General features: G+C 46.8%; 1 long non-coding RNA gene across 1 annotated transcript; it reads left to right on the top strand.

Annotated features, from left to right (window-relative positions):
• Nucleotides 1–24,436: 24,436 nt before the first annotated feature.
• On the top strand, nt 24,437–114,266 carry LOC144762054 (uncharacterized). The gene is made up of 2 exons (XR_013596026.1): nt 24,437–24,579; nt 113,463–114,266. It is a non-coding gene; the product is annotated as an uncharacterized LOC144762054 (long non-coding RNA).
• Nucleotides 114,267–144,179: the final 29,913 nt, after the last annotated feature.

Here is a 144,179-nt window from a genome sequence, read left to right as displayed (position 1 = left end):
TCCCAAGTCACGAACCACCTCTTTGGGCTCGGGGCAAGGTCCCATTTCCTGCGGCCACCAATCCTGGGTCCATATCTGCTTGGCCTTACCAAACAGCATTATTTCCGTCTTGCCGCAGTTCAGTTGGAGTTTGTTGACACTCATCCAGTCCTTGATGGCAATCATACATTTCTGGAATCTGGAACGAGTGTCAACAAAATCCAGACTGCAGGTAATCAACACCTGAGTATCATCTGCATAAGATACTGTGGAGAAGCCGTAAGACTTTATTACTTTAGCCAGAGGGGTGAGGTAGAGATTAAAAAGCAGGGGACTTAGAATTGACCCCTGGGGAACTCCAACGGGAAGGGGGATCTTGCTGGATTCCAGGGAGTCCACCTTTACATAGGTGTACCGGCCGGCCAGATAACTCTCAAACCAAGCACTGGCTTTGCCTCTGACACCGATCTCCCACAGTCGTTGATGAAGAATACTGTGGGAGACGGTGTCAAAGGCGGCTGATAAATCCAGCAGGACAAGGACCGCGGACTCACCCCTATCAAGAGAGAGGCGGATATTGTCCACTACCTCCATCACAGCAGTCTCGGTCCCATGAGCAGCCCGGAACCCCGACTGTGAGGGATCGAGGAGACCCTGTTCCTCTATAAATGTTGAAACTCGCTTATTAACAAGATGCTCCAGTACCTTACCAAAGTAAGGCAGAAGCGAGATCGGCCTATAGTTGGACAAAATGGTAGGGTCACTATTGTTTTTTTTTAGAATAGGCTTGATCTGAGCCACCTTCCAGCAACTGGGGAACGAGGCGAGGTCAAATGAAGCATTAAAAATATTGGTAAGAGAGCTAATCAAAGAAGGGAAAATCATTTTACACTTGCGTGGGATCACAGAATCTGTAGGGGAACCAGATTTCACCTTCAAGAGGGTTTCTGACACTTCCTCTGTAGTGATGGTCTCAAATTCCAGAATGGAAGGGGATTCAGTGTGAGCAGGGGCAGCAAGAAGGCAGGGTGGGTCCTCTCTGATTTGGTGGGTATCGGATTTAGGGGTAACAAATGTGGAGTAGATCGACTTAATTTTATTGTCAAAATAAACTGTAAGTGAGTCAACCCACTGAGCTGAGGGCAAGAATGCTGACTGCTCCACCTGCGGAGAGGTGAATTCTTTAACTATTTTATAAAGTTCTTTGCTCGAGTGGGCGGCTTTATTAATCCTGGACGTGAGGTAAGTGGATTTAGCAGCTTTTATTTTTTTCAGGTAGGTTGCATGAACCCGTTTATAATTCAGACGATTTTCTGGTGTTCCGGTCTTTCTCCACAGTCGTTCCGCCGATCTACTGGCGGATTTATCCGCTTTGAGTTCATCCATGAACCAAGGCGATGCTATAGATTTCACCTTGACTGTTGTTTCAGGTATGATAGTATCCAAAGTACCCCTAATTGATGCTTCTAGCTGGGCTGCGGTTAAGTTGATATTTGTTACATGAGGGTTTGGGGGAGTAAAAGCTGAAGAAAAAGCTTCTAGGGTCAACTTACGCCAGGGACGTACTGATTTGGTGTCTGTGCGTTTGGAAGGCCTGGAGTCAGTTGGTCTGCAAAAACTAAATTTTACAAGGTGGTGATCGGTCCACGTCATAGGTAATGGGGGCTCACAATTAAGGCTAGGAAGATTGGAAAAAATCAAGTCAAGAGTGTGCCCCGCTTGATGTGTCGGTCCAGTGACTCTTTGAGATAGTGATAGCGTTTTTAGAGTAGAAAATAGATGGCAATTATCTTCATCGTGGTCAAGTTCAGCGTGGAAATTAAAGTCACCTATCAAGATGAAATTATCAGTGGCCAATACATGGGAGGCTATTGTATCAAGAAGAACATTGACAAATTTGGTTTTGTCTCTCGGGGGTCTATAAACTAGGGCAGCCCTTCCCAATGGTGTATTGTTGTACAAGATGTTAACTATTAATATTTCAAGCATTGGTTTAATGAAAGAGTCGAGAAGGGTAATGGAGATAGGAGGTCTGGCCGCCACCGCGACTCCTCCGCCTTTCCTACCTTCTCTATCTTGCCTGATTAGATGGTAGTCCTGGGGAAATGCAATAGCCACATCTGGCGAAGCAAGGCTATGTAACCAGGTTTCAGTGAAGAAACAAATGTCAGGCCGCTCCATATCTAAAAGGCTCCAGATCTCAAGAGCATGCTTGGGGATGGATCTAGTATTGAGGTATAGGGCTGATACCTGAATGCATCCTTTGGCTGTGACCGAATTCGTAGGGGCGGAGCAAACAAGATTGGGCAGAGGAATAGCGGTAACTGTGGATTTACAGGTACTAAGCTTCAGTGTGCTCTGCACAACTTGGACTTTACCTACATTCAACGAGTTTCTGGGATTGAGGGCTAATAATTCTTCCCGTGAGTAATTGAGCATGATAGCTAGGGAAGAAACTTACCGCTGTACAGCTAAGGAGGTATGTAGGGGTCGGGACAGCAGGGCGGCGTCCTGGCGCGGACGGGCGCAGACGGGCTTGCCTTTGGCGCGCCGCCGGCGCGCCGCTGCGCGCGTCCGCGCTATGGAGTGGAATATGTAGGAGAAAGGGGCGGGGCAGCTCTGATGACGCTGCTATGTGTTCCCTTGCTGAGTGTCCCTCCGCAACAACCACCGGCACAAGCCGTGGCGGACCGGGGACCAGCAGGCGGTACGCGTAAGTAAAAGTTAATTGCGGTAGTATTTACTGCAATTTACGAAAAAAAAATGCATTTGTAAAATAAGCAAACATAATGCCACATTAGAGCGCGAAGTGCAGTTAAAAATGAAAGCCCCAAATATACGAATACACAGTTCAGTTTTAAATCACTGCTAAGCATGGAAGTATAGCAGAGTCTCTCCACACAGATTCACACAGTGTAAAGCAACGGACGTCAGCCACCTTACAACAGGGGCGCCGCTCTAGCTGCCATAGGTTCTCTTTCACATCCCAACATTGGTCCTTTATTCTATTATTCTATTGCTTGGGTAATCATATCACTATTTCTTGCAATGAAGTTCTCAGGTATGTCTTCCCACTGCATCACCTCAGAGTTCTGTTGTAGGTTGGCCAAACCTTGCAGCTAATCTTCTGAAATCCTGGTGATTAATGTTAGGGTATTCTACCTGTAAGGGGTCTAACTTTTTTAGAGCTGGTCCCCACTGAAATTATTACTAGATTCAGGGGCTGCATCCATGCTGCATTACCTTAAAGCTTATGCTTTTATACCATGAGTATACAAAGATATAATCAATCAGACACAATTGCTTTTTCCATTTCAAAAGGTCTGTCTAGCGGGACTATCTAGGGTATTGCGGCCATTTATACTGAACTTTCCTATTTGGCTCAGATGTTTTACCAGTGCAGCCTCACGCGCTGTAGTTTTACACGCTGGGAATCTTGCAGCCCTAATATTATATGCTCTCGGGGTAGCTTTGACCAAGGGGTCTCTTTTACTTGGATCCAGCATGATCATATCCTTACATATAATTTGTGCAAAGTAATTCAAGATCATCCTTGACTCTGAACCGAAATCCTCCAAGCTCCCTGCATGAATTATACATTAATTAAGATCAGATCATCATAACCCTTATCCTTATTATGCACCTCCACTTGACAGATCACAGACCAATTCCTGTTTGCCTTTATTTGTATTATTTTTTTTTTCAATATTTCTTGAGATCGGATTTATCAGCCCTCCCCCGAAGGCCGTCCCAAGGCCCCATTTTTATTTAACTTGTAAAAACCCATTGACAGGAGATTCATCACACAGCTATGATTGTTGTAAGCATATTATCACATATATTCTGTAATTTCTTTAAATACTGCTCGACGTAGCATTTTTGTTAAACCTGACACATTCCAAGATAAGATGCATAGGCTGTTTGACAACCGTCATTCCTACTCTAGCTCTGTTGCAGGGATTCTGCACATACACAGAACTATGTGCAGGAAAATAGGACCTCAGTGTATCGGGGTTTGTACCTTCCTACCACCTTAGTGCCCAAAATCCCAAAACCGACTAGCTGTAGTGTCTCACTCATTCTCCTATATAATCACAAAGCTACAAATGATTAGACAACCCAGAACACAAACCTCCTGACTCTCTCAGGAATTGCCGTAGCAAGACATACCCTTCTGCTCACTCACTTGTACTTCTCCACGATAAGGATTGTCAGAGTCACTGTATAGTTCAAAATGTTTATTTTAACTATCGTGCTCTATAATGCAGTATATGAGCGGATACCTGCAGCAAAATGTATAAGCCTAACACAGTTAGCATTGTTACAATACCATAGAATATGAAAGGGGTGTCATTATATACAGACAGTGGAAAAACAACTATAAGGCCTAACCACCCTCCCCTTGGTAAGTTGAGGTTTATTATATAAAGGAAGATCTCTGGGCTTTGTCAGCAAACCCCATACCTTAGAGCCTAGATGGTAGCTTTACATCAAAGGAACAGCATAGCTCTTCTTCGAAGAAAAGATTTCCCTCCAAGTGTGTGTGAACAACATCCAACTCCGTAATATCAAAGCACGAGCTCTCCAGCAGTGCAGCTGTGTGTAGCATGTTTTGTCTAGGTAATAGGGACTGATCCGAACAGAATAACAAGGGGCATTTTTATCGGATAAACAGAGAACACAGAAAGCAGACAGTTCACATGTCAAAGGCACAAACAGGGTCTTGCAAAATAAAGTCATGTAGTGACGAACGCAAAAACAGCATCATGGCAGCAGAGCTCATGCTAACTTAGCAATGTCGAGAATGACCCCAATCGGCCATATAACAGCTTGCTCAGCCACCTCTCCACATTATAGGCAGGGGAGGCTAAGATCGCATTACAGATCACAACTCAATTTGCTTTCTAGTTTTCGTTGAAACAGTACTGTGAAACAGTGACTTTTAATGTTCCTTCTTTATTGTTCTCTACCTGTCTTCTATGCCGATTCTCATGTTGAGCCAGTCTTACTTCGCTGTTCCTTAAACCTGCCGGTGTTTCAGAAAGGGGTTATTCGAGTCACCCTCATTGTTGGGGACCAATTTAATTCCTTCACTTGACACCTCCTCTTCCGCTCTCCCAAATGCATCTTTCACCATTTCTGAATAAACTAAAACTTTTGTGTCCTTCTTCCCTGCTTTACTTTTAGTAAAACCTACCAGCCTTATATCCCTTGATGCCAATGGTTTCAGACTAGAGCATTTAGCTAGGGAGAACAATAACTGTGTGCAGTGTATGGGGAATTAACTTACTCGTTACCTCAAATTAAGTTCCAGGTGAACTCCTCAGTGGCCTCACTTACCGCCAAGTTAGAAGCTGATCGATTTATTATTAGCTGTTGCTTCCATTTAATAACATCCAGTTGGAAACAAGCTCTTGATGTTAGCTTTCGATCTTGGTGGAACGCTATAGGTTTTCATCATAGATGAGACTGTAACTATGTCTCACCTGCATTGTGCTGGGTCTGGTGGCTCCATGGACTAATGCATCCACTGTAGCGGCCTGTGTCTGACCTCATGGTCTCAGGTTCAAATCCTGGTGGGTCCACTCAGCCTTCCATCCATCTGAGGTCGATAAAATGAGTAACATTTAATTGGGTAACAATCAGCATCTGTTATTCAGCGCCAAGAAACCTATGGGTGAACGTGTTATGTTGGCTATACAGAGAGATCTGTTATGGCTTCCACTTCCTCCTTATTCATTCCTCTCTAGTTCACTTGTGAATAAAACCATTAATGTGTCTGCTGAAGTAAGAAAGCCCCTTTAACTTACACATCTGCCGTTTTATATTTCATTATTATACAGTTTACAAATATGTATGAGTAATATTTGCTTTTCATAATGTCTAGAGGTTCTATTGTTATTAGCTTTTTAATCTTTATTGCATAGTTATATATATTCTTATTCTTCCCACCTTTCTCTGCCCATATGCACCTTATACATTTACATGTTTTGCAGCGTGACATGTAATAGGATTATACTTGCTATGTATTGGATTTTATATTTATTACTCCTGTCCTATCTGATTATCTTTGAATGTGTCAACTATTATGTGCTTTTTTTTAATTTCAAAGTATTTCATTACATTTTTAAATTCAGTTATTATTGCTTTACCATCACAGGGTATCAGCCCAAACTGGCTGTCTTTGCCAAGGATACAGGTAAGTGTTATACATGTTTGGCTGTTCCCCTTTCCACTGTCTTGCTAGGAGAATACGAGTGGATGAAAGGGAAAAGAAAGAGAATAGAAGAGAGAGGAGAGAAGGGAGGAGATAGTATACAAGAAGATCACTTTAGTCGTGGGTCTTTTCTGGGCCTGTGGGGATATGCTTTGTGGCCAGGCGCCCTTCTTCAGTTGAGTTCACGGGAGTACGTAGGGGTCCAGGGACTCGTCCAGTGATGCCCACATTCCCCTGGTTGCTGGTCTCCAGGGTGAGTTCCGCAGGGCGGTACTGTCTGCGCCTCTGAGGTACGTCACCAAATTGATCCCGCCTTTGAATGTCGCCTTAGCTGTATCCTTCCATTTGGAAAGTACCCTTTTCACTGCCAAGGTCAGAAGGAGATCCAACAGGTCCCTGTCGTGCTGTGAATCTAGCTCTGCGGTCATAGACGCGGTGGCAAGGGTAGGTGGTTTTAGTGTGCACCCCAGCGCTTTTTTTATGAAAATGAATATTTTCTCCCAGAACCCTTTCATTTTTGGACAGTAGAAGATGAGGTGTGCTAGGTCCCCCTTTCCGTTGTCGCAGTTCCAGCACAGGTTGTTTTCCCTGAGGCCTAGGGCTGCTAGGCGAGCTGGGGTCATTTCATTGTTCTAAATTAACTCGAATTAACACAAAACAAAAATGAGTTTCTGTTCTAGAGGGATATGTCCGCGTCGTAATATAGCGAGAATCCTATACCTCCCATTGTACACTAGCGCCATCTTGTGGCCTTTGATAAACAGTGCTCAGAGTTTAGCTTTTACATGTCCTAGCTAAGTGGGAAATTGGAACTACACAGTGGTATCCCACTTCAGGACATGGTTCAACACACAGTTTCATCTCATCTGCTCTGGAGGCTCTCCCAAGTGTAACTCTTTTGCGTGACAATCTCAGGTAATCTGGGAAAATTACCGAAAGTGTGTTATTCTAACGTAAAATGTGTTGCACTTGGCAGGGATTTTAAATATTATATCCCTAAGGTCATAGGGGTTGTGAAAGATCCAAGCGTCATACAAAAAACAGTGCAGCACATGTGCATTCAGCGGAAGAGTGTTGAAATAATGTGTGGAAATTGTGTTTCATGAAAATTAATCATTTGCGCATCACCAAGTAAAGTTGCTGATTCTAAGAAAATCTGTGTTTCAATCACATTGCAGAATTACAAAAAACATGTTTAATTTGTGCTTTCCTAATTGCTGATATAATTTAAAATGTGTAATTACTGTAATGATTACCTACAAATAGTAGGTGCAATCATAACCCGATATCTGAGCCCCATTAAATTGTGTTGTGTTGGACCTGGCTCATTTTGAAAGGTTATCCCCAAACCTTTTGCCTTCCTGCACATATTATTCTGACTTCTTTTGTTGTCATTAGGACTCTGGGCACTTTACCACTGCTAATCAGTGCTAAAGTACATGTGCTCTCTCCTCTAAACAAGGTATGATTGGTCATATTTGATTTACTTGTAAGTCCATTGTAAAATGCTATACCATATACTGAGGGCCTGCAAATTAAATGCTACGGATGTATGACGGTACCACGCGTACTTTTACAACGCGTACCGTTACAACCCTACTTTTACCACGCAAGTCGTTACCACGACTTGCGTGGAGGGGCGCTGGATAGTAAATTTTTTAATTTACTATTCCAACTCCAGTCCCCGTGGACTCTAGGGAAGGAGTTGGATAGTAAATTAAACAATTTACTATCCTGGAGCGCCCCCCAGCGCAAGTCGTTGTAACGACTTGCGTGGTAAAAGTAGCGTGGTAACGGTACCGCGTTGTAAAAAATGCGTGGTAACCGTTGTATACCAATGCTACTAGTGGGCCTGAAACACTGCTTATGCCACCCACAGATGTAGCCTTTCAAACCTGACTCAGGTCTGCCACTGCAGGGCCTGTGTGCGCAGATTACTGACACTGTGGCCTGGCATTTAAAACTTCTTTTCAAGCTTTAAATTACCCTTAATTACACATAGGTCACCTCTAAGGTAAGCCCTAGGTCGCCCCTGAGAAGGGGGTGGTCAACATAAAAGGTAAGACATGTGCCTTTATGTTTGGCGTGTTCTGGTAAAGATAAACAGTTGATTTTCTCACTGGTGTGAGACCTACTCCTCTCATTGGCTAACATTGGGAATTCCCTTATAGATTTTTTTGTGGTAGCTCCTGATCTGAAGGGAGTAGTGTTGCCATGTTTGGTATGTTTAGAATGGTGGCAATACAATCTGGTTACTGGTGTAGTTAAATTTTACATTACTATTTTAGAAATGCCACTTTCAGAAAGTAGCCAATTCTCTGTGCATATGGCTCCTTGTGCTTTGAAGCCTGGCTCCAATACACAGCTAGGGCTGGGTGACAGCTACGCATGGTGCATACTTTCCAGACAGCCACAACACAGGAAGGGCAAGGTGTGACAGGGTTACATCTGCATTCACCATCATACTGATGGTCTCCCTGGGCCATGAGAGAGAAAGGTCGTTCACACTTTACATTTGAATAGGTTGTGTCCTGCCCTCACACAAAGGGCTGATTTACCCCCATTGATCTTCTGGAGCAAGGACTGGGCTGAAAGTGATTGTTGTGCACATCCAAGGGGTCCTTTGAAGTCACCACTTCATCAAAGATATTTTTGAGTATAAGTACTGGTGCTCTGACCCCATGTTTTCTAGACACTGTGTGGACTGCTGGCTTTACAAACTGCACATTGCCAGAGGACAGCTGTACTGCCAGGAGGAACCACCACTTGGACTACTTGCTTTGTTGTGCTGACCTGCTTCCTGCTGAGCTGCAAGAGGGACTGCCACTCCGCTACAAGTAACTGTGTGCGCTGGCCTGCTTGCTCCTCTTTGTGCCCTAAGTGTTCTCCCACAAAATATTGGTTTTCGCGCTGTTCTCAGAGTTTCAGGCCAGAAAAGACTTGCACCCTTGCTATTGCTGTTGGACTTGGAGTCTGTCAATTAAACAAATAATCAAAACATACGAGAGCTCTATCCTGCCCGAGCACCGTGCTTTTTGCTACCTGGAATTCATGCGATCTGGCCTGATTGCCAATGTGTTTTGAGGATCACTGAGGTGCATAAGTTTTCATGAGGACCGAGAGTCCTGGGAGGTGAAACTGACCCGATAGCACCAAAGAATACCCACCAGCGCGGCCCACTCTGTGACGACTAGCCTTACGGGCTGATTTGCATATGGCCATATCTGAACTGGGGTGGTGTGGTGAGCATAAAAACGATGGATTTAGGCCCAGATCTCTGTACTGGGGTGAATATATGACATTGTTCTGCATTCTGTCCATCAACTGTTGTTTTTGCATTTCTTACCCAAGCCTCATTTTTCTCCTGGCCCGAGGTCTTTTTGATTTCTCCTTTCTGAAGCTGCCATTGATAGTCTGTGCAAGTTTCAGACTATACTGCATGGCATACTATTCCTCTACTTGCAGTGCTTGATTTGTCAAATTAAAATGAAGTGCCAGGGCCTTCGTCAGGAGGCCATGCAGCTTGCACCACCCATTGACCCTGGCGGCGCTGCCAGTGACAGTACCAACACAACTACTAACCCTCACATTCCTACAAGTGTGGTAATTCGGACTATTGCAGGAGCCCAATGCTCCGATCTGGTACTCGCAGGTCATCATAAGACAAAATCAGAAACCATTCAGCACAGCAAGAAGAGTTACCAGGAACAACTGTGCGGTGGGGGCGAAACGCTGCCTAGATAGACAAGGATGGTGATAGTGAGAGAGAATGGAAAAAAAACCAAAAAGTGTGAGGCAAACGGAATGAGAAAGCAAAGAAAGGAAAGATAATAGAATGCAAATAAGGAAAGAAAGATGAAAAGACAGAAGAGGAGAATAACAACATGGAAGGAAAACAAAGATAGGATACCATGGAGGGGCGAAGGAAGGGCAAGAGCATGATGAAAGAAGAAAGGAGCAAAAAAATGAAAGAATAAGAATAGGGAAATATGGAAAGGGGACAAAGTAGGAATATAAACAAGAACAGACAGAAAGATTGAGAGACAAAATGAAAGGACGCAAACCGAAAGATGGAAAAAAGAACAACATGAAACTGGAAAGAATAGAAAATATAGAAGAAAGAAGGATAGAAAGAAGGACAAGATAAAAGAAGAAAATAAGGACAAAAGAAGATTAAAAAGAAAGAACGAATAAAAGAAATGCTAGACAAATTTCTTCCATGCTTTAACATTCAAAATTAAATGCAAATTTCCACGAGAGGATCAGTTCTCACTGGCGTCCAGAAGGAAGGCCAGGGTCGCTCACTTTGTTCTGTAAATTAGTGTCATACAAAGTGGCGAGTATTTTATTGTCCTGGCTACTCCATCAGTGTGAGAACCTCCAGGCTTTGATTTGGTATCATACACTTTCCTAAACTGGCATGAACCCATCCATAGGGGTTCTACCAGCAGGCAGTGGCATCTTAAAGATTTAGGGGTGCCCTGTTTGTACAGCTTTGAGCTTATGATCCAGTTCAGCTCTTTCGTGCCCTCTTTGGCCAGGTCACTGACAGTGCACTGTCCAAATTCTAAATCTAAATACATCTGATATTCAGAAATTGTGACGTGTGTTTTCAATATTGTATTTTAGCGTCCCTTAGTAATACTTCTGACAATAATCTCTGTGACACTCTCCTATTCTCTGATGTCAGGTCCTGTTTTGACCTGAAAGAAACTTTTTTATGGATGTTGCATGAAATATAAACACACATTTCTCTGAAAAATGTCTGTAATAAACACTCACACAACGGCCAAAATAAAGATAAAGGAAAGGAACATGGTACTTAAAACAAGCTTATCAGGGCAAGACTGTAGAACAGAGCTGGCTCTGTCAGGGGCCCCTGGAAGGCTGGGGCCCCGGGCCAGAGCCCTCGTTGCCCATGTCAAAGGTCTCTGACAGCAGGAGTGTTACCAGCCCTGACTCTCAAGCTTTACCCATGCCAAAGGTCTCTGCCAGCAGGAGTGTTACCAGCCCTGACTCTCGAGCTTTGCCCATGTCAAAGGTCTCTGCCAGCAGGAGTGTTACCAGCCCTGACTCTCGAGCTTTACCCATGCCAAAGGTCTCTGCCAGCAGGAGTGTTACCAGCCCTGACTCTCAAGCTTTGCCCTTGCTGTGAGGTGTGTGTCTTACAATGGAACTGTACCCGCGTGGACACATCCTGCTGCGCTCTGCTGTGCGCTGGAAATGCTGGCACCGGCTCCAGGACGTCAAACACCGGGACAGGCGAGGACAGGGGGCGGCGACTCTTAATGGGAGGCGGAGTCAGAGGAAGAAACAGGTCCATCCCCGTCCCCCATTGGCCAGCCTTGCGAAGCACACAGGCAGAGGCCTATAAATATGGTGGCTCCACCACTTGGAGTTCAGAGCGTCCCTCGGATATCAAGATGAAGAACGCTGGCTGTTACCTGCTCGCCCTGGCCCTTGTGCTAGGCCCCGTGATCCAGATGTGCGCAGCTCGTGAGTACAGACTCTGTGTGGCTTCTCTACACACTGCCCAGGGGCGGCTCCTCTGGTATGGTGGAGGAGGGTCCCCCACTGCTGATGAGGGAGAGGGTGCGAGCTCCCTTGGGAGGGAACTGTGTGCAGCTTCAGCACATGAGGGAGAGGGTGCGAGCTCCCTTGGGAGGGAGCTGTGTGCAGCTTCAGCACATGAGGGAGGGGGTGCGAGCTTTAGTGGCAGGGAACTGTGTGCAGCTGCAGCACATGAGGGAGAGGGTGCACGCATCAGTGGCAGGGAGCTGTGTGCAGCTGCAGCACATGAGGGAGAGGGTGCGAGCTTCCTTGGGAGGGAGCTGTGTGCAGCTGCAGCACATGCGGGAGAGGGTGCGAGCTTCAGTGGCAGGGAGCTGTGTGCAGCTGCAGGACATGAGGGAGAGGGTGCGAGCTTCAGTGGCAGGGAGCTGTGTGCAGCTGCAGCACATGAGGGAGAGGGTGCGAGCTTCAGTGGCAGGGAGCTGTGTGCAGCTGCAGCACATGAGGGAGAGCGTGCGAGATTCAGTGGCAGGGAGCAGTGCGCAGCCGCAGCACATGAAGGAGAGGGTGCGAGCTTCAGTGGCAGGGAGCTGTGTGCAGCTGCAGCACATGAAGGAGAGGGTGCGAGCTTCCTTGGGAGGGAGCTGTGTTCAGCCGCAGCAGATGAGGGAGAGGGTGCGAGCTTCCTTGGGAGGGAGCTGTGTGCAGCTGCAGCACATGAGGGAGAGGGTGCGAGCTATAGTGGCAGGGAGCTGTGTGCAGCCGCAGCACATGAGGGAGAGGGTGCGAGCTTTAGTGGCAGGGAGCTGTGTGCAGCTGCAGCACATGAGGGAGAGGGTGCGAGTTTCAGTGGCAGGGAGCTGTGTGCAGCCGCAGCACATAAGTGAGAGGGTGCGAGCTTCCTTGGCAGGGAGCTGTGTGCAGCCGCAGCACATGAGGGAGAGGGTGCGAGCTTCCTTGGCAGGGAGCTGTGTGCAGCCGCAGCACATGAGGGAGAAGGTGCGAGCTTCAGTGGCAGGGAGCTGTGTGCAGCCGCAGCACATGAGGGAGAGGGTGCAAGCTTCAGTGGCAGGGAGCTGTGTGCAGCCGCAGCAGATGAGGGAGAGGGTGCGAGCTTCCTTGGGAGGGAGCTGTGTGCAGCTTCAGCACATGATTTCGGGAAGGACTCCTGGCAGTGGCCAGCTGGATGAATACCAACTGTCTCCAGCTCAATGCCAAAAAAACGGAGGTCATGATAGTGGGTAAGCGAGCGGATCTTTGGGGTGATAAGTGGCAGCCCCCTGAGCTGGGTGTAACCCCTATTCCAGTGACAGAGGTGAAGAACCTGGGGGTTTGGCTTGACCCTGCCCTCAGCTTTCGTGGCCATTTTAAGGTTCTTTGATTCCTAAACCAGGCAGCTGGTTATTCAAGCATCTATATTATCACGGCTTAATTATGCCAGCTCATTACTCTTGGGGGCCAACCAGGCTGAAATTGCGCGGATGCAACGTATCCAGAATGCAGCAGCCAGAGCCCTCGTGGGGCTCCCGAGGTTCTGTTCTGCTGAGAGTACCATCCTCTCGCTACACTGGCTACCGGTTACACAGAGGATATATTTTAAGACCCTCTGTCTGGCATTCAAGATCCTCAGGATGGCCTCCCCTCCGATTCTTGACAATCTTCTGAAGCTTTATGTTCCTTCGCGCCCTTTGAGATCCCTGGGCCAAAACTTGGCTGTGGTCCCATGATTTAGACTGAGTAGAACGGGAGGACGTTCCTTTCAAATCTTGGCTGCTAAGCTGTGGAATTCTCTATCTTCCCACATTCGAGAAATTGATGAGCTGCTGAAATTCAGGAAAGCCATCAAAACGCATTTGTTCCCTCATCCCTCTTAGGTTCCTCATCTACGTGCCTCCTCCATTGTTCTGTTGTGTTGTGTTTGAGTATCTTACCAGAAGCGCCGGGACGCCCCTTGGCTGGGGCATCTGTGCGCTATAGAAATGTTATTAACATAACATAACATAACATGAGGGAGAGGGTGCGAGCTGTATTGTGAGGGAGCTGTGTGCGCATTGACGCTTCCTCAGGGTTGTCTTGCACACTGACGCATGCTCACGGATAGGTGTGTCTGCACGCTAATGCTTTTGGTGCACTGTGTAAGGCTGGACTCTGTAGCAGGCCCGGCTCCAGGAATTTTTATTTGGGTGGGCCAAGGGTGCATTTGGGTGGGCCACTGCGGACTTGATTTGTTGCATTTATGTCTAGGCAGGCCTGCTTCAGGGCCCTCCTTTATCTCTTTTAAGTCGTACAAGGCCCAGTAAAACTCACTCTTTTGCAAATCTCTTTTTAATGTTATCACTCTCAAAAAGTGTTATTTTCCATGTAATGTTCCTTTGATGGGAAGAGGAAGTTTCTGAGGTGGGAGTATCAGGCAAGTGACACTCCTCGGGCTCCCTCTGTGCGAACCTTCAGGGAGAATCCTTCTTCATTACTACCTCCACCTAACCACGGGCTCTGCAACACACTCCCTTACAGGCTTGATTATCCACTACTCCTCTCCAGTGCACCTTACCTCACAGATGACCTTGGGCCCCAGCCCCACATCAGGCAGCACCGGGCTCCACTTTCATTTTTCCCAGTAAAAACATTAGTAAAATCACCTTCATACTTAAAACATTGAATATAGCAGTAAATATACCGTAATTAGCAGGCACTTTAAAGTATGTTGCACAGTAGCCCTTATGGCCCAACTGCTAATTAAATAAACAAAAACAGAAGGGCATGACAGGGCCGGCTTTAGCACTGATGCGAAAGTAATTTTTGGTGCCCCACCAATGACCGCTTTCTGAGCAAATACCTTTACTACCACCCTCCCCCAGTGCCCCTCATCCCTCCATGGCCCCCCTATTGACCTCTTCCTTGGAATCCCTCACTACCACCCTCCACCAGTGCCCCTCATCTCTCTGTAGCCCCTCCCCCTCATGATCTCCTCCTCAGACTCCCTCACTACCACCCTCCACCAGTGCCCCTCATCTCTCTGTAGCCCCTCCCCCTCATGACCTCCTCCTCAGACTCCCTCACTACCACCCTCCATCAGTGCCCCTCATCTCTCTGGAGCCCCTCCCCCTCAAGACCTCCTCCTCAGACTCCCTCACTACCACCCTCCACCAGTGCCCCTCATCTCTCCGTAGCTCCTCTCCCTCATGACCTCCTCCTCAGACTCCCTCACTACCACCCTCCACCAGTGCCCCTCATCTCTCTGTAGCCCCTCCCCCTCATGACCTCCTCCTCAGACTCCCTCACTACCACCCTCCACCAGTGTCCCTCATCTCTCTGTAGCCCCTCCCCCTATTGAACTCATCATCTGGCTCCCTCACTGCCACCCTCCACCAGTGCCCCTCATCTCTCTGTAGCCCCTCCCCCTCAAGACCTCCTCCTCAGACTCCCTCACTACCACCCTCCCCCAGTGCCCCTCATCCCTCCATGACCCCCCTATTGACCTCTTCCTCGGATTCCCTCACTGCCACACACCACAAGTGCCCCTCATCTCTTTGGAGCCCCTCCCCCTCATGACCTTCTCCTCAGATTCCCTCACTACCACCCTCCACCAGTGTCCATCATCTCTCTGTAGCCCCCCCTATTGAACTCGTCATCTGGCTCCCTCACTACCACCCTCCACCAGTGCCCCTCATCTCTCTGTAGCCCCTCCCCCTCATGATCTCCTCCTCAGACTCCCTCACTACCACCATCCACCAGTGCCCCTCATCTCTCTGTAGCCCCTCCCCCTCAAGACCTCCTCCTCAGACTCCCCCACTACCACCCTCCACCAGTGCCCCTCATCTCTCCGTAGCCCCTCCCCCTCATGACCTCCTCCTCAGACTCCCTAACTACCACCCTCCGCCAGTGCCCCTCATCTCTCTGTAGCCCCGCCCCCTCAAGACCTCCTCCTCAGACTCCCCCACTACCACCCTCCAACAGTGCCCCTCATCTCTCCGTAGCCCCTCCCCCTCATGACCTCCTCCTCAGACTCCCTCACTACCACCCTCCAACAGGGCCCCTCATCTCTCCGTAGCCCCCCCTACTGAACTCATCATCTGGCTCCCTCACTACCACCCTCCACCAGTGCCCCTCATCTCTCTGGAGCCCCTCCCCCTCATGACCTTCTCCTCAGATTCCCTCACTACCACCCTCCAACAGTGTCCCTCATCTCTCTGTAGCCCCCCTATTGAACTCGTCATATGGCTCCCTCACTACCACCCTCCACCAGTACCCCTCATCTCTCTGTAGCCCCTCCCCCTCAAGACCTCCTCCTCAGACTCCCCCACTACCACCCTCCACCAGTGCCCCTCATCTCTCTGTAGCCCCGCCCCCTCAAGACCTCCTCCTCAGACTCCCCCACTACCACCCTCCACCAGTGTCCCTCATCTCTCTGTAGCCCCTCCCCCTCATGACCTCCTCCTCAGATTCCCTCACTACCACCCTCCACCAGTGTCCCTCATCTCTCTGTAGCCCCCCCTATTGAACTCGTCATCTGGCTCCCTCCCTGCCACCCTCCACCAGTGCCCCTCATCTCTCTGTAGCCCCTCCCCCTCAAGACCTCCTCCTCAGACTCCCCCACTACCACCCTCCACCAGTGTCCCTCATCTCTCTGTAGCCCCCCCTATTGAACTCGTCATCTGGCTCCCTCCCTACCACCCTCCCCCAGTGCTCCTCATCCCTCCATGACCCCCCTATTGACCTCTTCCTCGGATTCCCTCACTGCCACACACCACAAGTGCCCCTCATCTCCTCATAGCCCCCCATGACCTCCTTCTCAGACTCCCTCACTACCACCCTCCACCAGTGCCCCTCATCTCTCTGGAGCCCCTCCCCCTCATGACCTTCTCCTCAGATTCCCTCACTACCACCCTCCAACAGTGTCCATCATCTCTCTGTAGCTCCCCCTATTGAACTCGTCATCTGGCTCCCTCACTACCACCCTCCACCAGTGCCCCTCATCTCTCTGTAGCCCCTCCCCCTCATGACCTCCTCCTCAGACTCCCCCACTACCACCCTCCACCAGTGCCCCTCATCTCTCTGTAGCCCCTCCCCCTCATGATCTCCTCCTCAGACTCCCTCACTACCACCATCCACCAGTGCCCCTCATCTCTCTGTAGCCCCTCCCCCTCAAGACCTCCTCCTCAGACTCCCCCACTACCACCCTCCACCAGTGCCCCTCATCTCTCCGTAGCCCCTCCCCCTCATGATCTCCTCCTCAGACTCCCTCACTACCACCATCCACCAGTGCCCCTCATCTCTCCGTAGCCCCTCCCCCTCATGACCTCCTCCTCAGACTCCCTAACTACCACCCTCCGCCAGTGCCCCTCATCTCTCTGTAGCCCCGCCGCCTCAAGACCTCCTCCTCAGACTCCCCCACTACCACCCTCCAACAGTGCCCCTCATCTCTCCGTAGCCCCTCCCCCTCATGACCTCCTCCTCTGACTCCCTCACTACCACCCTCCAACAGGGCCCCTCATCTCTCCGTAGCCCCCCCTATTGAACTCGTCATCTGGCTCCCTCACTACCACCCTCCACCAGTGCCCCTCATCTCTCTGGAGCCCCTCCCCCTCATGACCTTCTCCTCAGATTCCCTCACTACCACCCTCCAACAGTGTCCCTCATCTCTCTGTAGCCCCCCCATTGAACTCGTCATATGGCTCCCTCACTACCACCCTCCACCAGTGCCCCTCATCTCTCTGTAGCCCCTCCCCCTCATGACCTCCTCCTCAGACTCCCCCACTACCACCCTCCACCAGTGCCTCTCATCTCTCTGTAGCCCCTCCCCCTCATGACCTCCTCCTCAGACTCCCTCACTACCACCATCCACCAGTGCCCCTCATCTCTCTGTAGCCCCTCCCCCTCAAGACCTCCTCCTCAGACTCCCCCACTACCACCCTCCACCAGTGCCCCTCATCTCTCCATAGCCCCTCCCCCTCATGACCTCCTCCTCAGACTCCCTCACTACCACCCTCCAACAGGGCCCCTCATCTCTCCGTAGCCCCCCCTATTGAACTCGTCATCTGGCTCCCTCACTACCACCCTCCACCAGTGTCCCTCATCTCTCTGTAGCCCCCCCTATTGAACTCGTCATCTGGCTCCCTCACTACCACCCTCCACCAGTGCCCCTCATCTCTCTGGAGCCCCTCCCCCTCATAACCTTCTCCTCAGATTCCCTCACTACCACCCTCCAACAGTGCCCCTCATCTCTCCATAGCCCCTCCCCCTCATGACCTCCTCCTCAGACTCCCTCACTACCACCCTCCACCAGTGCCCCTCATCTCTCTGGAGCCCCTCCCCCTCATAACCTTCTCCTCAGATTCCCTCACTACCACCCTCCAACAGTGTCCCTCATCTCTCTGTAGCCCCTCCCCCTCATGACCTCCTCCTCAGACTCCCCCACTACCACCCTCCACCAGTGCCCCTCATCTCTCTGTAGCCCCTCCCCCTCATGACCTCCTCCTCAGACTCCCTCACTACCACCATCCACCAGTGCCCCTCATCTCTCTGTAGCCCCTCCCCCTCAAGACCTCCTGCTCAGACTCCCCCACTACCACCCTCCACCAGTGCCCCTCATCTCTCTGTAGCCCCTCCCCCTCATGACCTCCTCCTCAGACTCCCTAACTACCACCCTCCACCAGTGCCCCTCATCTCTTTGTATCCCCGCCCCCTCAAGACCTCCTCCTCAGACTCCCCCACTACCACCCTCCAACAGTGCCCCTCATCTCTCCGTAGCCCCTCCCCCTCATGACCTCCTCCTCAGACTCCCTCACTACCACCCTCCAACAGGGCCCCCCATCTCTCCGTAGCCCCCCCTATTGAACTTGTCATCTGGCTCCCTCACTGCCACCCTCCAACAGTGCCCCTCATCTCTCTGTAGCCCCTCCCCCTCATGACCTCCTCCTCAGACTCCCTCACTACCACCCTCCAACAGGGCCCCTCATCTCTCCATAGCCCCCCCTATTGAACTCGTCATCTGGCTCCCTCACTGCCACCCTCCAACAGTGCCCCTCATCTCTCTGTAGCCCCTCCCCCTCATGACCTCCTCCTCAGACTCCCTCACTACCACCCTCCACCAGTGCCCCTCATCTCTCTGGAGCCCCTCCCCCTCATGACCTCCTCCCCAGACTCCCCCACTACCACCCTCCACCAGTGCCCCTCATCTCTTTGGAGCCCCTCCCCCTCATGACCTTCTCCTCAGATTCCCTCACTACCACCCTCCAACAGTGTCCATCATCTCTCTGTAGCCCCCCCTATTGAACTCGTCATCTGGCTCCCTCACTACCACCCTCCACCAGTGCCCCTCATCTCTCTGTAGCCCCTCCCCCTCATGACCTCCTCCTCAGACTCCCTCACTACCACCCTCCACCAGTGCCCCTCATCTCTCTGGAGCTCCTCCCCCTCATGACCTCCTCCCCAGACTCCCCCACTACCACCCTCCACCAGTGCCCCTCATCTCTCTGTAGCCCCTCCCCCTCACGACCTCCTCCTTAGACTCCCTCACTACCACCCTCCAACAGTGCCCCTCATCTCTCTGTAGCCCCTCCCCCTCATGACCTCCTCCTCAGACTCCCCCACTACCACCCTCCACCAGTGTCCCTCATCTCTCTGTAACCCCTCCTACTCATGACCTCCTCCTCAGACTCCCTCACTACCACTCTCCACCAGTGCCCCTCATCTCTCTGGAGCCCCTCCCCCTCATGACCTCCTCCTCAGATTCCCTCACTACCACCCTCCACCAGTGTCCCTCATCTCTCTGTAGCCCCCCTATTGAACTCGTCATCTGGCTCCCTCACTGCCACCCTCCAACAGTGCCCCTCATCTCTCTGTAGCCCCTCCCCCTCATGACCTCCTCCTCAGACTCCCTCACTACCACCCTCCAACAGGGCCCCTCATCTCTCCGTAGCCCCCCCTATTGAACTCGTCATCTGGCTCCCTCACTGCCACCCTCCAACAGTGCCCCTCATCTTTACATAGCCCCTCTCTCATATGCATTTCATTTGTTGAACAGCGCTACTCATAACAGTGTAGTGTGTGTCAGTACTTTACACCAAGCACATATTATACAGAGACAATGAATCATACAAGTGTGTAAATCAGTCTACAGGGAATGTCACATAAGCCAATGAGGATTGCAAGGTGTAGGACTCACATGTCATCCATACTGGTGGGCAGTATATTTTAAGAGGGTTTGGTCTGGGGAAACAGAACATTAGAATTCAAAGAGTATTCCATGGGGGTCAGCTTTACTGATAAAAATGTATATCTGCCCAAACACACTCATTTTAGCAACATTAGAATGATGAAAGACTGGGGAAGTTCTAACTATATCACAAAACAAAAAAAGCGAAGTTCTAAGTATACCATTCATGTTTGTATGCAGCTCTTTGGTGACAGTTCATAGGTCACTGTCCTATGTTAGGATTGTAACTTCTGAACTGCAAGTAACACAATAATCTCTGTGACAAAGGCAGTAACCCACTGAGCTTCCACATAAAATACAGTTCATCTGAATTTAAAAACTATTAACAGACAAATGATTGCTCTCCAGAAGGATCATTAATGACCAGCGTTATCTGGGCATTTTGTATCGTCTTATTGCTGTCCTGCATGATAATGATAAAAACTGTTTACATGAAGCACATACGAAGTATGTGTCCTGCTGGGCCTGTGCAGATTTTAAAAAGAAAATAACACATTCTCTTACCTAATAAATTAGTCAAACTTTGTGTCACAACCCGATGAGCCTGCAGGGGTCAGGAAAGGTGACTAGGAAGAAACAAACTTATTTTCTCCTGGGCTGCATAGAAAAAGAAATAAGCAGCAGGACAGTAGGCAAAGGTTAACAAAGGTTACCAAGGTCAAAGAAAGGATGTGTCACCTTTCACCATGCAGAGATGAAGGGGTGAAAAAATAAACAAAGTCTCGTTAACATTTAAAGACCTGTGAAGTACTCGGTGCGGCTGCGATCATTTCTAAAACTGTCTGTGTGTGTGTATGTGTGCGTGCGTGCGTGCGTGTGTGTGCGCGCGCGCGCGCCCGGGTAGCTATCTCGGCCCGGGCTGACACACACGACCTGTGCGGTGCGCAGCTGCCTTCGAGCCCTCACTGCGAGGCCCAAGGCTCCTGTTTGGGTGGGCCTGGCCCACCCGCCCAACCGCTAGACCCGGGCCTGCTCTGTAGAGCCCGTCTCTGTGCTCAGCCATCGTCTGCACTGTACTCACCGTGCTTCAGCTCCCCCCCCCGTCGCCTCCTCTGCCCGGGCTAAGAGGACACGCACTGAAATGATGCACTAACGCTGCGCATCCGATCCGAGATTGTGATTTTTTTTATGCTTTCTGAGAGGCCCAGCAGCCCGAGCCAGACAGCCAGCCTCTGAACAGTTTCAACGAGTGAAACCCCTTGTTTTCCTTTAGAGTGGCACTGAGGTGAAATCCTTGCCTGAAGGCAGGGATTGCACCTAAGCACTTGATGTATTGTGAGCATGGGGTGTGAAGTGCACAGCAGGGGGAAAGGGCTGGCCAGTGCAGGTGACACTTTTCCTTTGTAAAGGAATTTCTGCTGGCGTCATAGCCCAGGGTGTGCTGTCTGTGCACTTGTATAGATGTGTATTCCATACAAGTGCACAGACAGCAAACCCTGGGCTATGACACCAGCAGAAATTAATTTACAATGGAAAAGCGTCACCTACACTGCCATCCCTTTGCTCCTGCTGCCTGTGCACTTGGATGGAATTCACATCCACTGCACTGCTCACGAGATGAATGGTGAACAGGGCCATGGATCTTTCTATTTTTGCATCCAAGGGCCCCCACAAAGAAACAGAGGAGGCCCAGGCAAGGAGAAACCAGGAAACTTTAGACCCACACCTATCTACTCTGTGAGACCTTCGGGAGGGGCTGGATGCCAGGACGCAGTGCTGCTGATCAGCCAGACTCCACAGTATAGCATCAGAAGAGCAGGCAGCAGTTTTTTATGTAAGTTCCAGTAACTTTAATGCATTTAAGGGTTCAGAGTGGGTGTGGGTTTTGGGGTGTTAGGGGGGCAATTTTAGGGTTCTGGGTGGGTATGGGTTTTGGTGTGCCAGGGGTAATTTTAGGGTTCAGGGCAGGTGTGGGTTTTGGGATGTCAGGGGGCAATTTTAGGGTTCATGGTGGGTATGGGTTATGGGATGCCAGGGGGAATTTATGGGTCAGGGTGGGTATGGGTTATGGGATGCCAGGGGGAATTTATGGTTCAGGGTGGGTATGGGTTATGGGGTGCCAGAGGGGAAATTATGGTTCAGCATGGGTATGGGTTTTGGGGTGCCACAGGGTTAATTTTAGTGTTCAGCGTGGGTATGTGTTTGGTGTGCCAGGGGGAATTTTAGGGTTCAGGGCAGGTGTGGGTTTTGGAGTGTCAGGGGGCTATTTTAGGGTTCAGGGTGGGTATGGGTTATGGGGTGCCAGGGGGGAATTTATGGTTCAGCATGGTTATGGGTTTTGGGGTGCCACGGGTAATTTTAAGGTTCAGGGTGGGTACGGGTTTTGGGGGGCAAGGGTGTAATTTTAGGGATCAGCCCGGGTATGGGTTTTGGGATGCCAGGGGGTAATTTTAGGGTTTGGGGTGGGTATGAGTTTTGGGATGCCAGGGGGGGATAATTTTAGGGATCAGGATGGGTATGGATTTTGGGGTGCCAGTTGTAATTTTAGGGTTCAAGGAGGGCATGGATTTTGGGGTTCCAGGGGTAATTTTAGGGTTCAGGGTGGGTTTGGGATTTGGGGTGCCAGGGGGTAACTTTAGGGTTCAGGGAAATAATGGGTTTCGGGGTGCCATGGGGTTAATTTTAGGGTTCAGGGCGGGTATGGGTTTTAGGGTGTGAGGGGGTTAATTTTAAGGTTCAATGTGGGTATGTGTTTTGGTGAGCCAGGGGTAATTTTAGGGTTCAGGGCAGGTGTGGGTTATGGGGTGCCAGGGGGGAATTTATGTTCAGGGTGGCTATGGGTTATGGGGTGCCAGGGGGGAATTTATGGTTCCGATTGGGTATGGGTTATGGGATGCCTAGAGGAATTTATGGTTCAGCATGGGTATAGATTTTGGGGTGCCAGGGGTCATTTTAAAATTCAGGGTGGGAGTCGGTTTTGGGGGGCAAGGGTGTAATTTTAGGGATCAGTGCAGGTATGGGTTTTGGGGTGCCAGGGGTAATTTTAGGGTTCAGGGTGGGCATGGGTTTTGGGATGCTAGGGGGTAATTTTAGGGTTTGGGGTGGGTATGAGTTTTGGGATGCCAGGGGGTTAATTTCAGAGTTTAGGCTGGTAATGGGTTTTTGGGTGCCTGGAGTAATTTTGGGGTTCAGTGTGGGTATGGGTTTTGGGTTAATTTGAAGGTTCAGGGTGGGTATGTATATATATACACACTTTACTAAAAAAATAAGCCATTTACAGGTATATATTATTATTATTATTATTATTATTATTAGGGAGATTTATAGAGCGCCTGGTTTACGCCCAGAGGCGTGTCCTGATTGACTATAAATAGCTCTCATTTTCTCATGTACTCTTATTTAAGTTTTTTTTATTTAAATATTTCACTATTTGTGATGTATCCCACATGAAACCAATTGAGATGCTCTTATTTCAGATTATATATAGCGTTTATACTTACCTGTAAAATAGTTATATTTTAAAACAAAACTTTTACCACACGTATGCCTTTGTTGTAAAGGCATATGCATGGTAAAAGTTTGCATTGTAATGGTAACGTGTTGTAACAGCACTTGAGTTGTTACAACCGCGTTGTAAAGGCATGCGTTGTGATGGCATGTGTTGTAATGTCATACATGCGTGCGATGCTGAAGCTGCTATCCTTTCATCCATCAATCCAACCATCCATCCTTTCTGATTTCAATTTACTCTGCCAACCTTACACCCATCCTTTTAGCCATCATTTCAGATATTTATTTACTCTACCATCCCTTCACCAACGCACCCATACTCTCACATTTACATTTACTATACTTTCACCCTTGTATCCATCCATTCTGATTTTCTTTTACGCTGCCATCATTTTACCCATTTAATTGGGATTTACCTAACCCACACAAAGGCCACTTTGTGTGGTTTTGCATGGATTAGGAACTCCAGAGTAATGAGAGGCAGAGTATTGAGCTGCCTTGAGTTACCTTGCGTTGGGAAGTCGTTCCATGGGTGGAGCTAGGGCATTCCCACACACCTGTCTATGGATTTTACGAGCACATTGTCCTCCTATAAAAGCAATTGTTAATGAACTGGCAAAAAAGGGTCGTCGCCTTGAAATGGTATTGTGAAAATTGGTTATATTGTGTTCCTAAAGTGCTTTGTAGTAAAATATATTAAATTGGCCTTTTAATTCAGTATATTCTGTTCCTTTTTCATAAGACAATAGCATATAAATGCATCAAATTAACAAAAATGTGTGCTCTAATTGCTGTCCAGTTTCAAATGCAGAATTCACCACATTGTTTCTCAGCTTGACCTGAGCATTAATCGATCCTGATTATCTGCCATTTTAGCTCCGGCCCATTAATTAACATTAGCCACGCCCATTCATTTGCCATGTTAGCCCCCCCCCCCCGAAATTAAGATCTAGTTGCGCCCCTGCTGGCTCCAATGATCATGGAAACTCTTCAGGGGCTGGATGCGAATGAAGAGGCCGCAGACTCACCCATTCTTTCATTTTGTTTATTACAGAGGGAGGCGACGGCTGTCCTCCGACAGAGCATATGCGGCAGATCTGCGAGGAACTAGGTGGTATCCGCAATGACTGCGGCGTGAATGAAGTGTGCGATGAGGGGATATGCTGCCTCAAAGACGGCTGCGTCTTGCGTTGCATGTCATCAGGTAAGGGGCAATGCAGGGGTCTCCATGGCAATGCCTGGGGGGAGGGGGCTCACACACTACCGGCTGCTTTGGGTCCGGCAGGGCCACGGAACTGGCACGAAGCAGGGGGCGGGCCTGATCTTTACCATAAGTGTAAACTGAACATACATTCAGACGGGTAGGGCTGCGGGCAGAGGGCGCATTCCATGGCATTGTCAGAGTCCAGCCTGTGCCTCTCTGAGAATAAACCCATCACAACTTCACACTTCACAGGTGACCCAGAGCAGCCCAGGAGCACCTGACAGACAGACGTCATCCCGGATGCTAAGGCTCGGGAGAAATATCTATATATGTAGAATAATAATGAACCTCAATACATGGCATAGCCACGGTTAGGGGCCCCGGTGCCAAAAAAGGTTCCTTCGAACTTCATTAAGATGCAGAAAAGAAGTGCAAGCTTCCTCCACACACGGAACAGGGGCAGCACTGGCTGCAGCAGTGCAAGCTTCCTTCACACACAGAACAGGGCCAGCACTGGCTGCAGCAGTGCAAGCTTCCATCACAAACAGAACAGGGGCAGCACTGGCTGCAGCAGTGCAAGCTTCCTCTACACACGGAACACGCGCAAGACTGGCTGCAGCAGTGCAAGCTTCCTTCACGCATAGAACAGGCGACGCACTGGCTGCAGCAGTGCAAGCTTCCTTCACACACAGAACAGGGGCAGCACTGGCTGCAGCAGTGCAAGCTTCCTTCACACACAGAACAGGGGCAGCACTGGCTGCAGCAGTGCAAGCTTCCTTCACTCACAGAACAGGGGCAGCACTGGCTCCAACAGTGCAAGCTTCCTCCACACACGGAACAAGGGGCAGCACTGGCTGCAGCACTGCAAGCTTCCTCCATACATGGAACAGGGGCAGCACTGGCTGCCACAGTGCAAGCTTCCTCCACTCACAGAACAGGGGCAGCACTGGCTGCAGCACTGCAAGCTTCCTTCACACACGGAACATTGGCAGTACTGGCTTCAGCAGTGCAAGCTTCCTTCACTCACAGAACAGGGGCAGCACTGGCTCCAACAGTGCAAGCTTCCTCCACACACGGAACAGGGGCAGCACTGGCTTTAGCGGTGCAAGCTTCCTCCTCTCACAGAACAGGGGCAGCACTTGCTGCAGCAGTGCAAGCTTCCTCCACACATACAACAGGCGACGCACTGGCTGCAGCAGTGCAAGCTTCCTTCACACACAGAACAGCGGCAGCACTGGCTTTAGCAGTGCAAGCTTTCTCCACTCACAGAACAGGGGCAGCACTGTCTGCAGCAGTGCAAGCTTCCTCTACACACGGAACACGCGCAGCACTGGCTGCAGCAGTGCAAGCTTCCTTCACGCATAGAACAGGCAAGGCACTGGCTTCAGCAGTGCAAGCTTCCTTCACGCATAGAACAGGCGACGCACTGGCTGCAGCAGTGCAAGCTTCCTTCACACACAGAACATGGGCAGCACTGGCTGCAGCAGTGCAAGCTTCCTTCACACACAGAACAGGGCCAGCACTGGCTGCAGCAGCAGTGCAAGCTTCCTTCACACACAGAACAGGGGCAGCACTGGCTGCAGCAGTGCAAGCTTCCTCCACACACAGAACAGTGGTAGCACTTGCTGCAGCAGTGCAAGCTTCCTTCACACACAGAACAGGGGCAGCACTGGCTGCAGCAGTGCAAACGTCCTTCACACACAGAACAGGTACAGCACTGGCTGCAGCAGTGCAAGCTTCCTTCACACACAGAACAGGGGCAGCACTGGCTGCAGCAGTGCAAGCTTCCTTCACACACAAAACAGGGGCAGCACTGGCTGCAGCAGTGCAAGCTTCCTCCACACTCGGAACAGGAGCAGCACTGGCTTTAGCAGTGCAAGCTTCCTCCACACACAGAACAGGGGCAGCACTGGCTGCAGCAGTGCAAACTTCCTTCACACAGGCTGCAGCAGTGCAAACTTCCTTCACACACAGAACAGGGGCAGCACTGGCTGCAGCAGTGCAAGCTTCCTCCACACACGGAACACGCGCAGTACTGGCTGCAGCAGTGCAAGCTTCCTTCACGCATAGAACAGGCGACGCACTGGCGTCAGCAGTGCAAGCTTCCTTCACGCATAGGACAGGCGATGCACTGGCTGCAGCAGTGCATGCTTCCTTCATACACAAAACACGCGCAGCACTGGCTGCAGCAGTGCAAGCTTCCTTCACGCTTAGAACAGGGTCTGCACTGGCTGCAGCAGTGTAAGCTTCCTTCACGCATAGAACACGCGCAGCACTGGCTGCAGCAGTGCAAGCTTCCCTCACGCTTAGAACAGGGGCAGCACTGGCTGCAGCAGTGCAAGCTTCCTTCACGCATAGAACAGGCGACGCACTGGCTGCAGCAGTGCAAGCTTCCTTCATACACAGAACACGCACAGCACTGGCTGCAGCAGTGCAAGCTTCCTTCACGCACAGAACAGGCGTAGCTCTGGCTGCAGCAGTGCAAGCTTCCTTCATATTTAGAACACGCACAGCACTGGCTGCAGCAGTGCAAGCTTCCTTCACGCACAGAACAGGCGTAGCTCTGGCTGGAGCAGTGCAAGCTTCCTTTACGCACAGAACAGGGACAGCACTGGCTGCAGCAGTGCAAGCTTGCTCCACACACGGAACAGGGGCAGCACTGGCTGCAGCAGTGCAAGCTTCCTTCAGGCACAGAACAGGGGCAGCACTGGCTGCAGCAGTGCAAGCTTCCTTCAGGCACAGAACAGGGGCAGCACTGGCTGCAGCAGTGCAAGCTTCCATCACACACAGAACAGGGGCAGCACTGGCTGCAGCAGTGCAAGCTTCCTTCATGCACAGAACAGGGGCAGCACTGGCTGCAGCAGTGCAAGCTTCCTTCACGCACAGAACAGGCGCAGCTCTGGCTGCAGCAGTGCAAGCTTCCTTCACACACAGAACAGGTACAGCACTGGCTGCAGCAGTGCAAGCTTCCTCCACACACAGAACAGGGGCAGCACTGGCTGCAGCAGTGCAAGCTTCCTCCACACACGGAACAGGGGCAGCACTGGCTGCAGCAGTGCAAGCTTCCTTCAGGCACAGAACAGGGGCAGCACTGGCTGCAGCAGTGCAAGCTTCCTTCAGGCACAGAACAGGGGCAGCACTGGCTGCAGCAGTGCAAGCTTCCATCACACACAGAACAGCGGCAGCACTGGCTGCAGCAGTGCAAGCTTCCTTCATGCACAGAACAGGGGCAGCACTGGCTGCAGCAGTGCAAGCGTCCTTCACACACAGACCAGGTACAGCATTGGCTGCAGCAGTGCGTTCTTCCTTCACGCAAAGAACAGGCGTAGCTCTGGCTGCAGCAGTGCAAGCTTCCTCCACACACAGAACAGGGGCTGCACTGGCTGCAGCAGTGCAAGCTTCCATCACGCATGGAACAGGGGCAGCACTGGCTGCAGCAGTGCAAGCTTCCTTTACACACAGAACAGGGGCTGCACTGGCTGCAGCAGTGCAAGCTTCCATCACGCATGGAACAGGGGCAGCACTGGCTGCAGCAGTGCAAGCTTCCTTTACACACAGAACAGGGGCAGCACTGGCTGCAGCAGTGCAAGCTTCCTCCACACACGGAACAGGGGCAGCACTGGCTGCCACAGTGCAAGCTTCCTCCACACACAGAACAGGGGCAGCACTGGCTGCAGAAGTGCAAGCTTCCTTCAGGCACAGAACAGGGACAGCACTGGCTGCAGCAGTGCAAGCTTCCTTCACACACAGAACAGGGGCAGCACTGGCTGCAGCAGTGCAAGCTTCCTTGACGCATAGAACAGGGGCAGCACTGGCTGCAGCAGTGCAAGCTTCCTTTATGCACAGAACAGGGGCAGCACTGGCTGCGGCAGTGCAAGCTTCCTTCACGCACAGAACAGGCGTAGCTCTGGCTGCAGCAGTGCAAGCTTCCTTCACACACAGAACAGGTACAGCACTGGCTGCAGCAGTGCAAGCTTCCTCCACACACAGAACAGGAGCAGCACTGGCTGCAGCAGTGCAAGCTTCCTTCACACACAGAACACGCATAGCACTGGCTGCAGCAGTGCAAGCTTCCTCCACACACAGAACAGGGGCTGCACTGGCTGCAGCATTGCAAGCTTCCTCCGCACATGGACCTCATGCAGGATTGCACATACACAGCACAATGCAACACATTACACATACACACAAAGCACATACATCACACAAACCCACATTCCACCTCCAGGGGTAAAACGGTGCAAACTTTCTGATGCCCATTCTGATGTTTTGTGACAATCAATAATCTTTATTTATGATAGTCACCCTTGGCATTGATTCCTTCACTGTTAGACCCGGCCTCGTGGCGTGGTCCTCCCTGACCTGTAGCAACACCCTTCCGAGCTTTACACCACAACAGACCCCTGAGTCCCCCAGCCTAGCCGACCCTTCCCTCCATGTTACACACACACGTCCCTGGACTTCCCCGTCCGTGCCCACTCCCCGGCCCCCAAGATGGCCGCCCGATCCAGCGCGGCTGAGGCCGAGAGGCGCCACCTTGGCTGGAGGACAGCGCGCTCCCCTTGAGTGAGAGAGGGAGGAGCAGTTTCTCTCACACCTCCAACCTCCCCTCGGGAGATGGGTTTCAATCGCCCTCCGGCCACCCTGAGGGCTGGCTCCACGCCTGCTGTGTGTCTGGGACCCCTCCAGAACCTGATATGAATGGATCAAAGGGCCGCGTGGCAGGAAACCCCAACAAGCGGCCCTCAAGTGCTAAGACCCCAGGATACCAGAACTCCGGGGATCAGAGAGGCGTCATCCTATAACTGGGGATGCTCCAGGACTATCAGGAGATTCGATTCTGGAACGACGAGAGCCCTGCTGACGTGGTCGCGGCTCGCTTGGCAGAGAAGGACTTCTGCTCGAACCACCTGAGCCCTGCTGAGTGACTCCGGCTCCCCTAAAGATCGTATGACCTCCGACATCCTGCTTGAGCCCTGCTGAGTGACTCGCGGCTCCTTTGCAACTTTGGAACACCTGAGCCCTGCTGAGTGACTCGCGGCTCCCCTGAAGATCGTACGACCTCCGACATCGTGCTTGAGCCCTGCTGAGTGACTCGCGGCTCCCTTGCAACTTTGGAACACCTGAGCCTTGCTGAGTGACTCGCGGCTCCCCTGAAGATCGTAAGACCTCCGACATCGTGCTTGAGCCCTGCTGAGTGACTCGCGGCTCCCTGACTCTCCTGGTCCGGCTGGACCCCAAAGATCGCATCATATCCCCCGGCTCTAGGAATGAGAGCTGTGCGCCGGATACGCACCGATATTGACACTGATCCCGTAAGACTGTCCCGCTACCCCTACCCTGACCGAGACTCTTTGAGCCCTCGCTCTATTTGTAACTACCTGCCTTTGCCGATCATAAAGATCCTTTGAAACACGAGATAAAGAAACGTTCTCAAGAAGCTACGGTGTGGTGTCTCTTTGTCGTGTGGTGCTTGTGGGGTGTGTACGATCCTAGATTCGAGACTCTCCACCTTGAGAAGTCTCCCGCCAGGGCTCGTCTTTGTAACTAGGGAGGTGGGTCCCAGGGTGCTCAGGTACACGACCTGCCCTCCCCTGAGGTCACATTCTAACATTGGTGGCAAGCGACGGGATACGAGCCGCAATCTAGAGATCGTACAGTACAAGACTAACACACTACCGAGCAAAGACGACAGAAGAAACCATCATGAGTACCATTGAAGTCGACGCGAGTACGGCATTCTGGAAAGAACAACTGGAGGAGTACACGCACAAAGAACTAAAGGAATTCTGCAAAGAACTGGGAATCGCTACCACTGGCCTCAAAACAAAGGAAGACATGCAGAAAGCATTGAAAGCTTGGGTGGAGTCTGGAGTCCCCGCACAGAAGGAGCGGCAGCACAGCCAGACGAACCGGGACACCCCAGACAGAAAGCAGCAGCAGCCAGGTACGAAGCATCGCACCAGACGTGGGCCTATCCCTGGAAACGCTCGCGGATCGAGAAAGAAGTCGCCACAACGAGCTCGAGATGGCAAAACTGAAGATCGAAGGCGAAATAAAATTGGCATAAAAGAAACTTGCGGTCGAACAAATGAAAGTACAAGGAGAATTAGAAGAGAAGAAACTCCAGCTGGACCAGGAAGGGAAGAGACTTCAGCTGGAGCACGAGCGAAGCTTGAGGGAGCTTGAACTCAAGGCGAGGAGCGAAGAGAACCGCCGCCCGGGGAACCGAGAGATCGGACCCCGGCAGAGCCGAAAGTCCACATCCCCAAAGAGGTGGTAAAAGAATATTACAAAAATGACGACATCCAGCGATGGTTCAAGGCCTACGAAGTTGCCATGAACTCCCACCGAGTCCCACAGAAAGATTGGGGGGCCGGATTGTGGGGTCGATTCCTGAACGAGGGGAGAGACACTCTGCTCGATCTACCGACCTCCGTGCAGACTTCCTACAGCCACATGAAGGAGGCCCTCCTGACGAGATTCGGCCTCACCCCAGAAATGTACCGCCAGCGGTTCCGGGACTGCAAAAATATTCCTGGCACCACCTGGGTAGAATATGTAAACTTTTTTAGCAGAGCATTCGAAGGATGGGTCAAGGGCAGCAAAGTGACCACCGTGGAGAACTAACTGACCTCATGCTGTGGGAACATTTGTCCGCGAATTGTTTTGTGGAACTACGCCAGCATCTGCTCGACAGCAAGCTCGCAGATCCGAGGAAGCTGGCCGTCGAAGCGGATCGCTGGGTGACCACCCGGGTCTCCCGGGGGCCCGTAGGAGACTACTCCTGCACCAGTAAAGGACCACCCCGCCAGAGAGGGGGGGGGAACCAAGGAGGACCCAGGGAAGCCCAGTCCGGTCCCCAGCATAGCCCCCGAGAAACCCACCACCGAATTTCCCCGCACCTCCACCAGCTACTGCCGGTCCCCCAGGTAGACAGCCCAGAGTGACCATCACATGTTTTAGATGTCAAAAGCCCGGGCACTACGCCAGTGATCCCCAGTGTCCCATGGCCCCACGTATCCCTACCACAACTCCCCCGGCTAGGCAGATAACGAATGTAGCTCTCGGGGAGGAGTTTGAGGACACCGAGGAATGGGAACCTACTGCCATGACCCTAGTATCCCTGGGAGATAGGGAGATGGTCCCCGGGAAAGCCCTGTCTACCAACACCAAGAAGTACCGCCAGTTAGTAACAGTGAATGGCCACCGAGTGGAGGCCCTCCGTGACACCGGAGCCAGCATCACAGGTGTCCTTAGCCATTTAGTGCGAGAAGACCAGATCCTCCCCAATATCCTGTGCCCTGTAATTTCAGCAGATAACACTGAGAGCTTGTGTAAGGTAGCCCTGATACCATTCGAGTGGGAAGGAGTAGCAGGTAAATTAAAAGTAGCAGTACGGACCTCCCAGCCTGTTGACTGCCTCCTGGGGAATGACCTGGAAAGTTCTCCATGGAAGCAGGTCGAGCGCCGAACCCACCGCGGGATGATGGGTCTTCCCGAGTGGGTGTGCGCCACCACCCGATCTATGGCAGCCCGACTGCCCCCGACGGGGAAGTCGAGGATGACACTGCCAGCCTCCCCTCGGTGGAGGCGACAGGGCCGATCCAGCCGAGACCTCCGACCTCTCCCCACGAGGAGAAGATGTCGCTGACAACGAACCCATTCACCCCGACCCCGCACAGATCACCGAGCTGGGTGATCTGCCCAAATTGGCGCAGTGGCGCCACGAGGGGGGCCCCTCCCGAGAGGAGTTCTGCCGGGAGCAAGCTACCTGTCCGTCCCTGGTCAGACCCCGGCGACAGGCCGAAGCCCAGACCGCGGGCGACCAATCCGGAACACATTGGCTGTACTGGGAGAATGACCTCCTTTACAGCGAACAGAAGTCAGTGGAGCTAGGGTCAGCCCGGGTGCTGGTGGTACCCTTACGCTTCTGAGACTTCCTCCTGGGCTTGGCCCACGATGTACACCTAGCAGGCCACTTGGGCCAAGACAAGACGTATAGCCGCCTGGTCACGCACTTCTATTGGCCCAAAATGAAAGCAAACGTAGAGGCCCACTGCAAGTCCTGTCCCACGTGCCAGGCCAGTGGAAAAAGCAAAGGAAAGCGCAAGGCTCCCCTCCAACCATTCCCCGTCGTCAGTACCCCCTTTGAGCGGGTTGGAATTGACATTCTGGAGCCGCTGGACCCCAAGACCTCTCAAGGTCACCGTTTCATCCTCGTCCTAGTGGACCATGCCACTCGATACCCTGAAGCCATCCCCCTACGCACCGTCATGGCCCCCGTGGTGGGCCGGGCGCTGATGGGAATCTTTTCCCGTGTAGGATTTCCCCTGAGAGTTCGTGAGGGACCGCGGGACGAACTTTATCTCCCGGTACATGACGTCTCTTTGGCAGCAATGTGGAGTGTCCTATCGGTTCACCACTCCGTACCACCCCCAAGGAAATGGCCTAGTAGAGCAGTTTAACCGGACTCTAAAGGGGATGATCATGGGCCTAGAGGAGCCCCTCCAGCGTAAGTGGGACATCCTACTCCCCAGCCTCTTGTTCGCCTACCGGGAAGTCCCACAGAAATCCTTGGGGTTCAGCCCGTTTGAATTACTGTACGGACACCCTGTCCGGGGGCCCCTCAGCCTTGTCAGAGAAGGCTGGGAGACGGCACCCCGAGACCCTCCTCAGGAGGTGTTCTGGTACATTCTGACCCTCCGAAAACAGACTCGGAAGTTCCGGGAGCTGGCCGAGGCCAACCTGGAGGCGAGCCAGGAAGAAATGAAGCGCTGGTACGACCAGAATGCCACTCTGGTCGAGTTCAAGCCGGGCCAGCAGGTATGGGTCATGGCCCCAGGAAAACCTTGCGCCCTCCAAGATAAGTAGATGGGGCCCTTCAAGGTGATCGAGCGGAAAAGCCAAGTCACGTACTTGATGGACGTCCAGTCCCCCCGGAACCCCCTGCGGGTCCTGCACGTGAACCGCCTCAAGCCTCACTTCGTGCGGACGGAGCTGAGTCTACTGTTGGCCACAGATGATGGGGCGGAAGAGGAAACGGAGCCTCTCCCTGACCTCCTGTGCACCAAAGAGAAAGATGGCTCCGTGGACGGAGTGAACCTCTCCTCTTCCCTCACTCTCCAGCAACGCGAAGACTGCCGCCAGCTCTTGGGGCAGTTCTCTGACCTGTTTTCCCTCATCCCCAAGGTCACCGACTGGTGTGTCCACGACGTGGACACCGGAGACAACCAGCCGTTCGCCACCGAGCCAACCGAGTACCCGATCAAGTCCGGTCCTGCATCCAGGCCGAGGTCTCGAAGATGTTGTCCATGGGAGTGGTCGAACCCTCAGACAGCCCCAGGGCCAGCCCAGTGGTGCTGGTCCCGAAAGTCGCTGCCCCTGGTGTCGCCCCTGAACTGAGATTCTGCGTGGACTGCCATCACCCGAGCCGACGCTCACCCTATCCCCCGCGCCGATGAGCTCATTGACCATCTCGGGTCTGCTCATTTTCTCAGCACCTTTGACTTGACCTGCGGATACTGGCAAATTGCGCTCACAGAGGGAGCCAAGGAGCGGTCCGCCTTCCCAACCCCGGATGGGCACTATCGCTTTCGCGTGATGCCCTTCAGGATGAAAAATGCCCCGGCCACTTTTCAGAGACTGGTAAACAGAGTCCTGGCCGGGTTGGAAGAGTTCAGTGCCGCATATCTGGACGATATCGCGGTTTTCAGTTAGGAATGCAGTGAGCACCTCCAGCACCTCCAGAGGGTGCTGATGGCTCTGCGCCAGGCAGGCCTCACAGTGAAAGCTAGCAAATGCCAGATTGGGCTAGGGTCGGTGGTCTACCTGGGACACCAGGTAGGAAGCGGGCAAATCGCCCCTTTACAGCCTAAGATCGACGCCATCTTTACCTGGGAACCACCAACCACCCAAACAGAGGTCCGAGCCTTCCTGGGCCTCACCGGCTACTACCGGAGGTTCATCAGGAGTTACGGCAGCCTCGTAGGTCCCCTCACAGAACTAACGTCCAAAAAGCAGCTCAAGAAGGTGCAGTGGACTCCCGCCTGCCAAGAGGCGTTCAACGCCCTCAAGAAAGCCACGTGTACTGCCCCGTGCTACTCAAAAGAGTTTGTGGTACAGACCGATGCTTCGGAACACGGCATTGGGGCCGAACTATCCCAACTGAATGAGAAAGGTCTAGACCAGTGGTAATCTTCCTTAGCCGGAGGCTACTCCCCAGAGAGCAGAGGTGGAGCATCATCGAACGAGAAGCGTTCGCAGTAGTCTGGGCCCTAAAGAAATTACGGCCCTACTTGTTCGGAACCCATTTCCGAGTCCAGACGGATCATCAACCATTGCGGTGGTTGATGCAGATGAGGGGCGAGAACCCCAAACTACTGCGATGGGCGATCTCCCTCCAGGGGATGGATTTCACTGTAGAGCATCGCCCTGGTACCAACCACGCCAACGCTGACGACCTCTCCAGGTTCTTCCGCCTCAGCGAAGAGAACCCCCAAGAGGATGGGTAGTTCTCCCCGACTTTCAGCTGGGGGGGACTCATGTTAAACCCGGCCTCATGGCGTGGTCCTCCCTGACCTGTAGCAACACCCTTCCGAGCTTTACACCACAACAGACCCCTGAGTAATGTCCCCCAGCCTAGCCGACCCTTCCCTCCATGTTACACACACACGTCCCCGGACTTCCCCGTCTGTGCCCACTTCCCGGCCCCTAAGACGGCCGCCCGATCAGCGCGGCCCAGGCCGAGGGGCGCCACCTTGGCTGGAGGACAGCACGCTCCCCTTGAGTGAGAGAGGGAGGAGCAGTTTCTCTCACACCTCCAACCTCCCCTCGGGAGATGGGTTTCAATCGCCCTCCGGCCACCCTGAGGGCTGGCTCCACGCCTGCTGTGTGTCTGGGACCCCTCCCGAACCTGGCATGAATGGATCAAAGGGCCGCGTGGCAGGAAACCCCAACAAGCGGCCCTAAGGTGCTAAGACCCCAGGATACCAGAACTCCGGAGATCAGAGAGGAGTCGTCCTATAACTGGGGATGCTCCAGGACTATCAGGAGATTCGATTCTGGAACGACGAGAGCCCTGCTGACGTGGTCGCAGCTCGCTTGGCAGAGAAGGACTTCTGCTGGAACCACCTGAGCCCTGCTGAGTGACTCGCGGCTCCCCTGACAATCGTACGACCTCCGACATCGTGCTTGAGCCCTGCTGAGAGACTCGCGGCTCCCTTGCAACTTTAGAACACCTGAGCCCTGCTGAGTGACTCACGGCTCCCCTGAAGATCGTAAGACATCCGACATCGTGCTTGAGCCCTGCTGAGTGACTCGCGTCTCCCTGACTCTCCTGGTCTCCTGGACCCCAAAGATCGCATCATATCCCCCGGCTCGAGGATTGAGAGCTGTGCGCCGGATACGCACCGATATTGACACTGATGCCCTAAGACTGTCCCGCTACCCCTACCCTGACCGAGACTCTTTGAGCCCTTGCTCTATTTGTAACTACCTGAGCCCGGAAGATGCAGAGGAGCTGGGGGTGGGGAGCCCCGTCACGCCCCATGCAAGGAGGTCTAGAGGAGCTCGGGACCCCATCCCGAGCCCCGAAGCAAAGTAGGAGAGCGCTTTCGCGCTCCCCGTGAAGATGCCCCCCCAGTGCAGCGCCAGGAGCCCACCCTGGCCCCCGCCAACGCTGGATGGGGAAGCACCGTCGCACCGCCCCAAAGATGTTCGGGGGCCCGGGATCCCATCCCCGGGACCGAGTGCTGGCTGGCGAGAGGGGGAGTACCATTGCTTTCCCCCAGGAAGCCGGAGGAGCTGGTGAAGACCCAAGCGTCTGCCCGCCGGAGCAGGCAGACCAGAAGAGGAATAACACTCCCGTGGCTGCACGCGAGGGTGCTAGGCAAGCGGGGAGCCGGCAGGGGCAGCCGGGGGTAGGCTCCCTGAGCTGCCCTCCACTGAACGGGCATTTGGGGGTCCCGGGTGGGACCGGGACCCCAATACAGCAAGGAAGTGCAGCAATGGGCCCGGGTGGGACCGGGCCCCCGAAAGTTGGAAAAGGCTGCAGGGATTGGGCTCCCCAAGCCGTTACACTCACCTAGGGCAACGAGGGATGGCACGGCCGGAGGCTCACATCGCGGATCTACTCAACACAGCGGGAGAGACGCTGCTATAATATTCATTAAAAGGAGCCTGAAGCTCCCCATAATGCCTTGCAAGGAATGGGGAAATCAGCGTTTTTGGTGTGTGGTGGCCCCCAGAGGAGGGGGGTTACCCTCAATTATGAATAAGGTGCTGGGGGAGCTGCTGGAGGAGCGCAGTCTCCCCCCAGCAGGAAGAGAAGTCCCTCCCTAAGTCACATGGGGACTTGAAAGGAATAACCCCTCAAGGGCTCAGCCAACATTTAACACCTTCTAGGCAGGAACCTTTGTTCTACAGCTGAGGGTGTATTGAGAAGTGCATTAAGGAGGGAAGGGCTGAGTTGGGGATGTCTGCAGAAGGGCACCCCCTAGCGGTGAAGAGGTGTAATTGCATCAGAAATGCTTTTACTAATGTTATTTCTTTTGGAGGGACTGAAGTTCACGTGTCTAATGTGAAGTACATGATAAAGGTGATGTCATAAGCAAAGTGGGGTTATGTTGCCAGACATTCCTGCTAGGGTGTCTAGCTGTATATGCGTAATCCTGTGATTTCATCTGTGATGCCTTTAGGGGCTGGAATTGCAATGTAGTCTAATGATACACAAATGTGACGAGTACCCTCATTCTAAAGTGATGCTTAAACATGTATTCCTGCTGCTACACTTAGATGAAGAACCCAGATGGCTTGCCCTTAAGATGTAGAGGTGCATACCTCATGGTCAGTAGGAAATGCTCAGTCAGGGTTGTGTGTCACCAAGGCAGGGTTACCTATTTTAAATGCTTGTTGAGATAAAGGGGTGGGTCGCCACTGGGATGGTGTCAGTGTGCAGGGGCCTCGCTCCAGCTTATGTCAACTGTTAGAAAGGCGATCCCAGGGGAGGCAGAAGATGTCTGACTGCCGCCCCGGAACCCACATTTCCGTATGTAATTGGCCGAGCGCCGTCGAGAGGCCTCCTTGGCGAGGCTCCTCTCCTAGGATCGTAACAGCCGAGCAACCACACTACCACAGAGAGACACCACACAAGAGTAGGTTTAAGAGTCTTTATATAAAAGAATAAAGGCAAGGTTCCGCAGCAATATGTACAGGGGGATCGAGGGATCCCAACAGTGTCTCAATGTCCAGGGAAGGGGGTAGCGGGACAGTCTTGGTACCAGCTGGTACTAGGAAACCCTGCGCACAGCTCTCAATCCTCGAGCTGGGGGGTGCCGGGAGCCGCGACAGCGTCAGCAGGGCTCGACGGATGGTTCAGCGTAGTCAGGCCGCGACAGCGTCAGCAGGGCCTCCGAAGACGGTTCAGCTTGGTAGAGCCGCGACAGCGTCAGCAGGGCTCGGCGGATGGTTCAGCGTGGTCAGGCCACAACAGCGTCAGCAGGGCCTTCGAAGATGGTTCAGCTTGGTAGAGCCGCGACAGCGTCAGCAGGGCTCGGCGGATGGTTCAGCGTGGTCAGGCCGCGACAGCGTCAGCAGGGCCTCCGAAGATGGTTCAGCTTGGTAGAGCCGCGACAGCGTCAGCAGGGCTCGGCGGATGGTTCAGCGTGGTCAGGCCGCGACAGCGTCAGCAGGGCCTCCAAAGATGGTTCTGCTTGGTAGAGCCGCGACAGCGTCAGCAGGGCCTCCGAAGATGGTTCAGCTTGGTAGAGCCGCGACAGCGTCAGCAGGGCTCAGAGGTTCCAGGTTCCAGAGTTCTTAGCAGGGTCAGCCGCGACGAAGTCAGCAGGGCTTCGATCCCAGATACAACTGATCTCCTGATCCAGGGCTGGCCCAGATATAAGACTGGAGTCCTTTGATGTCCGGACCCTCGCGCCTGGGGGTCAGAGGCACCGGGATGAAGGTGTCCAGACACCCAGCAGGGGGGTGGAGCCAGCACCCAGGGAAGCCGGAGGGCGATCGATACCAGGCGTCCGGGGACGGCTGGAGGGCCATCGAAACTCTTCTCCTCCGGGATCCGTCAAGTGGCCACTTTACCACCTGGGTTGATCTTGGTGCCACAATGTCGGGGCTTTGCTGGGGCCACGGCCGGGGTCGGGCCGAGGCCACGTGCTCGGGACGTGATGGACCCAAGATGGAGTCGGGCCTGAAATGGTGGCCCGGCGTGGTAGTCGGACCTGCAGAGTTGGGGCGAGCAAGGTTCGCCGGTTTCCAGGGGGGAGAGCCGTGGGTTGCCAGGGGGGCAGCTCTCGTCGAGAGTTCGTTGAGGGTAGTGTCCGGAGGGGCGAGAGCGGGTCGGTGGAGGGCCGATGTCGTCCAGGGTCCGCCATGCGGGAGGGGTCGGACCACGCCACGAGGCCGGGTCCAACACACGTCCCCTCCTGCTGAAGGTGGGGAGAGTCACCCATCTTCTTGGGGATTCTCCTCGTCGAGGCGGAAGAAGCGGGACAGGCCGTCAGCGTTGGCGTGGTCGTTGCCAGGGCGATGTTCCACAGTGAAGTCCATCCCTTGCAGGGAGATGGACCATCGCAGCAGCTTCGGGTTCTCGCCACGCATCTGCATCAGCCACCGCAGGGGCCGTTGGTCGGTCTGGACCCGGAAGTGGGTGCCGAAGAGGTAGGGCCGGAGTTTCTTTAGGGCCCACACGACGGCGAAGGCTTCTCTTTCTATGGTGCTCCATCGTTGTTCTTGAGCCAGCAGCCGCCGGCTGATGAAGGCCACAGGTTGGTCAACCCCCTTCGGGGTTGACTTGTGACAGGACCGCCCGATGCCGTGCTCCGAGGCGTCGGTTTGAACCACAAACGCTCGGCTGTAGTCGGGGGCCTGGAGCACGGGGGCGGTGCACATGTCCGTCTTTAGAGTCTCGAAGGCCGCTTGGCACTCGGGGGTCCAGTGCACCTTCTGTGGGAGTTTTTTGGAGGTTAGTTCCGTGAGGGGCCCCACAATGCTCCCGTAGTCCTTTATGAAGCACCGGTAATATCCAGTGAGTCCCAGGAAGGCTCGGACGGCTGTCTGGGTGACCGGGGGCTCCCAGGCCACGATGGCGTCAATTTGGGTTGGAGGGGAGCCACCTGGCCGCTCCCCACCTGGTGCCCCAGATAGGTCACGGACCCTTGGCCTATCTGGCACTTGCTTGCTTTCACTGAGTCCGGCCCGCTGGAGGGCCGTCAGGACCTCCCAGAGGTGTCTCAAGTGTTCATTCCAGTGGAGGCTGTACACCGCAATATCGTCCAGATATGCGGCACTGAACTCTTCTAGCCCCGCCAGCACTCTGTTCACTAGTCTCTGGAAGGTAGCGGGGGCGTTTTTCATGCCGAAGGGCATCACCTTAAACTGGAAGTGGCCATCAGGGGTCGAGAAGGCAGATCGTTCTTGGGCGCCAGGGGTGAGGCCGATCTGCCAATATCCGGCCGTGAGGTCGAAGGTGCTGAGGTACCGGGCGGCCCCCAGGCGGTCGATCGGTTCATCGACCCGGGGGATGGGATGGGCGTCGGTCCTGGTGACGGCGTTCAGCCCCCGGTAGTCGACACAAAACCGGAGCTCTGGAGGGGCGCCGGGGGCGGCGGTTTTAGGGACTAGGACAACTGGACTGGCCCAGGGACTGTCTGAAGGCTCGACCACTCCCAGGGCTAACATCTTGGCTACTTCGGACTGGATGCAGGCCCGGACTCGGTCGGGCACTCGGTGGGCCCTGTGTCGTACGGGCGGGCTGTCCCCGGTGTCGACATCGTGGACACACCACTGGGTGACCCCAGGAGGGAGCGAAAACAGGTCCGCAAACTGCCCCAACAGCTCTTGGCAGTCCTGGCGCTGTTCGGGGGTCAGGGCGGTGGAGAGGGGAACTCCCTCGATGGAGCCGTCTTTCTAAGAGTACTTCAAGAGGTCGGGCAGGGGCTCGGAGTCGTCTTCGGCCCCATCATCCGTAGCTAGCAGCAGGCTCAGCTCCGTGCGGGCAAAGTGAGGCTTGAGCCGGTTGGCGTGCAGGACCCGGAGGGGGTTCCTGGGGGTCTCCATGTCTACCAGATAGGTGACGGGGCTCTTGCGCTCCACCACTTTGAAGGGCCCCATCCACTTGTCCGGGAGGGCACAGGGTTCGACCGGGGACATGACCTAGACTTGTTGGCCCAGCTCGAACTCGATGGACGAGGCGTTCTGGTCATACAAGCGTTTTATCTCTTCCTGACTGGCCTCCAGATTGGCCTCTGCAAGTTCCCGGAACTTTCTAGTCTGGTTGTGGAGGGTCAGGAGGTACCGGTAGACATCTGGTGGAACATCTAGGACTGTAGTCTCCCAGCATTCTTTGACCAGGCTGAGGGGACCTCGGACAGGGTGTCCGTATAATAGTTCAAATGGGCTGAACCCCAGGGACTTCTGAGGTACCTCCCGATAGGCCAACAGGAGGCATGGGAGTAGGACGTCCCATTTGCGGCGGAGGGGTTCTTCTAGGCCCTTGATCATCCCCTTGAGTGTTCGGTTAAACCTCTCCACAAGTCCATTCCCTTGGGGGTGATACAGGGTGGTGAACTTATATGTGACCCCGCATTGTTGCCACAGGGACCGCATATATTTTGATATAAAGTTTGTGCCCCAATCACTCACGACCTCTCGGGGGAATCCTACCCGGGAGAAGAGTCCCATTAGTGCTCGGCCCACCACGGGGGCCGTTATGGTCCGGAGAGGGATGGCTTCTGGGTAGCGGGTGGCGTGGTCCACCAGGAAGAGGATGAAGCGGTGTCCTTGTGAGGTGCGGGGGTCCAGGGGCCCCACGATATCGATCCCCACTCGCTCGAAGGGGGTGGTCACTAAGGGAAAGGGTTTGAGCGGGGCCTTGGCTTTTCCCCCGCTCTTCCCGCTAGCTTGACAGGTTGGACAGGTCCTGCAGTGGTTGCTCACATCGCTGCGCATCTTGGGCCAGAAAAAGTGGGTCACCAGGCGGCTGTAAGTTTTTTCCTGCCCCAGGTGCCCGGCGAGGGGTACGTTGTGTGCCAAGTTTAAGAGGAAGTCTCTGAATCGTAGGGGGACCACCAACACTCGGCTGGCCCCCAGCTCAGCAATTTTCTGTTCGCTGTATAGGAGGTCGTGGTCCCAGTAGACCCAGTGGGACCCCGATGTGTCCCCGGCGGCTTGGGTCGCGGCTTGCTGCCGGGTCCCCTCGAGGGAGGGACAGGTCTTTTGTTCCTGCCGGAATTGTTCTCTGGAGGGACCACCCTCCTGGCGCCATTGGCTTAGTTCAGGGATGTCGCTGAGCTCGGTGGGGTCTTCACGGTTGGGCCCTGGTGGCCCGGGCTCAAGGCCAGTTTCTTCATCGATGGCGGGTGGCGCTGGCGCGGGCCATTCTTGTTCTTCAGTCGGGGCGGCCTCCGCCGGTGCCTGGGCCCGAGCTGCCATGGATCGGGTTGTCACACAAACCCACTCGGGTAGTCCCAGCATTCCCAGATGCTCTCTCCGCTCGACTTGGGCCCAGGGAGAACTCTCGAGATCGTTTCCGAGGAGGCAGTCCACGGGGGCGTCGTCCCAGACGGTTACCTTTAGCAGGCCCGACACCCCTCCCCACTCGAAGGGGATGCGGGCCATCTGGCACAGGGTTTCGGAATTGTCAGCGGCCCGCACGGGGCACAATACATTCGGTAGGACCTGTTCGGGGGTCACCAGGTGGCAGCGGACGGCTGTCACACTGGCTCCAGTGTCACGGAGTGCTTCGCTTCGTCGGCCATTAATGTTGACCCACTGACGGTACTTTTGGGTGTTGCTCGGGAGTGGAGCCCGGGGAATCATGTCTCTCTCGCCTAGACAGGCTAGGGCCATGGCGGCTGGCTCCCACTCGGTCTGGTCCTCGTTGTAGGCCTCTTATTCTTCCTCGCCTCCTTCCCCCAGGGCTGCGGCAGTGATCAGGCGGGTCGGAGGTCCGGGAACGCCGGTGCGCTGGTTCATTGGGCACTGGGGGTCACTGGCGTAGTGACCTGGCCTCTGGCATCTGTGGCAGGTAACGTTCGGGCGGGGCCCTGGTCGTGCTGAGGGGGGCCCTCTCCGGGTCAGGGACGGTGAAGTGTTGTTTTGGGGCGACCCCCGGGGTGGACTCCGGGGCGGCGCCGGCGGGAAGTCTCGGCTCCGGTTCTGGCCTCCTCCGCCGCCTCGCTGGCGGGGGTGCCCTTGCGTGTTCCGTCCGGATTCTACTATCGGGGTCCGGGGGACCCGGGTGCTCACCCATCGATCGGCCTCGACGGCGAGTTTCCATGGCTCGGTCAGCTTGCTGTCGAGTAGATGCTGTCTGCGCTCGACAAAGCAGTTGTTGGAGAGGTGCTCCCATACGATGAGGTCGAACAGCTGCTCGTAGGTGGTTACTTTGCTGCCCTTTATCCACCCTTCTAGCGCTCTGCTATAAAAGTTCACGTACTCCACCCAGGTGGTACCGGGGATCTTTTTACAGTCTCGGAATCTTTGTCGGTACATCTCAGGGGTGAGTCCATACCGGGTGAGCAGAGCGTCCTTCATGTGATCATAGGAGGACATCACGTCGTCGGCCAGGTCCAGAGTGTCTCTTCCTTCGCTGACAAATCTCCCCCATAGGCCGGCACCCCAATCTTTTCAAGGTATGCGCTGCGCGGCCATGGCTACTTCGTAGGCCTTAAACCACTGCTGGATGTCGTCATTTTTGTAGTACTCTTTGATGACATCCTTGGGAATGTGGACCTTCGTGTCGACAGGAGGCGGGGGGTTTCGGAGCACCACGTCGCCCGCTTCTTCGCTCTTGGCCTTGATCTCCAGCTCTTTGAGGCCACGCTCGTGCTCGAACGTAAGTTTCTTTTCTTCTAGTTCGCTCTGTCTCCGTCTTTCCTCCAGGTCTCCTTGCAGCCGTAGTTGCTCAAGTGCGATTTTCTTTTCCGCTAGCTGGAGTTCTCCGTCTAGCCAGAGTCGGGTGAGCTCCAACTCGTGGAGCCGGCTTCTCTCTCGTTCTCGGGCCTCTTCGTGGGAGAGGCCCCGATCTTTGTCGGGGTTTCGTTCTTCTACGGGGGCTGCTGAGGACCCCGGGTTCCCGTCTGGGACCGGTTCACCTCCGGTCGGGGGTGGGGTCTCTCGGGCCTCCACCCAGGTTTGCAGCGCTTCTTTAATATCTTCTTTTGTACTTAGTCCGGTGGTAGCGATACCTAAGTTTCTGCAGAACTGTTTGAGTTCTTTATGGGTGTACTCCTCCAATAGTTCCTTCTGGAACTCTGCGGTCGTTCCGGCTTCTTTATCGCTCATGGTTGCTGTGGTCTCTGTTAGTAGTGGGCGAGTTGCTCGCTGTACGATATGCGTCGGCTCGGATCCCGTCGCCTGCCACCAATGTTATAAAGGCGATCCCAGGGGAGGCAGAAGATACCTGACTGCCGCCCCGGAACCCACCTTTCCGTATGGAATTGGCCGAGCGCCGTCGAGAGGCCTCCTTGGCGAGGCTCCTCTCCTAGGATCGTAACAGCCGAGCAACCACACTACCATAGAGAGACACCACACAAGAGTAGGTTTAAGAGTCTTTATATAAAAGAATAAAGGCAAGGTTCCGCAGCAATATGTACAGGGGGATCGAGGGATCCCAACAGTGTCTCAATGTCCGGGGAAGGGGGTAGCGGGACAGTCTTGGTACCAGCTGGTACTAGGAAACCCTGCGCACAGCTCTCAATCCTCGAGCTGGGGGGTGCCGGGAGCCACAACAGCGTCAGCAGGGCTCGACGGATGGTTCAGCGTAGTCAGGCCGCGACAGCGTCAGCAGGGCCTCCGAAGATGGTTCAGCTTGGTAGAGCCGCGACAGCATCAGCAGGGCTCGGCGGCTGGTTCAGCGTGGTCAGGCCGCGACAGCGTCAGCAGGGCCTTCGAAGATGGTTCAGCTTGGTAGAGCCGCGACAGCGTCAGCAGGGCTCGGCGGATGGTTCAGCGTGGTCAGGCCGCGACAGCGTCAGCAGGGCCTCCGAAGATGGTTCAGCTTGGTAGAGCCGCGACAGCGTCAGCAGGGCTCGCGGATGGTTCAGCGTGGTCAGGCCGCAACAGCGTCAGCAGGGCCTCCGAAGATGGTTCAGCTTGGTAGAGCCGCGACAGCGTCAGCAGGGCTCAGAGGTTCCAAGTTCCTGAGTTCTTAGCAGGGTCAGCCGCGACGAGGTCAGCAGGGCTTCGATCCCAGATACAACTGATCTCCTGATCCAGGGCTGGCCCAGATATAGGACTGGAGTCCTTTGATGTCCGGACCCTCGCGTCTGGGGGTCAGAGGGGCCGGGATGAAGGTGTCCAGACACCCAGCAGGGGGGTGGAGCCAGCGCCCAGGGAAGCCGGAGGGCGATCGATACCAGGCGTCCGGGGACGGCTGGAGGGCCATCGAAACTCTTCTCCTCCGGGATCCGTCAAGTGGCCACTTTACCACCTGGGTTGATCTTGGTGCCACGATGTCGGGGCTTCGCTGGGGCCGCGGCCGGGGTCGGGCCGAGGCCACGTGCTCGGGACGTGATGGGCCCAAGATGGAGTCGGGCCTGAAATGGTGGCCCGGCGTGGTAGTCGGACCTGCAGAGTTGGGGCGAGCAAGGTTCGCCGGTTTCCAGGGGGGAGAGCCGTGGGTTGCCAGGGGGGCAGCTCTCGTCGAGAGTTCGTTGAGGGTAGTGTCCGGAGGGGCGACAGAGGGTCGGTGGAGGGCCGATGTCGTCCAGGGTCTGCCATGCGCGAGGGGTCGGACCACGCCACGAGGCCGGGTCCAACATCAACTAATGGCATTGGGGGCAAGATGATGTGCATACATGGGAGTGGTGGTACTAGACCCCACCCCACCTGTGGGAGGGGGGGAGATGTTATGCAATGTCAAAAAGTAATTCCAATAGCTTATGTATATTTGTAAATTGGTGCATAGTATTGAGTAGTGTGTGTGTTTAATAAATGTACTCTTACTTTTATAAAGCAAAGTACGGACTGGACAATCAATTATTGAGTGTTATTTCTGCGCACCTACAAATGGCGATTACTAGCCCACACCACCTCCCTTGAGGAAGCCTCAGACTACTCTGCAACGCTACTCTCTGAGAGTCAGGCGCCACAATTAGGTGTTTGGTTCCCAGTGAAGGACAAATGTAGTCATGTTATTTGTGCAGGTTCCTCACAAATGCTGCCTCGTCAATAACTTTATTTCAGTTGTTGAGACTATAAAAGTATCACATGCATACAATACCCCAGCAGCAACAGAATTCCCCAGCAACACCTAGCACACGCGTTCAAGACCTACCAGATTCGTATATCACAACCCACGCATTGGATACTTCTTCATTCCGTGACGGCTACCAGCAGGTGTGAGTTCTGGAACATGCCCAAGTGACCTACAAATATGTGGAATGAACTCAGTAAGTCGCCGCAAATTGCACTCTACCGCTGCCATTGGAAGGGGACTCCAACACCCAGAAGGCCCTGACTTCGCACCAGGAGGCGCCGGCGCTGCTGCTGTGCACCCAGGGGGCGTTTAAAACAACTCACAGCACCCGCTTTGCTAGAGCTGCTTTACCGCAAATTGCTCTCTACCGCTGCCACTGAAAGGGGACTCCAACCCCCAGAAGGCCCCGACTTTGCGCCAGGAGGCGCCGACGCTGCTGCTGTGCACCCAGGGAGCGTTTAAAACAACTCGCGGCACCCGCTTCGCAGGACTCTCCTCAGAGACAAGCAGAGGCTGAACTGGGCCACCCCGCTAACTTCAATATTTTCAACGACAGCTATGGGTAAGCGGAAGCAACTCTGCAGCCAGGAGCAGGTGGGGCTAAAAGCAAAACTCCCTAGGAAGTCTGTGTCTATTATTTCATATCTAACTTTGGCGGTAGGAGCCTTCAATAGGGAAATAGCTAATGCAGAAAAAGAACTGGGACTGGGTATGAGTCAAGATCCTGGGGAGGGGAATATTTAAATGAGGTCTCCCCCAGAATACCTGTAACCCTGGAGCCAACCGTGCTGATAAAAAGTCTGGATGTAGCGAGAGGAGAATCAACACATGATGTTGCTCTGTCTAGGGGTACTGATGGTGTGATCGAAGAAAATTTGACAAACTTGAACAGGGCAACAAAAGGGGCGATTATGGGGCCTCTGGGGAAAAAGAGGATCACCAAAACAGTAAATACACGTTAAAGAGGTCCAAAAAAGAGCAATTCTACACATGAGGATGTCGTGGATAAGAACACTCAACTAACATTACGGAAACTGGTGGAGGACATATTCAGCTCGCGGATGGAATCTATACTTACAAGCATTGCTAAAGGTATAATTGACTCATTGAATACTTGTGTGGTGGGTATTGTGAAAAAATGTTAGCGTATTGATTCTTTTTTGAGGGACTTGAAAATCTCATTAGATACCCCTAATTTAACTACAATACCCCAGGTCCAAAGAGAGTCTACAATACCCCAGGTCCAAAGTGAGTCTAGGTTTCATATGGATGAGGAACTTCCTGGTACTCAATCTCAATTGCAATCTTTGGATAGGACAAAACCTAGCCCCTTGAATAGGACAGGAGTAGTCCAGGGGATCCAAGCAGGGAGAGGAGCTCCAATCAGGACGGTCAGAACCAAGGTATACAAGAGAAGAACACTAGACCGAATAGCTGTAGGCTTAACCTCCCCCCAGAAGCCACTCCTCTGGTAGCTGTTCTTGTAGCGGTACCTCCACTTGGAGGCCGTGACAATGAATGCACCCGGAAAAATTGCTACGGAAAACTAAATATTGGTTTGACCAACAGTGTAAAGGCAATTCCGAGGTTTCATCTTACATTATAATGGTTAGACGTGTGGGATGGGTGGGAAACTGCCCCAAACAGGCTGAAGGTGATTGTATTATTTTTAAATTCGATAAACAGGATATTGCTGGCCGGTTATTTTGGGACAGTTCTGTGATGGGGCGGGGGGGTCATAAGGGCTGTGCCCCTGGGTTTCTTTAACCCACCAATAATAGGAATAAAAGTATTTGGTAGACCTCTAAGATCCCTTAGTGAGGCATGCCCAATGATGTAATATCAGGAGATTGTCTTTCTCGAAATGAAGAACTAACGACCCATTCTGATAGGCCGAGCTGGAGATAGGTAACAGTCCCATAGTCATTATCCTTGCTGACCGCGTATGAAGGAGATGGTTTAGTTTTAAGAAATAGATTTCTCCCACTGTCCCAGGTAGATGTGAATGACTGACTGGAGGCGTCCCATGAGAGCTCCAACGGAGACAGCTAAAATGGCCAGGTTACAGATGTAGACACAGCCCCTAAATGCAAGATCATCAGCTGGAATACAGCGGGCCTTAGAAATAAAAGATGATTCAAGCTGGCTGGGTTTCTTAAAACAACACAACATAATCAGTCTTCAGGAGATGTGGCATTAGGCGGATCATTTGGCTGGATTGGTATAAATCGTATTGTTCCCCCACATGCTCTGCTCCAGCAGGCAGAGCTAAGGGGGTCCTTCTAATGCTTTTTTCGCTAAATCTGAAAGGGTCCCTTAGGAGGCTGGAGGCGGGTTCCCATAATTGCTTGATAGTAGAACTGTTAACCCTTAACTCCCCCAAAGTATTATTTGTTAATTTTTATAACTCTGTTGTTAATTTTTATAACTCTGTGGAAAGTAATTTTATACATCAACATTTATGTTACGTGAAATGTTTCCTGGAAGGATATAGGCTGAAGCAAACACATTTTTACCACATTGTACTTATGGGCAATTTTAACATTCATATTTGTGAATTGAACTGTTATGTTGATGAACATTTAGGGCCAGCTCATTCTGCGACACCCCACTTTGAGCACACACAACAGGAAGAAGCCTTGGAGGACCTTCTGGCTGATGTAGATCTTTTTAACCAAGTTTTAATGATTCAATTGATCGGATCCCCACTTTTAAAGCTAGGGAGAGGGACACCGTTATTGACTACATATTAATCCCCCCTCCCCCCACCATGTTAGCTCTGGTAGTGTTTTACAATGCCAGGAGGTCGCCTTTCAGTGACCACAATCCAGTAATTCTAGTGCTAGATAAAGATTGTGGACTTATGGGAAAAACGGGTGAGAAAGTGGGAGTTAGTTCCGTGGTAACAACCGATCAGGGGAGGAGGCTTAAATGGGCCAAGGAAACTCTGGAACTTTTTTTATCGAATCTCTATGAAAAGGCCAAAGATAACATTGCAATATTTTTTGATAATAGCACTCCAGGGGATGAGGTCCTTAGAGCCTTTGAAGACATTTGTGGTTAGGGAGCCTCTGATCTGAATATGACATCCAAACCCAGACAAACTAAGGGTGAAAGGTGGTTTGACAACAACTGCTCACGGGCCCATCGCAATCTGGCTCAAACCCTGAAAAATATACCTCGAGATAAGGAGCAGGTAGGCCTGCTAAGGAAACAGTATAAGACCTATGTGGAAAAATGTGATCAAAGAGGAGGCCTGGAATTCACTCTTATCTGTGGAAGTTCAGTCAGGGCTCTTTTCTTGTTAAAAACTACCCCACTAATTGAGCCATACCTGAGATTAGTTACTAAGCCTTTCCATCACTGGCTTTTAATCAGGTTTCACTTTAATCTAATTCACGACTCGCTGGGTAATCTGCAGGGCTGGTGTAAACCAGAGGACATAGGTCCATGTCCCTGTGATAATTTCTCATCACAGGATACACTGCACTTGATAATGTTCTGTGACTATTACAATGAAATTCTCAGGAGATTTTTAGTTTCTCTATTGAGGGGAAAGGCCTTTTTACAGGTTAGACTGGCATTACTCTATCTCCAACTGCTAAATGATACATGGACATTTTTAATATTGCCAGTTTTCTAGTTGTAGCGGTTTGTCTTAGGAAAAAAAGGTATCCAATGCTAAACATTACACGAAAATGTGTGTTTTATTTTTCTATGAAATTTCTCTTAAATGAGTTTTAAAGTATTGATTTATTTTATAATTGATCCTGTTGTATTAATTCTTCTTTTAACATCGCCCATACATCTTATTGATCATATGATTTTATTATATTGTATATCGTGTACTGTACTTTTATGATTTTATTTAATTGAATAAAGTGATTTCACTGACTGGCTGACTGACAGTACAGGCATAGTAAACAATCATTTTTTTTTAAAAAACAGTCCGTAATAACGTGGATTGTCCTTCTTGGAGTGAAGAATTCCTAAAGCTCTGAGGGAGAGAAAGGGTCCACAAAAGTGCATGTGCATTCGATTTTTTTTTTTTTTTACATTTTTTATTGCAGAATCAGATACAGTGAGTCCCTTCCTCATTGCAACCATCAGGATTCAAGCAAGCCGGGCCGAAGAAGGCTGTGATGCCAGAAACCGGTCCCCAGAAGCTTGTTTCCTTCCCAGTATAATAATTGGCTTGGTAGTTTGGTTTGCCCTGTTCCCATCATGCACTGGGACAGGAACAAACTAATTTGCATATAGCCAGATTCTGAGCTGGGATGGTGCAGTGAGCTAAAAAATGGTGATGGATTAAAACCATGATCTCTTGACTTGGTAAGAGTATTCTGCATCATTCAGAAACTCTGTCCATCACCACCCCCCTGTTCCAAAATCAGAATCAGATACAGTATACATTAGTTATCTTCGGGATCTCCTTGTGCAGACTCATTGCTCTCTTATCCCATCCCGGATGCATTGTACACAGCCATTCAGCCCACATCCTGGAGGTTGGGTGGCGTCACTCATTCACAAGATGCTCTATCGGCTAGGCTGCCTGCTGTGATCTAAATACAGAGCCATCCGCCCACTGCTTTTCCGCTTTATCGCCCCCTTTCCCCACTATCACTTGACTAGTATTGTTCCTAGGTGCATGTGCATTCGATATAATGAATTAATAACCATCATACAAAAGCAGGAGCCTAGAGTTAGTAAAGTCTGCCTGACCCCCAATTGACGAATAAGGACTTTAAAAGTGCCTGTGGCTAAAGTGCAAAAGGATCTGAAGACTGATTACAAAGATCCAAAATCTGGTTTGGTTCAAACTATCTAAGACAATAATAAGAGCAATAAAAACAATTATAATCAAGACCAGGAAGTGTAGCAGCAAAAGTCTATGCTGTAAGAGTTAACGGCATGACCCATCATGCAGTACAATTCCATGTTTAGTACAAAACAAAATTAATCGATAGCTACTTATATAAAATCATTTAAGAAATATTAAAATACAAAAGGATTACGTCAGTTACATGGTCAATGCGTGTCATCTACTAGTCCACATTTTACCTAGAAATTTTGCAACGTCACAGAGAATTACCAGGCTGGAGTCAGATTTTAAGACATGCAATACATCACTGTGACAGCGGGTACCTAGCTGTTTGCAGATAGGAGCTATCTGCCTAGATCTCAAATGGTGGTACCTAGGGCATGCCAAAAGTATGTGACCATTATATGCACTCATACACCCATACAGACACTCACACACCGCCACTCACCCATTGAATTACTCACACACCTAGGCATTCATGCAAACAATCAATCACACTCCCATTTACTCACCTATACAGTTATACAAACACCACCTCACTTATTTATACAGATACAAAAACATACTTAGGGGCTATTGTATCAAGCCCTTTTCCCATTCGCAAACGGGCCGATTCTCAGATTAGGCCCGTTTGCGAACGGGAAAAAGGCCTTTTGGGATGTACGATCCCAAAAGGGCATAGCAAATTAGAGAATCGCAAAATTTGCGATTCTCTATTTTGCAATTACATTTAAGGAATCACAAATTGCGAAAGCACCTATGTTGTGTGAATTTGGAATAAGAAATTTGCTTTTTTCAAAGTGCCACACCTACATGCCCTTATGGTATGTATGTGCGCCACATGTGCGCACACACATATTTCAGGGGTGCAACAGGTTGTCCTTTTGACAGCCTGTCACCCTTGAAATTGCATTCTCAATTTGCGATTCTCTCATTGCGAATCGCACATTGAGAATGTCTTCCCATTCATTCCTATGGGGCTCCTAGCCCACAGGAATGAATGGGAAGAAATTCCTTATTTACGAATCTCAATTTGTGATTTGCAAATAAGGAATATGTTGGATTCGCAAAATTTTTAGCAAATCCTACGTACATTGCATTTTGCAATTCCCTAATTGTGATTCCCTAATGTTGTTATGTTATGTTATATGAATATTTATTGCGCGCACAGTTACTCGTAAGTATCCCGGCGCGAAGCATAACCACAGAGAAGTCGAGAGCTGAACAGCAGAACATAACAACTTTAATAGGCTACATTAAAAAGATGAGTCTTAAGAAGCTTCTTAAAGCAGCCAAGGTCTCTGGTGTCCCTGAGAGTAAATGGGAGGGAATTCCAGAGGGAAGCGGCTTTAACCGAAAAGGATTGACCGCCCAATCTGGTTCGCCGGAAGCGGGGGACTACCATCCGGCGTTGGGAGGCCGACCTAAGGTGGCGACTTGGGACATGAAAAGTCACTCTTTTCCTGAGATAGGCAGGGCCAGTATCATGAAGGGCTCGATGCGTGAGTACCAGGGCCTTGAATTGAACTCTTTGGGCCACCGGCAGCCAGTGAAGATTGGCTAAATGCGATCTTATGCTATTTCGTCTAGAGATACCCAACAAGAGTCTCGCAGCCGCATTCTGGATAAGCTGCAATTTGTTTACCAGAAAGGAGGGGGAACCCAGATACAAAGCGTTAGCATAATCCAGGCGGGACAGTATGAGGGCTCTAGCGACCGTTTCTTTAGCTGGCTGGGGTAAAAGAGGGAAAAATCAACTCAAAGATCTGAGGGTCCCGAAGCAGGCACCGTCAGACGCTTGAGGACACTGGAATTTGGCCATAATTTTGACGATGAATTACACCATTTTTTGGCATAATTGAACCAGATGTCCGATTTAGAAATGCCTTCAGTATTGACATTCTATATTGATTGTTTGATTACAATGATTACTCCTAGGACTGCAATGTTCATGCCTGAAATGTTTTCTCTCGCCTGTTTTCATTGTGTTCCATTGTTTGACTTTCTGTGTTGCGAACTATTACCAGAATGGGACACAATGCCAACACCCTGTTTATACAATACAGATGCATTATACACAATGGATAGATGACTATGTATATTATGTCTTTCTTAATGAGATTATGTTTTGATATAACCCTGTTCTTCCCTCCTGTACCCCCACAATTTAGCTATTCAATGAGCTGTGTCCAGTTGGTTTGCTATTCCGTTCTGTCTCTCTTTGTTGCACATTTATATTATGTTTTCCTCTAAAGTATTTTGGCACACACCCTTTATTTTGCAGATTCACTTTATAGCTTTTGCCTCCCTATATTATATATTCCTTTCGTGAGTATATCTTATTTACTACCGTATAGACCGCTTTAGTTTCCTCCAGACCTGACTCTGAATGATACTCGTGCTATTGAGGACCCTTCTTACTTTATTTATACAATATATGCCCATATACTGCTTTAAGATTGCCGCCGCTGACGCACGCTTAACTGCGCTCACATACATATTGGTACGTTGTACTAATTGGCAATTTTTTCGCAGTATAATCCTTCTTATATTGCTTCATTCTTTATATATACAGTTTTGGCTAATACCATAGTCTAATCTAGTGATTCCAAGATGCACGTTATTGCATGCACACCGTTTCAAGATGGCCGCCCGCGATCAGACGTTCTTGACTGTTCTAACATGGCGGCTAAATGTACTAACTTGAATATACCTTCCTATACTATAATGGATCAGGCCACCAAGCATTTGTCACGACATAGAAACATTTATTAGCCGTCAATTTTATTGATGAAATCGAGTAATTTCGATCCCTTGCTCTCCTCAAACAGGTCTTCGGTATTATTAACATTACTACACCATTATTCTCTTACTCTTACAAGATGGCGGTCGCAATTTGCCGACATCTTACAGCCTGCTCGCGTTTACCGCCGCTCAGGTGAATTTCATCTTTCAATTGAGAGAGGCATATATACGGGTCTAGCCATGGCCGGTTACCATCAGGCGTTATACATACTGAGGGGACGGTTCGTGTGGGCGGTTATCTCCCGCTTTTTCCATCTTCTTCGAGGTGAGTGCTTTTGGGTCTCTTCTTTTATCTTTTCCCCCCCTTTTTTGTTAAACACATATTTTTTAAATTCATATTTTCATTAAAAAACGTAGTATCTCCTGTAAGGTCTGCTATAGCTTGTCCCCTTAGGGTTTATATCTTTACTTTGCTTGGGGTTTCGTTTTTTTCAACTCTCTTCCTTAGTTATAGGAATTGTAGGGCCATGACTTTTGCCATCAGGCTTAACCTCTTGGATTGAGGATAGTCATCATAGTTCCCCATGTCTTAAGACCAACAAGCAATACATGGACTCACTTTGTTTATTGGGTTTATATTTTTATATTTGTATGTTCACAGTATGTACAAATCTATGACCACATCGCTTCTTCTCTTGGATGTTTTTTTGATTTTCAGAACTAAGGAGGAAGAAATATGAATACTTTCATTTGAAGTCAGGATATCCGCTGTAAGGGGCTCTTGGCCATCTATAGGTATACTCTATTAATTATTGTTTCTCTTTTAAGCCTTACTACACAAACATGACTTGCAATAATGATTGTAGTCTTCCCTTTTCTCTTTTTTCGTTCATCTAGATTTTAATGTACAACGCTTTGTTGGTGCACTACATATTTATCGGATGAAATAATTGGATATTTAAACATCCTTCTGATAAACGCTGATAGTGTTCTTATAGGTAAGCAGGGTCTATATTTTTGTGCATTTTTAGCTTTGTCACTTCGCCCTTGCTTATCTCTTCTTACTCAGTCTATATTAGACAAGTGTGCATGAGCAACTTACTATCTTAAGATTAAAACTTCTTGAAAGGACTCGAGAAAGTGGATTGTCTTGAATTATTATGTCTTTGACTTTTAGAACTAAGGAGGAAGAATCATGGATATTTGCTTTTGATGTCAGAATATCGGCTGTAAGGGGCTTTTGGCCATCCATAGGTATATTCTTTTTACATTTGTTGTTACCTTTCTTCTCCTAACTCTTATTATACATCATGAGGTGCAATAACTATTGTTGTCTTTTTATTTTCTCTCTTTATTTATTCAGATCTAGTGCACATCGTATTGTTGTTGCACCATATATTTATTCTGATGAGATAATTGGAGTTTAAACCATTTCCTCTGATTAACGTTGATAGCGTATCTATAGGTAAGCAGGGTTTACAATTCTCTGCACTTTGGCTTTGCCAATGCCTAGTTTTTCTAAGATAGTTTAAATTAGACAGTCGTGCCCGAGTCACCGATTATCTAAGTATATTCCCTAAAAAGGACCCTATACACCGGACTGTCCTGTTTAATTACAATATATTATAACCATGTTTTTGGCTTATCCCCCTTCATAGTACCTGTGCCAAGACTCCGCGCACACAAGAGACTTAGTGACCGATTTGCTTCATGAATATTCACGTGGATACTCACCATTGTGTAAGTGGTATATTGTCTCGTCTCTATTTTGGATCATCAATGCTGACTCTCTGAACATGATTCCTTTGCCGCGATAGTTTAGTTTACCTGCACAATTAGTTCCTTCCCCTGTTGTTTCATCACTCACATATGGGTCTTTCTTTCGCTTTTGTTTATTTATCATTTTTTAATCCTTACAGTATTGAAAATAAAGATTGACAGAGCTGTCTGCAACCCAACTGATTCGACACCTTATCCTGGATATTGATTTATTTCTTGGTAGGTGCACTTCCCTCATTTTGGGCCTTTTTGTCTTTAGGTACCAGGAGGTTCTCAAATTACTAGATTGTGTACCCCCCCAACACATATTAAGAGATGTTTTGTACCCATTCCACAACAAACTGCATACAATAATGCATGATTTATTGAAACTGTATGTTTTCACCCTTCAACGATGAGTTTCAAATAATTTTATAAAACTGAAATAATATATGTTTCCCCCTTTTTTTCATATAATGTTAACTTGGGGCATCATTCACTGGTTAAATTCCAGGAACGCAGCTATGTTTTGATACTTGTCTTGGAAAAGTAGATTCACTGTTTTTAATGCATGGGACTATTGTATACTCGGCTGGGTGTTGCAATGTTCCAGCTTTTAATTGTATGTGTATATCTTTTGTCTTTTGTAAACACAGCCCTGAAGAAGTCCCGGCAGGGACGAAACGCGTCGGCTGTCCTATTCTCACTTTATTGAAAAATAAATCATCTAAACAAAACGGACTTTCTGGACATTCACATTTGTAAAATTTTCATTGATAACCTGTTCATTTCATGGTGCACCTGTGCTTGCAATTAACCCGTCAGACGCTTGATCTGCTCTGCGAACCTCAGATCTTCGTTGAACCAAATGCCCAGGTTCTTAGCAGGGCCACCTTCAGAGAGGGGACGGGGAAAATCCGGAGGCCAAACCGATTCAGTGAATTGGCTTGGAAATTGACTGTATAGTAAAATCTCTGATTTTCCCTCATTACATTTGAGTTTGGAATGAGCTAACCAGGTAAAGACTGCTGCCAGGCATTTTTTGCTGCTTCTGTTTCTAGTGTCGAGTTGCCCCATGTAAACAGGAGCTGGGTGTCATCAGCGTAGGCCATAATTTTTGCACCCAGCTCCTCGGCCAGGTAGATCAGCGGGGTCATATAGATGTTAAAAAGAAGCGGGCTCAATGTAGAGCCCTGTGGGACCCCGGTCTGAACAAGCCTGGCCGAAGAAGAGTACGGGGGAATCCAGACTTGCTGATAGCGGGAGTCCAGAAAAGACTCCAACCAGGACCACACAGCCCCCATGATGCCTATCTCAGAGAGGCGAGCCAGGAGGAGTTGGTGAGGAACCGTATCAAAGGCGGCAGAGAGGTCCAATAAGATTAGCACCGCTCTGCCACCCTTGTCCGTGCACTCCCTAATGGCTTCCACCACCTCCACCAAGGCTGTCTCAGTGCTGAAGGAAGCCCTGAAGCCCGACTGGGCTGGATGAAGTGCACCAGACTCCTCTACAAAGGCGTTCAGCTGCCGGAAAACAACCTTTTCGCAGACTTTCGCCAGTGCCGGGAGCAAGGAGATGGGGCGGTATTTGGCTGCTGTAGCGGGGTCTGCCGAGGGTTTCTTCAGGAGAGGCAAGAGTTTAGCTTGCTTCCACTGCTTAGGTACCACTGCCGATTGTAAAGACCAATTGATCAAAGTAGTGACCTCAAACCCTACACAGTCTGCTACTCCCGCCAGAACTCTTGCTGGACATGGGTCCGAGGGGGAGCCTGATTTTAAAGATTTCAGAAGTGTTAGGATGTCCAATTGATCTACCATAGTGAATTTGGCAAGGCAACTACTAGCAGGGGCACTAGATGCCAGCTCCAAGGGGAGTGAGGCAGCGTTACTCAAAGCTAATCCCTCTTCAATAAGCCTGATCTTATTAATAAAGAAGGAAGAAAGCTCCTCACACCATTCGGCAGAAACCGGGATCCTTTTATGCTCCGCTATAGGTGATAGAAAGCTTTGAACAATAGCAAAGATTTCCTTGTCGTTATTATCCGCTTTTAAGATCCTAGCCGCAAAGTAGGCACCTTTCGTAGTCTTGACTGCAGTGTAGTACTCTCTTTGGGCTGCACGAAGGTCTGCTTTAGTTTGCGGGGAGTATGCAACCCTCCAGAGCCGCTAAAATTTTTTGCAGGACCTTTTTTGTTCTTTTAATGCTGGCGTATACCAAGGTTGGGAAGGTAACACGCGTCGAGAAATATTCCGAGCCGGTTTGGAAATGGACTCAACCCCCCGACTGACCCAGATGTTAAAGAGATCCACTTGGCTCTCTAGGTTGTTAGTCCGGACCATTTGGGAGTGCGTGAGAGCTTCCACCAGTCCAGGAATATTAATTTTTCGTGCTAAGGGGCCTGACTGGGGGGGAAGATGGTGGAGTGGCAATACCACATGCCAGGCGAAAATAATGACGGCATGGTCGGACCAGGTAACTGGCTGGGGATCATTGAGGACCAAGGCAAAGTTGGAGCAAACCAAGTCCAACACATGTCCATGAGAGTGCGTTGGTTTCAAAACCCACTGAGTTAGGTGCGTTATGGCCAAAAGGTCTTGAAGATCCAATGAGTCCGAGGAGCTAATGGAATCTAAATGAATGTTAAAATCTCCCAAAAGGAGAAACTTTGGGAAACGTAATGCACGGTCCATCAAAGTATCTCCCAAGGAGTTCAGGAAGGAGCCAATCGGCCCCGGCGGTCTGTAGATCAAGGTCCCTCCCAGGGTAAAATGGGGAGAGAGAGTAAAGGAGAAGTCAAGGGCTTCACCATCCAGCACGCTCAGAGATTTGTCACAGGAGAAAGCCCATGTTTCTCTGAATATAACAGCAGTGCCGCCCCCTCTACCTGAGGAGCGATCGGCTCTAGCCAGGCGATAACCACGTGGGACTGCCAGTTCAACTACTGGGGCACATGAATCGCTTAGCCACGTTTCTGTGACGAACAGAATGTCTAGATTATTGTCTCTAATGAGCTCGAATACATTCTCAGCATGTTTCACCATAGAACGGGCATTGATGAGAGCTGCCTTGATTGGATGCGCACTCTGGTTTTTGGAAGATGCGTGTGATAGGTGCGAGGGAAGGTGAAAATTACAGACCTTGCAATCCCATATCGTGTCGGAGCTCGGCGAGCACCTCTGCAGCCCCGAATGAGAACCAGGGTTCAGGGAGATCAAGGTGTCACGACTGTAAAACAAGGGACTCAAGATGTCTGAAGGTGGCAGGGCAGCCGGACAGGCACTGGGCACGGGCCAGGCGCGGACGGGCTTACCTTAGGCGCACCTTCGGCGCACCTTCGGCACGCATTCGGCGCGCCCGCTGCGCCCGCCCGCTGCGCCCGCCCGCTGCGCCCGCCCCGCCCGCCCGCTGCGCCCGCCCGCTGCGCCCCCAGCAGCACATGAGGATAAATAGGGAAAATAAGGGTAGCGGGAGGCGCGGGCACCTGTCTCCGCCCTCCGGCTTGCTGGAATGTCCCTGATTGGTCCGCCTACCTCCCCATGAGCTCTCCACTCAATCGGCACCCAGCCGTGGTGGAACGAAGCTCGGGATTCGGCGACCAAAGTAAGTGGTGAATCAGAGGAGCAGCCTAACTCGCTGACTTCCTCGTGGATGTGAGCCAGTAAGCAGCGTGTGAGACAAGAAACACAATAATAATCTAAAAATAGGAGGAGCAGCCTAACTCGCTGTCGTCCTCTGTGCAAAGAATAAAATTGTGCAAACAGACAATAGTAGGTTAAAAATCTTGTCACGCTACAAACATACATCAAGTTTTAAAAATAGGCTGGAAAAGCTTGCGCTCGCACAGTGGCAGCAGCGACTTCAGAGTGGTAGGCTGCGCACTAAATGATGATGGCTTGAAATAGCGGGAGGCGCGGGCACCTGTCTCCGCCCTCCGGCTTGCTGGAATGTCCCCGATTGGTCCGCCTACCTCCCCATGAGCTCTCCACTCAATCGGCACCCAGCCGTGGTGGAACGAAGCTCGGGATTCGGCGACCAAAGTAAGTGGTGAATCAGAGGAGCAGCCTAACTCGCTGACTTCCTCGTGGATGTGAGCCAGTAAGCAGCGTGTGAGACAAGAAACACAATAATAATCTAAAAATAGGAGGAGCAGCCTAACTCGCTGTCGTCCTCTGTGCAATTTGAGAATCGCAAAACGCGTTTTTGATACTTATGGCCCTTACTCTCTTATACAATCACTGACACAAGCACACACTCATCCATACAGCCACTCTCACAATCACTCACACTCACATATAGTAGCTTATGTATTCCAACACTAACATATACTGCGTTTCACATATGTAATTACTCACATATGTACAACTGAGACATCTATTCACTCACCAACACATCCATACACACACTCACCTATCCATATAGCCCCTTGCAGTTGCACTCTTAAACCCATAAACCCAGTAACTCACCCACTCACACATCCATTCAGGGAGTCATACACACCTCATCCACCCACACAGACACTCAGGCACCCATACAGGTACTCAGACAACCAATCAATAACTCATATAGACACTCGTGTAGCTCCTCACCAACCCATGCAGCCGCTTACACACCAACTGACAGACTAATACAGATATTCACACAGATTAGTCACTAAACCATATATTCAGTAAAACACGTTTAATCACTCCCTTATACAGTCAGCCACGCACCTACTAAATCATCCATTCCGACACTCATACACCCACTCATTCTTCCATACACCTTGGTGTGTATATATATATATATATATATATATATATATATATATATACATATATATATATATATATATATATATATATATATATATATATATATATATATATATATATATCGATGACTGGCAAACATTAGCCTCTGAACATGTTTTACTATTGATTGTAATTCGGGGCTTCTTTTAAATTACATGGATTTAACCAGTAATAATCTTTTCATATGCAATGTTAAAGAAAGACTAGCAGCGATAGTATGTTTACACTGTTTGTTGCACACATGACACTGGAGGTCACCACCAGGGGGTGGTGATATTCTTCAACAAAAGTATATAAAAAAGCATTCAAATTTTGACTATGTTGCAGCGTGAACAAGGGCACCTTTGCCCGAAAAGCGCCGCTGGTTCTGTGGGTTTTGTTGAATTAAATAACATCTTGCTGACTTTGCTGGTCCGTCCCTCTACTTGCTGGCGTGGAACCGGTGTCTGCGAGCGCAGAGCGTGCTGAGGAGGAGCTTTATTTCCATATATATATATATATATATTACCTACTGGCGGTCGCCAGTAGGTATATATAGTTAGGATTTTTTCTCTATGGGATTTTTGAAAATTCTATGTCTAATAACTTTGGCGTTTGTGGACGGAATTGGCTGAAATTTTCAGGAAAATGGCACATTTTGTTTCTGAGCAGCCCCTGAAAATTGGGGGGGGGTTCGTCCAGGGGGGGTCGAGAAAAAAGGGGGGTCCCAAAACATGTTTTTAACATTGAGTTTTCCATAGCGCGGTTGGCCTCACTTTTAGCCCGAACGGCTGAATGGATTTGCACGAAACTTGGCAAAATTGTAGGGACTGGTAGCCCGATGTGCCTTTTGTAGGTCTCAATATATGTGCTACAGTGGATTTTGAGAAATTAACGTTTAAAAAAAGATATATATCTGTAACAGCGGACCAGGCAGCGCTCCGGTACGCGTACTTTTCGCGCAACGGAGCTTTGTGAAGCGAAGCTGATTGGTTCTCCGGCGTCTGTAAACATTCCAAACAGTCCGTAGCGGCCGCCATCTTGTCTCTCGGTAGGATCGAGAGACAAGAGGAGGCCAAAGCGAAGGGGCAAATGACCATAAGGGGGCATAGTAGATTCTCGCTGACCCCCTAGGTTTGATGTGGAGGTTTTAAAAGGGCCCCGCGGGGCAAAAAAAAAATAATAATAATAATCGAACGGCTGAATGGATTTGCACGAAACTTGGCAAAATTGTAGGGACTGGTAGCCCGATGTGCCTTTGCTAGGTCTCAATATATGTGCTCCAGTGGATTTTGAGAAATTAACGTTCAAAAAAAGATATATATCTGTAACAGCGCTCCGCTTCGCGTACTTTTCGCGTTACGGAGCTTTGCGAAGCTGATTGCTTCTTCGGCGTCTGTAAACATTCCAAACAGTCCGTAGCGGCCGCCATCTTGTCTCTCGGTAGGATCGAGAGACAAGAGGAGGCCAAAGCGAAGGGGCAAATGACCATAAGGGGGCATAGTAGATCCTCCCTGACCCCCTAGGTTTGATGTGGAGGCTTTAAAAGGGTCTCGCAGGGCAAAAAAAAAATATATCGTTTTTTTAGTTTTTTTGCGTGGAGTGCGCCCGGTTCGCGAACCGGGAAGCGTTCTGGGGAGCGTACTTTCTTGAAAATTAGTGAAAAAAGTTAGAGTAAAATAATAATTGTGAGTGATCAGATGTAGGGTAGCTCTGAGAAGAGCTTTTGGGTTTACGGTACATTTAGGTACTTATAAGTAGGTACCAATGCACAGTCTTAAATTCAGAGTGAAAATTCTGTTGCCCTCATCTGAGAAGTGAACTCCATCTCCTCTGTAGATATCTTGCATGTAGTAACGCAAGTTATTGTTGTACAGGGAGCCCATTCCATGGTCTCTCATGTAAGCTGAAACAGATTTGTTTACATGCTTCCTCGATTTCTCAATTTGTGGACAAAATTGGTTCGACCACCTCCATTTTTGTCTTTGGCATATATTTGAATATACCAATGCAGTCTGAGGAAAAAGTGCCATCAATTGCTCAAAGGTGTCCTTTAAAAGCATTTCCAGACCTACCCCAGTCAAAGTGCCCAAATCATTACCTCCACAGTGCACAATTAACAGGTCAGGTTTTGGCAAATGCATAAAGGTTTTCACCAATGGTATCAATTGGTGACATTTTAATCCTCTGTGGCCAAACCACTTAATTTCCACATCTTGTAAATTGAGGTTAGGTAAATTCCTGTTTTCAGCATACCTCTGAGCCCAATAGATGTAACTATGTCCAACAATCCAGACAGAAAACATGGCGAGAGAAGGTTCTCCTGCAGTCAGATGAAGTGTGGCAATGAAATGGCAGTTGAAAAAATGAGAGTGTAAAATGAAAAAAACTGAGGAGTTTCTGTGTTAATGAAGCAGTAAGAGTGATTGGTGGATTTTGATTGCTGAAAACAGAAAGTTAGGGTGCATGGATGAGTTCGTTGAAAGATGTATTTTGAGTGGCGAAGAAAAAATCATTAAATGAAAGATTGCACTGGATATGCAGGTGCACTGAGAGTTCAGAGTTCAATTGCAACATTGTTGTGTGAACTTGGAAACACCAGAGGTCTTGCAAGAGGTGGTTGCTATGCAGAAAAAGCAGAGAGGGGGCAGAGGGGGGAAGGGTTTTGATTTGAAAAAAAGTGAGGGAAGAGTTTTGATTGGGTGACATGAGAGATATGTGTGAAGAATTACAGCATTTCTGTGCTTTTGATAGCTGCAGACTCTGGAGTGCATACCTTTTGCTCTGCTGAAGACAAATTGGTGTGTTTCTGAGACTGTTTTGAAACTCAAAGTATTTGCTAAGGTGAGAAAAGATTTCTTTAATTTAGATAGAAAATAGTGTGCTTTAAGGAGAAAATTATGAAGAAAGTTGTGTTTTTCAAATGTTGCTTTGTCTCAAGTGTTTTACAAATAGATTTTGTTTCTTTGAGAAATTGTAATTGGAGAAAATGTGAAGTATTAGTACTGACAGGGTTTTTATGTGCATAGGAGCTGTGGAGTGTTTTCAAATTATGACTTGTAAATCGTTTTTGAGAAAAAGCAATGGTTTTAATATTGATGACAAGGACATAATGGTGTCTGCTTCTTTATAAGGTAATTGAGAGTCTCTGATGTTATTTTTCCCATTTTAATGTAAGAAGTTTGTCTGTGGAGCAAATTGCTTGTAAATATGCTCCCACCTGTGCATGTCAAATTTAGATTTTGAATCTTTGCGTTACATAGGCATGTTAAAGGTGACTGAAACATGCTGCAAAGGCAATCAAAAAACGCTTTTATGTGTCTTAAGGACATTTTAAGTCATTTCCCCATGTGCAGTGTTTTCAAATTATGAGTTGAAAATCGTTTTTGAGGTAAAGGAATGTTTTCAAAATTTATGTGCGCCATATGCCCCCAAATTTCTTTTTCAGGGGTGCAGCAGGGTGTTCTTGAGACACCCCTGCACCCTCGGAAAAATTCGTAATTTGCGATGAGGTAATTGCTAATCGCAAATTGCACCTTCATTCCTATGGGCCTCCTGCTGCATGGAAATGAATGGGTAATTTGTAATTAGCAAATAGCTCATCGCAAACTAGGAATGGTAAAGAATCTCTATTTATTCCTTAAAGTTCGCTATTTAGGAAATGCAAAAAACTTTGATGATACATATGGCGGTTCATCTCTAACAAGATAAGAAGCATAGGGATAGATTTATGATGACTGGCGCATCACCAGGGATGTGTTAGGCATTCTGTGCCGCTGTTCCGCCACCTATGGTGTGCTGCATTTACAATGCGGCGCATCATGGGGCAAAAACAGCACAGATGCGTGACGTATCTGTGCCGTAAAGGTGGCGCATTGCTGGAGTTGTATCGCAAGTGTGATGAAGCTTCAGCAAGGCTCAGGGGTTCCCCTGTCGCAGGGTTTCTGTTCTCACACAGAACTGTGGACAGAGGATTGGAACCTCGGCGAATTAGGGTGCCCCAAAACTCACCTTAGTAATCAAAAACCCCTTAGCAAGCTAGGTACAGTGTCACATTGGATATAACAAACTCTCAATGTTTAGACAATCCAGAATATGAACTTATAGTACCTCAGGATACGTGGAACTCATGAACAGTCGGTCGTTATATATTTCTTGGAAACCAGAACATGGAGTTAAGAAGAACACATGTGTATTTGAAATGTTTATTTACTAATGCCGTCTTCTCAGGCGTAGTATCTTAGATAATACAAGTACACATATTATCAGTAGCAAAATTACCAGCATAGTTACTAGTACATAAAAAGCGAATGGTGACAGTATGTTAACATGCTGTAAATGAATAAGAGTTAGCAACACTTATAAGCAGCCCCTCCCCCTCCCCGCCTCCCTGCTCCACCGTAACTCCCTCCACGGCCCGCGGCTGCTTATATCTCACCCTCCCTAATACACATATTATATTATTTGCTAAGAAGGTCTCTTTGTGTTGGTTTAGGGCGTGCCCATACTTTAGTGTCTTAGATTTGAAGGAATCACATCAGCATACAGCAGCTCTCTCTTCATGTGAACCGCATCAAGTGTTGTGTATGTGTGTTCGGCAAAGCAATATAAAACCCGCCTCATGCCCAGAATTGGCAGAAGCTGCACTTATGTTATGAGTATGAAGTCGTGGAGATCAGACCTCATAACAATTCTGTATCGTGTTGTTCTTGAAACTTCAGCACTCGCTGTACAGATATAGTTTAACAAGCAAAGCAGATAGTAGAGCAATAACATATTATTCTCATGTAAACCACGATGAACTACTAGGTTGAAAGCTAAAGCAACAACTAAGTGTCGTGTGCAGAAGTTGCAAAAAAGGAAAAATGGCGTTTAAACCGGTAATGAGCCCATGCTAACTTAACACGGTGTAAAGATATCCAGGACCTAGATGACACCTCCCCATGATCCGGAAACGAACTGAATAAGATAATAGAAGTGCCATCTCATGAGAGCAGATTGCAACTTTATATGTGGACGGTCCGCAAGGTAAAACATTAAAAACTAGGAACATTTAATGCTAAAGAAAAATAAAACAGCCAGCTACTTTATCGAGGCTTAAGCCAATAGGCAAGCTAAATAATAAAAACTTGACAAATAAGTCAATGAATTGTCAATGAAATGCTAGTACTCAGCATATCAAACATGAAAAAGGTCTATGACATAACTGTGTATGCAAAATAAGCTGCAACAGCCTCCAATAGGAAGTCACCGTCTTCATCCAAAAAGAGTTCAGCCATCCAATTTAAAAGCGGAAAAGAACATACGTGCTCTCCCAGCACTGGATCCTCTATCACCATCAGAGGACAGCTCGGTGGGTTTTCAAGAAAGCTCTGTTCCAAGAAAGACTGTGTTGCCGCCAGTAAATTCCAGGGACCAATTAGTCCATGCATCAATGCCACAGCCATAATCCTTTCGCCAGGACAAACCAACTCGTGAGTAATGATAGGAGTCATCAGCTGATTAAAGTCGACGTCAGGAGAAACCGGTCCGCAGAGACACAAATCAATGGCCCAATCGAAATCACAGGTCAGGCAGTGAAATACAGGCTGGACACAGGTGAAGTAGGAGAATCGAAAAGATAATCCATATGCCGTGCTTAATATCGCCAACGGCATTGTGCCATAATATTCAAGCATGCGATTGCGGAACAGCGTCAGCAGCTGCAGGGCGGGAGCTTGCACAGGAGGGACATCCATATTTAAAAATGTAAAAAAGCACAAGAGCGTCCGCTGGTAATGCAAGTAAAAATGGGAATCTACCAAGCACAGTGGAAAAAATAGAATGAAAGAAAGCAGGGATGACTCCAAAGATTTTCTCAAATGAAGTCACGAGACCACTGGTAACAACTTTAAAAAAGTGCGCCAGGCCCTTTGTGGAGGACGCGTTAAAGATAGTCCGAACCATGTCGCTGAAATGCAAAGGCGAATCAGTATTTAAAAGGGTCTGCACCTCTGTACGGGTGTTCGCTATGTGAAGCACGAAAGTTTCACGGGCCGAACTCAAGGCCACCTCTCTCTGAGACAAAAGAGCTGTTATTCTTGCCATGACGTTGAAATGTGCTCCCAAGGTTGGTATTTGTGGCCAGATTGAAAACTCCCTATGTACATGTGTGGGAGGAAATAGAACATTTCTGCAGCAAATAACCCGTTCACTTACTGTTACGATAAAAGGAATACTTTTAATTAACCCAGAACAATCTTCATTATTGAGCATCAAATAACTACCATTTTCCAACAACTTGAACGTGGGGATGATAGCAGGAACTGGCATGCCTTGCAACACGCAAGCCATATTTGGTCGGTGTGTGTTGCATGAACCGTGTAACTGTATGTGCCTACACATTAGTGAATGGTCTGGCGTCTCAGTGCATTCCTCTCCATTCAGATAAACTTCTTGATCATCTTTGAAAATCTGTATGTGTATGGAAGCGACCAGACCTCATGAAGAAAACCACTACCTAAAGGTTCATAACGACCTAATGGTATATATTTCATACAATTTGAAAACTTATATAAAGCAAAAGGCAGCGTTATTAAACCGTGGATAAGGCACGTTGCCAAAGCAGCCAACCTTTTGGATTTATACTGGAAATGTTAAAGGAAGAATTACGGAGTAGGGCCTGTAAATCTTTAATGGAGAACCGAGTAAAATTACTCCAATCATCATATTCCTCTAACTCCGGGATAGTAGGGGTGTTTAATTTTTTAGAAGTAGCCAATCCAAAGCATTTGGTCTGGGAAATTGTTTCATTCACAAACAACATATGATTTGGGATGACACATGCACGGTGCAAAGCCTCAGTGCCTTGTACCTGCCAGGTTCGTGAACCCCAAACTGATGTAGATCCTGGATATCTTTACACTGTGTTAAGTTAGCATGGGCTCATTACTGGTTTAAACGCCATTTTTCCTTTTTTGCAACTTCTGCACACGACACTTAGTTGTTGCTTTAGCTTTCAGCCTACCTGCGTCAAGATCTATGCCTGCTTCAAGCAGGCGCAGGGTTTTGATGCAGCTTTGTCCTATCTGATTGTAAATGCGGCACACCGTGGGTGGCAGAGCAGCGGTGCACGTTAATTGGTGCATCCCTGGGGATGTGCTAGTTAATATAAATCTGCCCCTTTACATATAATTATGTGCAGGGGACACAGAGTCGGTGTGGTTTATCCAAGGTTAAGAAGAGATGAGTCCTGTTCAGTGAAAAATTGGAGATAGGCTTCACCTCCTCTGCTCCTCAGCATCGTTGGACATGGTTAAATAATAGCTGCAAAATGTTACTCTTGTTAAACAATTTTACTATTATAATCTCTGAGATTTGTCTCTTACTGTGCAACATCTCATTGTTGTTATCTTTCTTTAAAGATAAAGACAACATCAACATGAGTGACAATCAGTAATCAGTTGATTTCGACCTCATCATTGAACTCGTAATTGAAACATCAGTGGATGTTGATCCCTTGGATGATTTCAATCCTGAGGATGAAGAAGAACGTGATGAGGATGCAGATTTGTCAGAATTGTATGACATAGGATGGGAAGCTGACGTGCTTGAGCCTATGGAACTATAAACATTTATTTTATAAATTTATAATAAATAAAAAGTAAATATGTAAACCGTTTAATTTAAAAATAAAGACACCTTCAAAAACAGGTTATGTGTAGTGTCTTCAATAAAATATTAAAATATGGTCATAAAATTAGATCAGATTCATATATAAAACAGCACAGGTAAAATGAATATAAATTCCATTTCTTTTCTGCTATTTCTGCATTCTAAATTTGCCATGTACAAAAAATTCTTCTATGTAAAAATGTTAAGTAGTGTGTTACGTTTTTGATGACTGTTATTAATTTACTGTTGGGTAATAGTGGTTAATAACATTTTTTATTATATTTTACCACAGATTGAACTGCAGATTATTTCAAGATTTTAGGATGCCAAGCAAAGAAAGAGTGAGAAAGGCTGCAAAACGTCAAAGACAGCAGGTGAATGAAAAAAAGCAGCAGTCCTCTAACAAAAAGATTTGTCAAGTCACCAAGAAAGCACCGGGTAAGAGTACAAAAACATTCATAAGAAATATATCTAGTAAAAAAAATATTACTACAGAAAATGTTTCAGTCCAGAAAAGGAGAAGCAATTCAAACGGTAAGGAAAGGCCAATGAGAAATGTTACTGCTAGAGTAAGAGATAACTCTATGCATGAAAGTAGAAGGAAACAACAGTTTAGGGACATTCGTAAACGAATGTTCCGCAACAGGATAATTGGCAATTTGTTAAAAAATATTAAGAAAGGTCAACAGAAAGTGGTTTTTTATAAGAGAAAAAAAATAGTTGAGAAAGTTATTGATCAGGCATTTGAAATTAAACGTAAGTTATTTATTTTGACAATCAATAGAATTAGGAAGCTAAACAAGGCAATTTATGATTTCAAAAGAAATAGTAGATGGAAGAGAATAGTTAATCGTAGTAATTTTTGTGAAGTTTTTTCTGGAGAATGGATGCATAGTTCAAGCTCTGAGGCATTTTTTAATGAGGAGAGTTATTTCCAGGATAATGATTTGGTGCATGCAGTTGACACCAGTGGTCGAGCTTATGAAGTGAAAGATGGTTGTCCAGTTGAAAAAGAAAAACTTGTGACAACAGAGATAGAAGAGGTGTTAGGTAATGAGGTTTTAGGGAGACGTCCTAAGGGTCCTGTGTACACCTGGAAGTGTAGTAGTATTTGCAGTGTACGACAGGATTCCATCAATTTGCTTTGTGATTTTATACGGTCATTTAATAAGAAAAGTTTGAAGCAGAAAATGAAGTTGTTGCAAGAATTAGATCCTTGCAGAGTGAGAGAAGTGATAGGTTTGCATGGTCATTCACTGGCTTGTCTTTCCAGGAGAGTATGCCAGAGTGTTTTTCATCATTTCAGGATGCTAGCAGTGCATCATAATAAAGTGAGGAAATTAGTTAGAATGTTGCATTATGCTAAGAGTCCAGCAATTATGCTTAAACAATTATGCGCTGCTCTTTTGCATGGTTCTGAAATACATGTGAAGAATATATGTGAAGAAATTGAGTTTTGTTACTTTGGAAGTAAAGAGGAGAATGTTGAAATTGACCAAGAAGAAGAGAGTAATGTGGAAGATAGTGTACAGGTTTCCAGTACAGATAATTTCCAGAGGGAAATTGCGACGTTTGAGGTGAAATCAAGTGAGAGGCCAAATTTCACTTGTGTGTGTTGTCGACGCACTTATTATAAGAATCAGACTAAGTTAGTGGATTTATATGGAAAAAGTGAAAGGGAAAATAATAGTGAATGGAAGGATTTTACAACATACTTGATGGTAGAAAATTGTTTTGATTTGGGATTGGATCAACGTGTGTGTACTTATTGTTGTAACAAATTAAATCAAAACCAGATGCCTGCTAGAGCAGTTCATAATAATCTGGAATTGGTTGAGATTCCTTCTGAATTGAAGGATTTAAATACTTATGAATCTATTTTGATTCAAAGTATCCATCCCTTTCAGGCTATTGTAAGAATGGAGCCAAATACAGGGAAATTGCCTCCATCAGATTTACAGAGAGGATTAAAGGGAAGAGTTGTTTATTTGCCTCTAGATTTGAAGAAAAACATTAACACAATTGGAGTAGAAAAAGTGGAAAAGGAACCTCTTGTTATCTTAGTTAATGGGGTTCCGACAAAGAATAAGAAAATATGGCAAGATTTAGTAGATGTTAGGAAAGTCAAAAGGGCAACATTGTATTTGAAAAAATATAATAAATACTATAAAAATGTATATGTTGCAGAAGAGGAAGTAAGTGAGGAAGAGGATAGCGATTTGTGTGCTGGTCAAATTGAGAAAGTAGAACCCTGTACTAGTGAAGAAATATATGAACATTATAGTGTTCATCCTTTGCATTCCAAGGAAGTCATGGGGAATGCTATTGAGTTGTTTCAAATGAAACAAGCGAAAGGGAGTCCCATTAGTGTTTGGGAGGAAAGTTTGGAAGCTCGGTGTTTCCCACAGCTTTTTCCAACAGGTCGGGGAGGAAGATATGATGAGCGACCTCATCAAATTCCTGCTTCTGAATACCGGACTTTGCGATTGTATGCAGGAGATCCTAGGTTTCGACAATGCATTCCTTATTTGTTTCATCTCCTGTTTGAAAGCGATCTGTCTGGACTGTCATATGCAGTGAACCACATCTTGAAAAGTGGTATACACATGCAAAACATCTCGGCAAGTGACTTTATGGATAAAGTCAATGTCCAAGACAGTATTTTGGATTCTCACCTGATTAATCTCATGGCGTGTCAGCGTGGTACTAATGAGTACTGGTACCGTCGTCATGGTGATTTAAAATGTATGCTGAGGAACTTAGGAACTCCCACATGGTTCCTCACTTTGAGCTGTGCTGAGTATAGGTGGGAAGACTTACTTGAATTTCTACGAGAGGCAAATGCTAACGTAGAAAACATCGAATTCAAGACACCCGGAGAACTGTGCTCTTTGGATCCAGTCAAAGTATGTAGGTACTTCAATCATAGATTTGAAGGTATGATGTCTTTCATCATGAATAAGAAGAATCCACCTCTTGGAGAGGTGTTGGATTTCTTCTGGAGGAAGGAGTACCAAGCAAGAGGTGCTCCTCATATACATATGTTGCTGTGGATCAAGGATGCACCTAAATTTGGAACGGATGCAGAAGACTCAGTGATGAGTTTCATAGAACAGTATTCTACGTGTGCTGTTCCAAACGTAAAGGAGAAAAAAAGCCTAAGAGAAAAAGTTCTAAGTTTCCAAAGCCATCGATGTGGAAAGTACTGTCGTCGTAAATTCCGGAACAAAGACAAGTTCTACACCAAATTTCGTTTCGGCTTTCCACGACCGGTGATTTCTAAAGGAAGAGTGAACAGTTTGATGTCTTCGCTGCGACATAATGTGATGAAGAAATCACCTAAAAACACATACAATTTGAAGAGGAACGAAGAGTCTAAGTACATCAACGACTACAACCCGGTGATTTTGTCCATGTGGAATGCTAACATGGATATACAGTTTGTGGCTGATAACTGTATGGCTGTGGCTCGGTATGTGACATCTTACATCACCAAAAAAGAGAAGACAGAATTGAAGGATATGTGGGAGGACATTTCCCATGAAAAGAGCCTCAGCAAGAAGTTGTACAGTTTCAGTCTGAAGATGTTGTCGCATCGAGAAATCGGAGCTTACGAATGTTCTGACCGGTTGTCTTCAGCAAGTCTCTATGCCAAGTCCAGGAGTATCGTTTGGGCGAGTGTTGGTCTTGCTGCAACGCGTAATCGAGTTCTGAAACCTGTGCGGGAAATTGAGTATTTGGCGGAAAAGGAGCCAAACAGTACCGACATTTTGAAGAGCAACATGTTGGATACATATTATCCAAATCGAAGCAGTCACCTCGAGAATGTTTGTCTGTATGAGGTTCTGCAAAATTACATATTCAAGAGGAACATCAAAGAAGATACTGAGAAAGGAGTGTATGCTGTAATAGGAAGTGAGGGATGTCTGGTCAAGCAAAGAAAATGCCACTTGATAAACCATCGAAAATTGAGTGGCGAATCTCCTGAAAAAAAGGAGTTTTTCTATTTAGCACTTTTGCAACTTTTTAAGCCTTGGCGTGCAGAAGAGGAACTGCTTGGAGATTTCCTTTGTTACGAAGACTCATTCAATGCTGCCAAGGAGACCATAGAATGTCCTGCTTTTCCCAAATATGTAGAAATGTTGAATGTGGAAATTGAGCAGGAAGCAACGATTGCAGCCGAGATTGCCAGAGACAGTTCTCAGGACAGTCAGAGTTCTGCTTCATTGAGTCAGGATCCACTAGGAGGACCTCTTATCGAAAATGAAGCTGCCACTGCTATGAATGAAGTGGAAAGAGCAATGGCACATGCTCAGGAGGATGCAGTTAACTTAGAAGAGTTGGAAAGACAACTCAACGTTGAGCAGAGGAAAATATATGACGAACTTACCATGCAAATTGATCATGGATTAAGTCATGACAAGAAAGAGTGCTCATGTACGTCGTTGAAGCCTGTCCGACTGTACGTGAGTGGAGAAGCGGGAACTGGAAAAAGTTTCCTTATTAAAGCAATTTCATGTTATTTGCAGGAAAGGACAGAGTCATCGCTGTCTTGTGTTGTCACCGCTCCAACTGAACTGGCAGCACATAACATTAAAGGGATTACTTTACATCGTTTACTGATGCTGCCAGTGGAGCATGACAACAAATTAGAATATCACAAGCTATCTGGAGATGCTTGTTTTGAAGTTTCAAGAGTCTTGAGGAAAATGAAACTTCTTATCATTGACGAAGTAAGCATGGTTTCCAATGTCATGCTTGCCTTTGTGCATTTGAGAATGCAAGAAGTTCTCAAAACAGAGTATGATGTGTTATTTGGTGGCAAACACATCATTGTTTTCGGAGATCTTCTGCAGCTGACACCAGTGAAAGGGCAACCTGTGTTCAAAATGCTCACGCATGAAGATACCAGGAAGTGCTTAGGGAGCATTGGCAACGTCAATATATGGTTAAACTTCAATTATGCTGAACTGCATGAAAATATGCGTCAGGCAAAGGATGAAGTTTACAAGACTATTCTACAAGATGTTAGAATTGGAAAAGTGACCGAGCATGGGAAAGAAGCTTTACATGCACGATTACTGACAAATTGATATCCAGACGAAGATGTTGTGCGTGAGAATATTTTTCAGAAAGTTACTGAGAAAAAATCTGGAATATGTTTGATGCCAACTCTTGCAGAATGTGCCAAATTCAACAACAAAATGTTGCATTTAGAAAAGCAAGAGATTGTGAAACTGGAAGCTATTGATAGAGTAGAGCATATGGGATCAACAATTATTTTGTCTGAGAATCTGAAAACAAAATTGGATTCATTAGAGAAGAGTATATCTAAAACTGCGGGTTTTGAAAAGACTCTGAATGTGTGCTTGAACTGCCGTATAATTTTAAGAAGGAATTTACATGTTGAAAGAGGTCTGGTAAATGGATCAATGGGTAATGTTGTTGATTTTGTGAAATACAGAAATAAAGATGGAATTGAATTTTTAAAAATTTAATTTGATGGCATTGAGGAAGTACAGCTAATTGCTCGTTGTTCTGCTAGATTTTTGCTTGTAAAAGACTTATATGTTCGTCGTAAGCAGTTTCCTGTTTGCTTGGCATATGCGGTGACAATCCATAATTCGCAAGGTTTAAGTGTAGACTGTGCATTGGTGAATATTGGCAGTTCTGTGTTCAAGGAGGGTATGGCATATGTGGCATTGTCACGAGTTAGAACTTTATCGGGATTGTACTTGATTGAGTGTGATGTCACAAACATTTGTGCGGATCTAGATTGTGTTAAGGAATACAATAGGTTAAGAAGAGAGTATGCGCCACATTTGCCTCAGTATCCTTTGTTTGAGAAACGTGTGGTAGGCCGGAAACGAAGAAATGTGACCAATACTGGGGAGGTTGTAGCAAAAAGACGAAAAGTCGATGAACCTGAAATTATAAGCAGAAACAAAAAGGATTCTGTTGAAGATGTTGTTGGTTTTCAATTTGAAAACAGTTCTGGTGTCAACTGCTATGCTAATGTAGTGGTTAATGTTTTATTTTCTCTAGAAAATGTAAAAGAAGAGATTGTGGTCAATTCTGATCAAAGATTTTGCAGTTTGTTAAATTCTGTGTTAGAGAAATGTAGCACTGATAGAACAAACATAGAAAGTGTGTCTGAAATTCGAAATCTGTTAGACAGATGTTCAGGCCAAACACAATTCTCTCAAAATAGTCAGCAAGATTGTCAGGAGTTTTTAATGTATATGCTTGATGTATTGCATGATGAAGGTGTAGATGTAGATCACCTGTTTGGGCTTTCTTATCAATGGCAGCATGACTGCGAGAACTGTAGGGTATCAAGTACTACTAGTGTAGACTCAGAAAGATTTATATATTTAACTTTGCCAGACAGTAAATCAGTCTCTTTTAATAAGCTAGTAAAAGCAGCTGATCACAACATGGAGTGTAGCCAATGTAAATCTGAAATGATGTCCACATTATTTATACGAACATATGGCCAGTATGTCATTTTAATGTTCCAACGATGTAGGCCTGATGGAACAAAATTGACAACTTTAATTAAAAATGTTGTGGCTTCACAGTTGTCAATATCAGGAAGGACTTTTGTAACTGTAGCAATTATATATCATGATGGTCCTTCAATAACATCAGGACATTATACAGCTTATTTAAAGTGTAGAAATGGCTGGTCATTCTGCAATGATGCTGTTTTAATTTTCAAAAAAAAATTGCCGTATGACCTTAAAAACTGTTACCTGGTGTTTTTAAAACCAAAATTTTAGGGAAAGAATCTCGGGATGTGCTCTGAGGAATTTCAAGAAGTTCTAATGGCTCCTACACGATTTGGCCTTGAGGATAAGTGTAGTACAGAGACATAACTTCTTACCATAACACTGGACGTCATGGAGAAATACGTGCACTTTGAATGAGTTCAGAAAAACTGTTTCTTTTTATAAGCTAATTGAAGCAGCCAATCAAAACATGGAGTAGAGGGAATGTAAGTCTGCAATGCTGTCTACTGTTTTACATTGCTTTGTGATTAAAAGTGATGTAGAGAATTAAATAATTGTACTAGTCATAAAGGTAGTGTAAGTCTGCTTCATAGTAAGCAGTATCAGTGTGATAGGAAATGTAGAACATGATTGAGCAAGAAGGGGAAGATATTACTAGTCCAGGATTGTGAAAATGATCTTCAACATTTTAATTGTGAAAGTTGCGGAAATACAACATGACGGGATTGGCTTAAAAGAATTCTAAGAGTTATAAATGGCTCAGACACGATTTGGCCTTGTGGAAACGTGTGGTAGAGAGCGAGAAGTCATTTATTGTATGTAACATGTTTTTGAAAACGATGGAGGTTTTCTTTCAGAAAGTGGCGGGTTGAAAGTAATAACAGCACAACAGAGTGTAAGCTGTTCATAGGACATCCTTGGCCGTCATGGAAAGTAAGTTAACTTTAAGGAGTTCTGAATTCTGATTTGTTATGTTGTATGGGTTTTTTAAACACAATCATTTTGATTGTGGTTTTTTTTCCCCGCTGTTATATGATGAATACCTTCAAGTCACTGTTTTAGTGAAATTTGATACATTCTGAGAACAGCAAAAATAAACCATTTAACATGTATAATTAATTCTGTTCTGTTTGCATTTATGATGTACATGTAGAACTGTGTAGGAGGCATGGGGAAGGTGAGGCTTCTGTAAGTGTCAAAGTTGTTGCATACAGTGCTCATATTCTACGTAGTCTTTTATATTTCATTACTTTCACTGTTTCTCACTGATCTAAAAAATTTTTTTTAAAAAGAACAGTAAGTATAAGGGAAGGAAACAGACAGTTATGTTAAAAGAAACACAGCTATAGGGAATAAACTAGGGATACTGTTACCCGCAATCCTCTGCTGATGATGTCACTGAGCATGTCATGAATGATGTAATATGTGACATCATCAGCAGTGGATTACGGGTAATAGTATCTCTAGTTTACTCCCCTATAGCTGTCTTTCTTTTAACATAACTGCCTGTTTCCTTCCCTTATACTTACTGTTCTTTTTAAAAAAAAAAAATTTTGGGTTCGCTTCCGGTTCGCGTACCGGGGAGCGAACTGGGAAGCGAACTAAGAGAAATAGAGGTTGGCACAGTTCCAAATATTGTACCAATTTTTTAATAACGGGGAGGTAGTTCTGAAAAGAACTTTTTTTTTATTGTTTTTGTTGTTTTATATTTTTTTTATTATTTTTCTGAACATTTTTTTACTTTTTTTGAATTTTTCTGAACAGTTTTATATTTTTTGGGGTTTTTTTTCGGAGGGGGCAACGAAAACGATTCATTGTAAAGGGCTCAACAGGAGCAACAAAACAAAAAAAAAGAATTTATTATTTGGGGCGTTTCGTACAAACTTGCAATAGCTCTGTTGATCAGAGTGATGCTACTTTGTCCGTAGCAAATGAATCCACTGCAATGTACGCAGACTTGTTTTACTTCACGAAATCTCGTTTGTATATTTGGCACCATCTCCCTGCCCTCTGGTCCCGTTACTTCCGGTACAACAGATCTTCTGGCCATAATAGGGAGATTATCTAGGTCGTTACGAAACTGTGCAGCACTGTAGTTGTTAGGATGCCACCTAGTCATATGGCGATGCATTGTGTAGTTTCCGAAACTGTATTTTTTGTCGGTCCCTCTGGACAGTCTATCTTGACATATAAGGCAAGTTACGTATCTTGCATTTACTTTTTTCTGACCTTTGGGAATTTAAAAAAATTGCCAAATGAAGTTTTCTTTCCGGTGAGACGTCCTGGGCTCCTCAGGCAAAAAGTGCCTCTCTTCGTGCTCGTCGTTCTGTTCCTCTTCTTCCTCTTCTTGCTGAATTATAACTTCAGCAGGTGGTCCACTCTTCCTTGGATGTGGTGGAGGTGGTGGGGAAGCACCAGCTGAAGCTACTAAAGAAGCCATTGCTCACTGGTAACAAAGGGTCTTTCTCTCACAATGATGAAAGTCAGAGTGAGGAAAGAAGGAGGGATTTTCATCATTTGGGAAAAACAATAGTTCTCAACCAATGAAAAGTGTTCATTTTAGATTATATGACCTAGTCTTACATCATTAGGAAACCAAAAGTGAAATGAACCAATGAAAAGTGTTATTACCAAGTCACATGACCTGCTGTGTTTACGTTACGCGCTTTGCAGGGCCTCCCGGTTTGCTTCCAGAAACCTGTGCTTTGCGACTCGGTAAGCGTACCAGTTCGCTAACGTAGCACGTCATATGACGTATCACGCGACAACGCGAAACGTCATGCGGACGGGAGGCGTCACGATGTTGTTTTCTAACGCGGCAGTTGCGGTAAAGAAACGTTTACCGGCTCGCGGTCTATTTCGCGGCATCAAGGTCAGCTAACGGGAAGCTTCCCGATTCGCGAAGCGGGAACGAAGAAAAAAAAATATTTAAAAAAAAGTTATTAATAAACATATAAAATATATTTTTGGATTTAAAGAAGAATACATTTTACAGCTACAGATATTAGCTGTTAAAAAACCAATGAAATTCACTGAAAAAACCATAGGTTATAGACCATATATAGTTAGGAATTAGCATTTACAAAACCTTGAAAATTCACTGAAAAAACCATAGGTTATAGACCATATATAGTTAGGAATTAGCATTTAGAAAACCTTATTTTACTCACACAAAACCATTGAAATTCCATATATAGTTAGTTGCACTAACTATATATCGCGCACCCGCAATCCACTGCTGATGATGTCACATATTACATCATTCATGACATGGTCAGTGACATCACTGATGACATCACTGATGACATCTCAAATGACATCACTGATGGCATCACTGATGACATCTCAAATGACATCACTGATGACATCATGACACACCAATACCAGTTACTACATACGCACTCACTGATTCCTACGTCTACACACACATTCACTCATTCACCCATACAATCACTCATACATACAGTCACTCATTATTACAACACTATCATATGCACTCATACATCTATGCAGACAGTCACACACTGCCACTCATCCATGGAGTTACTCACACACCAAGTCAGTCATGTAAAGAATCAATCACACTTCCATTTCCTCATCTATACAGTTAAACACAGAACACCATACTTCAGTGACATCACTGATGACATCACTAATGACATCTGAAATTACATCACTGATGATATCTCAAATGACATCACTGATGACATCATGACACACCAATACCAGTTACTACATACGCACTCACTGATTCCTACGTCTACACACACATTCACTCATTCACCCATACAATCACTTATACATACAGTCACTCATTATTACAACACTATCATATGCACTCATACACCTATACAGACACTCACAGTCTGCCACTCATCCATGGAGTTACTCACTCACCTAGTCAGTCATGTAAAGAATCAATGACACTTCCATTTTCTTGTCTATACAGTTAAACATAGAGCACCTTACATTTTCAAACATATACTAACACATACTTACCTTCTTATACAATCATTGATACAAGTACACATTGATCTGCACAGAGTCACACACCTCCCAGCCAGCCACACACACACTCAGTCTCCCATACAAATACTTGGGCAATCAATCAATAACCCATATAGTTACTCATACACCTACTGATCAACACATGCAGCAGTTTACAGAACAACAGATATAATGATGCACAAATTAAGACAGTTTAGTCACTAACCCATGCACTCAGTGAGACACATTTAATCACTCACTCATACAGTTAGTAATGCACCTACTAAATCCTTCGTCCAGACACTTACACATCCACTCAATCTTCAATATGTAAGACATATTTAAACTTTACAGAAACAAAAAATCACTGGATGTTGTCATCAGTGATGTCATTTGAGATGTCATCAGTGATGTCATCAGTGATGTCACTGACCATGTCATGAATGATGTAATATGTGACATCATCAGCAGTGGATTGCGGGTGCGCGATATATAGTTAGTGCAACTAACTATATATGGAATTTCAATGGTTTTGTGTGAGTAAAATAAGGTTTTCTAAATGCTAATTCCTAACTATATATGGTCTATAACCTATGGTTTTTTCAGTGAATATATATATATATATATATATATATATATATATATCCAGCTCCTCCAAACGCCATGGGCGGGGCACTTCGTGATCGGGTGCAGAAACGCGGTGGCGTACCGCGATATAAATCCAAGCTCAACAATTTCCTTTTCTCCTTCAGGAAAGAAATAGCACTCACGAGGATTCTGTAGCTCAGCAGCAGTTTATTTAGGACAAACGCGTTTCGGATTTACATCCTTCGTCAGTGTCGTAATCTCTAAACAAAATACTGGCGGCCATATTTTATTAAAACATTACATGTCACGTGTCACCAGTGGGAATGGAGGACGGACTCGGCGTCCCAGTGATTAACATGGGCGCCATCTTTACACAGTATATACTGGCTGACTTTACAAAATTTCACAACATCATCCGGTTTAAAAATACCAGTTTGATACAAAGGTTGCGTCATATTTCAACATCATCGAAAACCATCAATTTTGATGCTATTCATTGGATTATAATTTAGCCGTGGATCGGCAATGCAGCCTTCTTGCTAAAAAGGCTGCTAGTCCTATTTTCCCACTAAGAATTATGCCGTGTATCGGCTTGAAAGTGACATTTTAAAAAAGCGAAATAGATGCAGGCAATGTTTCACAAATCATTCTCACATATCACAGTGCTTTACTTATTCAAATGAACAGCCAACTCTTCCCCACCGTTCAGCCCTTTAGGTATTTTAGTTCCCAAATCGATAATATAACGGGACTCCAACCTCCTCAATCTGAGCAAACGATCTCCACCTCTAATATTTGGTGGTAAATAGTCCAAACAATAATACTGCAACAGGTCCCTATTGCTATTATGTTGTACTGAGAAGTGCCGTGCTACTGGATAGCTGAAATCTTTGTTTTTGATAGCACGCATATGCTCAAGTACCCTCAGTTTTACCATATTGATCGTGCTCCCCACGTATCTCAGTCCGCAGGGACACACAAGGCAATACACTGCAAAGCTGGTTTGGCAGGTCATGAATTTGTTAATCTGTTTATTTTGTTTCATGCCCTCTATCTTGTAGGATCTCACTCTTTTACTTGCTACACAAGCTTTGCACTTCCCACAGGGAAAAAAACCTTTCATTTCTTTGAGGGTATTTTGGGTTTTAGGTGAGGATTTCTCTAGGTGACTGGAAACCAAATTATCTTTGAGGGAACGGGCTTTCCTAAAAGTCACTAGGGGATGAATAGGAATATCTGTAGCTATAACGGCATCCGTTTTTAATATATGCCAGTTTCTTCTCAGAATATTCCTAATAGTGTTGGACTCATTAGAAAAGGTGGTGATCATTCTGAACTTTCCTGTGTCTTTAGGAGTCTTTTCTTTTTTCTTTAACAGATCTTCTCTATTGAGACTTAGGACCTTTCTACGGGTACTTTCTAACAGTGTCGTCTGATAGCCTCTAGCCTGGAAACGTTCTACGCTGCCCTTCAGAGCTTCGTTGAGATCTTCCTCACATGAACAGTTTCTTTTTAGCCTCAAAAACTCCCCATAAGGGATACTGTCTTTGAGTTTTTGAGGGTGTCCACTGTCCGCGTGCAGAATACTGTTCCCGGCTGTGGGCTTTCTGTACAAGGAGGTATTAATCTTTCCATCTTTGACAGTTAGTTTCAAATCTAGATAGTTTACTGTAGTTGTACTAATTTCTCCAGAGAATTGAAGATTGACTTCATTATCATTTAAAATTCCTATATACTCCTCTGCTTCGGCCACAGTGCCATCCCAGATTAAAAACAGATCGTCAATGTATCTGTACCATGCCACTGTCTTGTTGGTCCAGGCAAACTTGACCAAAATTTCTAACATTCCTTTACAGGACGCTGCCGTGTGGGTTGCCCATGCTTCTAAGAGTTTTGGGTCTGGGTTCTGGTACGCCGGGACCGTATAAATCCTCAACCCCCTAGGGGTTTGGTCCAGTTTGCCTGGAGTGATCGGGAGGCAGCTCTAAAAGAGATCGAACTTCTTGAGGAGCAACTGAAGAAAAACACCGATGTTACAACTATGGAGAAACTAAGAGATGGGATGAAAAACAGATTAGCGAAATATGAAACAAAGATTCGCCAACGCAAAGAGGAAAAGTTTAACCGTGATGAGAGAGATTACGCCCTGGGTCGTATTCTCACATTCTCTAAAAAATATGACCAACCCCGCAAAGAAATGGCAAAGAACAAAAATGCCCCGAAAAGAGGAACAACACGAGTGGAAACCTCCGAATCGGAGTTGACAGATGCAAATCAGTCAGGAGATGAGATACCAGGAACCTCATCAGATATTGAGGAAACTCCTTTTCAGCAGGAATTTCAGCTAATGCAACAGACATGGCTGCGAGGGGGAAAGACCAGACCCCCAGAAAAACAAGAAGAACAAGGCGAGGGGGCAGGAAGAGGAAGAGGTCGAGGAAAAACACCCCAACCAACGACCAGAGTTACAAGAAGCCGGAGAGGCAATCGATGGTAGAGACTGATGATAACCTAACCATCGTTAACCTAACTAATAAAGTGCTGACAAAAACAGAAGAATCAGTTCTGAAGTTAGGGTTAACTTTCTGCCCACAAACAAGTTTCGAGTTCACGCAGACCAAAATAGACTTGTTTAAATTTACTCGCGGACTTAAGCTTCATAAATTCTTCAAATTGCGACCTACCACAAAGGAAGCAAAACTTCTAAAATCACAGAAACAAGACATGGATCTGTTGCTAGTAAATGATCTAATGACTTTGGAAATTTTGGAAAACCTGCGTAGGGATGAGGACCCCACTCAATCAGATACTGAGGAAACTTTGAGTCAGAGGATAAGAACTGTGGGAATAGATCAAGATGCACCCACTAGCGGACTGAATCCCCCTCCCAATTTTTTCCTTTAATGCCACATGATGCCATCGACACTTTCACAGAAGCAGTTACAAAGGACTTATTGAAATTAAAGATGACATCCAAGTCGACCAAAAATTACAAAAATGAAAATCTTAATAAAGACCAAAAAAAAAGCATTGAAGACTTTGAAAGGAGACAAAGATATTATATACAAACCTTCAGATAAGGGAGGAAATATAGTCCTCTTGACACGAAAGTACTATGAAGAAGAAGCATATAGACAATTGAAAAACTCAAACTGTTATGAGATCTGTACACAAATGACTTACCAAGAAAGCATTCGAAAGTTCCATGCTTTAATTAAACTATGGCACGATAAACAGATGCTGGATGGTGATGAGTATCTGTTTTTAAACACTCCTGAGCCTACCCTACCCACCTTCTACCACCTACCCAAGATTCACAAAAATGAGAGGGAACCACCGGGTAGACCGATAGTGTCTTCATTGGGCATTCTTACTGAAAATCTCTCCAAATTCCTTGACCATTTTTTGTTTGATGCCGCAGTAAAACTAAAATCCTATGTACGAGACACCACTGATTTTATTTGTCACATTGAACAAATTACATGGCAACCAACTTATTGTATGGTAGTACTCGATATAACAAGTCTGTATACCTGCATCAATCATACCATAGGCCTGACAGCCATAAAATACTTCCTAGATAAGAAATCTATGAGATTTGCCACTCACAATTCTATGCTGTTGGAATTTATAGAATTTTGTCTGTACAATATTATATTTACCTTTAATGGGGATCTGTTTAGACAAACATCGGGGACCGCGATGGGTACCTGCTTCGCCCCCAGCTACGCGAACTTGTTCGTGGGCTGGTGGGAGGAGCAGGTGGCCTGGTCGAGGGTGAACCAAAATTGGACCAACAAGACAGTGGCATGGTACAGATACATTGACGATCTGTTTTTAATCTGGGATGGCACTGTGGCCGAAGCAGAGGAGTATATAGGAATTTTAAATGATAATGAAGTCAATCTTCAATTCTCTGGAGAAATTAGTACAACTACAGTAAACTATCTAGATTTGAAACTAACTGTCAAAGATGGAAAGATTAATACCTCCTTGTACAGAAAGCCCACAGCCGGGAACAGTATTCTGCACGCGGACAGTGGACACCCTCAAAAACTCAAAGACAGTATCCCTTATGGGGAGTTTTTGAGGCTAAAAAGAAACTGTTCATGTGAGGAAGATCTCAACGAAGCTCTGAAGGGCAGCGTAGAACGTTTCCAGGCTAGAGGCTATCAGACGACACTGTTAGAAAGTACCCGTAGAAAGGTCCTAAGTCTCAATAGAGAAGATCTGTTAAAGAAAAAAGAAATGACTCCTAAAGACACAGGAAACTTCAGAATGATCACCACCTTTTCTAATGAGTCCAACACTATTAGGAATATTCTGAGAAGAAACTGGCATATATTAAAAACGGATGCCGTTATAGCTACAGATATTCCTATTCATCCCCTAGTGACTTTTAGGAAAGCCCGTTCCCTCAAAGATAATTTGGTTTCCAGTCACCTAGAGAAATCCTCACCTAAAACCCAAAATACCCTCAAAGAAATGAAAGGTTTTTTTCCCTGTGGGAAGTGCAAAGCTTGTGTAGCAAGTAAAAGAGTGAGATCCTACAAGATAGAGGGCATGAAACAAAATAAACAGATTAACAAATTCATGACCTGCCAAACCAGCTTTGCAGTGTATTGCCTTGTGTGTCCCTGCGGACTGAGATACGTGGGGAGCACGATCAATATGGTAAAACTGAGGGTACTTGAGCATATGCGTGCTATCAAAAACAAAGATTTCAGCTATCCAGTAGCACGGCACTTCTCAGTACAACATAATAGCAATAGGGACCTGTTGCAGTATTATTGTTTGGACTATTTACCACCAAACATTAGAGGTGGAGATCGTTTGCTCAGATTGAGGAGGTCGGAGTCCCGTTATATTATCGATTTGGGAACTAAAATACCTAAAGGGCTGAACGGTGGGGAAGAGTTGGCTGTTCATTTGAATAAGTAAAGCACTGTGATATGTGAGAATGATTTGTGAAACATTGCCTGCATCTATTTCGCTTTTTTAACATGTCACTTTCAAGCCGATACACAGCATAATTCTTAGTGGGAAAATAGGACTACCAGCCTTTTTAGCAAGAAGGCTGCATTGCCGATCCACTTTTTTAGAACACAAGGGGGACCCAACGGATGGCTAAGTACCATGGGTATAACAGCGTTATAATGAACAAAGGTCCTTAGCTTATTTGAGAATCAACAAACAGTACTGTATAGGAACACAATGGAAAGCTATACGTAATAAAGTTTCCAAACCCAGACGGGAAAGGAGTTTATTTATCAAGAAACAATGTTCAATCTTACAATACAAACGTAATAACAAGACACAAGCCTGTGCCGTACAAAAAAGAGGGAAAGGGAAAATAGGATAAAGGTGAAAGCGGTGTTTATCAGGCAAAGGAAAAGAGCAAGGACAGGGCACTGTAAATAGGTAAAAGATCAATAACAGTGTCGCCTGGAGTGGAGTATACACAATCTCATTTGATAATATTGTGAATGTAAACCCACTCATGGGTGTCGACGTTTCGATCCCTATTGCTCTACTAGATACATGGGATCATCATCAGGACTTTTGTAATGGACAAAACATGCCTGATTGTGAGAAAGCCTGTTAGGAGAAACGAAGAGAAAAAGAAATTTTCAAACACTTAAGAGTAGTTTGCAGATGTATGCTACCTATGTAACGAAATCGCAGTGTGTGACCAAGTGCACGGTGTTTGTGCCCTAATTAAACACAAAATACCAACATTTGCATACTCCTCGGAATCGCAGTGACGTGCGTGGAAGACTGCGGCGAACAGTTGTGCCGTGATAGTGAACAATTCAGTTTATAGTCTACTGGGAATCCGGGATTTCCAACGTGGAGTGACAGTGCAAGTTCAATAGTTGCGTGGCTAAGGGTGAACGTGTGAATGGGGATAGCCCTATGGATTCTAGGTAACAATACATGTAATCCTACCTCAGTCAATCTATGCATGAAGCCTCACATGGGAGGTGTACTTCACATTCAAGGTTTATGGCCGAAAAGATCGTGCTAAAATAGGGGTAGATTTAAACAAAAGGTTAACACTTCAATGGTTCACAACCATAGTGATCAGCGATGTTAATTCAACCACATACCACGCAGTAGATCGTCGTGGAGGTCTTTTATGGGGGTCCAGACGAATTGTTCGTTAAAGAATTACTGGTACAATTCGTAGTTCGTTTTCAACTGCATGCGATGGCAGCGCTGAAAACAAAGCGGGAATTCTGTATCAAGGTGCAAGACCCGGGGGCTACGAAAAAGGTAGTAAAATATCGAAGAACCTCCCTTACCTTACTAAACTCATCAGTGGGGCGCAGTAAAGATTTTAAGTGTAGGCAGCAGTGGCCATACACGGGGGTTGCCAACAATGTGGCGTTCGGACGCTGTAATGAAAAGGGGTGCATGTCAGCACATCACCTGAGAGCGGGCCATAGACGGACATGATTAATATTATTATTATCTAGGGTTACTTACAGAGTCAAGGTGGAGACTCGTCTCTCCCGTGGCTGCTCGGTCGATGCCGGTTGCAAGTCAGCGGTCGGAGAGTTCGCGCGTAGTTGTCTGCAACCACGCTGGTCACGTGACCGTCATTGCGGGTGCCATTGCAGAACGGCGAATTGTCTTGGTGGGGGCCATCTTGGAGTGGGTGGCTGTACGGGCTAATGCTACCAGTGTGGGGGAGTGCACGGACAAATGGACAGTGATAGTGACAATGTGACATTCAACACTATGGTGAGGATAAAAATAAATGAATAAATAATAAATAAACCACATAACATTTTGCTCCCAAGCGACCAGATTTCATGTCTTCCAGCCAGTTATGCTATCCATCATAGGGTATTTAACCGGGACCACAACCGTTTTGAACAAAACCGTTTGGAACAAAGCGTTCATTCCGTTGCTGTTTCATGATATAGTCTCATTGGTCATAGGTTCAATCACAGTAGCGTAGTCCAGTCCTCACTGCGATTGAGCCCTGTGTGAATGGTATTGAATTGAATGATGGATTTCAATTCCTCACGGTTTAGTAACTGCTGTAAGTTGCCACCTCTCTGTGGTAATTTGATGGATTTCAAGACGGTCCACTGGAGGTCATCTGCTGTATGGTTCATGCTGGCAAAATGTTCAACCAAAGGGAAAAACTTTTTTGTCTTTGACGGGACCTTCTACCAACAGATAAAAGGTTGCTCGATGGGAGCGATTTTTGCTCCCCATCTGGCCATTATGTACATGGATGCGCTTGAGACCGGCACAATCCTTGCTGACACAAATCCATTCAGAACCAGCATAGGGGTTTGGCGCCGTTACATAGACGATATTTTTCTAATTTGGAATTCGGAAAGAGAAGGCCTGAATTCATTCCTACATTGGCTGAACAATAACTGTGACAATCTGCAGTTCACTCTCTCATATCATAGAACAGAGATACCATTCCTGGATCTCATGATCTATCATGAGTCAGGTGAGTTACTTACTCGCCTCTATAGGAAACCGACTGAGCGTAATACTCTGCTCAGATACAACAGCAACCACCCCAAAGCTCTAAAAGATTCACTTCCCTATTCGCAGTTCCTGCGGATTAGACGAAATTGCTCCTCGAAAATTGATTATTTCAGAGAGGCTGGCATTTTGTGCTCAAAACTGAAATCAAGAGGCTATCCAAGCAGAATAGTGAGGAATGCCTCGAAACGGGCATGGTATTGCCCGAGGGAGGTCCTGCTCCAACCCAAAACAAGACCCAGCTCAGAGAGAATTGCCTGTGTTACAACTTTTTCCCCAATCTCTGATAAAATCCGCAAAACAATTTTACGGCATTGGCCAACCCTAAACTCAGGCCAACTAACTTTTGACAAACCCTTGTTTGCTTTCAGAAAAAGTAGAAATATAAAAGACCATCTGGTTCGAGCTGCCCTACCATCACCACCTCCTACAAATACGATTGAGTCAAACTGGGGCTTGCCCCCGCTGAGAGGTCACGTTAAATGTGGACATTGTATTGTGTGTGATCTGACACTTGAGGGGCGCACGTTTAGTCACAATAACATCACAATTGATATGAGAGATTTCACAAACTGTAACAGTCACAATGTGATTTATGCAATTCTATGTCCTTGCCCTCTTATGTATGTGGGACAGACGACACAAAAAATAAGGACTAGAATAAGTCAACATCGGAGTCGCATAAGGTGCGGTACTCCCAACGCCCCTTTGGTTGAACATTTTGCCAGCATGAACCATACAGCAGATGACCTCCAGTGGACCGTCTTGAAATCCATCAAATTACCACAGAGAGGTGGCAACTTACAGCAGTTACTAAACCGTGAGGAATTGAAATCCATCATTCAATTCAATACCATTCACACAGGGCTCAATCGCAGTGAGGACTGGACTACGCTACTGTGATTGAACCTATGACCAATGAGACTATATCATGAAACAGCAACGGAATGAACGCTTTGTTCCAAACGGTTTTGTTCAAAATGGTTGTGGTCCCGGTTAAATACCCTATGATGGATAGCATAACTGGCTGGAAGACATGAAATCTGGTCGCTTGGGAGCAAAATGTTATGTGGTTTATTTATTATTTATTCATTTATTTTTATCCTCACCATAGTGTTGAATGTCACATTGTCACTATCACTGTCCATTTGTCCGTGCACTCCCCCACACTGGTAGCATTAGCCCGTACAGCCACCCACTCCAAGATGGCCCCCACCAAGACAATTCGCCGTTCTGCAATGGCACCCGCAATGACGGTCACGTGACCAGCGTGGTTGCAGACAACTACGCGCGAACTCTCCGACCGCTGACTTGCAACCGGCATCGACCGAGCAGCCACGGGAGAGACGAGTCTCCACCTTGACTCTGTAAGTAACCCTAGATAATAATAATATTAATCATGTCCGTCTATGGCCCGCTCTCAGGTGATGTGCTGACATGCACCCCTTTTCATTACAGCGTCCGAACGCCACATTGTTGGCAACCCCCGTGTATGGCCACTGCTGCCTACACTTAAAATCTTTACTGTGCCCCACTGATGAGTTTAGTAAGGTAAGGGAGGTTCTTCGATATTTTACTACCTTTTTCGTAGCCCCCGGGTCTTGCACCTTGATACAGAATTCCCGCTTTGTTTTCAGCGCTGCCATCGCATGCAGTTGAAAACGAACTACGAATTGTACCAGTAATTCTTTAACGAACAATTCGTCTGGACCCCCATAAAAGACCTCCACGACGATCTACTACGTGGTATGTGGTTGAATTAACATCGCTGATCACTATGGTTGTGAACCATTGAAGTGTTAACCTTTTGTTTAAATCTACCCCTATTTTAGCACGATCTTTTCGGCCATAAACCTTGAATGTGAAGTACACCTCCCATGTGAGGCTTCATGCATAGATTGACTGAGGTAGGATTACATGTATTGTTACCTAGAATCCATAGGGCTATCCCCATTCACACGTTCACCCTTAGCCACGCAACTATTGAACTTGCACTGTCACTCCACGTTGGAAATCCCGGATTCCCAGTAGACTATAAACTGAATTTTTCACTATCACGGCACAACTGTTCGCCGCAGTCTTCCACGCACGTCACTGCGATTCCGAGGAGTATGCAAATGTTGGTATTTTGTGTTTAATTAGGGCACAAACACCGTGCACTTGGTCACACACTGCGATTTCGTTACATAGGTGGCATACATCTGCAAACTACTCTTAAGTGTTTGAAAAATTCTTTTTCTCTTCGTTTCTCCTAACAGGCTTTCTCACAATCAGGCGTGTTTTGTCCATTACAAAAGTCCTGATGATGATCCCATGTATCTAGTAGAGCAATAGGGATCGAAACGTCGACACCCATGAGTGGGTTTACATTTACAATATTATCAAATGAGATTGTGTATACTCCACTCCAGGCGACACTGTTATTGATCTTTTACCTATTTACAGTGCCCTGTCCTTGCTCTTTTCCTTTGCCTGATAAACACCGCTTTCACCTTTATCCTATTTTCCCTTTCCCTCTTTTTTGTACGGCACAGGCTTGTGTCTTGTTATTACGTTTGTATTGTAAGATTGAACATTGTTTCTTGATAAATAAACTCCTTTCCCGGCTGGGTTTGGAAACTTTATTACGTATAGCTTTCCATTGTGTTCCTATACAGTACTGTTTGTTGATTCTCAAATAAGCTAAGGACCTTTGTTCATTATAACGCTGTTATACCCATGGTACTTAGCCATCCGTTGGGTCCCCCTTGTGTTCTAAAAAAGCTTGAGCGCAATCACCAGGATTGCAGGGTTGTTCTAAACTCAATTTACCTCGGCACCGAGGTCGACCTTCCTAGTGCTTCTGTACACACACTTGTATATTCCCGAAATTACTTTTCTTCTTTTTTTAGCCTTAGGAGATGTCAGACCATGCCCCTTTGTATTCGATAGACCATATCAAGCATTTATGCACGTTACCGTCACTCTTATCAGAAACCCCAGATGCTCCAACAACTGCAGTGTCCAGTTTCCCAGAACAGTTAGAAAAGCTTCAAAAAAAACAGGTTAGATTAAAATTGATGATATTAATGCTAACTGATTATCTCAAATCCGGAGTAATCCCACTTGGTTTGCAAGTGCGTAATATCCCCGGGATTTTTACGGATAATCCCAAATATATCACTAACTTCAGTCATATTGGGACCACATGCTCAAGGCAGTGGTTGGCACTTGGCATTGATATTGCTACAGAGACATTAAAAACACTTGAGATAGAAATTGCTGACTTGCTTAAACAAATTAATGATTCAGACCCCACAGCTGAGTGTAAAAAATTACTGGAAAAAGTAGAGAAAACAATAGCTGATTATTACCGTATTGAACAGAACAAAACGTCCAATAAAATTAAAAAGGATATCAGAAATTATAGCGCTGAGACTACTTATCCATATCTGAATAAAGATTTTTACACTAACAGACCATACTTCAACCCGCAGAATAGACCCTGGGGTCGTTTTAATAAACGACAGAACATAGTGGGGTTTTCAGATACCTCAGAAGACTCATCTGACAACTCAGATCCAGGTGAGGGAGGAAGCAACCGGGGAAGAGGGCGTGGTGGTGCACAAAGCAATTTTTTAGCCAGAGGCCAGCCAGGAACCCCACAGAGAGGGAGGGCCAAGAAACCCAGAACATGGTTCAACGCCCCAGGGGAGCGGAGGACCCGCAACAACTTTTATCAGTGGTAATACCCACAACAGCGAATCTGACTGAAACATTACCTATTTTTAATTTATCTAATCATATTTTACAGCACTCTGAATTAGAACTTTTGAAAAAAGGACTTTCTTTTGTCCCTACGGTGCGCCCAAATTATATGGAATTACAAACAGAGTTACTGCGTTTCTTCAGACTGGTTCGGCTGAAAGCATTCTTTCAATTGCACCCAGCGCCTGAACTAAATCGTAACACCCCTTTCGCCCCCCCTTCGACTTTCCTACCAACGGCGAACATGATTCCGCCAGAGATCATCACGTTTGAGAAACCTATTCTCAAAGAACTTGATATTCTCGAAAAGAAGAGACTGTACATTCCGTACAATATCTCCAAAATCGAAAAAGAGGCAATTGACTCACTCAAATCTAACACTAACTTAATCATTAAGAGCGCAGATAAGGGTGGGGGCATTGTCCTGCAAAATATTGACACCTACAAGAACGAAATCAACCGACAGCTGAATAACAGGGAACATTATTTGAGACTTGGCCGCAATCCAACGATTGAAATCCAAGCCCTGATCAAAAAGATTACCACGAGTGCCAGGGACGATGGTTTTCTTAGCAAGAAGGAATATAATTTCCTTAATGTTAAGTGTCCGCGCCTTCCAGTCATCTACACCCTCCCTAAGGTTCATAAAAACAGTGAGAACCCGCCAGGCCGACCGATAGTATCGGCTTGTGGTTCAATTTTGGAACCATTAGGGTCCTATGTGGATTTTTTCATTAAGGACTTTGTGCCTTCCACTTGCTGTTATGTCCGTGACAGCATGGAAATGATCAATCTTGTTGAACACCAGTCCTTTGACCCCAACATTCAAACATTATGTACACTGGGCGTAGAGTCACTCTACACTAATATACCACAGGGAGCGGCTCTACGGGTCATTGAAAGAATACTTGATTCCAGACCAAGACCGCATAGAGTACCGACATTGTTCATTTTGCAATTACTAGAACTATGTCTCACGAAAAACTTTTTTGTCTTTGACGGGACCTTCTACCAACAGATAAAAGGTTGCTCGATGGGAGCGATTTTTGCTCCCCATCTGGCCATTATGTACATGGATGCGCTTGAGACCGGCACAATCCTTGCTGACACAAATCCATTCAGAACCAGCATAGGGGTTTGGCGCCGTTACATAGACGATATTTTTCTAATTTGGAATTCGGAAAGAGAAGGCCTGAATTCATTCCTACATTGGCTGAACAATAACTGTGACAATCTGCAGTTCACTCTCTCATATCATAGAACAGAGATACCATTCCTGGATCTCATGATCTATCATGAGTCAGGTGAGTTACTTACTCGCCTCTATAGGAAACCGACTGAGCGTAATACTCTGCTCAGATACAACAGCAACCACCCCAAAGCTCTAAAAGATTCACTTCCCTATTCGCAGTTCCTGCGGATTAGACGAAATTGCTCCTCGAAAATTGATTATTTCAGAGAGGCTGGCATTTTGTGCTCAAAACTGAAATCAAGAGGCTATCCAAGCAGAATAGTGAGGAATGCCTCGAAACGGGCATGGTATTGCCCGAGGGAGGTCCTGCTCCAACCCAAAACAAGACCCAGCTCAGAGAGAATTGCCTGTGTTACAACTTTTTCCCCAATCTCTGATAAAATCCGCAAAACAATTTTACGGCATTGGCCAACCCTAAACTCAGGCCAACTAACTTTTGACAAACCCTTGTTTGCTTTCAGAAAAAGTAGAAATATAAAAGACCATCTGGTTCGAGCTGCCCTACCATCACCACCTCCTACAAATACGATTGAGTCAAACTGGGGCTTGCCCCCGCTGAGAGGTCACGTTAAATGTGGACATTGTATTGTGTGTGATCTGACACTTGAGGGGCGCACGTTTAGTCACAATAACATCACAATTGATATGAGAGATTTCACAAACTGTAACAGTCACAATGTGATTTATGCAATTCTATGTCATTGCCCTCTTATGTATGTGGGACAGACGACACAAAAAATAAGGACTAGAATAAGTCAACATCGGAGTCGCATAAGGTGCGGTACTCCCAACGCCCCTTTGGTTGAACATTTTGCCAGCATGAACCATACAGCAGATGACCTCCAGTGGACCGTCTTGAAATCCATCAAATTACCACAGAGAGGTGGCAACTTACAGCAGTTACTAAACCGTGAGGAATTGAAATCCATCATTCAATTCAATACCATTCACACAGGGCTCAATCGCAGTGAGGACTGGACTACGCTACTGTGATTGAACCTATGACCAATGAGACTATATCATGAAACAGCAACGGAATGAACGCTTTGTTCCAAACGGTTTTGTTCAAAATGGTTGTGGTCCCGGTTAAATACCCTATGATGGATAGCATAACTGGCTGGAAGACATGAAATCTGGTCGCTTGGGAGCAAAATGTTATGTGGTTTATTTATTATTTATTCATTTATTTTTATCCTCACCATAGTGTTGAATGTCACATTGTCACTATCACTGTCCATTTGTCCGTGCACTCCCCCACACTGGTAGCATTAGCCCGTACAGCCACCCACTCCAAGATGGCCCCCACCAAGACAATTCGCCGTTCTGCAATGGCACCCGCAATGACGGTCACGTGACCAGCGTGGTTGCAGACAACTACGCGCGAACTCTCCGACCGCTGACTTGCAACCGGCATCGACCGAGCAGCCACGGGAGAGACGAGTCTCCACCTTGACTCTGTAAGTAACCCTAGATAATAATAATATTAATCATGTCCGTCTATGGCCCGCTCTCAGGTGATGTGCTGACATGCACCCCTTTTCATTACAGCGTCCGAACGCCACATTGTTGGCAACCCCCGTGTATGGCCACTGCTGCCTACACTTAAAATCTTTACTGCGCCCCACTGATGAGTTTAGTAAGGTAAGGGAGGTTCTTCGATATTTTACTACCTTTTTCGTAGCCCCCGGGTCTTGCACCTTGATACAGAATTCCCGCTTTGTTTTCAGCGCTGCCATCGCATGCAGTTGAAAACGAACTACGAATTGTACCAGTAATTCTTTAACGAACAATTCGTCTGGACCCCCTTAAAAGACCTCCACGACGATCTACTACGTGGTATGTGGTTGAATTAACATCGCTGATCACTATGGTTGTGAACCATTGAAGTGTTAACCTTTTGTTTAAATCTACCCCTATTTTAGCACGATCTTTTCGGCCATAAACCTTGAATGTGAAGTACACCTCCCATGTGAGGCTTCATGCATAGATTGACTGAGGTAGGATTACATGTATTGTTACCTAGAATCCATAGGGCTATCCCCATTCACACGTTCACCCTTAGCCACGCAACTATTGAACTTGCACTGTCACTCCACGTTGGAAATCCCGGATTCCCAGTAGACTATAAACTGAATTGTTCACTATCACGGCACAACTGTTCGCCGCAGTCTTCCACGCACGTCACTGCGATTCCGAGGAGTATGCAAATGTTGGTATTTTGTGTTTAATTAGGGCACAAACACCGTGCACTTGGTCACACACTGCGATTTCGTTACATAGGTGGCATACATCTGCAAACTACTCTTAAGTGTTTGAAAAATTCTTTTTCTCTTCGTTTCTCCTAACAGGCTTTCTCACAATCAGGCATGTTTTGTCCATTACAAAAGTCCTGATGATGATCCCATGTATCTAGTAGAGCAATAGGGATCGAAACGTCGACACCCATGAGTGGGTTTACATTCACAATATTATCAAATGAGATTGTGTATACTCCACTCCAGGCGACACTGTTATTGATCTTTTACCTATTTACAGTGCCCTGTCCTTGCTCTTTTCCTTTGCCTGATAAACACCGCTTTCACCTTTATCCTATTTTCCCTTTCCCTCTTTTTTGTACGGCACAGGCTTGTGTCTTGTTATTACGTTTGTATTGTAAGATTGAACATTGTTTCTTGATAAATAAACTCCTTTCCCGGCTGGGTTTGGAAACTTTATTACGTATAGCTTTCCATTGTGTTCCTATACAGTACTGTTTGTTGATTCTCAAATAAGCTAAGGACCTTTGTTCATTATAGCATTGCCGATCCACGGCTAAATTATAATCCAATGAATAGCATCAAAATTGATGGTTTTCGATGATGTTGAAATATGACGCAACCTTTGTATCAAACTGGTATTTTTAAACCGGATGATGTTGTGAAATTTTGTAAAGTCAGCCAGTATATACTGTGTAAAGATGGCGCCCATGTTAATCACTGGGACGCCGAGTCCGTCCTCCATTCCCACTGGTGACACGTGACATGTAATGTTTTAATAAAATATGGCCGCCAGTATTTTGTTTAGAGATTACGACACTGACGAAGGATGTAAATCCGAAACGCGTTTGTCCTAAATAAACTGCTGCTGAGCTACAGAATCCTCGTGAGTGCTATTTCTTTCCTGAAGGAGAAAAGGAAATTGTTGAGCTTGGATATATATATATATATATATATATATATATATATATATATATATATATATATATATATATATATATATATATATATATATATATATATATATATACTCACTGAAAAAACATAGGTTTCAGGCCTTATATAGTTAGGAATTAGCTTTTAAAAAACCTTTGAAATTCACTCAAAAAACTATAAGTTTTAGTGGTGTTATAGTTAGCTGGACATTTCACTCCTACAAAACCATTGAAATTGCTCCTATATAGTTAGTTGTACTAACTATATTTCGCGCACCCGCAATCCACTGCTGATGATGTCACATATTAGATCATTCATGACATGGTCAGTGACATCACTGATGACATCTCAAATGACATCACTGATGACATCACTGACGACATCATCCAGTGAATGTGGTTTGCTTCGTTATTTAAATATGCATTATATATGTAGCAATTTGCATTGCAGAATGAGTGGATATATATAAATAAATATTTGGATGGAGGATTTAGTAGCAGTGTAATTGACTGTTTACTTGACCAATTTATAATGTCTCACTAAATATAGTGGATAGTGACTAAACTGTGTGAATATCTGTATCACTTTGTCAGTTGTTGTGTAAACTGATTCTACAGTTGGTTACTAGCTATGTGAAAGTCTATATTAGTTATTGATTAGTTACCTGAGTATTTGTATGGGAGTGTGAAAGTGTGTGTGGTTTGGTGGGGGGGGTGTGACTGTCCAAAGATGTGTGAATAGTTGATTCCGTAGATATATGAAGTTAAAACTACATGTTCTAACAGTTTGGGTGAGTGAATCTCTTTAAGGATGTGGTGATGAGCAAATATATTTCTCAATGGTACACGTCCAACAAACTAGAAAAATAAAAGGGAGTGTATGTGTCAGTTGTTGTATATAAATAAGTATACATAAGACTCAATGATTGTGTGAGTGACTGTATGGATAACTGTATACTTGTAATAATGATTTTATAATTCACTAAGTATGACTTGCTATCTAATTGAATAGATGAAGTGGTGTTTGTATAAGTGTTTTGCTAAGTAAATATGCAAGTATGATCCATTGTTTGCATAAGTGAGTAGGATGACTTCATATGTGAATAGGATGTATGCTGTTGTTTAATGTCGATATAGGTGTATAAGTATTTTTGATAGTGTTCTATTGTTCATTGACAGCATGTATGAGTGAATCTACAGGTAAGTGATTAGATGTGTGTATACATCTATGAATCAATGAGTGGATTTTTAGATACTTGTATTGCTGTGACAATGGATTCAAATATGATACTCTGTATTTTACAAAGAGTGATGAAAAATTGTATTAGTGTATGAAAAGGTGTATGTGATTGTCACGTGGATGATGTCATCAGTGATGTCATTTGAGATGTCATCAGTGATGTCACTGACCATGTCATGAATGATCTAATATGTGACATCATCAGCAGTGGATTGCGGGTGCGCGAAATGTAGTTAATACAATTAACTATATAGGAGCAATTTCAATGGTTTTGTATGAGTGAAATGTCCAGCTAACTATAACACCCCTAAAACAGTTTTTTGAGTGAATTTGAAAGGTTTTTTAAAAGCTAATTCCTAACTATATAAGGCCTGAAACCTATGGTTTTCTCAGTGAATTTCAAAGGTTTTTTAAATGCTAATTCCTAACTATATAAGGCCTGAAACCTATGGTTTTTTCAGTGAATTTGCAAGGTTTTTTTAAATGCTAATTCCTAACTACATAAGGCCTGAAACCTATGTTTTTTTCAGTGAATTTGCAAGGTTTTTTAAATGCTAATTCCTAACTAGATAAGGCCTAAAACGTATGGTTATTTCATTGAATATCGAAGGTTTTTTAAATGACAATTTTTAAATGTATTAATTGTTATTTTTTATATACTGATTTACTACATTTTTGCAGGCAGGTGTTCAGAGGGCACGCCCCCTTTTTACAACGTTCTGCAGCGCAACCCCTGGCGCATTTGCAGAGGAGAAACCAATTCCCCTTGCATACTGGGGGTCCCTGGGGGGCAACTAGCCCACCAGGAGCCTCCAGTATAAGCCAGGGAGCTGCATTACAGAGAGGTGTAATGAGGCCACACCCTTTTTTACACCTCTCTGCAACGCAGCCCCCGGGCGTGTTTGCAGAGGGGGAACTAATTTCCCTTGCATACTGCGGGTCCCTGGGGGCCAACTAGCCCACCTGGAACCTGCAGTATGCGCCAGGGGGCTGCATTGCAGAGAGGCGAATGAGGCCAAACCCTTTTTTACACCTCTCTGCAGCGCAACCCCTGGCGTGTTTGCAGAATAGGAACTAATTCCCCTTGCATACTGGGGGTCCCTGGGGGCCAACTAGCCCACCTGGAACCTGCAGTATGCGCCAGGGGGCTGCATTGCAGAGAGGCGAATGAGGCCAAACCCTTTTTTACACCTCTCTGCAGTGCACCCCCTGGCGTGTTTGCAGAATAGGAACTAATTCCCCTTGTATACTGGGGGTCCCTGGGGGCCAAGTAGCCCACCAGGAGCATCCAGTATGCGCCAAGGGGCTGCGTTGCTCTGCCCCGGGGCGGCGGCCCCCGGGACAGTGTGGGGGTGATTGTGGACCCCCCACACTTCTTTATCACTATGCCGCCGTGATTTGGTCCCCCCGGGGGGTAATTTTTAAAAAAACAGACCAGGATTTTTTTTTTTAAATGTGGGCCTTTTTTGTCCTTGTGGGACCACCTGGGCAGGCCTAGGGGGTCAGGGTGTATCTACCCTGCCCCCTTTTTATGTTCTTCCTGTTTGTTTTTCTGCTTTCTTGTACCTCGGTCTATCTACACGCACACATATACACATATACATATGCATATATATGCATTTATATATATGTATGTGTATATATATTACCTACTGGCGGTCGCCAGTAGGTATATATAGTTAGGATTTTTTCTCTATGGGATTTTTGAAAATTCTATGTCTAATAACTTTGGCGTTTGTGGACGGAATTGGCTGAAATTTTCAGCAAAATGGAACATTTTGTTTCTGAGCAGCCCCTGAAAATTTGGGGGGGTTTCGTCAAGGGGGGACCGAGAAAAAAGGGGGGTCCCAAAACGCGTTTTTCCCATTCATTTTTCCATAGGGCGGTTGGCCTCACTTTTAGCCCGAACGGCTGAATGGATTTGCACAAAACTTGGCAAAATTGTAGGGACTGTTAGCCCGATGTGCCTTTGCTAGGTCTCAATATATATGCTCCAGTGGATTTTGATAAATTAACGTTCAAAAAAATATATATATCTGTAACAGCGTTCCGGGTAGCGCTCCGGTTCGCTTACTTGACGCGTAACGGAACTTCGCGAAGCTGATTGGCTCTCCGGTGTCTGTCAACATTCTAAACAGTCCGGAGCGGCCGCCATCTTGTCTCTCGGTAGAATCGAGTGACAAGAGGAGGCCAAAACAAAGGGGGAAATGACCATAAGGGGGCATAGTAGATCCTCCCTGACCCCCTAGGTTTGATGTGGAGGCTTTAAAAGGGCCCCGCGTGGGGAGCGCCCGGTACGGTTTTGTGCAATGGGCGGTGGTAATCTAAATGATGAGGGGGGGGGATCGACAGCGTTCAAAGCACATCGGCGTGCATAAACACGAAAATGCTTTTATCTACCACGTACTTGACTTATCTCTCTGAGATGCATTCCCTTGTGTTTCGGCAATGGTAGTCTGTTCATTACATAGATCGCCCGAGGGCGGTAGTACAGACCGCGCGTAGGAAAGGGTCAAAAGCCAGGGGTATAGGAGTATGTAACAAGCGAGCCATTTAATTGAAAAAACTAAACGTGACAAACGGTTGCAGGATCAGTGAAGGTTGATTTTATAATTGAAAGTATAACAGGATCAGTTACAATAAAATCATCCATACGCACACCATGGGCGAGTATCATGGGTAACATTATTTCGAAGCTTTATTAATACAATAATCAATAATGAAAATTCGACATCAATAGGGTTGTCCGTATTCCTAGTCAGTACCCTTCCCCGCCCGCCATGTGCACAAAGACCGCATACATCCCCCATAACGTCAAGGCTAAGTAACTAGAACGTCATAAGGAGTTGCAAGTTGCTCCCATACTGGCGCCATTTTGGTCGAGGCCAGGCAGGTCCAGAGTATAGTTCAATGTCTCCAATAAGTAGCGGCAGGACCAGAATCCCTTTCGGCAGTTCTGGCTTCGTCATTACGAGCACTAGAAAACAAGACATTCTGGGCAATACCACCCTTGACGCAGCCCTTTATTCTACAAGCATTTGCAATGCAATAGGTCTCACATTAGGAAAGTTGAGGTATTGGTATTGTAAATGGCAAAGTTTTTATTTAGGTTTCTTTTTTTTTAAATAGCTAAATTAATAGCTTCGTCATTTACAATGCCAATAGTTCTAACTTTCGCAAATGTGATACCTATAGCATTTGTAATGCAATATGTTTTGTATTTACAAACCGCGAGAGGACAAAAAAAAGCTCCAGACCACCACCTCCTCCAAGGCCTTCAAAAGGGACCTCAAAGTTCTCCTCCTCCAGAGACACCTCCAAAAGTAATTCACGTCCTCTTGCTATTTGTGAGGAAGACTTCCCACTACTGATAATTTCTACTTTCCATGACCATGGAAGTGCCTTCCCAGTGTATGCCTGTGATTGGAGGGTCTGCCTTTTTGCAGTATTTTCCATGTACTGGTGTTCGGTGCCCTTTTGTAACATGCACACACCACTCTGCCCTTGCAACACACGGCTGCTACCTCTCACATGTCTTTGCCTTTGATACTTGCACAAGTGCCACCTTGCCCATGTAACGCTTGTTCCTGAGCCTGAGTGTCTAGCACTTATTGCAGGACTATACCTCTAATCATACTCTGTTTTCTCTTATAACTGCACACTTGTCACTTTCATTTCCTCTTGTGCACTTTTGACTACCTCATGTATTTTGGTTGCTCACAATTTTTACTCAAGTATTTTGTTTGCTCACGATTGTCACTATTACCTTTACTACCTCATGTATTTTTGGTTGCTCATCGTTTTTACTACCTCATGTATTTTGTTTGCTCACAATTGTCACTATTACCTTATGTAAGTAACGTATGTTTTTGCAACCTGTTCTTTTGTAATGTTTCTCATTATGTTTCATTTCTGTTCCTGTTGTGAAGCCTCCAACGCCTTCGGGTAAAGTCCGCGCTATATAAAAATGCATAAATACATGAATAAATAAATACCGCCTTCGGGTAAAGTCCACGCTATATAAAAATGCATAAATACATGAATAAATAAATACCGCCTTCGGGTAAAGTCTGCGCTATATAAAAATGCATAAATAACTAAATAAATAAATACCGCAAATCAAACATCCTCGTCACTCTGCCGGCCTGCGACCAGGAAGTCAGGCAGGCCGGCGCGACAACCGGAAACAGGAAGTAGGAGGGCGGGAGCCTACCCCGCCTCCCACGGAAGAGCCGCGATTGGAGCCGTGTTTGGAGCACTGGAGCAGGCAGGAGCCTACCCTGCGCCCCAGTGCCGAAAGAGGGAAGAAGAGTCCTGCTGCCGGGCCCTGCAGCTGAGGAGAGCCGCCGCACGAAGGAAGCCGGTGAGTGGGTTGCTGAGCTGCGGGGGGGGGGGAGCATGTGTGTGCGTGCGCGCGTGCGGGGGGCGCGGGCTGTGTATGTGTGTGTGCGTGAGTGTGTGTGTGTATGTGTCTTGGAGTGCGTGTGTGACTGTGGGGGAGGGTGTGTGTGTGTGAGCGAGTGTCTGTCTGCACGCGCATGTGTCTGGCACGGGATGCGACGTGCGCGTTCGCGCACACGAATCCAGGAGAAAAAGCTCGTACACCCTCTTGTCCTCCTTCCCCCCAGACTGATCGCTATTGGTCTCCAGCTGGACAAATGCATCCTTGCGGATGCATTGCCAGCGAGACCCAAAAAGAGAAAGGTTAGAAAAAATTGGAGGTAAGGTGAGAAGGGATTCAAAGAAAGAGCCCAAAGGAATTTGCAGACAGCTGAGGGGCAGAGAGCTGAAGTTCTACCAATTGATGAGTGCACGTAATTCACCTAGTTTTCCTTTGCATTCTGGTATTTGTAGTATTCATTATTCATTTGTAAACAGAAAATGACAAGTATCCGAATGTAAACAGAATATGAATAGATGAACTGATTGCACCTCACACGTGGCCATTTGAAAGCACTAAAGTGAGAGATCTAATGGAAAAGGGCAGAGGATTGTTGACAAGGGTAAGTAACTGAGTGGAAGAGGTACTAAGTGAAGGGAGAGAAAGATCGAGATGAAGTGGGACAAGGAGGATAAGGGAATACAGAGGATGTACTGAAGGTCAGAAAGAAGGGAGGCAGAGATAAGGATCTGAAGTTTTGTCAAATCTGGTGCGAGGAATTAAATTGCTACAATTTTTGTCTTTGCATTTTGGCATTTGTGTTTTTGCATTCTAAACTAAAATTCACTACTGACGTAGGATAACTTGAAATTTTAAAGAAAAAGGATTGGAAAAATCGCAAGTAAAGGCAAGGGAGTGGGTGTGGGAGGAAACATACTGGGCAAGTAAAATGGAGGGATGTGAGAGTCATGTGAATTAAGAGGAAAAGGAATGGAATTAAAAAGTAGGGAGATGCATGGGAATATACAGAAAGAGAGGTATAGAGGAAAGGAAGGAACACAGAAGAGGGAGTGTGGCCCTGTCTCCTAAACCCTTTTCAATCACACAAGCATCAATCCCATAAATCCTTTCTCCTTCTATACCATACCCCATGTCCATTTGTACCCGTCTGCTAATACCAGCCACTGAGAAGCATGGCAGAGGAAGGGTCACTGCACTACACACGGGCCACAATATGGGCACTGCACGTATGACCCAGGCATGGCCCCTCAAAAAGAAAGGACATTGCGGGGATTTATGATAAATACATTTCAGACATTATGGTAAAATATGCACTACTTTACTCCATTTAAAAAAAAAAAACTATTCTCAGCCGGAGATTTCCCATGAACGTCCCTTGCGGCAGTCGTGCTCACTTTCTCCACTTCCTCACACAGTATAATTCAGGACTTGGGCTTACCTTACATGCCACCACTTTCAAAGTTCACCAACCGCCACTGCAGTAGACTGTGATCTTTGAAGTTTTAGGATTTCCAAAAGCTTACTATACAGAAGCATTTGCGTGACAGCTCACACTTTCTTGCTATGCCTTTTGCAGTGGCAGCATAAAGAATACTGATGAAATGAGGTAGACACATGGTTTAGGTTAAAACTTAGGTTTGTTAGCACCCACCGGGAGGCACAGCCAGCAGTAAGTCCAGAGCTTCTCACTCTGCCTGTTGCCAGGTTCCTTCCAAAGGTTCTAGTGACGCATCTAACATTTCCATCGATGCACCACACTTAAAGGGCAAGTTACCACACATTCTAAACACATTCTAAACAAAAAGCTTTACAGCGGGTCAAAGGCAACGCAAAACAATCAATATACATTTTAGGTTTGCAGGATAAATATAATTGCAAGACACAGGTGTAACTTGACAAGTTGAACAAAAATCCTAAATCTGATTTCTGATTGTACAGAAGACAAAACCATAAAGACTACTTCCCTGCAAACGATAACCAAGCTGTAAATTGTAGGAGAAGATAGAATATTAAACGCACCTACGTTTACCAAGCGATGTAGTGACAGCATTTTAGAGCATAAAAGTAAAATAAAACATTTTCTTGTGAATATGTCCTGCCAAAATACAAGGTGGATTCGCAGTATAAGAAAATGTTTTACGGCCGCAAAAGTAAAGAATATTTTACAAAAAAAAGCGTTGCAGAAGGAAAGTGGCCAGGCAAAGACGTAATTATGTGTTCTCTTCCCACAGTTCTGTCCCGGTCTGTGGGATTAATAAGCAGAGAAAAAGTCTTACCTAAAATCAAACACACATTAATGGGAAGAAATATTTCTGAAAGAGATCCAGTGGGAAAAAAAAGCATTGCCAATGTCAATAGGTCTAGCCTATGAACGCCTCTTCAATCACTGGTGTGTATAGTTACTACATAAGTTGCGATATATGCACTCTGTCACTTATCCATGCACTTATGCCTCCATTCATCCATACACTGACTCATGTTTGCTTTCACTGGTTTACCCACCCACAATAAAAGTCATGCATAAACTTAACTATCATATGCAAGATAAATTGAAAGAATAAAGTATTTAAAAAAAAACATGCCGCCGCCTAATTGCGGCATTCAAATGCATGCAATCAAAATCAAATTGAAAATAACAGCGGTCAGTGTCTTTGAAATGATACTGTACATAGTGAATTGTTTTACATTTCTAACAAAGATACCATGTTTAGAGGCAATGTGTAGGTCATCTTGAAATGGTAAAACAGTCATACACAATGTATAATACCATTCCATGATGACTAGCTGGTTTAGAAGCAGTGGCCGCTCGAGATGCAGGATACTGCAAATGAAATGAGGGACAAGCAAGCATCCCAAAAACCCTTTCTGGGTAGTTGCAATAAGCTCTGAAAATCAAATACAATTAAAAAAATACATAAAGAAATAAATCCCGCCTTCGGGTAAAGTCCGCGCTATATAAAAATGCATAAATAACTAAATTAATAAGTACCGCAAATCACCGCCGTCACTATGCCGGCCTGCGACCAGGAAGTCAGGCAGGCCGGCGCGACAACAGGAAACAGGAAGTAGGAGGGCGGGAGCCTACCCCGCCTCCAACGGAAGAGCCGCGATGGGAGCCGCGTTTGGAGCACCGGAGCTGGCAGGAGCCTACCCTGCGCCCCGGTGCCGAAGGAGGGAAGAAGAGTCCTGCTGCCGGGCCCTGCAGCTGAGGAGAGCCGCCGCACGAATGAAGCCGGTGAGTGGGTTGCTGAGCGGGGCGGGGGGGGAGCATGAGTGCGCGCGCGAGTGGGGGGGGGGGAGCATGTGTGCGCGAGTGCGGGGGGGCGGGCTGTGTATGTGTGTGTGCGTGCGTGTGTGTATGTGTCTGGAGTGCGTGTGTGTGACTGTGGGGGAGGGGGGTGTGTGTGAGCGAGTGTCTGTGCCGTGTGCCTGTATGTGTGTGCCTGCGTGTGCATGCGCTCGCCTGTGTGTGCATGCAGAGGGGTGGGGGCTGCCTATATGTAAAGCGCGCTGATACCTGATTCGGTTGGGGGCTAAAAAAAAAATATAAAAAATGGCTGTGAGTTACTCTGTGCATGCGCGGGTCAGAGCAGCGCTCCTGCGGTGAAAACTGCGAGGGAAACGCTCGTGACACTTTGGTGTCCACATTCCCATTAACGGGCAACAATAGTCGTCGAGACAGACACCCTCAATGCTCACGCATTGAGAGTACGTCTGCTCGACCTAACAAGATGGTGTCTTTCAAAAGCCAGGGGTATAGGAGTATGTAACAGGCGAGCCATTTAATTGAAAAAACTAAACGTGACAAACGGTTGCAGGATCAGTGAAGGTTGATTTTTTAATTGAAAGTATAACAGGATCAGTTACAATAAAATCGTCCATACGCACACCATGGGCGAGTATCATGGGTAACATTACTTCGAAGCTTTATTAATACAATAATCAATAATGAAAAATCGACATCAATAGGGTTGTCCGTATTCCCAGTCAGTACCCTTCCCCGCCCGCCATGTGACCGCATACATCCCCCATAACGTCAAGGCTAAGTAACTAGAACGTCATAAGGAGTTGCAAGTCGCTCCCATACTGGGCCCATTTTGGTCGAGGCCAGGCAGGTCCAGAGTATAGTTCAATGTCTCCAATAAGTAGCGGCAGGACCAGAATCCCTTTCGGCAGTTCTGGCTTCGTCATTACGAGCACTAGAAAACAAGACATTCTGGGCAATACCACCCTTGACGCAGCCCTTTATTCTACAAGATGGTGTCTTTCAAAAGCCAGGGGTATAGGAGTATGTAACAAGCGAGCCATTTAATTGAAAAAACTAAACGTGACAAACGGTTGCAGGATCAGTGAAGGTTGATTTTTTAATTGAAAGTATAACAGGATCAGTTACAATACAATCGTCCATACGCATACCATGGGCGAGTATCATGGGTAACATTACTTCGAAGCTTTATTAATACAATAATCAATAATGAAAAATCGACATCAATAGGGTTGTCCGTATTCCCAGTCAGTACCCTTCCCCGCCCGCAATGTGCACAAAGACCGCATACATCCCCCATAACGTCAAGGCTAAGTAACTAGAACGTCATAAGGAGTTGCAAGTCGCTCCCATACTGGCGCCATTTTGGTCGAGGCCAGGCAGGTCCAGAGTATAGTTCAATGTCTCCAATAAGTAGCGGCAGGACCAGAATCCCTTTCGGCAGTTCTGGCTTCGGCATTACGAGCACTAGAAAACAAGACATTCTGGGCAATACCACCCTTGACGCAGCCCTTTATGCTACAAGATGGTGTCTTCCATTCAGAAAATATTGTTGGCAGCATTTTGAAAGGAAATATAAACGGCCGTTCTCCTAGTGAGTCTCACATTGTTACATTTATGAAAAATGTTGAAGAGTAGTATGTTGAAAATCTGAAGCCATCGTTCTACAAACTCTCAACCAGGAAGAGTCACCAAAAGGCAAAAAGTTCTGCCGGACCCCGGGAGCCGGCCGCCTATGTCGGGGGCGATCTCAGGCCACACCAGGGCAACAAGACTTGGGGAGGGTGCAGGAGCCAAGCGCCCCCTCCCAGTCCGCGCCACCACACCGCCCCTCGGGGGCCTCCGTCAAGCGGTTCAGGGAGGCACCGCAGGCAGCGGTTCTTCAGATCAGTGGCTCTCACCGCAAGGCTCCCCTCCGTCAGCAGCGATCGTTGGCGCTGTGTTTGCGGCCGGAGGCCCCGCCTAGTCAACGCCTCGGCCTCTCCATGTCGTAGGCCGCAAGAGTGGGCGCAACTCAGCTGGCCGAGCGAGACTTGGGAAGGGGGCAGGAGCCAAGCGTCCCCTCCCAGTCCGCGCCACCACACCGCCCCTCGGGGGCCTCCGTCAAGCGGTTCAGGGAGGCACCGCAGGCAGCAGTTCTTCAGATCAGTGGCTCTCACCGGCAAGGCTCCCCTTCGTCAGCAGCGATCGTTGGCGCTGTGGTTGCGGCCGGAGGCCCCGCCTAGTCAACGCCCCGGCCTCTCCATGTCGTAGGCCGCAAGAGTGGGCGCAACTCAGCTGGCCGAGCGAGACTTGGGGAGGGGGCAGGAGCCAAGCGCCCCCTCCCAGTCCGTGCCACCACACCGCCCCTCGGGGGCCTCCGTCAAGCGGTTCAGGGAGGCACCGCAGGCAGCGGTTCTTCAGATCAGTGGCTCTCACCGGCAAGGCTCCCCTCCGTCAGCAGCGATCGTTGGCGCTGTGGTTGCGGCCGGAGGCCCCGCCTAGTCAACGCCCCGGCCTCTCCATGTCGTAGGCCGCAAGAGTGGGCGCAACTCAGCTGGCCGAGCGAGACTTGGGGAGGGGGCAGGAGCCAAGCGCCCCCTCCCAGTCCGCACCACCACACCGCCCCTCGGGGGCCTCCGTCAAGCGGTTCTGGGAGGCACCGCAGGCAGCGGTTCTTCAGATCACAACAGAGTCTCATGCTCGATCGATTGAGCTGGCCGAATCAGGCAACAAGAAGGTGGGGGGGGGGCACCTCTTGCTCAACCACCACCTGAGGAGGTGGTACTCTCTTCCTAAGAGGTGGTGGTGGTGGTGGGGATGCACCAGCTGAAGCTACAACACTTGCCATTGCTAAGTGATGAAAAAAGGTCTTCCTCTCACAAAGATGAAAGTCAGAGTGAGGAAACAAGGAGGGGTTTTCATCATTTGGGACAAAAAATAGTTCTAAACCAATGAAAAGTGTTATTATTAGGTCACATGACCTAGCCTTACATCATTAGGAACCCAAAAGTGAAATGAACCAATGAAAAGTTTTATTAACAAGTCACATGACCTGTTATGCTTACGTTACGCGCTCCGCGCCGCGCCCCGGATCGCTTCCGGGAAGCTGCGGTTCGCGCCTCGCGCACCGGAGCACTTCCGGGTGCGCTAACGCGGCGCGTCATATGACGCATTACGCGACAACGCGATACGTCGCGGTTACGCGACGCGTCACAATGTTGTTTTCTAACGCGGCAGTTGCGCAAACAGAACGTTTATCGGCCAGGCATATGGAATACATACACATTCATACCATACAATCAGGGCATGTACGCACAGTCACACCATACAATTTTTCACGTTCACAGTGATGGTCTGCACTCCATGCAATATCTCACAGCGCTTGTCTATGTCTTTCCCTACATGGAGCACGGTGCGGTCCATGTCCACTCCATTCTTCAGTCGGAACTCCGATGTAACCTACAGAGGAGAAAAGAAAGGGGGGGATACAGCATTCAGAGGATGTCAGCGCGCGCAAACACGAAAAAGCTTCTACTTACCATGTATCAGACTAGCTGCAGGAACGTGTGATACAACAGATCTTGGCTATCCCTTTCGCATTATTTTTCTGTGTAACATATCCTCCCCTTCTTATGATGCCAAAAAATGTTTCATTTTGTTTGTCTCTAAATTCGAGTTCCCTCTTCGTGTATTTGTTTCTCAATTAGTCTTATTTTATGGGACAAAATACCACACCTTACATTCGGCAGATACCTTAAGCTACGGTCGACCATTTTCTAACAATTCTGGAAAAAGGGCAGGTGTGACGGATACAAATTTCAATCAATCCAAAATTCAGGCAAAGGGTCTGCATTATCTGTCTTCTATTGTTTGGGAATACAGCCATTATTCTAAAATCCTACCAACCTAGACGATTGTTATGACGCTGATTCCATACTTCCTTCGAAAACTCTTTTTTGCAAAAATGTCACTATACAAATACGGGCCTACAACCATGTGGGCCGGCCACGGAGCAAACTGGAATCGTATATGATGAGGGGACCTTTACACTGTAGAAAAACGTAACGGGCGGGCCATTAGGTTGCAGGAATTAAGGTGTCTAACAGTTGCCGAATCGGTGGACGTTAATTTTATAATGAAAGTACGACAGGACCAGTTACAATGAAATTATCTAGATATACATTTGCGGGCAAGTACCATGAGTAACGTTAATTCGAACTTTCAATAGTACAGTAATGAATAATACATCAGAACTTAATATCAATAGGGATGTGCAAATGTTCAATCAGTACCCGTCCCCGCCCGCCATGTGCTCCAAAACTGCATACATATCTCGTGATATCAAGGCTGAGCAACCAGTACACATCAAGGAGTTGCGAGTCTCATTTATACCGACGCCATTTTGGGCGAGGCCGGGCAGGTCCAGAATATAGTCAAAATGTCTCCACCAACCAGCGGGCGGAACAGAACCCCTTTCAGCAGTCCAAAAAGTTCAGTTAAATGACAACAGAAGGGACAGGCAACAAGAACCATCAGTCAAAGAGGGGAGGGCAAGTTCTTCTCTACCGGGTCACGTTGGGGCTCCACCGGAACTGATCGAATTGGTAGTCTACAGTGTTTCTGGATGTATCAGACTGAAGCTGGCGTCAGCATGAGAGCACCCCGTGGCTACGTCGTGGCCATTCCGCGAGCAATCATGGCAGTCGCTCCCCACCGGAAGTCTGCGGGAGTCGGGGGCCCCGGTGACTCTTGTAGTATCTTCAAGGCTGAGGGGACGCTTTTGGGAATGGGGCCCATGCCCTAGCAGTCAAGCGTCCGAGTTACAGGGTTTCCCAGCGCCATCCTTGCAGGCCAGGCCCAAGTCTGTGGAGCCGACCGCCATTTCGTGAGCTCCGTGGCAGCCGCCTGTCGCTGTACCGCAAGAGTGGGTGCAATTCAGCCGGATGGCGGGTGAGACGCTGTAATAGCAAGAGCAGGCGCAACTCAGCTAGCCGAGCGAGGCACTGTGCCGCAAGAGCGGGCGCAATTCAGCTGGCCAAGTGAAGCGCTGGGGTGCAACTGAGAAACCTCCAACTGGGGAGGTGGGGGAGGCTCGTTCGCGCCGCCTTTCCCTTCCAGTGCACCCCACGCCGTCTCCTGGCGCAGGTATATGTGATGGTCGGACCAGGGCACCGCAGGACGTGTCTTCAGGTCAAACGGATTGTGGGACAAGGTCCAGAATGGAAGAGTCACCAAAAGGCAAAAAGTTCCGCCTGACCCCGGGAGCCGGCCGCCTATGTCGGGGGCGATCTCAAGCCACACCAGGGCAACAAGACTTGGGGAGGGGGCAGGAGCCAAGCGCCCCCTCCGAGTCCGCACCGCCCCTCGGGCCCTCCGTCAAGCGGCTCAGGGAGGCACCGCAGGCAGCGGTTCTTCAGATCAGTGGTCTCACCGGCAAGGCTCCCCTCCGTCAGCAGCGATCGTTGGCGCTGTGGTTGCGGCCGGAGGCCCCGCCTAGTCAACGCCCCGGCCTCTCCATCTCGTAGGCCGCAGAGTAGTCGGGGAGAAATCCCGGGAACGGCGGCATGCATTTGGATCGATGTTGCAGCAGGCTGCCATGTAAATAGTTATTTAATAAAACGTTTTACCCTGTTACTTTGCTGGTGTGTTGTATATATTTATAATATTTGCATAGGGTTTGTCGTTATTTTGGGCGGGGTGGGCGGCGGAGCCGAGCTGTCTTGCAGCCATCATGGCGTCGAGCTCGGTTCCTCTCACTAGTTTCATATTTCTTATGAGGGGTTGTTCCTAATGTTTCTATTTTAGCGAGGTCAAAAAGAGATCCCATTAGTGGCCTACTGATTTTGATTGATTCCTTTTCTTTTTTCTAACGATTTTTCACTATCTGCAAAGACTAAACAGAGTATTGCGACTCTGTGCTTGTTTGTAAATAGAGAATGAACCAAAGAGAACCAATTCCAAAACAGTAAATGCTTGGATAACAATCAATCAAATGGAGAGGGAAGCAGGCACGACGGATTACAACGGGGGCAAAGGCCTGCGTTACCTACCCTTCACTATCTGCAAAGAGAGAATACTCCTAAAAAAAAAGAGGGGGGGAGGGGGGGGGGCAGCGTTCAAAGCAGATCAGCGTGCATAAACACGAAAATGTTTTTACCTACCACGTACTTGACATTTTAAAGCTTTTGATATTTGCTAAAAAAAAACATTGAAATTCACTGAAAAAACCATAGGTTATAGACCATATATAGTTAGGAATTAGCATTTACAAAACCTTGAAAATTCACTGAAAAAACCATGGGTTATAGACCATATATAGTTAGGAATTAGCATTTACAAAACCTTATTTTACTCACACAAAACCATTGAAATTCCATTTATAGTTAGTTGCACTAACTATATATCGCGCACCCGCAATCCACTGCTGATGATGTCACATATTACATCATTCATGACATGGTCAGTGACATCACTGATGACATCACTGATGACATCTCAAATGACATCACTGATGACATCTCAAATGACATCATTGATGACATCACTGGTGACATCTCAAATGACATCACTGATAACATCTCAAATGACATCACTGATGACATCACTGATGACATCTCAAATGACATCACTGATGACATCTCATTTGACATCAATGGTCACATCACTGATGATATCATTCATGTGACAATACAATGCATCTCCTCACACTTTAATGTAACCTCTGTTACACCCAGTGTTAAATACAGAATATAATTTTTTAAACCATTGACACACCAATACTAGTTACTACATACGCACTCACTGATTCCTACGTCTACACACACATTCACTCATTCACCCATACAATCATTCATACATACAATCACTCATCTTTACAACACTATCATATGCACTCATACACCTATACAGACACTCACACTCTGCCACTCATCCATGGAGTTACTCACACACCTAGTCAGTCTTGTAAAGAATCAATCACACTTCCATTTTCTAATCTATACAGTTAAACATAGAGTACCTTACATTTTCAAACATATACTAACACATTCTTACTCTCTTATACAATCATTGATACAAGAACACATTGATCTGCACAGAGTCACACATCTCCCAGCCAGCCACACACACACTCAGTCTCCCATACAAATACTTGGACAATCAATCAATAACCCATATAGTTACTCATATAGCTACTGATCAACACATGCAGCAGTTTACAGAACAACAGACATAATGATGCACAAATTAAGACAGTTTAGTCACTAACCCATGCACTCAGTGAGACACATTTAATCACTCACTCATACAGTCAGTCACGCACCTACTAAATCCTTCATCCAGACACTTATACATCTACTCATTCTTCAATATGTAAAACATATTTAAACTTTACAGAAACCCACAGTCACTGGATGATGTCATCAGTGATGTCATCAGTGATGTCATTTGAGATGTCATCAGTGATGTCATCAGTGATGTCACTGACCATGTCATGAATGATGTAATATGTGACATCATCAGCAGTGGATTGCGGGTGCGCGATATATAGTTAGTGCAACTAACTATATATGGAATTTCAATGGTTTTGTGTGAGTAAAATAAGGTTTTGTAAATGCTAATTCCTAACTATATATGGTCTATAACCCATGGTTTTTTCAGTGAATATATATATACATACATATATAAACATATATAATCTGCATATCTATATAAATACAAATATAAATGCATGCATACATATACATATATACATACATATGCATGTTATTTACATGAAAGTTTGAAAAACACTATTAAATGCAAAGCTAAAAAGCCACCTCATTACAAACAGAATGGCTTTAACTTAAACGAGGGCGAGATCTATTGCATTTTCAATGCTTGCTTACTTTGGTTCCATCAAGAAGGCATTCAGATGTGTCACACATTTGCCATACATTCTGAATGTTAGCACTCAAGTTGCTCATTATATCACTGTAGTAAAGCTACTGCTCACCAGGGAAGTCTGCTGCTGGTATTCAAAGTGCATGTTTCAGTCTGCATGTCAGAATTATTTTAATGAAATAGAAGAGGATTTGAGAAGTCACTCAAAATGTGCTTTAATTTTTCTTTCTGAAGCACTAATCATACTTTCTATGGCAAAATGAACCCCCTCATTTTGTTCCTTTTTAAATTAAATGTTTTCAGACTTACCACTTCATTCCAATCAAGAAGGCTTCTGGTGTGCCATACTTTTGTCATAAGTAAGATTATTAGCGCTCTAGTTGTTCTTTCGAATACTCTGGGACATTCAGTCATTGGGCTATACTTGGGCTACATCTGGGTGATATTTGGGCTACATTTGGGCTCTTTTGTCACTGGTGGCCATCTTGGGAGACTGCATGTCGAAATTTTTAATGAAATAGAATAGGATTTGAGAACTCACTCAAAATGTGCCCTAATTTTTCTTTCTGCAGCACTAATCATACTTTCTATGGCAAAATATATCCTCATATTGTTCCTTTTTAAATTAAATGTTTTTAGAGTTACCACTTCATTCCAATCAAGATGGCTTCTGGTGTGCCATACTTTTGTCATAAGTAAGACTGTTAGCGCTCTAGTTTTTCATTAGAACACTCTGGGAAGCTGCAGTAGAACACAAAGGAATCAACTGACAGTCTCTGTCCTTGTTGGATGTACATGTTTTACTGAGAATGTCAGACTTCATTCTCACATGACTGAGAAAGATAATGTGAATTTACAGAATTAAATATGCTTTCAGTTTAGCTTACAGATCCCCTTCAAAACCACTGTGGGAAAAGCATGAGATAATAGTTTTCTTTCAAACATGATTCATGATATCCCAGCAGAAGGCTTTTTCACATGGTAAAATCACCTTAGAACACACCACAATTCCTAAAATGAGTATGGTACCATCAACAAATGATTTATAATGTAACTAAAGTCCTAAAACCTTCTATTAACTGCAATGCTTTTTAATGAGGTGCTATAATGTATATTGGTCCCAAGATGGCTGTCAACACTTCTGGGCCTGGGGGGTCCTTGTGGGACCCCCTGAGCAGGTCCAGGGGGTCAGGGTGCTTCTACCCTGCCCCCTTTTTGAGTTCTACACGTTTGTTTTTCTGCTTTCCTGTGCCTCAGTCTACCGAGGCACAAGATAGCTGCCAACACTTTCTGGTTTGGAGTGTTGACAGACATTGGCAGCCAATCAGAATGCAGCTCGTGCTCGGAAAGGTAAGCTTACAGTAAGCTTACACGTAAGCTGCTATAGATATATATATTTTTTTTCTCTTTTGATTTTCTCAGGAACTACTGGAGGGATTTTCACCAAATATAGCAAAGGCACTTCTGTGTAACAGTCCCTACAATTTTGCCAAGTTGGGTGTAATTCCGTTCAGTGGTTCGGGCTGTAGACTTGTCAGAACGTCCTATGGAAATTAACATGGGGAAAACACGTTTTGGGACCCCACTTTTTTCTCAGCCCCCACTTCATGAATCCCCCCGAAACTTTCAGGGAAGGAGAGCAGCGGAGCTGGCCAAAATTTTGGAAAATTACACGCAAATTCCTCAACCAGCGCCAAAGTTATTCCCAATAGAATGATGCGGATTTCCTATGGTAGCTAATCCTAACTATATATGCCTACTGGCTATTGCCATTAGGTAATATATATATATATATATATATATATATATATATATATATATATATATATATATATATATATATATATATATACACACATATATATACATATATAATGAAAGAGTGAAGCTACAAAAACAGAGGAGCTTATTAAATGGAATCACTCATGTTTGTTAAAAGGGCCCTCACTCACCAACCTACTTGGTGACATACTTCATCATTGGGCCCCCAGCAGAGAGGCCGAGTGCCTCTCCGGTGTGTTACGACGCCTGATTGCAGCGGAGCAGGGTTTTTTGGGTGACAAGTGCTGGTGCATGAGGTGAGATTAAAATGGGCTTACTGCTTCCCAAGAAAATTTTAATTAGGTGGAGAGTAAGGCCAGGTTAAAAGGTTAAGGTGGATGCGGTGATTGAGTAAATTGTTCAAGTGCATCCAAGGTTTAGAAGGTCAGGTTTACATGTTTCAGCCTTTGAATGGTAATTGCCAGGCTTTCGTCAGGACCGGAGACCATGGCGGTGTGCACTGGAGGGTTGGGTTGTTAGCTTGTCTATATCTTTACAGCTTCATAATTGTATTGATTTTATTCTTCATTTTTTCCTCAGTTGGTTAATCTGCTCCTCCACCACCCCCTAACAATGACAAGCGCCGACTCCGCCTGCGCTTGTCACTGGAGGCGCCGGACAGATCTCGCTCTCCTGTGACCGACATCAAGAATCCTTTCCAGAGTCCACTGCATGAAGGACCCTTCGATGAGGGAAGGATGTGCTTCGCTGACACCTCTGCATCTTTCTGATCATACCCCTTTAGACAGAATATTAGACAGCCCTGTGTGAACCCAAAGCATTCAGTAACTCCCTGTACATTGAAGATTACTTGTGGCAGACAGACACGTGTCTGGATAAGATCTACCCCTGGTCTTCTGGAGATAGATTTGCATAGCCCAGCTCTGACAATACCATCTAGCTTGCTCAGCGGTGGGGGCTGTTTAGGGACCATATGGAGACCACAGCACATCATGAGTGTCTGATAAGAGTATTTGTTGAGCCAGACACAAGCCTGATTTACTTTTAACAATACCAGCTGACCCCCTTGACACTGTCCCTTGGATGAGGGCAGAGCTCCCATTGACACTGTCCCTTGGATGAGGGCAGAGCTCCCCTTGACACTGTCCCTTGGATGAGGGCAGAGCTCCCCTTGACACTGTCCCTTGGATGAGGGCAGGGGATATGGGAAGATTTTGATCCAGGTGTTGTGTTACTTTCCCTTCTGTCTGTCTTCCATCTATATCCTTGTCTTGTACACTGTGTTACTGTTTCAGAGAAAAGGAAGAATGCCTTCCTTGTAGTTCTGTAATTGATTAAACCAATGTTGAAACTTCAAATACGCAATAAAATCTTAATGCTTTACCATAGTGGGGTGTCATTCTTGTTTGCACTGCACAGAGCTTTTATTACTGTACATCACACTAAAGTAAACAGTGAGGTTTTAATGGACAAACCCTGTGGGAGCCAAAAACCTTTACTTAATTGTTTGCTCTGGTTCATTGGCCCATTAATGTAAGTAAGTAAGTAAGTAAGTAAGTAAGTTCCTCGAAACAGTGCGAAGACCTTGCCACATTCTTCATTGAGAAAGTGAGGAAAATATATACTTCTTTTCCTCAAGATGAGCCAGTGCCCATTAACACTTCCAACTCTGCAGTGGACACGTCGAAACTGTCAAGAATACCTGACATATCCCCCGACGACCTTGCAAAACTGTGCAGACAGGTTAAGTCTGGCTCCCCCACAGACCCCATGAGACCATCCAAATTCCTGGACTCATTGGAATTTTTTCTTTCCTCGCTTTCTAGCTTACTCAATCTCTCTTTTTCCTCAGCTGTGGTTCCCACCCGCTGGAAATCCGCTTGGGTCTCTCCTATTATTAAAAAGCCCACATTAGACCCCACAAAACCTGAAAACTACAGACCCATCTCGCTGCTCCCCTGGACGTCTAAACTGGCCGAAGCTCATGTCAATAAAGTGCTATCCCATCATATGCTGTCCAACCACGTCCTTGATCCTTCCCAAAATGGCTTCAGGCCAGGACATAGCACCGAGTCGGCCCTGCTGACCACCACGGAACACATTCGGGACGCCCTGGACGCTGGTCAAAGTGCCGCGCTGATCCTGTTGGATCTCAGCGCGGCCTTTGACACGGTCTCACACAGCATATTGCTGACTCGACTTGAGGCCATAGGGATCAACGAACTCGCCCTTGAGTGGTTCCGGTCCTTCCTCAAAGACAGGTCCTTTCAAGTTTCAGCCCCACCTTACATCTCCCAACCCCATTCCATCGAACAGGGAGTCCCCCAAGGATCGGCGCTCAGCCCATCACTTTTCAACCTATACGTCCAGCCTCTTGCAGCAGTGGCAAAAGAGTGGGACCTTACGCTTGTATCGTATGCCGACGACACACAGCTGGTCATCACACTCTCTGAAGGCCCTTCCACCTCGGCCACTAAATTCAAGGATGGGCTAGCGGCAGTTGCACAGTGGATGACAAACAACTGTTTGCAGCTGAACGCCGGGAAAACGGAGGTGCTTCTCCTTGGCAAAAACCCTAGCCATTGGAGTGACCATTGGTGGCCCTCTTTGCTTGGTCCCACCCCCGTGCCGAAAGACGTGGTGAAGAACCTAGGTGTTTGGCTCGACTCCTCTCTTAACTTCCAGTCCCACACAAAGAAAGTGGCAGCTACGTGTGTGGGCCTAATGAGAAGTCTTAGCCCGATACTCGGTTTCTTCGACTCTAGAACCCGCCAACTCATCATCCAGTCCATGATTCTCGCCCGGCTGGACTATGCCAATGTGCTATTCTTAGGGGCAAATAAAGCAGAATTAGCACGGATGCAGCGTATTCAGAACTCGGCCGCCAGAGCAGTGGTTGGCCTCCCACGCAGGTGCTCGGCCAGAGCTACCATCCGCAATCTGCACTGGCTGCCAATTGAATCCTGCATCCATTTTAAAACCCTCACCACGGCGTTCAAAATTCTTTACTCGGACTGCCCTGAACTCCTACGCCCGCTCCTTGTTCCCTATACCCCTCAGCGTACTCTACGCTCTTTAGGACAACACCTTGTGACAGTCCCCCGTTCCAAGCTGTGTAGAATGGGTGGACGTTCCTTCAAGGTCTTGGGGGCAAGACTGTGGAACTCCCTGCCTCTACACATCCGCACCCTAACCAACTTAACTGCCTTTCGGAAAGAATTAAAAACGCATCTCTTTTCCCTTATCTAGTCCTCTGTTGGTTATCCTCCTTCACCCCTCAGGTACTGGTTGGGTTAGCGCCGGGACGCCCCGTTGCTGGGGCAGCTGTTTGCGCTTTAAAAACTGGATAACATAACATAAATACAAAATGTATGCCACAATTTAAAGGTATAAAGTCTTGAAAATATACTTCAGCTAAAAACATTATTTTGCTTCATAAATGCTAAAAAAATACATTAGAATCACAGAAATCATATCATTCACATTAAAAATAAACTCCATAAAAATATCTACACCCTTTGCATTCAATATAACACCAGGACTTGATTAATTGTAAGCTTATACATCATGCCTTCTGCAAAAAGCTGGATACAGCAAACAGTATGCAAGTATTAGTATCTGTTTTGCATGTCATCAACATCAGCTTTATTTTGCTGAGTTCACACCATGAAAGTATATTAACAACATTAAAAAAATATCTCAATAAAAATGCAATACTAGACAAAACGTTGTAAAATGATTCATTCAAAACCTCAGTTGGATATTAGAAATGACAAAAATAGGGTGGGAAAAAGTAAAAAAGAATCATAGGAACTGATTTGGATCTTGGCAGATGGGATACTCTATCACATAGGTGACGGACATGCCGTCCGCCAAAATATGAATCCCATAATACCTTATGGCATTTAGATTTCACATCCACTGAAATCTGAATCAGGCCCTAAGTAGTCAGACAGCTTGAAAACAAAACCAAGTTGACTGTTCGGGTTGGTTAAATAAATCGCAAACAGTCTACTAAAACCTCAGTTTTGGATCTGGGGAGTATTCGGCCTGTGGGTTGAAAAAGCCTCCGAGGAGCCAAGAGATATACATAGGGCGATGGATAACAGTGAGTGTCTTCTTTCCAAGGCTGATATGTCCAAAACTAACCAGGTAACACAATTCAATATCTCTTCATTCGATCACATAGCAATGGATCATAAAAAAAAGACATCAAAGGGCACAATATACAATTGTGGCAATTAAATAAAGTGCATCTGATATCAATGTAAAAATGCTAAAACCCATAAAACAGTAAATACATCAAGTACCAAGTGTATATGTACCATCAACATATTAAAATGAATAAGAGTAGCAAATAAATACCATTATTAAAACAACATTGACTTTCGCAACCGTAGAGCGTTCTTAAACAAGAACCAACTGCTTTGCATACCAATTGGCATTCCAGCTGCTGAAGAAAAAGTAGCACAGCTGTCCACCTCCTGGTGTTTGGATTTCATAATAGTGGAATCACCTTTTGAACAAGGGGCCACAAAACGTACAAAACAATACTAGGTGCAACAGCGACAATGGTGAGGTCTCATCACGAGGGCGTTGTAAAATGTCAGCAGATGCAAATCCATTGCAGGGGCCTGTGCTCGACCTCATGGTCACAGGTTCAAATCCCGGTGGGTCCACTCAGCCTTTCATCCATCTGAGGTCGATAAAATGAGTACCATTGAGGTGGGTAACAATGAGCATCTGCTATTCAGCGCCAAGAGACCTCTGGGTGAACGTACGCTTTACAAATACAGATGTTATGTTATGTTAAATTGTCCCTGAGGGAAGCACAGAAATCATCTGATAGAGCAGGTCCAAAAGAGCGTTAATAGCACCCTTTCCAAGGAATTCTGTACATGAAGAATGAAGGGAGCAAATAGCGTCCCCTGTTGGGACATGGCAGAAATCTCTGACAGATGGTTTCACTACTTCCTCCCTCTCTACACAGGCCTTTCTATGGGAGAGGAAGCAATACTCTATCCACCCTTTACCCTCCTTGGTGATGCTTCTAGGGTTGTCAAAGACATGGGGAAGCCTAGGGCAAAGGTGGTCTCTCTAATACATCTGAGCTCCAGGGATGCTAGGACCATGGCGACAGGAGAGGCAGTCATAGATAAAAAGATGGCTAAAGTCAGCCTCTTAATATAGCCAAAAGGAGCACCATAGTAAAAAGGGAGCAAGACGTATATGATCTTTGACATATTCTAGTCCAAACTCCTGATGGACTATAAAATGGGAGGTAGACGGCGGAATCCCCACGTGGAGTCAACAGACTCTGTTCTCTTCCACTTGTGCCCTTATGATGTCCCTGTGTCCTCATATCCCTGAACCATATATGAGGGAAGGAAGACACTTCATCCTGAAAATGTCTAAAATAGGTTTGCCCCCCAGGGTAGTAGCTAGAGAGAAGACAGACCTAACCGCACAAGAATACCGGCTTACTCTACTCAAAACACACGGCGACCATGAACAACCTTAACGTACATCACCCCAAATAAGGGAACTGGCTCGCTCTAGCGATGGAATTCCGACAAACACACATTTTTGGATGTTATGGGGTCCACATACCATTATGTGTGTCTTTGACAGATTAGTCAATAATCAAGAGAAGAGTGTCTAGGGAGGTTTAAACCATCCTTGGGAGCACAAAAAACAACCACATTGGGATGTTAAAGAAGGCCCTCACTCACCACCTAGTGATGACATGCTTCATCATCGGGCCCCACCAAAGAGACCGAGTGTCTCTTTGGTGTGCTGCAACCCCAGATTTACTGCGGAGCGGGATGGTGAGTAAGGGCGTGTTGGTTGCAAAATGAACCTTTAGTGAGTGATGGGTGAGTTAAAAAATGTCAGTAGTGTATCTGAGATAATACTTTATTAAATGATCACTAAAGACACGCAATATTAAATTATGTGAGGAAACAGTCCACTATAATTGAGTGGTGGGTTCCTAGAGAGTGGTAGACATGTTTCTTGCCATCGAAACGGTGTTAATTTACCTGGCAATTCATCAGGACTGTGTGTGAAAAAAACCCTGGCGGTATGGGCACTCTAAGGCCCACCCTTACCTAGGGACGTGCATGTGAAAATTAAATAAAAGGTGAAAAAGTGCAAAAAAATTAGGAATGATTGAACTATTCCTAATTACTCCTGGTTTAGGAGGCTTCTACTTATCGTTTCTGCACCTGAAAAATAAAAGGACAGAGACATACAGGTAGGACAAACATAAACACTCAGAATTACTCCTGGTTGTTCTTGGTTGTTAATAGTAGATATTGTGCTCCAAGAGTGAGTAACATACTGTCTGTGGTAGAATAGCGCTATGATTAACACCACCTATTAGCCCTGGGTACAGGAGAGCTGTAAGAGGTGGGGTGTACTATTCGTGGAGCAGACTAGTAGTGACTAAGGAATTAAAACGGTGAAAATCTTCCACAGAAGGTCGTCAAACCAGCGATCAAATTCAAACAATATAATGAAAAACGATCGCAGTCAAATAAAATGTCTCACTTTCTAGGTGTTAGGAATAAACACCATGGGTCACAGGAGGGGGGTGGGAGCGTATTCGGCACACCCTGTTAAATGGCAAAACAGATGAAAAAACGCTTCAGAACAATGCAAAACCACTTGGTATGCGTGCGATCGGTACTTAGCTTTGTGCTGCCAGCTGGCTTTTACTTACGCCCTCGACGCTCGGCACCCGCGGTCTACCTACGTCACCCTCGAACCGGACCCCGACGATAAAGAAGCGGGCTCGGTTCACCGTTTTAAAACCAGGGTTGCGAGGCGGTGAGCATTTCCGGGTGGGCGTGGGCTCGTGACTGTCGTTTGTGTTACCAATCGGAGCAGTCTTGGTTACCAATCGGAGCAACCCGAGGCTGTGACACGGAGTCACGTGGAATGACAGTTGCTTGGTAACGTGGGAAACAGTATGCGCGCTAAACGCGGAAGTGATAGTGGTTCGCCTCGCGTTACCAATCAGCGTGCTCTGACGCTGTGTCTCATGGCAAGGTGGTTGTTAGGTTACTAGGGTAAACAATTCGCATTACGCGCAGGGGAAAGTTTAGTTAATGTGTAACATAGATTCGGAGCAACGCCGGAGAAGTGGGGCACTCCAATTGTTAGATATTAATAGTACCTCTCAGTCATGAGAAACATAAGTAGTTCAACAATATAAATGGCAGAGAGATCCGCATCATAGTTGTTGGATCTACACCTTAGTTTATCGACTAGTCGAAGATGGGCTAGCAATTAGTGGTGTTTATAGTAGATAACTAATATAATTCTTGGCAGATGGTTAAAAAAGGGGGTGGGGAAGCCAAGATTGGAGAGGTTACCACCAGGCCGTTATGGTGAGAGATAAGTAACCATGGATATACACCCAGATTTTACCAGTTAGTGGATTGCATTGTATAGCGCCTAGAGAATCAGAATTAGTGTTTTGACTTTGTTCTAGTTCACTTCATCACAGAATTCCACGGAATATCATCGTTAAGTCCAAGAAGGTGGGTAGACAGCCTGTATACCCACCTTTGTTCTTTTTCAAAGAGAAGGTTAGGAATGTTAGTGCTACCAATCACTTGCTCAATGACAGTCCATCGCATGTCATTCGGGGTGTGGTTATGTTCCAAATAATGGCGGCTGAGTTTGGTGGTCAATTTCTTGCACCTGATGTTGGAGCGGTGTTCACCTATCCTCTGTTTGACCTTCCGGGTTGTCATTCCTACGTAGCGGAGGTCGCAGGGACAGGTGATCAAGTAGACAACATTCTGAGTGTTACAGTTTGTGTGGTTTTTTTGAGTCCAGATTTTGCCTGACTCGAGCTCAAGGGTTTTGGTGTGTGTCGTGAGGTGACACACACTGCAATTCGTGCATGGGAAATGACCACTGATTTTCGGGAGCCCCCAGATTTCTGTGATCGGTCTTTCCAAAGTGGGGGTCCCGTTCTTGGGTCTGGTATGCACGAGGGAGTCCTTCAGGCTGCGTCCTTTTTTGAAGGAAAACAGTGGGTTTTCCCAATCTGTTTTTACGCTGGACACAATGCGCCAATTTTTGTTAATTGATTTCTTCATATGGTTTGACATTGTGCTGTATGTTGTTACACAAGTCAGCGGTATGGTCTGGTTGTTGGTAATTTTATCCTCAAGGAGGGATTCCCGTGGCTGATTGCGGGCCCTTTTGTAGCCTTTGTTCAGTATCTGGGTAGGGTAGCCCCGAAATTTGAGTTTTTCGGTTAGATCAGCAGACTGGCTCTTGAAGTCTTGAAGATCAGAGCAGTTCCGTCTTAACTGCAGATATTGTCCGTATGGTAGGTTTTCTTTCAGTGGTCTCGGGTGGAAGCTTGTGAATTCAAGTAAGTTGTTACGTGCCGTGGGTTTTTGGAAGGTTTTCGTTATGAGTCTGGTCCCAGAGATCTGGATCCTGACATCCAAAAACTTAACCTCTGTCTTGCTCAGTTCAGAGGTGAATTTCAAGTTGGCATCCAGTGTGTTGATCCAACGTAAAAAGTCCTGCAATTGTTCATCATTACCTGTCCAGATAAGGAGAACATCGTCAATGTAACGTCTCCATATTTTAATGGAGGACGTAAATGGGCCATTGGGTTGTATAATATGTTTCGCTTCAAAATCCGCGACATATAGGCCTGCCACACTGGGGGCAAATGTGCTGCCCATCGATGTCCCCGTGGTTTGCAAATATAGGTTGTTTTTATAGGCAAAGAAGTTCTCTTTTAGTGCTATGGTAGCACAGTCTAGTATGAACGTTTTGGATGCCTGAAAATCCCAGTTTATAGAATCTAAGGCTGTCCCCAGGACCTTGATGGTATCATCCTGGGGAATGCTGGTGTATAGACTCTCAATGTCTAAGGTCACCAATGTGACTGTGTTCATACTGAAATCCAGGTTTTGGAGCAGTTGAAGTAGACTTTTAGTGTCCTTTAAATAGGTAGGCGTATTTTGCACCAGGGGTTTGAGATAGTGATCACAGAATCGGGAAAGTGGCTCCAAAAGAGAGCCAATCCCGGACACGATTGGTCTCCCTGGTGGAGGCAACCGGTTTTTGTGTGTCTTAGGCAGAGTGTAGAAGTATGGTATTCTACTTTCGCTAGTAGTCAGAAAATCTGCCTCATTTTTAGAGAGTTCGCCATTCTCTTCTGCTCTTTTGACCAGATTGGTGATCCGGGCTCTCAGGCCGTCGGTGGGGTCTCGGGTCAGGGGGGTGTAGTTTTTCTTATCTCGTAAGAGTACTTCACACGCCATCTCATAGTCAATTGTATTTTGGATCACTAATCCGCCGCCCTTGTCGGCTGGTTTTATTGTGATCTTTGGGTCATTCTGTAGTGATCTTAAAGCCTGGTATTCCTCTGTACTGAAATTGCTGAATGATGGAGTTTCCTGGTAGGTATCCAAATCCAGGAATACAGCCTGCTCAAAGGCAGTGATGGCAGCTGGCACTGTCTGGATCGGAGGGTTAAACGTGGATCTCAGTCTTAAGCCTGTGTCACCCTTTCGAAGTGTTTCATTTGGGTCTTCCTTACCCTCAAAAAAGGCTTATAGTTTCAATTTGCGGAAAAACTCTGACAGCTCACAGTGTAGCTTAAATTTGTCAGGGCGAGCAGTTGGTACATAGCCTAGACCTCTTTCTAAGACTGCTGATTCTGTCGGGGACAGGATTTTGTCAGACAAATTGTTAATGAGGCTCAAATTCCGCTCGTTCCTGGCTGTTGCTCCCTGTTGCGGGTGTGATTGCTCACTGCATCGTCTGTCTCCCACGACACATGGTTTGCAGGCTGGCCCGAACCTCTTCTCTTTCCCCTTCCTCTCCTGCCCTGGTCTAAAAAAGGCTGGCGGTATTGTGGTTGGTAGTTTGGGGGTGGGAAGAATCCTGGGTTCCAGCCCATCATTGAATATGGAGGTTGGTGAAATGGAAATTGGTGGCTCAGTACTGGCATCTGAGGTGGTGCTGGCCATCTCTGTATGTCTCTGTCCTTTTATTTTTCAGGTGCAGAAACGATAAGTAGAAGCCTCCTAAACCAGGAGTAATTAGGAATAGTTCAATCATTCCTAATTTTTTTGCACTTTTTCACCTTTTATTTAATTTTCACATGCACGTCCCTAGGTAAGGGTGGGCCTTAGAGTGCCCATACCGCCAGGGTTTTTTTCACACACAGTCCTGATGAATTGCCAGGTAAATTAACACCGTTTCGATGGCAAGAAACATGTCGACCACTCTCTAGGAACCCACCACTCAATTATAGTGGACTGTTTCCTCACATATTTTAATATTGCGTGTCTTTAGTGATCATTTAATAAAGTATTATCTCAGATACACTACTGACATTTTTTAACTCACCCATCACTCACTAAAGGTTCATTTTGCAACCAACACGCCCTTACTCACCATCCCGCTCCGCAGTAAATCTGGCGTTGCAGCACACCAAAGAGACACTCGGTCTCTTTGGTGGGGCCCGATGATGAAGCATGTCATCACTAGGTGGTGAGTGAGGGCCTTCTTTAACATCCCAATGTGGTTGTTTTTTGTGCTCCCAAGGATGGTTTAAACCTCCCTAGACACTCTTCTTTTGATTATTGACTATTGACCGGGGAACAAAAGTGTCTTATTACTCTCCCTACCTCTCTCCTTGTTGTGTATATCTTTGACAGATTAGTCTGCAGACCTAGCTTCTCCAAAAAAACAACAAGGAACGTAATCAACTGCTTCAAGCCATTTGCAGTCCTGGCCAGTAGCACAGCGCCATCCGCGTAAAGGAGAGCCGGCATGGGCTTACTTACTACTTCTCATGAGCCCTCACATTTACTACAATAGATTCAAACTAATTAATGTAGAGCAGGTATAGGATCAGGGAAAGCACACACCCCTGCCTGACCCCACAATTACCTGAGAAGATTTGTGTGCACTCACCATTGTTGCCATATCTAACTGATGATTTCAAGTCCCAATAGAGATATCGTAAAAATGCAACAAGATCCGCCTCCAGGCATGAAGATGTTAAAATGACCCACAGTTTTGACCGGTTAACGAACTAAAAACGCGCTTGATAAATCCAAGAAGGCCAGTTGAAGGGAAGAACCCATGGCATCCTTATATTTAGCTACTAGCAGCTGAAGATTAAGGGAGTGCACAGTAGTTCCAAGGCCTGTCTTGAACCCATACTGCAATGGGGAAATTATGTCATTTCATGATGTCCAGTCTAACAAGTGATCCAGTACTATGCGCCCAATTATTTTTGTGACTGCTTCAAGGAGGATGATGGGTTGATAGCATGCAGGGTCAACCAAGCTGCCCTTCTTCAAAACTGGAGCAATAACTAATTTGCACCAAGATTCAGGAATGCCTGCCTTAGACACAGAGTTAAAGTCATAGGCATGTAATGGTGACCAAAATTCCATATTTGTCTTATAGGTCCATGGGGACCCCATGTGGTCCAGGGGTCTTTTTGACATGGCTATTTTGAATAGATTTAAGAACCTCTTTATTAGTCACGATAATGCTCAATGGCAAGGGTACATCAAGCAGCCCGTCTACCTCACAGCTGGCATTGGATAAATATATGTTACTAAAATGCTTGTTCCATATATCGGGCTGATATGAGAAGTTGCTAAGTCAGGCGGGGGCGCCCCCGGGGTAAAGACTGCCCTAACTGTCTTCCAATTTAGTTGGGTTCCTCTAGCATGAAAAGCAACCTCGAAGGTTTCCCACCTTTCAACCCGCATATCAGCCTTTCTTGATTTTAGGGCAACTTTGTAGTCCTTCCCACAAGCACTAATAAATCCCTGGTCCCTCAGGATGGACTTTAGTGCAAGGTGCAACTTATCCCTTGTAACCCTACTAGACCTATCAAACCATGACTTCTCCTTCCCAAGGGTGTTTCGAGGTGGCTTGGACAAGGACTTCATATATGAGTAGCCAGGGCACTGAAGTGGGTAAGGACAATAGAGGGCTCCACTACTTCGAACAGACAGTCCAATATTAGACCAGTACAGTCACTAACCAGTTGGGCCGTCACTTTATTCATGTCGGCAGAGCGCCAAACTATTCTTCGACCTGCATCTTTAGTGACCAGTAACTGATTAGCTCCTCGTGCATTAGTCTTCTTGTTTCCAATGGCAATAGAGAGGGCTAGGGGGTTTATGGTCATTCAAAGTGTGGAAATCACCCTTCCATCAGCTAACAGGGGGTGGAGACTCCGAGTGGTGAAGATATACTCTATTACTGACCCCCCCTCTTCCAAAGTAGGTGCGACTAATGGCAGAGACATGAACTGGGACATCCCTGTCCAAGTCAATCGGTTTCGCCTTTGGGGCTTTATATGTATTTAGCCATGCAGCACATTGGCCTGGGTGCTGAAACTTCTACTGTTCTTTAACATGGAGGGAAAGTAAGCACCAAAGTGCGTGTCATGCCAGGTATGGAAACACATGGAGAGAAAGATTGCCTTTCAGCTGGAAATGGTATAGTTGAAAGCTCTGTTTTTAGTATAAAATCAGGGTCTTTGCTGTCATATCACTGAAAATACAAGATTTTAAAAAAATTATTTTGGTCTACGGGTACTTGTGGAAGACAATTTCTATGGACTGGAATCTAGAGAATGCTAAAGTGATCCTGGTATTTTACGGACCTCTGCTGATCGTTTTCTATCAAGACAGTTAACTAGAGGCAGTTAAACAGACAAAAAAAGTCCCTACGCAGAAACAGACAAGTCCTAGGGCTGATCTCCAGAGCCCACAAAGTACATAGACATATAAGTATATAATAAGAATATACTAAATTAAAGAGGTCTCGAATGCTCAACCTAAAAACTGTATTATAAAGCTAATGTGTCTGGAACCCCACCTTGACTCGAAGGCTTGCATAAACACATCGCTCAACCGTAATGGGGATATTTTTAACCCTTGCATCCAAGCCACCCTGTACTCGGCCCCATCAGATGGAGAGGCAGCAAGGGTATATGCAATATACCCATCGAGGGCAACATCCTTTTGTGACCTTGTCTCCTGAGGAAAAACAACATTGTATCCCTTAATAAAAGTAACCCACTCATCCTTATGTAGTTTGGAATGTACACCCGAAATTGTCCAAATAAGGGAATTAAGTGGAAAACCGAGATTCCTAAAAGTAACCACAAGGGTGATACACGACTGCTCAATCCAGGCCCCAGTACAGTTTGACAAAGAACCGGGCAAAATCAACCCCAAAGTCCATGAGTCCAAGAGCGGGGCGGGGGGGGGGGGCAACTGGGGCCAGCGAAGGGGTAACAGACGATCCAGATACACTTTGGTGCGAGTTCATTGGCTTTATAGGGCACACAGTTAATACTCTTTAGATTAAATATAACATTTTGATTCTCACATACGAGTTTAATAGGACAAAACGAGCCACAGCAAAGACTAAAATATCTTGTGTGTGAATTTTAAACTTGTAAAGCCTCTGTGTGCCGTGTGACGTGTAACAGCTGGTGTGTGGGTAATATCCACTTCTTTCAATGGGCCACACATGGTGGGTAGAGATAGACATAGAGGAACTCCCAGGGCAAACATCAAAGGACTTAGAGGAGCGGACAGCACCCCAACTGCTGGAGAACCCTTCTGGGGTAGATTTCCAAACCATTTCACACATTAAACTCTTGGCCATGGTTGGTGAAATAACATCTAGAAATGTGTCGAAATGCGGTCATTTCTAACAATTGCAAAAAGATAGCTAATGCTCCCCCTGTTTTTCATATCTTCTTCAATGCCTCCATCTGCCTTGACATTCCCATAGGGTGGCCAAAGGGAGCAATCCATTTAGATCTTATGTTATGGTAAAATCTACAAAAGAACAAGAGATGTTCCTCATTTTCAGGCGAGCTATTACACGCCAAGGATGAGAGCTGGACCAATCACATGTCCATTTAAAGGTAAAGTGGGCAGTGAAAGTGTACCAAGCCTAAATCTGATGGACAGGACCTTCTTCTGCTGAGAAGTGATCTAATTTAGCAAATCCTCAATTAGTAGATCTCATTTGAATGTAAAAAACAAGCTATAAAAAACTCACAGGCGATGCCAAGCATTTTCATGTCATCATTTCTCAATATCTAGTTGCAATATTACTGAACCGTGTCTAGGAATCTGCCAGGGGTCCAACCAGAACAGTCCAGGCTCAAGGTTTTTAAGGTGAATTTCACATAGGCAGCCCAGATAATCTCTAGGGCGCCTGGTCTGGTTATGTCATCTAGTAGTCCTTCTCTATCTGTATCTCGTCTACAGTCCACAAGCATATCTAGCACAAGAGAGGTTTTGTCTTTGGAAATAAGGGAAATGGGTTTTCAGGCACAATCAAATCTCAATGGAAGAGTCTGAGTTCTTCTTAGGACCTTCAATAAAGGTTTATTCTTTCTTTTATCTAACACTTCAAACTTGGGATTGCCCCAGAGGTCCAAACCATAGAGCACTGTTCTGACAGCCTTAGCCCTACATATTTCTAGAACAGGAGATATAAAAAGTGGACAAGCAGTTGGCAAATGTAGGTAACGCGGTCACCCTGTGATTCAACGCTAAATTGCTCTTTTAGTTTTAATCACATTTTATTGATTTTGCAATTTAAACAGAAAACACACTGGCCAACACACCAGATAAATGACCAATAAAATTACAAAGGAAAATTCAACTGCCTGCACACACATGCCTCCCCCAACCGACATCCATCGACAAAATGCAACATAAAGCCACATGTGACAATCAATATCATCCACCCACCCACCCCGTCCGCCCTCAACTCATAAATGGCCGGATGTCATCATCAATCGATTGATACTTGAGATGAACGGGTTCCAACTCTATGTCCCGGTAATCGGCCCACCCCTGCCATATCTTGCGTTGCTTCTTGGGGCAACCCCTTGTTTTAAATACTGTCATTTCCAGACACATAGAATGGTCCATTGCTGTCTTCCAAACAGCCAGGACAGGGGAGTCGCAGCCTTCCATTCCCACCCCATGTCAGGCTTTGCTAAAGTGAGACCCAAACACAAGAGAGATAATCAGTACCTATTGCCACCCAAATCGTCAGTGAGATGTAGTTGGGCACGTTTGGCATCCATTGAGAAATAACCAAGAGAAAACCCTGCTAAAACAGGCAGAATTTCTGCAAATCAGTGCAGCTCCACACTGTATAAATAAATGTGCCTTCCCCAGTGCCACACTGAAGACAGTTTGGGGAGTCGTTCATACCCATGCACTAGAGTCAATTGGCATGTAAAATATACCCTGTGGAGATACTTCAGCTGGATCAGCCTAAGTCGAGCCGCTACTGCAGTCAATCAAGGCGCCTCAAGTGCCTCTCTCCAATCCTCATAACCAAGAACCTCAACATCCGCCTCCCATGCAGCCCCATGGACAAGAAGCCTGTTGGGATGATTGGAGAACGAAATCACTGTTAACTAGAGCAACCATGTGCTTGAACCTATGGACTTTATCCAAGGAAAAAACCTCTGTAGCACTCAACCTATGAAATGATTTTTGGAGACTGAGTACCATGAAATTTTACTTTGTGGCATCCATTTCTAGTCCATGATTTAAGCAAAACTAGGAAAAGCGCTCTAAGAAAATTGTAATGCCCATTGGAGTCCTGGATAATAATAAATTGTCGTCTGCAAAGAGAAAACCTCGGACTTTCTGACCCGGACTCTAGTGGAGTCATTAGAACAATTTGAGAAAATATCAAAACAACAATTCATAAAAAATTTGGAGCCAGGCCGCAGCCCTGGTGAACTCCCTTCTTTATTTTTATTTTCTTTGTAAGCTATCCGTGTACACCCCGCCAAACTTGAGCAGAATTCTCTGAATGCAATTGAATTAATATATAAAATAAATGTAGAGGGTCTCCATGTTTTGCAGGCACCTCCCACAGGTTTGATCTCTGGTCAAGATCAAAAGCCTCCTGAAAAGTCCATAAAAGCCAGATCGTAGTGGTATAGAAATAGAAACAAAGAGATAGGAGTATACCCGTTAAACCAGTCGAGACTCTGGTAAAGTGTGCGTACAAAGACCAATGTCTCAATTAGAAATTATTTCACATGGGGGTGTGGCTTGGACGGCGGTGAGAATGGCAGCCTAATCTGTCTCCGCTCCGTACAGGGACAGATTCAGATCCTGATGCAGTGCGATTCACAGCCCGAGCGTCACTCAGATCGGTGACATCTGCAACCGCTTGATTTGGTGCGCGGGGAAAAGTGATTTGCGACTCCGTTACGGACAATGAAAGGAGTTTTATAGCCGATCGGGCTGACAGTCCGGGGACCCGATAACCAGCCGCCATCTTGTGATCGCGATCTCCACTCCTGACTCGAAGGTGCTCCGATGCTTGCAAGTCCCAGATAGAGTGTGGTTTCTACACCGGAGGTGAGCGCTTGATTTACCCACACTCAGGGCGGTGCACGGATGATCCCGATGATATGCCACGGCAGCGGAAGGCAAAATAACCTGACTCGCGCCACTATTGCCGGACTACAAAATGGCATCCTGATCAGACCCTGCAACGAGCGCAGCCTGCCTCCTTGCCATGCTATCCTGGGCGGGGCTTCTCGGGACTGTCTAAATAACCCCATACTAAATTATGTCTGCCGCTCCTTCTAAAATCCCCCAACACACACGTCGCGCTTGACCTCAAGATGGCGGACCTACACACTTTTTGAGACGACGATTTTTTTTGGGGCAAATCACTTCAGCGATCAGCCATCACAAAAAACGCCCAGCTTTAGCCCATAACTGCTCTTCAGCCCTAACATCGCCAGCAGTAGGTACGTCGTCCAGCAACTGAGAAGAAGGCACACTGAGCCCACACTATAACAACTGCAGCCAGCCGTCCAGCAACTGAGAGGAGCATCGCTCCAGGACCATTTTATCAGCGATCAGCCATCATAAAAAACGGCCAGCTTTAGCCCATAACTGCTCGTCAGCATAATAACACCCAGCAGTAGGTACAGGCGACACCAGTCAACGCCGTCCAACAAATGAGAGGAGCATCGCTCCAGCACCATTATAACAGCAATCAGCCATCATAAAAAACGGCCAGCCTTAGCCCATAATTGCTCTTCTGCCCTAATAATGCCCAGCAGTAGATACAGGCGACACCAGTCAACGCCGTAAAGCAACAGAGAGGAGGGCACACTGAGCCCACACTATAACAACTGCAGCCAGCCTATCCTGATTTTCCGGGGTGTCCTGCAACAAACGCATCGATTCGGAAAGGTAAGGAAGGTCTTTGCTGTCACCTGCGACCCGGCCCACAGCTCAGCGTCCCTGTCCCCCTGGCACTAAGCAGTGTTACTAGTGCCCCACTACAAAATAGGATCTCATGAATATTGTGGGCTAGGAAAAGCAAAACTGCCAGAAGTGAACTCCCAGCCATTGAATACATAAATCTGACTCTGATTCTGCAGTCGGTCGTGGTTCAACCGCTATCTTTCCACCTTCCTACTGATTAGACACCACGTAAATACCGAAAATGGTGGATAGGGACTCTAAAAACACTAAGAAGGTACGACCAGAAACATCCATCTCAGACTCACCTATTAAAAACAGGGGTGACGTTGCTAGCACACTAGACATGATTTTGAGGAAGCTGGCGGACGTGCATGAACTAGCCAAATCAACTAAATGCAACACCGACGCGATGCAACTTGAACTAACTACGATCAGGGCAGACATGAACTCCTTATCTCTACGTCTAAACAAAAGGAGAGGTAGGGAGCGTAGAGTGACACTCTTATTCCCCGGTAATAGCAAATAAACAAATGAAGAGTGTCCAATGCTTTGGATTAAGCAAGACCACAAAAAGGAGCAAACAAACGGCTTCAATTAAGACGTTTTTAGAAATTTTTAGAAAGCCCTCACTCACCACCTAGTGATGACATGCTTCATCATCGGGCCCCACCAAAGAGACCGAATGTCTCTTTGGTGTGCTACAACGCCAGATTTACTGCGGAGCGGGTTGGTGAGTTCAGGCAGTGTTGTGCAAAGGAAAAGTAACTAATGAGTGGTGAGTGGTTAAAAACAGTCCGTAGTGTATCAAAATAACTTTATTAGGATGATCACTAAGGAATGGTTTAAAATTATGTGTTTGGAAATTATGTCCACAATTATTTGAGTGGAAGTTTCCTAAGTATCAGTCGACATGTTTCAGCCACGAAACGGTGTAATTTTACCTGGCATTCATCAGGACTTATGTGAGCTAAACCCTGGTGGAATGGGCGCGCTAAGGCCCACCCTTACCTAGGGGCGTGAAAGTGAAAATTAACGTGTTGCTCCTGTGAAAATTGAGACTTCGTGCCTAGGACCTTAGCGGTGACATAAGGGCCTTGCTGGTCAACATAGAGCTCGACTGGATCCCTCCCTTGCCTTTGGCAGTCCTATGCAAAGTCGTACATCTTGTCGTGGTCAGACTGTTGGCACTGGTTCTGTCGGGGTCGGTCAAATGTGTTCGTCTTACTGGGCTTTTCGTCGTTATTGTCATTCGGGTGTCCTCGCCCACGTCCTCTATTTCTTGGATCGTTCGTGCAGTCTCTCGCCTCTTTATTCCTAATTATTTCTAAAAGAATCGGACACTGGAATTTCCAATGTCCGATCCCTTTACAAAACGCACATTGGTTCTCGGTCAAATCCCTACGTCCAGCGTAGGATGTGGGTGCGTTATCTCTAGGAGGTTGGTTTCTAGGGGTGGTCGGTTGGTAGTTTCCTTTGCAGGAATCCCTTCCTATCGTCACTCCCTGCAACTGTGCAATCATAACTCTTTCTGTTAGGTCTTTCTTCTTCTTTTCCGATGCCCTGTCATTTTCATTCTTTTGATGCTTGTAGTACTGGGCCATCTGAAGGATAGCTGCGGGTTTGGAGGCCGCCCAACTACTCTCGCTAGTCTGCAATTTCTGTGAGACTTCCTGTAACAGACCTTTAACGTAATTTTTGACAAACAGGTGATGTCCGGTCGCAGTGGTCATGTCCTGACCACTATAGTCAAAAAACACCGTCTCAAATCGAGAAAAGTATTCGGAGACATCTTCTTGGGGTTTCTGACGGCAAGCCGTTACAATTGACCAGTCTACCTTTTTCTCGGGGATCAGTGTCTTTAGCTTTTGAACAATTTTGTTGGGGAGTTCTAAAATAGCCTCTAAGGGTTTCTGTCCGGGATCTCGTTGCCTATCTATGTCATCAAGTTGTTTCCAGGTATGTGCGATCAGCTCAAGGTGGTCGACTTTCCGTATTTGCTTCCACACATCAGCTGGTAGATATAACCCGAAAAACAAGTCGATGTCTGCTAAAGTCATGATTGTGGAACCTAGGGCCGTACCTAGTTCTGTATAAAAGGCCGTGGGGTTCTTTTGTAAGTCCGGTAAGGTTTTTCGGAATGTCAGGATGTCCTGTCGATCCCAGGGTTGGTATACCCAGTTATAAACTACCCTTCCCTTTGCGTCCTGATGGTTAATGTCGTCATGAGTTCCCTGACCTCGTGGGGAGACCCAGTAGGGAGCGGCCTCCTTTATCGGCATCATGGTATCAACTTTTCCTATCGGGGGTTCGGTCACTACAGGAGTCGTATTTTAGGCTATAGGTTCTTGTTCAGTGAGGTGGCGGAAGACTTCCAGCGTACGCGAGAAGAGTTCCGGCACGTCACACTCGCTCTCATCTCCTACATTTACCTTTCGGTACAAGTTCGCAAGGAGTTCAGGTCTCTTATCCTGATATCTCTCCTCATAGGCTGTGAGGGTATGGTAGCAAAAACGTACAATAAAGTGTTGTTTATGGCTGCTAGTATACGTGTCACATATATCTGAAATATATTCCTCTGTCTCTTGTCGTTCTATTAACGTTTTCACAATTTTGTCAATACCCACTCGTTCATGGCTGTTCAAGCGGCTTGCACTCGTAATCTCCTTTCCTACAGCTTCAGGCTGGTTTGAAGCTTCAGTTGATGCGGGGTTTGGTACGAGAGGCTCGGTCGGCGCGGAGGCCGTGGGTACCGAGGCCCTGGTACTACCTTCATTAGGGGTCGGAGGTTGTTGGTGCTGAGCTATAGGATGGGAGGGAGCATATGGAGGGGGCATATAGATGATTGGGGGACCTAGGAGTAAATCATCGTTCACCTTTTGCTTCGATGGTAGCTCAGGGTAAAGTACAGAGGGTGTTCTAACAGGACATTGGTCCGATGTTTCGGACTCCCGTTCTTTCTTTATCCTCTCTCTCTCCTTAATCTCTTCTTCTAGTTTTTGACCAGCCAGGTGGGCTGCTTTTCGCATTTCTTTTTCTACCTTCGCTTCGTCTCTCTTTTTACGCTGCATTGCTTCTTTCTGCCACATGCCGAGACTATCGAGCATGGTTGGCGTGGTTTTCTATTTAAGAAGGGCTGTTTCTAGTGCTTCTATTTTATTTATATCAAAAGATCCCATCAGTGGCCACTGACTTTCTTGATCTTTCTTGGTATTTTTATGCCATAGCTTGCTGTAGGCTGCGGCGACTAATCCATACTTCGTGAACATGTCCTTATTAGGGGTTGCCTCCAGTGGAGCTGGATGATCTACCTCTAATAAACGGTCCTGGCTGAACCAACTACAAATCAGTGGGGAGAAGATAGGCATGACGTATAACGAATAAAAAGTATTTCAAACAATGGTGGACAAAGGTCCGCACTACCTATCCTTCACTACTTGCAAAGACTAGACAGAATATTCCTATTCTTCCTTATTTGCAAACAGGGAATATCTCAAAAGAACCAATAGGAACAATCAATCAGTGGGGAGAAGATAGGTGCGGCGTATTATCAGTCCTTACTGATATGGACAAAAAGTCCGCGCTACCTATCCTTCACTATTCACAAAGGGAGAGAGAATATTCCTATTCTTCACCGTTTGTAGACAGAGAATGTCTCAAGAAGAACAAATGTCACTTAACAACCAAGGTTAAGTGATTCAATCAATAAATATTAACTAGTATTTTCAAACAATCAAACAAACAAAGAGAGTCATGCTGCACGACCTTACCCGGACCGTATGGACAGTTTTCTCGTCTTCCACTTCCAGCGCCCAGTCGTCCTCTATTCTCCGTTATTGCCACGGCGCTCCTGAGGGTCCCCAGTCAGGACCGTAGATCACTCGAGAGAGGTCTGTTCGGAACCAGCGAAGTTCGGATGATCGGCCGCCAGACGAGGGTCTTTCAGGCGGGAGCTCTTCCCGATCGTTGCAGTCGTTCACTCTGTCATCAGGACCTCTCCCACTGGATCCACGTGTCGCTGATGGGCCCCACGTTTGGGTCGCCAATTTGTGGAAAAGCAGCTTTTCCAGGTTACCTTTCTACACAATGCTTTGGCGTTAGTCGCCTCTAAACCACTTCGACGATTATCAAATAAAGAGGCAGGAGCTGGAAACTGGAAAGCGGGAAACAGAGTTTAATTCGCTCCGGAGCAGAACACGTCAGATCAGACAAGAGGGTATCTTCTTGAGGTGCTCTAACAACATCTCTGAGGCCTGGCCTCTTATACACAGGTTTATTGTTTTATTGCATACAACACATTCTTGGCAATGCTTTGATGTACCGAAAGACATCCCCGGAATCCCCACTCCAGGCCCGTTCCCACACATATCTACAGTAGAGGTCCCCACCCCAATCTCAGCATGTGATGGCTATCGTGCAGCTGGACATTCCGCTGGAAACGGGAATATGTGTGATTGGTCGAATCTTGTGGTGTGAAGGCATTGATTAATCTCGGCTCCTTTGAAGAGAGGCGAGTGTCTACTGTAGGGGGCAATAAACCGCATCCGCAGGGCTAGGTGATGGCCTGGGATCAGCTCTGACAATTGGGCACGGGGAAGGGGGTTATCAAAGGATTAGTTTGCGTGAATGAGATGAAAAGGGTATGTGGCTTCAGCACGGGATGTGGCTCTGGGTCGCGCTGAAGCCGTTTTATGGCTCCGACAGATGCTTGGGGGTTCTCAGCGCGCAGGGGGATGATCGCAAGGCCGGGGAGACGTGCAAGTGATCGGCAATGTTACATGAGTGGCCGTAGTTTCTAAAATGGCTGCCGCTTACGTGCTCGCAAAGGTCTAAAATGGGACAAGATGGAGCTGGTAATGTTCACTCCGCGATCTAATATTTAACAAGCACACTGGCAGAGGGGCAGTCTAAACTCCTGCAGCTTCCTGGTTCTTTTACTTGGCAAAAGGTTCGACTTGTTCCCAGAAGTGATCTAAAGTTCTTGGGTCTGGGTTACAATATTTATACTACTTTTCTCTTTGTTCTCTGAAACAAAAAATAAAAAGGGCTGTAATGAACCCCCTTTTGAGGAACCTCCCTGTAGGTAAATAAAAGGCAGGGTAAAAGGATGTCTCATCTGCGCCTAAGCTTTTCTGGGAGACCTTTGATCATACCCTTCAAGGTTTTGTTGAATCTTTCAAATAAACCATTGCATTGTTGGTGATAGGGTATGGTGAATTTGTAATTTACTCCATACTCCTTCCACTTTGCAGTCAAGTAACTAGACATGAAGTTGGTACCTCTGTCTGATACTACCTCCTTAGGAAAACCCATCCTTGAGAATACTCCCAAGAGGGCCTTTGCCACCACAGGAGCTGTGGTGGTCCTAAGTGGAATGGCTTCTGGGTACCTAGTGGGATGGTCCACCACCACCAGGATAAATCTGTGACCAGAGGCTGTCTGAGGATCCATGGGACCAACTATATCAATCCCAACCCTCTCAAAGGGAACCCCCACCACAGGTAGTGGTATCAGGTTGGCATTTGTTGCACCACCTGCCTTACCACTAGCTTGACAGGTGACACAGGAGCAACAAAACTCCTTGGTGTCTTCAGACATGTGGGGCCAATGAAAGTGAGGGACAATCCTGTCCCAAGTCTTGTTTTTGCCCAGGTGACCTGCTAAGGGAATAAAATGGGCCAGTGTAAATAGGAAGCCCCTGAACATCAAAGGTATAACCTACCTGCTGGCTGCACCAGGCTTGGGGTCTCTACTCTCTGAGTATAGGAGTCCATCCTCCCAATAGAACCTATGGGTACCACTAGCATTCTCAGCAGCCTCAGCAACAGCTTTCTGTCTGAGGGGTTCAAGAAAAGGGCAGCTCAGCTGCTCCTGACTCAGATCTGCCCTGGAATGGCCCCCTGTCCCTAAGAACTCAACCTGATCAGTCTCAAGCTCATCTGGGACAGTTCCTTCTTCAGGACTAAGATCATCTCCCTCTAGAGACTTATCTGTATTCTGAGCCGGGGGGGAAGGCTCTGCCTTAACCCTACTGCTCCTTTTCTTGGTAGGCACCTGGTCCATTCTTCCAGAATCCAGGGCCTGTTCAGCTTTTGATATTTTGACCTATGACCTAGTCACAGCAAACACATGTGCAGGGATTCCTAACATTTCTGCATGGGTCCTTAGCTCCACTTCAGCCCAAGCTGTAGTCTCTAAATCATTGCCAAGCAAGCATTCAACAGGGAGGTCTGCACTTACCACAACCTTCTTGAGGCCAGTTACCCCTCCCTAGGAGAAATTACCAACTGCCAGGGCATGGTCAGCCCTGACATTGCTAGCATTGGTCACTTGGTATATTTCACCAAGTATGATCTGCTCAGGAGCCACGAGATCTTGTGTCACCATTGTGACACTTGCCCCTGAATGCCAAAGCCTCTTTTACATTAATCAAAGGCTGCTGTCTGTATTTGCCCAGATTACTGGGACTCACAAAGGAAGACATATCCATGCCTCCATCACAGATCAGAACAGCCTAAGTTGGAACTCTGACTAGGCCAGAGTCCTCTCAGAACCCGGGGTTAACCCTACTACACCCTTATTCTGAGTACCACCACTTGGAGCTGAACTACGGGGGACATTTGCCTTAGGGGCAATGGTGGCTGCAGTTGAGTCTTTGGTCTTGTTACAGTCACTAGTCCAATGGGTTTTATGGTTACTGATTTTACACATTGGTTTCCTTTGGCCTTTTCCTTTGGTTGATTGGGACTCCCCACCAGATGCAGATATTTGGGGACCTTGAGAAGACGTCTGGTCTTTACCCTTTTCCCTACCCTTATCAGAGTTCTTAGAATCTTGCTTCTTTGAGTCACCACCTTGGATCTGGACCTTCTGCTTCACCCTGGTTCTGACCCATTTGTCTGCCTTCTTCCCCAATTCTTGGAGAGAGGTCAGATCAGAGTCCATCAGGTACTGATGCAACAGCTGATTTTGACAATTATTAAGGATCTGCTCCCTCCTAATTAAGTTGTACAATCCTATGAAATCATACACCTTATTGCCAAGTAACCAGCCCTCCATAGCCTTTGTAGTACAATCTACAAAGTCAAACCAGTCTTCGGTCTGTGCCTTTTGGGTATCTCTGAACTTTATTCTATACTGCTCAGTGGTTAGGCCAAACCCTTCAATCAGTGCACTCTTCAAGACATGATAATCGTCGGCATCCTCTTCTCTAACACTGAGGAGCTTGTCTCTATCTTTGTCTGCAAAGGAGAGCCACAAGATTGCTGCCCACTGGTCCTGGGGGACCCTCCGAACTTTACAGGCCCTTGACAGTGCAGTAATTCATTTGTGGATGTCATCCCCACTCTGGTAGGAAGGGACCATCTTGCTCAAATTCCTAGGGTCCTGAGATCTCTTTCTACCACTATGGAAGTTACTGCCACCATGGGGCTCTAGCGTCAGCTTCTTTCTGGTTCTCTGAAGTCCTAGGGACTCCCTTTCTAAGGCTACCTGCTGTCTTTCTAATTCTCAGCTGGGCTTCCTCATACTTGAGCTGCCTTTCTCTCTTCTCCTGGGAGTATTCCCTCCTGTGAAAAGAAACAGAGGTCCCTACAGATACACCAGAATGGTCAGACTCCTCAGATGGAGATCTTGACCTCCTAGGTATACCTCCAACTCTCCCTGATAGAATAAAGAGAGGGTCTTCTTGACCTTCTTCCTCATTGCCAGGGGGAGCTGCTTCTTCCAGGTCAAGGTCATTGTCACCTTCCTGGTCAGCATCAGAGGTCAGGACCTGGTTATTTTCACCCATGGGCCTTTCCTCATCTGTTGCCCCACCCACTCTGCCTACCCCTCTAGACCCTGAGGCCTGCCTGAGATCATCCAGCAGTAGTGCCTCTATGAGGCGTTGGGTGTTGACACAGGGGACCCACGGGGGACACGTGCAGTGTGTGAACACAGCCCCAAATCACCGTTAACTTCAATGGGGAAAGTCGCGGTTGGAAATTTAAAGATTAAGGACACTTGGAAGAGGACTTTGAGCAAACCCATTTATACTTAAGTGGTTCTAGGGCCAAAACCCACAGGAGCACCAGAGTACTCGTGTTAACTCAGCCAGGGAAGCCGGTGCATAAGTGTATTTTGGTGTCGGGAATCGCTGTTTATTTCAATGGCGATCTGATACAAAGTGCTGCTGCCGTCGAAGTGGAAAGTGTTCGGGTGATCTAAGCCTGGATCGAAGATGAGAAGAACCTGAAAGCAGAGGGGACAAAGTCTGGGTCACTAGCCAGTGACCAGGGGCACGGTAGGCAAATGCCCACCGATGTCGGGTGATTTCAGGTTGAGGAGGTGAAGCTTGATTCTTCAGCCACGAGGACCAGGAGTCGTTGACGATGACCACGATCTGGAATCAAGTTGTCCCACAAAGGATTTATTTAATGCGATTTTATATAGCGCAAACTTTACCCGAAGGTGTCAGAGTGCTTTACATAAGAACCAGTTGCAAAACATAAGGACCTTGGATTACATGCGTTACAGAAAAGATACAAACAGAAAAATTGCAAATTTACAGGATGTAAAGTCACAAAAGAAGAGACTGGTGATTAGAGTTTTCTCTATATACATAGGGAAAGGATACGGATGGATATACTCTAAGAGTCACATAGGAATAGTAGAGAGTACAAAGGTCTACTGTATATACTAGTGATTAGAGTTATCTATATATGTATAGGGAAGGGATACAAATGGATATACTCTAACAGTCACATAGGTGTAGTAGAGAGTACAAAGGTCTACTGCAAATACTAGTGATTAGAGTTATCTCTATATACAGAAAAGCAGAGTTCCATTAAGTGGGGTCGGAGGGGGGATGCAGTCACAGCACCAAGGGAGGGTTAGAGAAGGGCAGGAAAGTGAGACAAACGAGAGAGGGCAGCAGATAGTAACTGGTAAGACAGTGAGGAGTGTGTCAGAGGCAACAGGAGAGACAATAGAAAGGTCGCTAGGATAGAGGGGGAGGTCAGAGATCGCTAAAATGGCGGAGGAGAAAGGTAGAAGAAGAAGCGAGTCATAAAAAGAAAATGGCGGGGAGCATAAAGGTCCAAGTCCGAAAGTCCAGGAAGAGGGCTGCCATAGCCAGCAAGTCCGGGGGAAGAAAGGCAGTCTGCAGCAAAGTCACAGCCTCATAGTTGGGACAGAGGAGTTCGAACTGGAAACCAGGGGTCAGGGAAGAAAGACCACAGGCGCCAAGGTGTCAGTGCTGCGGTGTCAGTGCCCAAATTGGACCCAACAAGCCTTGGCAACAGCAACCAATGCAGGAAGACGAAACATGCTTTGGTCTGGACCAGCAAGCTCCGAGGGACTCACCATCCGGTGGGGAGTCAGGGCACGTCTGGAGCAACCAGGTAAGCCCAAGGAAAATCAGAGTTGCCTTCTCAGGGACCCACCAGTCGACGGACCAGGGATTGCGAAGGTACCTAAAGCGGAAACACAAAGGGCCGGCTCACAGAACACTCGTGGAGTGTAGGCCAGCAATCTTCAGTGGAAAAGGTACTCAGGGTCTGGGCTATAAGTAACCCAATGCACAGCCTCAAAGGACGTCAAGTAGCTAATGCCCTTGCAAATGTGCACGGTGTCCAGGAGCTGCAGTTCCACGGTACTCACGAGGGCTGTGGGTCTCGGCTTTGTTGGGGACTCAGGTCGGCATCGGAGAAGTCTGGAAATCCACTTCCTGGGCCACAATTACTTCGGAGTCCGGCGGGAGCTTCGGAGATGCAGACCGGCAAATGCTTCATTGGTGCCTACCAAGCAGGGGAGTAACTCCTTTACTCCAAGGAAGATTCTTTAGTCATCTAGTCGTGTCGATCGTCGAATTTCTGGGATTTCTGTAGCAGAGTTTTGTCCAGGTGTAATCTAAAGTCCTGTAGTCAGGGATTCCTTCATTATACCCAAGGGAGGGGTTGGACTAACTCTGGGGACCCAACTATGGGAGGGTTTGGAAAGAGGGGTGGCTACACCCATTTCCTTTGTCCTTATTCGCACCAGAGCAGGGACTAGTAGCCCTGCAACCGGTTTGAACTGGGCTATGCAGAGGGTCACCAAATTTGCCCCCAAGGCAGACTTCAAAGCACTCTCCGAATGCTCTCACCCAGCCCCTATCCACTAAGGCCTGTCTGGGAGGTGGTTACACCTCCCTGTGACAGGAACCCTATTGTCCAGGCCTCCCCTGCCAGAGTTACGTCCAGCAGCAGGAGGCCGGACTCATGTCTGTGGCTGCAGGATCCATTTTGTGATGCCTGGGCTCTTTAAAACTGCCCTGTGTACCCTCTAGAAGGGTGGAATCATACCCCCGCTGCCAGGACTGACAGGGGGTTTGATTCCAAAGTGTTTGACACCAAACACGACATGTTTCCATGCAGCCATTCCAAAGTTAGCATTTACTGTGAGGTTATAATGCACTTAAGAGTATATGGTCTGGCTGCATCACAGAACAACCCCAAAGAATAGATTCAGAAGGCTGCAGATTGGTCCTACTCATGCATGGGCACCCTCTCACACAAAACCCAGCACCCTGCCTTTAGGATTGATAAGGCCTGCCACTATGTGTTGTGATATAAGGTAGATATAGGTAACCTATATCTAAGTAAGGGGTGCATGCACCACCTAACCCAGGCTGCAGTAGCAGTCATGTGGTGTCATTTTGGAGGGCTTCCCAGGGGTGGCATAATACATGCTGCAGCCCTTACTAGGCCTCTTTGGTACCTATGCCCTTGGTACCTAAGGTACCATATGCTAGGGACTCATAAGGGTACCCCAGTAACCAAGCTGTAATGTACCTAAAGTACATGGAATCAATTTAGAAAGGAAGCAGCTAGGCTGGGGTACTAAACAGCAGGGCCCCAGCCAGACTAGTCGCAAAACAGTTAAACGTCAGCAAAAAGTGGGGGTAACCATAAGAAGTAGATCCTACTCTCCTACAATGCTCCACAGCAAACATGTCAGCAAATGTCTCTCTTTTTGGAGAAGTTCCGTAAGTACCGGCTCAACATATTGTTCCATGTTGGTTGTATCTGCAATACCTACAATCCTTATGTTGTTTCTCCTTGACCAGGCCTCTAAATCCTCTGCTTTAGCCTAGAATGCCAGAAGCTTGTCCATCTTCTTGTTCGAGACCATCTCAGCCTGCAGTGTGTTATCTGCCTCCGAGACTCTTCTCTCCACGTGTCTAATCTTTCCGCATGCTTATCCAGGCGCTCAGACAGCCGGTCCATATGGAAAGTAAGCGTGTTTGAATGTGCTGTTTATTTTTTAAAGGCTTCTCTGGATTGGACACCAAAATATTTTTCAAGTCTGCCTCTGTAAGCGGCTCTGAGCCCTCCTATATTGCATCATTATCAACGGCATCCGTGTTCAACGGCATCCGTGTCACGAGTCCTTGGGGTTCCGCGCAGGTCTAACTGCAACAGTTTGGAATTTGTCGGTTGTACCCATCGTAGGTGCCTTGTATTCTCCCAGAGGTCGAGACCTCCTTACACAGGACTCCAAGAACCCATTGTATATGTGTATGAGCTTTTTGGAAAGGAAGTGGGTCTCCACCTCGTCCTGACTACAGAAGCACCAGGACTCGCCGGTCCTGCCTGGCTCTCAATCGCCGTGGTTCAGAACCCCCGAGGGGGAGCGCATACGCTCGTGCCCAGCCATTGAGCTCTCTGCAGGCCTAGGCACCTTAACTTTAGGCACGTAGGCCTAAGCGGCATGGTGGTCCCCACTCACTAAGAAATGTCAGCAGATGATGTTTATACGGAATCTTCACTGCGACGGATCCCCCTCAGGCTGCAGCAGGCCACTCATGTGCCGTGACTACAGAAGCACCAGGACTCGCCGGTCATGCCTGGCTCTCAATCGCCGTGGTTCAGCACCCCCAAGGGGGAGCGCAGACGCTCGTGCCCAGCCATTGAGCTCTCTGCAGGCCTAGGCACCTCAACTTTAGGCACGTAGGCCCAAGCGGCGTGGTGGTCCCCACTCACTAAGAAATTTCAGCAGATTATGATTAAATGGGTTCTTCGCTGTGACAGATCCCCCTCAGGCCGCAGCAGGCCACCTGTGTATGTCACAGTTCACCTCCAGCAAGCAGATCCACAAGGCCCTCCCCCCCCCCCAAAATCAGGTGCCTCGCTCATTCACCGCAGTGACCAATTGCACAGGAAAGTGGTGTTAGGGGGGAAAAGAAGAGTGAATGGGACTCTCCAAAAACCACTCCCTCATCCACAGATCTTAGCACTGTTTAACTCAGTCTTTTCAGAATTGAAACATTTTTATTTCAAATTATTCGTTGCATAATCATTGTTATTACTCCTTTATTTGGTACTGCTAACAAGCACTAGCAGAGCCGATAGGTATAGCTCCTTTTCGGCATATGATCATATGATAGATCTGTATGCAGAGCTGGAAGTAAGGGTGATCCAGCCAAATCTCATTCCTGGAAGCTATTAATGAGCTGTATCTGAGCCTGCACCAGTGAAATATGCTGGATTTGTCCATGTGTTGTTTGCCTACACTGGGACACATTCAGCAGCGCCTGCTTGTCTTTTGCTTTTAGTTTGGAGCAGCAACAGGAAAGGGGTGAGTTCTAAATTTAAATTCAATCCAGGCCCAATACAAAGTCCTTGCTTAAAAGACAACAACCCTACTGTTGTTGGAGTCTCATCGCGGCTAAGAGCTTTCGAGAATGGAGTGAGACAAAGGAAAGTCTGCTTGATATCACTACCCAAGTGCTTAAGAGAAACAGTGATTTGGAGGGAGGTTTTTTGTCTTAGTTCAACTCCTGTAAAGGAAGGATGTAAAATGTAATGCAGTGGTTGGGGTTGTCTAAACTAATAAGATGTTATTACTACCCTAAGAATCCCTTTTTAAAAACCTTAGCATTTCAAAAGTCTGAAATAACTCAAGTGTGCATTAAAATGCAATATTTACCAGTTTTTTTGAAAGACCATGGAATAACCTGTTTCCCCATAACTATAAAATATTTCATTTTGATCATTGGTTCTTGCCCACACAGTTTTAAGAAGCTCCATCTGTCATTCATGCTTCCAAAATTCCCCAAAGACAACTCCTTACTTTTTTTTTGCAGTTTTATATAGTGCAAACTCCACCTTAAGGTATCCGATTACTTTACATGAGCACCAGCTGTGTTACAGAAGGACACATTCATTTTGTTAGAGTTGGGAGATTAAGTGGTTTTCCCAAAATAAAAAGATGTTGAGCGTCCCCCAGATGCCAGGCTCCATCCTCGATGCTTCCCACAAAGCCTGCCTGAAGCTGTAACTTCCCTTCAGCCCTCACCTCATACAACTGTGGCCCCGCCCATCGACGAGTTTTGAACCAATAAAAACAAAGCAACCTAATGCGGGCCTCTAATCAGCGACTGAGGGGAGCCTCCGCCATTGGCTGGCTGTCACGTGACGCCGCATCCTGTCCCCAGTGGTTGCCAGTAGGTCATTGGCTGCCTGTCACGTGACGCCGCATCCTGTCACCGTGGTGTCCAGTGGCAGGAGGGAGGCCCTGACCCAGAGCCTGGGGAGTGGGCGTGGGTCCCGGGAGAGCAGGGGCGCACAGCGGCGGAGCAGAGGTGAGGGAGTTCAGCAGCCACTGTCGTCCCCCTGACGTGGACAGTGGGACGTCCTCTCAGAAGCATGTCATGTCAAACTTCACCGTGCTCTGCTCGGGTCCCTGCAATTCTCTTCTTACTGGTCTCCCCAAATCCCACCTGTCCCCCCTTAAGTCTGTTCTCCATTCAGCAGCTCGTTTCATTCATGGGGCCAAAAGAAGCGACCACATAACACCTATGTTATCCACCCTCCGCTGGCTTCCCATCGAGGCAAGATCTATCTACAAGACTGCCTGCATTACCCACAAAGCCTTGCACTCCTCCTCTCCTCGCTACCTGGCGAATAAACTGAAACTCTCTGGAGGCTCTAGACCATCACGAAATGTGGAAAATCTACTGCTTGAACCTCCC

Source organism: Lissotriton helveticus, chromosome 6 (genome assembly GCF_964261635.1).
Source record: "Lissotriton helveticus chromosome 6, aLisHel1.1, whole genome shotgun sequence".
In the NCBI taxonomy this organism is placed as follows: domain Eukaryota; kingdom Metazoa; phylum Chordata; class Amphibia; order Caudata; family Salamandridae; genus Lissotriton; species Lissotriton helveticus.
Note: the sequence above shows the minus strand (reverse complement) of the source record. Positions and strands in the feature narration are given on the sequence as shown.